Here is a 142,458-nt window from a genome sequence, read left to right on the forward strand (position 1 = left end):
ATAAGCCATTCAGCCCATACTCTGCCGTTGACTCTCCAGCCCTCCTCCCTGTCCCATGAAGGACAGACGTAATAGATTTAGCTGTTGACTTTTCCTTGGCTAAGAAAGGACTTCTATTTCCCACAAGGGTGAGGACCATACTTGAGAAATCGCACAGTGGTGGCTGAAAGGAATCTGAGGGCTTGTGGATCAGTGAATAGTTTTCAACTCCTGATTTTCTTGTTTATGTCATTGTTATTTCAGGTCTCTTTTATCATCAGCCAAACCTAGTTCTAACAGGTTCATTGGGAAACACTAAATTATCGGCACACCACCAAGTACTCACTACGCTTATTCAGAAAGGATCTGTGCTTTGCCATAGGTAACTGGGAGTTGATCTGGTTGGAGCAGGAATTATCTGAAATATGAGGTAGACATGAAATGCGCAGATGGCCAAAGCCTGGGGCTCATCTTTTGGAGTAGCTGACAGGTGACAGATAGCAGCCCCTTTTAACTTTCTGAAGGACTTGTCCTGTAGATGAGCTACGAGCTATGGAAACTATTGTCCACCGTGAGCTGTTTGGGACTTAATCCTGTGTTCTTCAGTGGACCTGGTGGAGCTCTGTGTCACAGTGACTTCTGGGTCCTCATTTATGCTGTTTCTGGATCTGTTCTCCTCGGCCCTGGCTCGGCCGCTGTGGAACGTGATTCTCCCTGCTCTGTTCCCCAGCGTAGCTCTGCGCCCTTGGCCTGCAGGGCCTGTGCAACTGGATAGCTGATAAGCAGCCATCTGCCGTGGCCTGTTCCTGGTTAATGATGCATGCTTCGCAGCAGCGGAATGCTGAGTAACAGTTACATTTATTTTTATTTTCAAGCTTTGGATTTTTGACCTCTTGGGTTTTATTGTAATTACAGAAAAACGCATCCAGAGTAAAATGGCAAGCTTTAACCATCCTTTGTTACCATTTTCTCACACACCTTAACAGCACTGGTTGAATTCACATTGTTGCACAATTGTAACTTTTGTTTGTTTGCTTTATATCTGGGGTCTTGGTATGCAACCCAAAGAGGCCTGGAACTCTCTATCCTCTGAATGTTGAGGTTAAAGGCTTATGTCTCCATGCCTGGTGCTGGCCAGCCATCTGGAGCCTGCCACACAACAGAAATGCAATTATTATGGGGCAGGGAGCCGCACACCTTGTTTCTGGTTCAGCCTTTGACCCTATGGCTCACTGAATGGTTGGGTGGACAATTTGGAGTCAGATGCCCAGAACAGGGAATGTTAGGGGGAAAGCTGGAAACACATGTGGCCTAATGGTGTTGTGTGTGTGTGTGTATGTGTGTGCAGGTGGAGGTAACAGGGTGAATGCATTTCTAGGAGGCAAAGATCATAATTTTGTCAGAGTTCTACTTGATCCAACTCCTGCTCTCTATTTCCAGAAACCTATATAAGGAATGCATTAGAATTCGAAGCACAGATTTTGAATCACAAGGCAGGAGCTAGAGGGGACCGAGGGCAGATGATGCAGTATACTTCCAACTAGAGTTTCAGTAAGTGAGGATGTCTGAGGTTACGATTCCCATCTGTGACGTCAACTGTAGTCTCACCGGAATCTAATGATTATGTCACCAAGGATGATCTCGCATAGAGTTCTGTAGGGAAGGCAGAGACAAAGGGCCATTCATTCTTGGATGGGGAAGGAATCCACTAATTTAATTAGTTTAAACTTTGGTTTAATTAGAGATGCCATGTGCCCATCAGGCAGGCATCCCGAGCCACATCAACACCCACTATGCTCTCGAGACCAGGGAAAGCACACCGTGTGGTCACAGGACGTGGGCTTCAGCCTCAAATTCCTACTCATTGACCCTCCACTTCGATCCAGAGAAGGCAAGGGATCTAAGCCCAAGAGCCTCAGCCTCCCAAGATTCAGCCCATTCCTCCTGAGTTCGCTCTGTCTCCCCCTCCAAGCCTGCTTTGGGCACTTTTTTTTCCCTCAATTTTTATTTACATTTTCCATGATTATAAAAAAATATTCCATGGTAATACCCTCCCTCCCCCCAACTTTTCCCTTTGTAATTCCATTCTCCATCATATCCCCTTTGGGGCGTTTTTGCTACCCTCCCACCCCATACTTCTTGCCGCCATCCCGAGAGCATGCGCACTGTGACCAGGACCCAGTTCTCACCCATGCTAATTTCCAACATGCTTGGATTGGTCTTGCTTCTTTCCAGAACCTCATCTTCCAAAGAAGGAGCCTGCTTTTCAGTGTGAAGGAATGACTGTGCCCTCTGCCAGTCAGACTCCAGCTTGCTTAGGTCCGTTTCACCTCATGATCTTAGGAGGAATTATCTTAGAATTGAACTGTGCAGGGCTGGGCGTGGTGGCACACTCCTTTAATCCCAGCACTCGGGAGGCAGAAGTAGGAGAATCACTGTGAGTTCAAGGCCACCTTGAGACTCCGTAGTGAATTCCAGGTCAGCCTGGGCTGGAGTGAGATCCACCTCAAAAAAACCCTGAATAATAATACTGATTAAAAAAGAATTGAAGTGTGGAGGGAAAAGCTTGTGCCCTGCCATGCCATAGCATCAGGTGAGCTGCAGTGTCCCTTCAGCATTCATCACCCCTGCCAGGGGCACTTTTCTCTCAGCCACCATGCACGCCTGCACGGTGCCGAACCTGTCGAAGTGACATAATTTCAGCGTGCTCCATCAGTGGCAATCCCCAGGGCACCCTGGTTGATAACTGGCCGAAGTTGACCAAGAGTACTGCCTCCTGGTGTGTGTGTGGGGGGGGGGGGGCTGGGGGGGCAGGAGTTTGGCTTCTGCAGCAGTCGACTGAGACAGGAGGCAGAAGCACCAGGCATTTGAAGGACATCATGCCCATTTGAATGTATGTGTGTTTATGTGAGGCAATGACCAGAACGGAGCCTGTGAGGCTGTGAGGGAAACATGGCTTGTGCGGGGAACACATAGTTCTTGGCTTTTAAAAATGCTCGGAGGAGCCCGTCTCTAGTGCATCAGCAGTCACTGGAGAGCTGTTGGGGAGGTGCCACAGCTCTGGCTCTGGGTGTCCCCCAAGGTGCTTGAAGGCCTCAGTGGATAGAAGATTGGAGAAAAGGAGTCTATGAGATGGTATATCTGTCCCTCATGGCCGAACTGTTGAGGTTGGTGGGGTTCTGCTGCCCGGGGCAGGTGGGAGACGGAGGCTTGGGAGGCAGCTAATTGTCACAGGCTAGCTATCTGGCATTCACGTTGAACTGAGGTAATGGGAGAGAAGGAAGAAACCAGCGACTTTCACAATGACATGTGCTGAATGATCCTTTGGAATGTGCAGTAAAAGTGAAAGCTGTTTACCAAACACATCTTAGCCAGTCCACGGTCAGGTGTCCCAGTTGTGGACTGGACGCAACTCTGCATTCCACAGGAGGAAGACCGGGCACCTTCACTGCCCCAAATGCCTTCAAGTGTAACTGGAGATCTCAGAGCTTGCTTCCATCTCAGATTATATGACCTGATCTTGCCTAAGCTGTTCTCATGAGAGGAACAAATAGTTTGAAAAGACGCTCACAAAGAAACTCAGAGACTGAAAATAGTATAGACAGCAAACTCAGAAAGACGGCAGAAAGAGCAAACATTCATACAAGTTCTCTCTCCCTCCCTCCTCCTTCTCCCCCTCTCTCTGCTTCCTCTGAATCCTATGCATACCAGGCAGAGTGTGCCACCATTGAGTCATGTCTCGAGCCCTGGAAATCTCCTTTGAGACTTTTACTTGATAGTAAAAATCAAAATGTCAGCATTGCTGGACAGAAGCCGACTTGTCACAGCGAAAGCAAGTGCCTGAGTGCAGAGAAGATGACAAGGCACAGTGTGGAAGCGTTGAAGAAAAAGACTCAGAGCACACCGTGTGTTTTGGAGGCTGTGATGGATCTGGGTGTGAAGTTGAGGACCACTAGCGGGCAGGCTGCCCTATCTGGGACTCATGGGTCACTTGTATCTTGATGAGCTTTGGAGTTAGAGTTCATGGGAAAAGGATGTAAAATATGAGAGCATGTCAGTAACACAATGTGGTGGTTTGATTCAGGTGTCCCCCATGAACTTAGGTGTTCTGAATGCTAGGTTCCCAGCTGATGGAGTTTTGGGAACTAATACCTCCTAGAGGCAGTGTATTGTTGGGGGCCGGTGTATGTGTGAGCCATCTCCCCAGCCCCTGATGCTATTTTTTATTGAGAATTTGAATACAGGACTACACTAGAATTTGATCATAACCCTCATCATTCCTCCCACCTCTATTCCAGTGGCTCTGCTCCTCTTTTGTTTTTTTCATTTTTAATATTTTATTTATTTATGAGAGAGAGAGAGAGAGAGAGAGAGAGAGAGAGAGAGAGAGAGAGAGGCATCAGGAATGGGCACACCAGAGTCTCTAGCCACTGCAAACAAACTCTAGATGCATGAGCTACCTTGTGCATCTGGCTTATGTGGGTACTGGGGAATCAAACCTGGGTCCTTTGGCTTTGCAGGTAAGTGCCTTAATAGCTAGCTAAGCCATCTTTGAAATCCCTCCTCTTTTACTTTGATGCCCCCCCCCTTTTTTTTACCCTCTCCTCTATCATCTATGTCAAAATGTAATGGTGGTAGTGACTTCCACTGCAAAGTTATGAATGCACGAACCCCTTCATGTCCAGAGGACAGTGTCCCTAAGTTCTCCTCCCCACCTGTGACATGTCTATCACACCCTCCAAGGCTCAGGGAACATTGCATAAGAGGAGTATAAAGGTAGTACTTTAATAATGAGCTATGTTATGGGCAAAACACTCTAAGAAGTGGCATTTAGACTGTTTCTAGTATCATGTGAGCTTAATGGCCAAAATGAAATGTGTCACCTTACTCTAATTGTCACAATCTGCAAAACTTAGAGGCATACTTTTAAACCCATTTACAATCTTATAAATCCATAATTCAAGGTTTCTTTCTTTCTTTCTTTTTTAAACATGTCTCTGTGTCTAAACTATTTGTAAGAATAATAGATGAAAAACTCACTAAGAAGTTTGGCCTCATGGATAAAATAGTTTCCCTGTGGAATTTTACACTTTCAAAATTGGTAGATATTATTTAAACAGCGAGAATTATGACTTATAAATGCAAAGACAGAGTTCTATTTATCTTTGGAAGATGCATCTTTTTAAAAAAAATAAATTTTATGTATTTATTTGCAAGCGGAGAGAGATAGAGAAGAGAGACAGAGAGAGAATGGGCATGCCAGGGCCTCTAGCCACTGCAAATGAACTCCAGATACATGTACTCTTTGTGCATCTGGCTTACATAGGTCCCGGGTAATTGAACCTGGGTCCTTTGGCTTCACAGGCAAATGCCTTAGCCACTAAGCTATCACTCTAGCCTACAGGATGCATCTTAAAAAACAAAACAAAACACCAACAATAGCCATTGTAACAACATATTGACATCAATTGGACTTAGAAGAATACTTTGTATTCACATGAAATATTAAAGTAAGATTTAGCAAAACCATTTTAATCATGTTGCTCTCACTAAGTAGATTGTGAAACAACTTTCAAAGATACAGTAAAGAAAAAGATACACGGTGTGGCATTCATCAAAAAATAAAGAAAGAAAATAACTTAAAATGACAGCTTCATCTTTCTCACACTGTGACTTGCGCCATGTGCTTGTAGGGCTATAAATAAATAGACTGTATCAGGCTTTGAAGCAGAAGGAATAGAACTTGGTGCTCACATGAGACAGCTGTGGAAGGAGTTGGAAAGGCGAGGACGCATAGCCGTAACTAGTAACTGGCGAAAGGGACGCCAGTCAAGAACGGCTCCCAAACGTGGCCTGGACAGTGGTGGTATCATTGGCCAAGCCTGGGAGCTCAGGCAGGCGCTGGCACGCACGCCGGAGGAGGCCATTAGGCACTTGAGTCTGGGCATGTGTCCGCGGGCCTAGGAGCCTGTGGTGCACCTGCAGCCCCGGAGTTTCGGGGGTTCAGAAGATGAGACTGGGTAGTCATTCTCAGGCGGGGGACTGTGACGAACCAGGAGGTCTGCGATCCTGGGAGTGGGCTAGCACAGTGAGCTAGGAGGCTGGCTCACTGAGACCCCAGGGAACTAACCGAAAAAAAAAAAAAAAAATCCAGGCCATGGAGGCTGCAAAACCAGTCGCCCAAGTGTGTGCAAACGTGCGTGAGTGCATGTGTGGGTGTGGGTGTGCGTGGGCGGCGGGGCGGGGGCCGCGGCAGGCGGAGGGTAGGGTGCCAGCTTTGGGAACCCTGTGTTCCTAGGAGGAAGGCGTGGCTCCGGTGCTGGGAAGAGGTGAGCAGGGGTGCCCATAAAGCGCCACTGGGAGGTCACTGCGGACTCCGAGGGACGGGCCAGACCGCAGGAGGCTGGCGAGCCGAGGGTGTGCCTATGTTGGGAGGGGCGGGAAGGTGATCCAGGGGACCGGACAGACGGACACGTGGGAGAAGACGGATGCTTGGGGGTGGGTGAAGGCACTAGGTAAGTCACCTGGGCGGCGTGGGGGGTGGGGGAGAGTCGCTGGAGAGGCGGGAGGTCGTGCCAATGCGGGAGCCCGTGCCGGTCGGCCGGGCCTGGGCGGCGGCGGCTCGATCCTCCGCGCGGTGCCCAGGTACCGCGCGATCCGAGCGGGGCTGCCGTCAGCCCGGGCTCGGCTTGGCTCGGCTCAGCGGCCCGCGACCAGCTCCCCGCCGGCTTCCTCGGGGCCACCTGCGCCGCCGCCCCTCCTCGCCCTGCAAGGGGGACGGCCCGGCCCTGTCCTCCGAGCCCGGTGAGTGCGCGCGAAGCTGCGCCGCTGACCTTGGGCCACCCGAGCGCCGCGGGGGTCTGATCCTCGGCTTGCCCCCCGCCCCACCCTCGCCTGTGCTCCTGGCCCTGCGGCCTCAAGGCGAGAGCAGGCAACCATCTGGGTTCCTGGAGGCCTAGATTTACATTCTCAAGATTTTCATGAGTGCACACAGGGTGGTGTGTGTTTCGGGGGGACAGGTTTGCTGGAGACCTGCAGGCTGTGTCACTGCAGCGGTGGGCTTCTAGCGGAACCCACAGGGGTGGACAGGATCATAGGGTGATGAGGCCCATTTGGAGCCCACGTTCTTATCTCTGCTTTCTCCGGGCAAGGGAGCAAGACAGCCTGGTGCTCGGGTAGTCTGCCTTCCGCCCTTGAACTTCCTGCAGCTGCTTGCCAACAGAGCTGCTAATGGCTGGTCTAGGCTGGCAGAGTTCTCTGACGTGAGGCTGAGAGGCCCTTGCAGTAGGAAAGGCTTGCTACCTACTGTCATCTGTATATGGCCGGAAGCCTTTCTGGGGACACACAGATTAAAGTAGAGATGCCAAGTGAAAGCTTGCAGCACTGGAACGGGTTCCAGCAGAGTCCCCGGTCCTTGGTGGCTAGGATAGAGTGACCAACACTTCAGGAAAATCCGACTGCAGCTGGAACTGGCTGAGAAGACATTTGTCTCTGTGGCTGCAAAGCACTAACACTGAGGGTCAGGGGAGCCACTGAGAATTGCAGACAGAGCCTCCGTCAGCTCCCATAGCATCCATCATCAGCCCTCAGCTGGACTTTAGGTTTGGGGTACTAGGGCCTGTACTGGATGCAACTCCGAGGGGCGTGGCTTGCTCTGAAGCTGCTGGTAGGGCAGAGTCCTAATGCGCTGGGGAATGAATGGGTTGCTGGGAGACTCTTTGACCTTTTAGCCCCGTTCTTAGCCCAGCCTCAGTCCTGAAATCCTAAGGGGTGAACGAGCGAGCTCCCACCTATGTCAGGAAGCCCTTTGGGATTCAAGGGTTGATCTTCTTTCTCTTCTGCCGGCTGGCTCGCTTCATTCAGGTGGCTTCGAAATCAGCCACCGATCTTGACAGTGTATCATATCATAGGCTGGGCAGATGAAACTTAAGGTTGAGCAGGGAGATATTTTTCTCTCCTAAAGCTGCACGTGGCCTGGTTCTGCTCCCAAGTATGTTAATCTGCTTCTTTCTTCCCTGTGCTGGCTGCCTTTCTGGGACAAGACACTGGTATTGCTTTTGATCCACCGAATGAGGCAGTGAGGAGGGACTGGGAGGGTGGGCTCAGAATGCGCAGTTACCAGGAAGTGGCATTGGCAGAGGAGATGGCCACTCCTCCTTCAACCCTGGCATTTTGCTGAAAGATGGTTTCCTTCTTCCGGTCCTCGGGTAGGAACCTGGCAGAGCACTGGTCCCCCACCACCTCTGCAGTGTCTGTGAGTCTTTAGTCATTTTCCCAGTTGGACCCTTATGTCTCTTGTGATGATGGAGATAACGATATGGACAGCAGTCTACTCAAGCAGACACGCTGAGCCGGGGACTAGTCTAAACACTTGACGTGTGCTAAGTATACCATCATGTCAAGTCATGAAACTGCAATTTTGATTATCCTCCCTCATTTTACAGGGAACAAAACAGATGCAGAAAAGTACCATCATTTGCCCAAGGCCATACAAATTGAAGTGGCCAAATGGAATTCATACCCAGGTAGTCTGGCTTGAGTCCATGTACTTAACCACACACTTCACTGGCTCTCGAGATTGCCATACACGGATTCTTCGTCTTGGCCTATTCACCCACTCATTGATTTATGCAAGCATTTATTCAACAAGTACCTGCTTAGGGCCTACCACATTGAAAGGCATCCGGACATAATGATGACTGAGACAGGCGATGTGTACAGAAGTGCTATTTAGTGAGTGCCCAGCTCCTGTGTGAGTCATGTGCATCTCAGGAATGTGAAGGAAATGGATCTTGCTGTTAGAGAGAGGAGAGCGATGTCTTTCCTGATGAGACTTAATTTGATTCCAGCCTTCTCTGTCTTGTAGGAGCACTTTGGTGATAAAAGAGAATGCAGTCTGGTCTCCTGGGCAGGAGCTGCAGGCCCTGGCTCTGGTTATCATAAATCACCCTGATGTCTACTCTAGAAGGAAGTGAAGTTTTGAGCCTGGGACCAGTTCCTCCCAGTGCAGGGAGCCACGTGGTCCAGAACGCATAGCAACATGTCAGCCTCCTGACACAGAGCTGCGGTTTGCTCCTAAAGAGCCCCTGGTCTGGAGGGTGTCCCACCCTTTGGCTCCTTTCTGGTCATGGCACAGGGTAAAGGACGTCCCGGTTCAAAGGTGGTTCTGTCTGGACCCCACGTAGTAGGCCTTGCCCTTTTAGCGGGGCACTGGCATGGCAGCCTTCTCTAGGTTGGAAAAGGAAGACGGAGTGGAAGGCGTTTTCCAGCTCCCACACCATGAGACATTAATAGGTGTTTTAGTCCTGAGGTGGCAGAGGTGGATGGCTGGTGAGGTGTGCAGAGTTAAAGCCAAGTGGCTTCCTCTACTGAAGGACTTCTCAGGTGGTGAATCTGCCAGCAGAAATTGTGCAAGATTCCCACACGGGGCAGTGTTTTCCAGGCCTTTTGGCCCATTTAGATTTTACAGACAATGTCTTGTGTTTAGACTAAGGCTAACTAGGATCTCACTAAAGGTGGAAGATAAAATTACCTGAGTGTGCCGCACTTGGGTCCATGGCCTGGGAAGCTCTCATAGCTCTTCCCACGTATCATCTCCAAAACACCAGCCACCAGCCGCAGGAGTCCTTGCCTCCAGGGCTGTAAGCCCGTTTAATTATTTAATGAATAAATATTGCCCTCTTTCTAAGTTACATGTCGCCTGCTGACTGTACTGTTTATGAAACAGCTGTGTGGACAGGTGGGTTGTAATCTCCAGGGAGTTAAAGCCCAGCAGCCGATCATGTGTCTGCCCTGTAATCCTGCTCTGTGCTCCCAGGAGTTACGAGGGGCGCTCAGCAAGTCATAACCACTCTCTTGGCTACGATAAGGTAACGCTGGCCCAAGACAGAGCTACAGCTAGACTCGTGGTAAACAACTGACCCATCTCCTCTGGGCCCTTCTCCCCAAGATTTCAACAGCACCACAGAAATATCCATCTCACTCACGGGCACTCCCCAGACCCACACAGTGTGTGGAAGTCTCCAGAAGGCTGTGTGTTTCTTCCGAGCCTTCTAAGGAGAGGAAAGGGGGCGCAAAGAAGTCTTTTTTTTTTTTTAATTTTTCAAGGTAGGGTCTCACTCTAGTCCAGGCTGACCTGGAATTCACTATGGAGTCTCAGGGTGGGCTAGAACTCATGGCGATCCTCCTACCTCTGCCTCCCGAGTGCTGGGATAAAAGGCATGCGCCACCACACCTGGCTTCTTAATCCATCCGGTTGGCTTCTGGGGTGGGGTCACTTGAGAAAGGACAGTGGCAGAGTCCAACCTGAGCTTTGGGAAGCTCTTGTGAGTGACAGTAAGAAGGGGAAGGGAGGGGTGCGCACAGGTGTCCCATGCTCTCTGTGTGGTAGTCATAGTAGTAGCAGTGTGTGCGTACATGTGAGTGTATGTGAGTGTGTGTGAGTGTGTGTGTGTGTGTGTTTGTGTGTGTGCGCACATGGGAGGTCAGGAAGAGCTTGTCAGGCTGTCCAGTCACCTGTCCTGTGCGGATTCTTTCATCCAGGCTGACCCTGCATGGTGAGGTCGCCTCCCGTCCCCAGGCTCTGCCCGGTCCTGGCTGAGGGGGAAGCAGTTTACGGTCCTTCCCTCTTGTAGAGGGGGAGGGGAAGGAGGAAGAGGAGGTGTTGACCGTGAGCCCCCGCGGGGTGCCTTCCGGAGGGTTACCTTGGCAAATTCTTCCTTCTGAGAGCAGGCAGAGCCATCCTGGTCCTGGGATGAGCCCCCCCGCCGGGTCAGGCTGAGCGTATCTGTCCTTGCCTAGGGCTCTCAGGAGGAGCCTGGGCGTCGGAGGGAGGGCCGGCTTATCTTGCGTGCCTGCCCGGGGCTGCTGCGCTGGGCTGACCCTTTCAGTTTCTTCTGGTGAGGGCTCGGAGCCCGGCTGGGACCCAGCAGTTGGGATCCTCCGGCCATTTTTTTGCCTTGGATCGCCAGCATCCATCACCCTGGGCCTTTAGGACTCTTGGAAATTTTCCACTTGCATTTCGTATTCACAGGAGAATTTCCAGCCCCGTCTTTTCCTGCTCACAGATATGCAAAGCAGAGACCTCCCGCCCCAGCCGCAGCCCAGCTAGCTGCTCTTACGTTGACTCAGCTCAGCCTCCAGGGCATCACGCAGCACCTGGCCCCAGTGTGTCGCCCGTGTGGCATTCCCGGGATCAGTCATGGAGACTCCGGCGCCAGGCTCAGGTCTGTGTCATGGGTTCTGTCAATTGAGCATCTGGGGCTAGGACAGAAAACGGCGTCGCTTGTGTTAGGAGGCCTCCCGGTGGCACTGGGCTTCCGATCTGGAGGAGCTACTGTTTGTTGAAACTGGTGGCATTTTAGAGCGTTCTAACTTTGGGGAGCCTGTTCGTGCGCATCAGAGGTGTCATCTGCAGCAACAAGATAAGCTGCACCATTAGCTGGCTGGTGCCGGCGAATTCACAGTTAAGCCTCACAAGCCTGCTGGCTTCAGATGACAAATGGTCCAGAGCCAGGCGTGATCGGGCAGCTGGAGCTGGTCTCTGCCTGGCATCAGCAGAGTGGGCTTTCCTCGGCAGGCTTGGTCTGGCAGGTGCCGGAGGTGTGGGAGGGGAGGCCTGGCAGGTGGGGGGGGGGAGCTGTCTGCCTAGGGTGGCCAGAGGGCAGCGGACCTGTGGCAAGCTTTGAGGACTGCTGAGATAGAGCAGCACCCGTCTAAGTTACTGGGTCTGCACTAAGACATGGAGTGAAGCCTTCACCCAGTTGTCCAAGACTAGTGATAGATCTACAGGAGATTCCTATGAAAAAAAGAGGTAGGAGAGGCAGGAAGGAAAAGAGAAGGATAATTGGGTGAATGTGATCAGACAGACGTGTATGAAAATGTCATAATGAAGCCCATTATTTTGTACAGGGAATATATGCTAATAAAAATTAAGCGAAAAAGAAAATGAAAAGAGCCCTATGGGAAAATACTACTTTATGAGCCTGGAGAATTTTAATTTGTCTTGCGGATCTGGCTTGAGGCTTGCGGGGTACAGCATCTCCCCAACATTGCCCACAGGCTCTGTGTTACAGCGGTGTATATCAACTTCTTATGGGACCCGGCTTGAGAAAGGCTGATCTAAGTTACAGAGAAAGGGGGGAATCTTATATAGAAAAACAGGCTACAGAAAGTGTGTTCGCTTGCTTGAGCTTTGAAAACTTGGCTTCAGAAAAAAAGATGGTGTGCTCTGGTGTGAGCACCCTCAGGCATAGGACCTTCTCACATGCCCATCCCTCAGGGGGAACAGAAGAGTGTGTCTGGGTCAAGCTGTGTGTGTTTGTGGGGTAGAGGGGACAAGAAGGCTTCTATTCAGGATGGGAACTAGACAGAGAGGGTTTCAGTAGTGTAACGCCCTCTGGGCTGTTAGGCAGGAGAGGTCCTAATCAGAAAGCCTGTTGAAGGAAGGTTTTGATTTATTTCCTATTTTTCTCTCTTCCTCATTCTCCTTCTTGGGGGTGTGTATAGCGAGAATGGGCCCGCCAGGACCTCTAGCCACTGCCAGCGAACTCCAGACTCACCCATCACCTTATGCATCTGGCTTACATTGGTATAGGGGAATTGAACCTGGGCCCTTAGGCTTCGCAGGCAAACATCTTAACCACTGAGCCATCTCTCCAGCGCTTTTCTCTCTTCTTATATAAGGTTTAAATATAATCAGCTTTATATCATCTTTGCATTTGTTTGCATTGTGATTTATTTATTCATGAGAGAGAGGATGAGTGTGCCAGGGCCTCTAGCCATTGTAAACAAACTCCAGATGCATGTGCCACCTTGTGATGCATCTGGCTTAAGTGGGTACTGGGGAAATCAAACCTAGGTCCTTAGGTTTTGCAGGCAAGCGCCTTAACCACTAAGCCATTTCTCCCAGCCCTGCATTTGTTAAAAGATAAAATTATGAAAGCTGGGTGTAGCGTTTTATGCCTGTAATCTCAGAACTTGAGAGGCTGAGGTAGGGAGAATACCATGAGTTTGAGGCTAGCCTGGACTAGAGTGAACCCCTGTCAAACAACACAAAGGAAATTATAATAGCAGTAATTATCAGAATAAGATATCCCAGCTGGGTATGGTGGATCACATCTATAATCTCGCCACTCAGGATGTTTCTTATTGCTGTGAATTTGAGGCTAGCTTGGACTATATAGTGAGCACCAGGCCAGCCTGGGCTACCTGACAATAACTTGTCTAAAAAAAAACCAAAAGAACAAACCAGATATCCCCCAGTGCACAGGCAGTTCTGCTATCTGGCCATCTGGCCCTGAGGAATGCATTTCTACCTCGTTGTAATCAAAGTACAGCAGTTCCGTGAATTAATTTTTTACTCACTATTATTTCACAAGTGTTTAAAATGTGGTTGCAGCATTCTCATAGTATTAATTTCTTAGTAATTTTTTTTTTCAAGTGGGTGCCTGCCTAATTTCAACATTTTATTTTATATAAAGAATGCAGGCAACCTTTTTTTGTGTGTGTGTGCCTTTTCCCTGGTTTACATTCTTGTCTTCGAGCTTTCTAGAAGCAGGGTTGCTTGGTCAAGCAGCACAGGGGTATCTGCTCCCCTTTGCCTGTTCGACGTCTACGTCTGAGATGTGGCGTCGGGTGTTGGAATATCACACTTGCACCATGGACTTGGAGTTGGGGGACAGGGTCCAGCTTTGCTTTGGCTCAGCGATGATGCTTCGGGGGCTTGGCTCTCTGTGCTGCCCCAGCCTCCCCTCACCCATCACCTTCCTCCTGAGCCTCTGCCCCGATGGCCCCCAGCTTCCCATTCTCTGCATTCTGGATACAGAAGTTTCCACCAGCAAGTCTGTTCCCCTTCCTCTTTGTGGGGGGCGGGGGGCAGGTCTGTGGTGCTTCAGGCTGCACCCTGCTCCTGCGCCTTCCCACTCAGCTTCCTTTAGGTGAGAGACTCACTTAAAGAAAAGCCACATCCCTGGGTGTGAAGGGAGGGGAAAAATTGGCTTCAGAGTCAAGGTTCCAGACAGGGCTCTGACTGCCCATTGCCAGCCAGCTTTCCTCCTTCCTGTGGGCACCACCACTTAGCCCAACACACTGTAGAGAAGGCCACCGGAAGCCTCTCTGAGTACCGGAAGTCTCTCAGGATTTCTCCACTTACAATGGAGAGGGCCTTAGGGACCATTTAGTACCATGCCTTGATCTCAACAGTGACAAAATTGTGAGGATGGCTGGAGAGTAACTGTCCCCAGGATGCTAGTGAGCCCCACCCCTGCAATTGCTTCCTGTCCCCCCCCAAACCTCTAACTCGCCTTCATCTTGCCTGTCTGGTCAACAATGGCACTTGGCTCCTAAACCAGCCTCGAAGAACCTGTGGTGACAGGTGACGGGAAATGCCCCTTCCAGAGCTGCTCTAGACCAGGTGGATTGTTGACAGGGAGGCGGAACTCACCCATTGCACATGCTGAAGACCATGCATGCAAAGGGACACAGAGTCTTGACACAGCACGGTGATTAAGAACACCGATGTGGAACCAGGTTCCTGGCTTCAGATCTCTGGGTAGAGCTTAGAGAAGATAGGGGCAGGGGAGAGAAAGGCTGAGAACCTCTGTCCGCTTATTAGCAAGCATGACCTTGGGCAAGTTCACGCTGTTCATGCTCATCTGTGAAATGGGAATAATAAGATTAAAAGTTAATGAATTTAAATGCTTGGCAAAATGTACATGTTAAGTACTATGTAAGTATTTTCAAAAGAAATAAAACAAGAAGGAAGGAAGGAAGGAAAAAAGGGAGGGGAGAATGGAGGGAGGAAAGGAGGGAAGAAATCAGGTGATTAGAAAATCGTCCTATGCAGAGATAGACGCAGCTCTGGATCTCCCAGGGCTCTGCTTCGCTCTTGTGGGGTCTGAAATTCACTGTTGGCCATGTGAGCTTGGTCATTTCCTCCAGGAGGAGGGGCATAAGATAAGGATGGCACACAGCACTGGCAGTTCCCTTGCCGTCCTGAGGAGAGCCATTCCGAGTGCTGTCTTGATGATGTGCATCTTGGAAGTGGTCAGCAGGGCAGGGCTGCTATGTGCCACGTGTTCTCCCAGGATGGGGAAATGGACCAGTCCATGAGATGTGTCGTGAAATGTGAGCTGTCCCGTGCACTTCACACCCAATTACTTCTGGAGCTAATTTTGAAATCTGGCTTGCTAGGTTTGGTCTGCGTCCACGTCCATGGTTGACCCACAGACCAGGCCTCACACCAGCACCTCCTGTCCGCCCCGGGGAACCTCAGAACATCCCTAAAGCTAGGAAGGCTCACATTTGTGCTTTCTTTGCCAGCTGAGATGCCGCGCCAATTCCCCAAGCTAAACATCTCCGAAGTGGACGAGCATGTCCGGCTGTTGGCTGAGAAGGTGTTTGCTAAAGTGCTCCGAGAGGAGGACAGCAAAGATGTCATGTCCCTGTTCACTGTCCCTGAGGACTGCCCCATCGGGCAGAAGGAGGCGAAGGAGAGGGAGCTGGAGAAGGAGCTGGCCGAGCAGAAGTCAGCGGAGACTACGAAAAGGTCTGTCCTCAGGGCCCAGGTCTTGTGTGTGTACAATTGTGCGTTCTGAACTGGGGCACCTTACGGGAGCCGGCATGTGCCTGGGGCTGTGGTGACTTCTTAACCAAGACACTTCACTCACCACATATTATTGAATGATGTCCTTGTGCCTCTGTTTGGTTCAAAAGAGTTCAAAACCCACTCTCTTCTAATGCTGTTTTAATATCAGATGATGTGCAAAAATACACATATTCCAATCCAGGCATGGTGGTGCACGCCTTTAGTCCCAGCACTTGGGAGGCAGAAGTAGGAGGATCATCATGAGTTCAAGGCCACCCTGAGACAACATAGTGAAATAATGAATTCCAGGTAGCCTGAGCTAAAGTGAGGCCTTGCCTTGAAAAGCAAAACAACCCCCCCTAAAAAAAAAAACATATTCCCACAGAATTTCCATTTTCTTTTTGTTAATTTGAAGATTTGGTGGGGGGTAGACACAGATTTTTAAAAATAATTTTTGTTGGGAATTTTAATATAGAAATGTACTGTAACTTGCTCATGGTCCCATCAGGTTCCCTCTTTTTCCCCTCTTCCCCAGCCCCATTCCAAATAGTACTAGCAGTCATTATGGGGACCTAAATGCACTGGTTGGTTCATGTTGGGCGGACAGTGCCCCAAAGTACAGCTTCCCACCCTGTGACGCTTACATTCTTCCGGTCCTCTCTTCTACATTGTTCCCTGAGCACTGGAGGGTGTGTGAAAAATGTCCTTTAGTGTTGAGGTCTTGGCAGCCTTTTATTTGTTCTGCTTTGATGAGTTTTGAGTCTCCTCAGGGAAACACCCATGTCACTGTGCCCATTACCTGTTTCCACTATTTATTAGCATAGCTCATTATTTGCCAAGGACTGTGTTGGGACTGTCTATGACAGAATACTCAGTATAGATAAGGTCCCTGCCCCTACGGAGCTCTCAGTGGGCGGAGACATTAATTAACTGGACAAATTAATAAAAGATTGACAAGTTGTGATAAGTGCTATATCATCTAGGGTCTAATGAGAAAAAAAGCAGAAATCACTTGGATATTGAAAATAAGATTTTTTAAATTTACTTATTTGAGAGCAACAGAGAGAGAGAGAGAGAACGGGTGCGCCAGGGCCTCCAGCCACTGCAAACGAACTCCAGATGCATGCGCCCCCTTGTGCATCTGGCTAACGTGGGTCCTGGGGAACCAAGCCTCGAACCGGGGTCCTTAGGCTTCACAGGCAAGCGCTTAACCGCTAAGCCATCTCTCCAGCCTGAAAATAGGATTTTAATGCAAGCAGTTGGTTACATGGGTCGTAGAAAGCTGAGATGCCAAGTTGGGACAAAATAGCCTAGAGCCTGGGTGAAGTAGGGGCAAGCCACCACTGTAGCCCACGGTAGAGAAACAACAGGAAGAGGGGATGTGGCTGCAGTTTGGGGTGGGTTGGGGTCTCCAGGGAGAGTTGTGGGAATGGGCTAAGGAAGGGAGACAGCAGGTGAGAATGGCTTCCCAGGGCTGAGAGAGTCTGTGTTTCACTCTACCCTTCCTGGACTGTCCTGATCCCTCCGGTGGCCGGCATCGGCCAAACCTAATATAGCTGGAACCCCCTGAAAAAGAGGGTGGGGAGGATGAGGAACCAATCTACAAACAAACAGGCCCAAGACCAGCCTAATAGCTAGGAAGTAGATGAATGAGGAGGCGAGCGAGCCAGAGAACTTTAGAAAATGTTTTGTTTAAATTGTGTGTTTGTGCGTGGGTAAATATGGTGTGATATGTGGTGTAAACACGTACACGTGCCTTTGCAATACCCCGTACACTTATCATCGGCGGGAGCCGCTTGCCTGTGCTGGTTGGAGTGGAATGTTAGGTGTCCTGCTCCATCACCCTTCTGCCCGGTCTTGTTTTGAGCCGGAGTCTCCTTTGATTGACCCAAGAGCCTGCAGGGCTCTGAGATTCTCAGGCCCCTGCTCCCCTGTGGGACTGGGGTTACAGGAGCAGTGAACTTGTTCTAATAGACTGGATAGTTGAGGGTGATCTCTTGACATTCCAGCAGAGGTTTCAGAAGTACCAAGGAGCTAGCTGGTGGGTGGCCAGGTGGCAGCCTCACGGGTCAACGGATCAGACAGAACAGGGGCCTCTAAAGGCTCTGCAGGGAGGCTGCTGGAGTTAGGGTCTGTCAGAGGAAGCAGCTCTCTGGAAGGTAGCTTGGGTCTAAATGAAGAGCAGTGGGCAAACGTCATTCTTTCACAAGGTATCTTTCGGCGAGGAAGAAATCTTGCAGGAAGTGCTCAGTAGGGCTCCAACAGGGTCTCTGTTTGCCCCTGTGCACTGCAGACCTCAACAGCTGGTGTCCTGGAATTCAGAGACCTCTCTGAGCTCCCTAAGGACCTTATTTTAAAAGGCAAGTACTTTCCTTTCTTGGCAGAATAGGATTTTGGCATTTCCTTGAGTGCTTTTGGACGGCGGGAACAAGCAGCTATAGATAAAAAGGCAGGAAGAGAGCCTAGTCGTCTGTGAGAGAGCGCTTGCCTTCCTCAGATGGGCTATGAGCCCCCCAAGGAAGTTACCGCAGGCCAACTCCACTCTGAGTGCCAAGCTTGTGTGGGGTGAGGTAGGCGGCCCCATTCCTAGCCCTGCGGATGGTAAGGAAGGACAGGACTGTGGAGGCCCTGGCCCACATTGCACCAGCATCATAGTTCTGGCCTCGGGGACTGAACTCTGCAGGGCCTAAGGGCCTTCTGTGTGTTATGAATGAGCATTCTGGACCCTCATAATGTGAGAAGGAGGAGGTCTGGCTTTTATTTTTTTCTTTGTTATTTTACTAAGAACAGTAAGTATCGGAGGCGAGTTTCTGTTAGAGGGAGGTTGGTCTGACAGTTGCAGAGAGACGGCATTTTTCCATCAGGGTCCAGGCTCAGCAGGGCAAAGTAGAGGCTTTCTTACTCTCTGTCCAAATGGTCTTCTGTGGTTCCCAGAAAGTTCTCTGCAAATTCCTCTCCAGAAACTTGTTCTGTGTCTTCCTTTTAGGTCATACTGCCCAGGTTTACATCCGCCCCTCTTTGACTCCTTGAAGACTGTGTCTGTCTCCAGCTGGGTGCCCAGGACCTAGCCCAGGCCTTAGCCACACTGGTGGTGGTGGGTGTCTGCAGAGGAAAGGGCTCTGCCTCTTCCCTGCCTCTTCGCCATCATGCTCTGAGATCTTGGGCAAATTGAGAGAGCTTTCTGGGCCCCAGTTGCTTCCTCATGTGTTGCCTTTATGTGAAGCATGAAGGAGTGAGCATGTATGAGAGAGGCTTAGGACATGCCTGGGTCATAGTTCAACGTGTGTTGCTACCATTCAGCCCTCCTGCTGCTGAGATGGGCAGCAGAAGCGCCTCCTGGCCCAGGGTGTTGACCGTGGACTGAGTTGTGGATCACACTTTGCATTCATTCCTTCATCCTCACAGGAAGCTTAGGGCGGATGTTCTCAGTGTCCCTGCTTGGCTGACTAGGAAAGTCAAGGTCAGGGAAGTTGACTTGCACAAGGTCACGAGTCAGGGTCAGAGTATGTCTTCTGACTCTACATCCCACACTTCGGGCAGGGGTGGAGTCTGGCTCCTGTGTGTAGATACACCGGGTGCTCCTCCTCAGGATGGAACCGTCACCTTCTCAGTGTCAGAGAGGGACGCCAGCCAGCACTCCCGTTCTGAGAACATCACCTGGTCCCTGGGCTACCTGTCAGATGTGCCAGTCCATCCAAGTGTGCATCCAGCTTCACTGCTCACCGGAGGTGCCTTTATGCAGACATTCAGATGTCGCCATCTTCAGACAGGACACCTTCTAGCTCCCTCTCCTTCGGTGGCCCCTCCTGAAATTCTGATGTAAATGGTGCCTTTCAGAAAGGAGGACTTGTCTGCAAGCAGCAGCAGGTCTCCACATACCTAGTCTGCGAGACGGCACCTCCAGTCCTGACAGGAGATAAAGTTTCTGGTTTGGGAAAAGCCCTTCCTTGTTCTGGTTACTTTGAATGCCTCTGGGGCTCGGAGGAGGCTTTTCTTACGTTACCATACCTGGCTTCTCTTACTTAGAGAAAAAAAAAAAAAAAACAGCCGCAGTTGGGCAGGAGAGATGGCGTAGCAGTGAGAAGTGCTTGCTTGCAAAGCCTGCAGGTCTGGGTTTGATTCTCCAGTACCCATCCGTATATATAAAGCCCAGTGCACGGAGTGGTGCATGTGTCTGAAGTTTATTTGCAATGGCAGGATGCCCTGACATGCCCATATTCACTCTCTTCCTCTCTCTCTTATTCAAAAACAAATTAATAAAAGTACTAAAAATAAATAAATAAATATTAATTAATTAATTTTGTTTGAGACAATGGCTTGCTATGTAGTCCTGTCTGGTCTAATACTACACACACACACACACACACACACACACACGCACACACTTTTGAGACAGAGTCTCATTTTAGCTCAGGCTGACTATCCTCCTACCTCAGCCTCTCTGGTGCTGGGATTATAGGCATGAGCCACCACACCTGGAATTGGTGGGTTGTTGTTTTTTTGATTTTTTTTTTTTTTTTTTTTGAGTTTGGATCTTACTATGTAGTCAGCATAGGCCTTGAATTCATAACCCTACTACCCCAGTCTCCTGAATGCTAGGATTACAGGCATGCATCATCATGCCTTTGAACATTTTGATCATCCCCAGAAGAAACCTTGCATCTTTGAGTTTTCAACCCCTCAATCCTCCCATTTTTCCGTCTGTTTCTTGACTTTTAGGCATAGTTCTAATAAGCCTGTCTGTCTTGGCTTTCAACCCATGGCAGATTTTTTTTTTTTAAGTTGAGAGAGAGAGAGGGAGGGAGGGAGAGAGAGAATGGGCATGTCAGGGCCTTCAGCCACTGCAAACAAGCTCCAGATGCATGCAGCCTCTTGTGCACATGTGCAGCATTGCATGCTTGCATCACTGTGTGTCTAGCTTACATGGGATCTGGAGACTTGAACATGAGTTCTCAGGCTTTGAAAGCAAGTGCCTTAAACGTTAAGGCATCTCTCCAGCCCTAGATTTGTTTTTTAAAAATTGTGTATTTGATAAGAGAGACTGATTGAGAGGGGGAGGAGATATGATGGAGAATGGAGATTCAAAGGGGAAAGTGGGGGGAGGGAGGGTATTACCATGGGATGTTTTTTTACAATCATGGAAGTTGTTAATAAAAAAAATTGAAAAAAAGTGAGGTAACCCAGGCCCAGAAAGCCAAATGCTACATGTTCTCTCTCATATGTGCATACTAGCTACAGATGATTGGGCTTATGCGTGAGAATGAAAATACTTAGTAGCAGAGGCCAGTAAATTATAAAGGAGACATAAAGGGAAGAGAAAGGAAGGGAGGAGGGTACTTAATAGGTTGATATTGTATATATGTAAATACAATGATTGTTATGGGGAGGTAATATGATGGAGAATGGAATTTCAAAGGAGAAAGTGTGGGGGTGAGGGAGGGAATTAACACGGGATTTTTTTATAATCATGGAAAATGCTAATAAAAATTTTTAAAAAATTGAAAAAAAATTATGTATTTGAGATAGAAAGAGAATGGGTGTATCAGGGCCTTTTGCTGCTGCACAGGAACTCCAGATCCATTCACCGTTTTGTGCATCCGGCTTTACATAGATACTGGGGAGTTGAACTCAAGATGGTCAGGCTTTGTAAGGAAGCACCTTTAACTGCTGAGCCATCCCTCCAGTCCCCCGTGGCAGAGCTGAAAAAGCAAATTAGAAGAAGGGTGAAGGATTCCTACAGGTTAGGGTCCCAGAAATGAAGTGCGGTGATTATGGATGTGGACTTTGGAGTCAGATGGCCTAGGCTCAAGTGACAGCCTGTCACTTACTGCTGAGTAGCCTTAGTCAAGGCTTTTAACTGCCTTGGCCTATGTCCTGATTTGTTGGTTGAGTGTGAGCAAAGACCCTACTGGGAAGGGCTGGGTTAAGGGTGATGGAGGCCAGGGGAATAGTGAGGAGACAAATGAGGTCTGTGTTTGGTCAGGCAGCTGGGCCCGTGGACGTGGAGACGGCGGCACGCTGTGACCTTGCTAGCCAGTTCCCTTCAGGCTGAAGTGGAGGGGCCGTCAACCAAGCCTCCCATCCTCGCTCCCCGTCCCTGCCGCCCCACCGGATTATGTGTGTCCTTTGGGATCCCAAAATATCTCATGACACTGACCATTCAAAGTCTGTGTTTCAAAGTCTGTTGAACCATCTGGGTCCATCTCTGTGGTCCAGGCAGCCCTTGGCATCAGGGCTTATAGTTGATCTACCTATCGCCGTTGGGGCCTGCTCTATGGGGGTGCATGAAGTGGGGTTCATGGGAGGTCCCCAACTCACTGTGTACTTCCGAGAGCCTGTGGAAGGCTTGCTCTGCAGCTTCTGCCTGGCTGGTTGCCCCTGGATATGCACAAGGCAGAGAGGGCTTCAGAAAGCTTTTAGGAGATGCTGGGTCCTCCAAGAAAGAGCAGAGCAATGAACGTCCCCCATGGAGACTTCCAGGCTTGGGGTAACACATACATCAGATGCTATGGGAAGGCTCTGGGGAGTGGGGGCAGCTGGGGACAGCCGAAGGACACAGAGCAGGTGAGTACACTGGACAGGTATTAAAAGATGGGATTCCAGGAGATCTTGGTCAGCAAGAAGTTCCCTGTAGCCCAGGAGGACCGGTCATCGGGGGTTCGGGCTTGGCGCAGAGCTGGTGTCCTGACAGTGCCAGCTGCTTGGCAGTCATGTGTTTCTGCCAGGTGGTTGGAGGAAGGAGGGGCAGGCCAGCTGCGGCAGAGCAAGTTGGCTTACCCCGATGCCCCAGAGGCTAGCAGGAGGTACGACAGATGAATGGTGGACAGACAGTTCTGGGCCCATCGCAAGGAAGTACTGACAGTGTTCTGCTCTGTGTTTGTGTGTGTCTAGCGTGGGCCCAGTCCAGAGCAGGTGCCCGGTAAATGTTTCTGGAATGAACGTCTTGTTCAGGAATGTAGGTCACTTGGCCACTGGAAGTATGAGAGGGCGTCAAGCCTTTCCCAGCCAGGAGACCTATGGTTCTCTAATTCAAATAGGGCGTAACAACTTCTATTTGTCCTTTTCTTTTCTTTTCTTTTCTTTTCTTTTCTTTTCTTTTCTTTTCTTTTCTTTTCTTTCTTTCTTTTTTTTTTTTTTTTTTTTTTTTTTTTGATGTAGGGTCTCACACTAGCTCAGGCTGACCTGGTACTCACTCTTTAGTCCCAGGCTGGACTTGAACTCACAACAGTCCTCCTACCTCTGCCTCCTGAGTGCTGAGACTAAAGGTGTGCGCCACCACGCCCGGGTATTTGTTGCTTTTTTATTATTGTGGCATATGTAGTGGTTCAGGGAACCTTGTGAAGGAAAATGGAACACTGTGGAGGCTGCATGTATGTGTGCCTGTGTGTACCCAAGTGCACATGCTGTGTGTGGAGTTAGTATACGGCCTGTTATAAGTAGGTCTTAAAAAATTCTTTTAAAGAAAAGTATTTATTTATTTTTTAGGTTTTTTTTTTTTTTTTGAGGCAAGCCCAATAGGCCGCTCCCCTTTTTTATTTTAATTTGTTTATTGATTTTATTTACTTATTAGAGAGACAGAGAGAGGTAGATAGAGAGAATGGGTGCCCCAGGGCCTCTAGCCACTGCAAATGAACTCCAGACACATGCACCATCTTGTGCATCTGGCTTGTGTGGGTCCTGGGGAATCAAACCTGGGTCCTTTGGCTTCATATAGCGCTTAACTGCTAAGACATCCCTCCAGCCCTTTTAATTATTTTTTCTAATGTGAGAGAACAAGGCGATACAGAGAGAGAATTGGCATGCCAGGGCCTCCAGTCATTGTACTTGGACTCCAGTAACTTGCACCACCCTGTGTGATGTGCCCTGAGCCCTTGCGTCACCTTGTGCATCTGACTTACATGGGATCCGAAGATTCGAACATGGGTCCTTGGACTTTGAGGCCATCTCTCCAGCCCAAGTACTTATTTTTTGTTTTTTACTTTACTCTTTTGGTTTTTCGAGGTAGGGACTCACTCTAGTCCAGGCTGACCTGGAATTCGCTATGTAGTCTCAGGGTGGCCTTGAACTCTCAGCGATCCTCCACGTGCGCCACCACGGCCAGCTCCTTATTTTTTGAGTTTCATAATGTATATAATATATTTTTATGCTGTTTACTACCTAATACCCTCTGTTGTTTCCCACCCATGCCCACTGGACCCCAAACCCTTTCCTCTTCCCAGCTAATCCACTTTCCATTTTCATGAGCATGACTCGGGCTGGGGGACAGGCTCTTAGCAGAGCATGGACAGCTTACCAGTGGGTGCACCACTGAAGAACACTTTCCTCCCAACCATTAGTTGCCAGTAGCTCCTCTGTGAGGAGGCAGGCCTTACAAGGCCCTCCCCAATCCGCCGTGCTGGATGGCTGGTGGGCCCAAGCTTGTGCAGGTACAGTGAGTTCCTAAGTGCAATGACTATGTCATGTCCAGAAGACAGTATTGCTCAGAGCTCCTCCCTTCCTTCAGCTCTTACACCTTCCCACTCCCGCCCTATGAGACCCCGTGCAGGCGGTAATATAGATGTCTCCTTGTCTCACTTAGGTCAGCACGTTCAACAATCACTTATTCTCAACACTTGGAGCAGTTGTGAGTCTCTGTAATAACTGCTGCCCACTACAAAAGGAAGTTCCTCTGACCAAGGCTGAAACCTGTACTGATCTGTGGGAAGAAATATAAGTATTTAGAACGCTTTGACTGGCACATGTTCATTTAACAAAACAAACAGTAGTAACTTCCTCGCCAGGGCCCGTGATGTTCCCAGCCACTGACTTTTGACCAGGTTCCCAATACCGGGAATAAGTGAATCCCAGCAGCTGATGTGTGTGATATCTTCAGCAATAGGGTCTTCCTGTTCTGATGGGCAACTGAGAGCAGTGGCAATAACCTGTGCTGTTTGTGGGGGGCAGGGCTTCAGGGCCCTCCCTGAGCAATAACTTGCAGGGTGGTATCCCACCCCGGGCTTTGGGATCTGGATTTAATAATTGATAGGTCCTGAGGGCAGTATGATCCATCAAGTAAGGGTACCTTTGTTCAAATACACACACACACTCTCTCTCTCTCTTTTTTTTTTTTGAGGTAGGGTCTCACTCTGGCCCAGGCTGACCTGGAATTAACTATGTAGTCTCAGGGTGGCCTCGAACTCTTGGCAATCCTCCTACCTCTGCCTCCTGAGTGCTGGGATTAAAGGCGTGCGCCACCACACCTGGCCACTCTGTCTTAAGGTATACATATATATTTTATTTAGTTATTTGAAAGAGAGAGGCAGATAGAGAGAATGGGTGCACCAGGGCCTCCAGCCACTGCAAACTAACTCCAGATGCACGCGCCACCTTGTGCATCTGGCTTATGTGGGTCCTGGGGAATCTCACCTGGGTCCTTAGGCTTCACAGGAAAGTGCCTTAACTGCTAAGGCATCTCTCCAACCCAAACTATTTAAAAATTAGCTTAAAAATTAGTAGTGGGTTTCCTTATGGCTTATTTGGTTGGCCTTCCCCCCAAGCCTTTTCCTTTCCACCAATCACCTGTCCCCCATCTCCACTGAAATCTTCCCACATCCATGATCCCCCTCTGCTTTTCAGATTGCGTGTGTTCTGCTATGCCACCCCACTAAAACACCCCTCCCCATAGCTCCTTCTCAGCTTCCTGGATTCTTACTGACATTCTGCTTAAACACACAACTCTAAAAATTCAAAGCTAGGGTCCACGTATGACAGAGAACATGAGGCGTTTATCTTTCTGAATATGGGTTTTCTCACTTAGTATAACATTTTCCAATTTCACCCATTTTCCTGCAAATTTCATCTTTTCTTCATAGTTGAAGAGAGTTCCATGGACATCCAGGCTGACTTCATTTCACTGCTACTGTACAGAACACAGCAATAGCCATGGACAAACGGTCTCCAGTAGGATGCGGAGTCCTTTGGGTAGAAGCCCAGGAGCGATGTAGCTGGGACATACGGCAGCTCTATCTTTAGCTTTTTTGAGAAATCCACACTGATTTCTATAGTGGCTGCGCCAGTTTTCTCTCCCACATCAGTGACAGTGAATAAGGGTTTCCCTTTCCCCACATCCTTGCCAGCATTTGTTGTCATTTGTTTTCTTCATGACAGAATCTCTAAGATGTCCCTTTCTAATCTCCAGACCCTGTGACTCTTTGCTGCCACTGCTGTGATTCTGTTATGAAATAGTTCTTAGTTGGCCTTTAAGATAGGGAGGCTGGACTGGAGAGATGGCTTAGCGGTTAAGTGCTTGCCTGTGAAGCCTAAGAACACGGGTGCGAGGCTCGATTCCCCAGGACCCACGTAAGCCAGATGCACAAGGTGGCGCATACATCTGGAGTTCGTTTGCAGTGGCTGGAGCCCTGTTGCGCCCATTCTCTCTCTCTATCTGCCTCTTTCTCTGTCTGTCTGTCGCTCTCAAATAAAAATAAACAAACAAAAAAAGATACGGAGGCTGTCAGGGGGCCTGATGCAGTAACACAGGCCTTCAAGGTCGCGTGGCCACAGACTGGAAGGCCTTCAAAGCAGAGCTTCCCTGCTGAGTTCAGAGGGGAAGTCAGGGGCCAAAGAAAAATGCGGGGCTCCTGGTTTTGAAGACAGATGACCATTCTGAAGGACCAGAGTGCCATTTGTAGGAGCCGAGGTGACCTCTGGCCAACAATCAACAGGGAATTGGCCACATGGAACTGACTTCTACTAACAACCTGCCTGACTGATGTTGGAAGTGAAGTCTTTCTTTTAGGCCCAGTAGGGCTAACATCTTCCTTTTGGACTTTGGGTGCCTGGAACACGGAGCCTTGCCAGGCCTAGCTGGACTTCTTACCCACACACCTAGAAACTAATAAATTGGTTTAAACCCCTGCATGTGTTATGCAGTGGTAGAAAAAATAGTTTCCAACTGCTTCTGACACTAGTTTGCTCAGCAGTTAGCTCCTGGTAACCCCCAGGCCCCCGCTCCGGGGTAGTGGCCCTGGAGAATGTAGTTAAGCCTACCCCCAGGGCTGTCAAGACTGACTTCCCTCCTGTGGATGTTCATGTTTGCTACTCCGGCTGGAGCCACAATGACTATGTAGCTGCAAAAATGACGGTTCAGGCTGGAAAGATGGCTTAGAGGTTAAGCCATTTGCCTGTGAAGCCAAAGGACCCAGGTTCAATTCTCTAGGACCCATGTAAGCCAGATGCACAAGGGGCACATGCATCTGGAGTTCGTTTGAAGTGGCTGGAGGCCCTGGTGTGCCCATTCTCTCTCTGTCTGTCTCTCTTCTCTTTATCTCTCTCTGTGCTTGCAAATAAATTAACTAAATTAAAAATAGAAAAGATGGTTCTCTGGACACCATCAGGTGGGTACTGGCTTCCTCAGTGGGATGGATGAATGCAGACATTCCTTAGACAAGCTGGCTTAGGCAGCCTTCCCATTTTTTGCCTGCATGTGTATTTTTTCTCAATCAATCTTTCTTAGAGGCTGGAGAGATTGCTCAATGGTTAAAGGCCTTTGCTTGCAAAGCCTGACAATCCCAGATTAGATTCTTCAATACTCATGCAAAGTCAGATACGCATACAACCCTTCCTACTTGCTGCTCACTTGAGAAGTCATCTGTTCTATCTCCTTGGTTGGACCAGACCCCAGGCTGGGCTCTGAGGCATAACGGGGTGATGTTGATGACAGTCAGGTTTTTGAGTGACACAGAGGCTGGAGTCTCATGGGATGGAGCAGAGCTTATCAGAGGTGAGAGGAAGCCTCAGCTGTGAATGTCCCAGGGATGCTGGCCAGGGAACCTTTGAGCTCAGGGTGAATCTACGACCTCTGAGGAATGATTGGCTGGTGTGCATGGGTGTCTTCCTTGGCATAGGATGCTGGCTCAGCCCAATGTGATGGATGGCATGCCAAAGGAAGACCAGGGTGGGCTTATGGGCATTCCACTTGAGTTTTCTACACAGCCTGGTGTGTCTGTTATGTGAACTGGGGCACCAAGGGACCCAAGAAAGGGGCCACTTCTATCTCAGGTCAAATAGCCTTGTCTCAAGAAGGTGGAAACACAGGTTCTTAATGTAGACTGGTGAGGCCAGTGGCAGGCCATGGAGGTGAACTGCAGTTCTGGAAGGTTCCTGAGGAGATTAGCTGGTAAGGTAAGAAGCCAGCTGCTTCTGGTGAGCTGTGTGGAGATGAATTGACGGTCTGTGTCACCAGGGTCTGGAGGGTTGATGGGTTGTGATTGGTCATGGTCATCACAGGCCATGGTTGTGGTAGAATCAATAGCCAGGGGGCTGCTGGGCCTGGGGGCAGAGATAGACCCAGAATTCAGCTGGGTTCTAGCATTGGGCTTTGGGGTAGCATGGCAGGGAAGCTGGCTTCTACTGGAAGCAGAATGAGACTAAAGGTAAATACTACTGGTGGCCTCACCCAAGAACTGAGTAATTTCCTTCCTGAGGATTCCAGGCCTGGGAATGACGTCAACTGAAACATTACTATTTTGTTAATAAGGGGAGTGAAGTCATCAGAAATGATTCTTACAAGCAAGCATGAGCTGGCAGCGTTTTAAACCAGCCTCGTGTCCTGGCGTGAACCCAGCCATTGTTTGGTGCCAGGGGACAGGTCCATCGTCCGCCCCTTTGCTGTGGCAGAGTTGAGGTCAGCACCAGCTCCTGCTGCTGCCAGGATGGCAAATATCAGGCTAGAGAGAGAGAGAGGGCAGCAGAATCATGGCCACGGCAAGTGGCCGCCTTACTGTGTGACTGTGTAAGACACTGTCTGTTTCTGGGCCATAACCAAGGAGGTTGGCCACATTGATCCCTTTATCTCTTCTGAGTCCAGTGCTCAAATTTCTTTTCTCTTTTTAAAAATTTTTTTTTGTTCATTTTTAGTTATTTATTTATTTGAGAGTGACACACAGAGAAAGAAAGAGGCAGATAGAGAGAGAGAGAGAATGGGCGCGCCAGGGCCTCCAGCCACTGCAAACCAACTCCAGACATGTGCGCCCCCTATGCATCTGGCTAATGTGGGTCCTGAGGAATCAAGTCTCGAACTGGGGTGCTTAGGCTTCACAGGCAAGCGCTTAACAGCTAAGCCATCTCCCCAGCCCTCTTTTCTCTTTTTGTATGTGTATATGTGTATAGTGTGCCTGTATGTATGTGAGCATGCACGTGTGTGCATGTGCAGGCCAAGGTCAACGTCAGCTGTCTTCCTCAATCATTCTTTCCCTTATTTGTTGAGATAAGGGCCCCCACTCTAACACAGAGCTGGTCTAGCCAGCCAGCCTACCCTGGCAGCCGCTTGTCCATGAGTGTTCATATTACAAGTGGTCTGCCACACCTGCCTGGCATTTACATAGGTGCTGAGGGTCTGCCTTCCAGTCCTTAGGCCTGTGGGGCAAGTGAACCATGTCCCCAGTCCCAGGGCTCAGATTTCTAACTGTGAGATGCAGTGTCATGTCCCCGTGCTCCTGTCCCGAAACTGTTCATGTCTGGACTCTCTGAAGACAGCGTGCTGTTGGCACTTCAGAGGAAGCCTCTGAGTTGATGTTGGGATCCCTGTAATCTGGTCTGGGTCTGTCCATCCGTGTCCTATAGTCCTTACTTACTGTCATGTGTCCCACAGCAGTGGAGTGTGACCCCAGGGGAGATGTCAGGAGGGCTGTGCGATTCCTCCTACAGACATGTGTAAGAGGAGGGTATAAGTAACTAGAAACTTCTTAATGGCACAGCTGACACCAACTGTACCAACCGGTGCAAGGAAGGCTCCCAGCGTGTACCTCGCAAGACTCTCTCAGTCTACTGATGTCCCCTCTGTGCCTTGTCCTTGGTTCTTAGAAAGAAGAGTTTCAAGATGATACGGTCTCAGTCGCTGTCTCTGCAGATGCCAACGCAGCAAGACTGGAAAGGTCCTCCAACCATCAGCCCGGCCATGTCTCCGGCAACCCCTGTGGTCACTGGAGCCACTACCCAGCCCACACCAGTGCCCTATGCCATGCCTGAGTACCAGCGGGTCACTATCAGCGGAGATTACTGTGCCGGGGTAAGGTGCCAATGGGTGTTTTTTTGGGCTCTGAGTATCACTGGGTTAGACCCCCTTTTGAGGCCTGGCCCAGTCTTTGGGTGTCTAGGAGGTGGTGGAGAGGAGCCCAGGAGTCTAAAAAAGAGAGTCCTTGTGGGGGTTCTGGGGTATGGATGTGTCTAGACAGCTGCCCCATCTTGGTGCTGAGAGCCCAGGACCGCCGGCTGGCACACAGTGGCTGTGGCCCTAAGTTCCTCTGTGTTCTCCAAGCCCAGAATGCTACCCTCTGAGAAGGGAGCTGATTGGGCCATCAGTGTCCCTAACATCCAAATGGTTGCCGTGACAAGGATCTCTTCTTACACGCTTAGCTAAGTATCCTTAAATACAGGTTGGAGGCCCCAGCCAGGAGGGCAGGACATGATGAGAAAGGGAACAATCTTTTGTTCACTCAGCAGTTTCCTCTAGAGTTGATGTCATAGCAATCTAAAAAGAACTTCGGTGTTTTTCCCTATCATTTCTGCGCCTTATTTATTTATTTATTTATTTATTCATTCATTTATTTATTATGAAAGACGAGAGAGAGAGAGAGAGAGAGAGAGAGAGAGAGGATTGGTACACCAGGGCCTCCAGCCACCACAGCTGAACTCCAGATGCTTGTGCCACCTAGTGCGCCTGTGCGACCTTGTGCTTGCATCACCTGGTGTGTTTGGCTTACATGGGATCTGGGGAGTCGAACATGCATCCTTAGGCTTCCCAGGCAAGCGCCTTAACCGCTAAACCATCTCTCTAGCCCTGCATCTTATCTTTATGAGACAGGGTTTCTTGCTGAACTCACCAACTCACCGATTCAGCTAGGCAAACTAGCCGGAGAGCTCCAGGGAGCTTCCCGTCTCCACCTTCCCAATGCTGGGATGACAGGCATGCACCGCTCTGCCTGGTGTTTTGAGCGTGTGTGTTGTGTGCACGTGTGTGTGCACGTGTGTGTGCACATGCGCAGAGCTAGAGGAGGACATCAGCTGGCCTCTACTGCTTGTCCCTCTTGTTTTTCTGAGATGAAATCTGTCAGTGCACCAAAAACTTGTGCCATTTTTCTGTGAGACGGGCTGGCCAGCGAGCCCTGGCGATCCAGCTGTTTCTGTCCCCTCAGCCCTGGGGGTTGCATGGCCGTGCGCAGCTCTTTCCAGGGGGGTGCTATGGGGCTAACTGAGGCCCTCACACTTGCGTGGCATGGCAGGCACTTTGCCCACGGAACCATTCTCTGGTCCCGGCCGTGCATCGTTTTGGTGAGCCTGTAACGTTCCGCCGCGTAGATGTAGGGTATGTGCGTTACGGTCCTGTGGATGGGAATTTAGGCAGGAACCAATGCAAGCCTTGTCTGAAGTGCAGCCTCGTGAGCAGACCTTGGTGTCCACCTCAGCCATGCGGGCAGATCAGTGGAAAGGGAGAATGTAAGTGGGCTGCTAGCTCGCTGAACAGAGAACATCAGTCTAGAGGTAACCTCCCTTCTTTCTACCAGTCATGCACAGGGCAGGGGAGGAACCCCTGGCCCAGCAGCACAGCTCTCAGAACCTTGTGGCCATTAGAAACAAGCTGACTTTGCAGATTTTCTTAGCACCCAGAGGTTCTGCAGCCAGCCACAGGGTCTGCAGTGCCTCCAGGTGACTAGTGGCTGTATCTTCCCCGGGATCCTGAGTGTCCCCTCTGATCTCCCTGGCCATTGCCCGAGCTTCTTGTCATACCGAGTCCACGGGCTTTGCTGTGGATGGAGACGTGGTTTTATTTAAGATGTCTGTGCCTGCTCAACTGTTGCCATGGCTGCTCTGAGGCCGGTCCTTGGAAGATGCTGTTGTCAATACCTTCTTGTTGCTGGTACAAAGCACCTGGCCCAAAGCAGCTGATGTGAGGAAAAGTTTTCATTTTGGCTTATTGTCTTAGAGGAAAGCTTCATGATGGCAGGGGACAGCATGGCAGGAGCAGAGGCCAGACGTCACCTCTGCCACAACAGGTGGACAACAGCAGCAGGAGAGTGAGCTGAGCTCTGCCAGGGGGAGCTGCTATAACACCCTGAAACCCGCCCCCAACCACACCCCACCTCCAGCAATGCTCCACCTTTCCAAATTGCCACCATCTGGGGGGCATTCAAAATACACGAGTTCATGTAGGGCATCTGATTCAGACCACCACAGACACAAAGGGGAATCAGCCTGCCCTTGTGGGGACACAGGAGAGAGGGAGACCCACCTTAACAAAAAGCAAGGAGTCATGTTTGATAAAACGCGTGGGAAAGTCATGTGCTCATCTACTCCCTCTGAGGATGAAGTGGGGCCAGGGAGACAGGAGGGCACCTTACCCGTGATGCTTTGTTTATTTACACCTGTAAGACACCTGAAGCGATTGTGAGCAATGTGAATATTGGTGCCCTCCGCTCTGTGTTCCCCCAGCCTCCTGCACCTCCCTGTCTGGGTCCCCTGTCCTTCATCTTGCCTGTCCAGCTCTTGGTCTCCCCGAGCAACTTCACACTTGTGTGGCAGTGCTCATCCTTCCTGAGACAACTGGTGTGAACCAGCCTGGGAAAGGTGATCATGGGTCACCAGATTTCGTGAAATCTGGGGGCTTGCAGAGCAACAGGCACACAAATGTTTCCCTTTTAGCATCTGAAGGACCCATGGATTTGTTTTTTAATTTTCAGCTAAAAGTGGTGGTGCTCATCCCTATGAGGGGCAGGGCCCAGCAGCCTGTGGGGTGTGAGGTCAGCCTCCGGGTGTGTAGACGGCACGCTTGCTTGCCCGCCTCCCTCTCGGTAACATCTCTCTCTTCCTGTGTCCCATGTGCCACAGCCTCCAAGGCCACCCACAGGACTCCCAGGACACAGCACCTAGTTGCATAGCTTGGATTTATTACAGAAGAAAATCACAGAGCAAGGCAGTAAGGGAAAGAGCACCCAGGGTCCACAGGACCCCAGGACAGTCTTCCCAAGGGCCGCTGTCAGCGGAGGCACCGCAAAGATTCAATGCCGTTAGCATGCAGTGGTGAAAGCGCGTGTGATGCGACGTGCTGTGCTGTCTGCCAGGGGCGCTCGATGGCGACTTGGTGTCCATGTTGATGCTGGGCACACACATCTGTAGAAGGAAATCAAGTGCCCAGCATGCAGCAGCTTAGACAGTGAGTCCCTGTCACTGTGCTCAGAGAGCCCTCCTGAAAGCCAGGTCCTCTCGTGTCCTCTCGGGAGCCACTCTTGAGCACGCAGATCTTTGCAACGCAGCCGGCTCAGGTCTCCCCTCTGTCTGCCCCGCTGCAGATCACCGTGGAGGATTATGAGCAGGCTGCCAAGAGCCTGGCCAAGGCCCTGATGATCCGGGAGAAATACGCACGGCTGGCCTACCACCGCTTCCCACGGACCACAGCACAGTACCTGGCTCATCAGGGGGCTGGCACGATACCCTTGGAAGAAGGTCTTCCAGGTAGGGAGCCTTGGTTGGTGGTGGGACCCCGTGTGTAGGCCTAGTCCAAGAGTCCTTTGGGATTTTGTAGGCTCAGTTTATTTTCCTTGGTGATTTTTTTTTTCCCCCTATGGGTGGGACCCTGACAGTGGCTGCAGCAGCACAAAAGTGTTTGTTTTTTCTCCAGGATTTGCTTTGAGTATACTGTGTTCCTGATCCTGTGTAGAAATGAGCTGTGGAAGGAGACAGAGAGAGAGAGAGAGACAGAGAGATAGAGAGTGAATTGTATAAAAGAAGGCACTCCCTGACTGTGGGAGTCTGCCACAGAGGTGGGCAGCTTCCTGTATAATATATAAAACAGCACATTTATCAAGTGGGTAATTCCGAACTGGTGAACTCGATGGAAGGATGGCAGTGAGTATAGAGGGCACATTCCCAGGCAAGGGAAGCAGGCTCTGGAGTCAAATACACTGATGTCCATATCTGTGCTCTGGCAATTTTTTGGACCTTGAACAAGCTATTTCTGTAAATCTTAGTCTTGCATTTGGTGTAATGGGAGCGCCAACAACACCTCTCTCCCAGGACTGTTGTGAGGATTGAACCGGCGAACGTGTGAGGGGTATAATGCATCGCTGGCCTCTAGAGTGTTCTGTAAATGGCGGCCACATTGATGCTGCTGAGTTCAGGGAAGGGGGAGACAGGGCGGCTTCCTGCTGGAGTCTGTTTGGATTGTGAAGGTCCTGGGACAATAGACAGCAGGAGCCCCCACCCTTGAAAGCCAGAGGTAGGAGTTGATGAGCCTGGGGTCTGCACTCAGGCCAGGACCCTGGCTGCCTTGGGTACAGTAGGTGTACGTGTATGGTGGTGGGTGTGGGGGTGTCAGGTCGCCCCTGTGTCTGGCTTCCTATAGCATTCAGCCTGGGTAAGTCTCAGGCCTCCTGGGTCCACTCAGCTGTCTGCTTGAAGGTTTTGGCAGGAGGAGACAGGAGAGGCTGTCAGGCGTGTACTTGATAGGCCGAGGACTCGGGTCCTGGGCATGAGTGTGGCGAGGCAGCACCATCTCTGAGTGTTCAGGCCTTTGTAACTGCCTGCACCTCTCACACACCACGGGCACAATCTGGGGTCTCCTGGGCTGAGGCGGTGCCTGTTGGGGACCACTGGCGCCCAGCTCTGCTGTGCTTGAGCCCCTCTGTGGTCCTCACATCTGCTCCGAGTGCCGAGGTGGGACGTCCTGCCTTAGGGGCTTCCTCTGATGAGGAGCTGGGCTTCCCCCTGCCTGGCTGTGGTCTGGCCATGGCCCGATGGCATTGGCCATCTGAGCTAGTTGAAGTTCGCAGTTCTGCTGTCCAGCACCAGCCTGTTTCTTGACCAGAGACCGGGCTTATCAAGAGCCAGGAACTCCTTGTGAGAATAACGAGAGGACAGGGGCTCCCTGACTTCGATAGATCTTGTTCAGTCTTATAGCTGGGTTATAGCAAAGAGGCATTTTTCTGCTCGGGGTGGGTTGACTCAGCCCAGGACCACACAACACCATCCCGTGGGGCGCAGACTCCCCCTCGCTGCTCCTTTGTGGGTGGGGTGTGACTTCTTTATCTCGCTCCTTGGCAGCCCTGGGCTCAGGGAGATGCGGAGGGTGGGGACAGTTGTTCCCCCCGTGGGAACACCCAGTGATGTTTAGTTTCTTGCTGGGAGAATATTCAGCCATTTTTTTTCACATTGCTAAGTACTAGACACCTGCTAGGGATTGTTCTAGAAAGTGCATTACAACAGAACCCAAATCAGTCTTTCTGTGTGCAGCGTCTCTGCTCTGAGCAGGGAGAACCTGTAAGGCCAAAGGCATGAAGGGCAGTTGTCTTACACAGCCGTGAGGGCCACGGAGACAAAGTAAACCTGGGAAGCCGACGTCAGCGTGTGAGCCCACAGGGTCAGGGGCACTCGGCCATCTCTCATCCTGTTTTGCAGACTTCCACCCTCCCCCGCTGCCCCAGGAAGACCCCTACTGCCTGGATGATGCGCCCCCCAACCTGGACTATCTGGTCCGCATGCAGGGGGGCATTCTCTTTGTATACGATGACCAGACAATGCTGGAGCGCCAGGAGCCCCACAGCCTGCCCTACCCGGACCTAGAGACCTACACGGTGGACATGAGCCACATCCTGGCCCTCATCACCGATGGCCCCACGTAAGCCACTTACTGCCCCGCCCCTTCTCGTGCCACGGCTGCACGCCAACCGCGCTGATGTGTCCTCTTGGGCTGGCATAGGTCAGAGTTATTATTGCCTGCCTTTCCGCATTCATCAGTGACCACTTGCCTACCTTAAACTGGCTGCCACCCCTCTCCCCAGGCAGAATGCCAGCCTGGCAGAGAGAGATGCCAGTCCCGAACATGGGCGAACTTGGTAGTGGTGGTGGGGAGTGGTGAAGACTCTAGCCTCAGGTCTTGGGCTTTCCGTGTTTCTGCAGGGGAGTGTGCAGGGAGCCTGGGCACTTGGTGCTCGAGCTGACCTGGCAGACGTAACTGCATGTGTCCATTCACTTCCTAGTGGGCCCCTGGCTGAGATTCGGCAGACTGTAGTCTGGGAGCTGGGAGTCCCGCCTGATGTGAGGTGGGAAGGAGATTTGGGAGAGGGTGGGCCATGTCTGGAGGGCCCTCCTCAGCCTGGTGTGGGGGCAGTGGCCTTGTGCCTGAACGGCCACTCAGGAGTGTCCTTCCTGGGGAGGTAATTTATGTCCTTGCTTCTCACCGTGAGCCACCCAAGCTCACCTCGGCCTTACTCTGCTGCCTGTCCGTGGCTGTTCTTTTTTTTTTTGATTTTTCAAGGTAGGGACTCACTTTAATCCAGGCTGACCTGGAACTCACTATGCAGTCTCAGAGTGGCCTTGAACTCACAGAGATCCACCTACCTCTGCCTCCCGAATGCTGGGATTAAAGGCGTGTGCCACCACGCCCGGCTTCGAGGTTGTTCTTTATGGAGCCCACGTGACCGGATGTGAGGACAGTGGCTGTTTGTTTGTTCTGCGGGGCGGGGCCTGGATGGCAGGAATCGTGGTCAGTTCCCTGTGGCCCATCAGGCAAGTAGTCAGGCACCTTTGAGTAGTAAGCCCTGTTTTTAAAAAAATGTATTTTATTTAGGTTATTTATTGGTAGGGTCTCACTCTGGTCTAGGCTGACCTGGAATTCACTATGTAGTCTCAGGGTAGCCTTGAACTCATGCGATCCTCCTGTCTCTGCCTCCTGAGCACTGGGATTAAAGGTGTGCGCCACCATGCCCGGCTATTATTTATTTATTTGAGAGAGAGAGAAAGAGGCAGAGAGAAAGGGAGAGAGAGACAGAGAGAGAGCATGCCAGGGCCTCCAGCCACTGCAAACAAACTGAACTCCAGATGCGTGTGTCCCCTTGTCCATTTGGCTTATGTGGGGCCTGGAGAATCCAACTGCGATCCTTTGGCTTTGCAGGCAAATGCCTTAACCCCTAAGCCATCTCTCCAGCCAGTAAGCCCTATTTTTGCTGCCTAAGGAAACTCCCCACCTTTGAGCGGTTTGTCTGAGCAGGGTGAGCCTGGGCCATCAGCCCGGCACAGCTCTCTGTCCCAGTGCCCTCATCTGCCCTCACTCACAACAGCCTCCGGCTGCCCTGGAGCCTCAGAGTTGAGCCCTCGGATCTCAGGATCTGGGAACATCAATCTGGGCAGACCGTGCCTTGTCGTCTGTCTTGCTCATATTCTGGGCAATTAGTTCCATCTTTAAGGCATTAAAGGTGGTTGCGGAGAGGTATGAGGAGAGAAGGGAGGGAACAAAGGAGAGGGACTTACTCAGTGTCTTCTCTACTCAGTCGGCTGTAAACACACCTAGCTAGCTCTTTTTCTTCAGCCTGGCTCATTGTTGTCTTCCTATCTATGCATGGGTGGTTCTTCCTGGGAGTGGAGGCTCATGTTAATTGCCCAAACGGACACATGTAGCTAGATATCAATAAAAAAAAAAAAGCATGGGGTCTTGGAGTGTGTGCTGTACGCCCCGCATGCATGCTGGTCAACCAGCGGGCATCTCACCTTCCCCTGCTCCATTCATTCCCTCAGAGTCTGACCCTCGCTCTCTGCCCAAGCTGGAGGTGTCCTATCTGACTTCTCACACACCTGCTCACCGTGGCCTCTCCCTCTCACCAACCTACAGGAAAACCTATTGCCACCGGCGACTGAACTTTCTGGAATCCAAGTTCAGCCTTCACGAGATGTTAAATGAAATGTCCGAGTTTAAAGAGTTGAAGAGTAACCCCCATCGAGACTTCTATAACGTGAGAAAAGTGCGTCATGGCCGGTGTTTAAGCCCCTTACCTGGTCCGTCTCCCCCCCCCCCCCCCCGGGGTGCCCTGAGCCTGTCTTGGGCCAAACTGGCGAGCCTCAGGGCTCCTGAATGACGGGCCTTCTTGGCCGGGGGTACTTGGTATGTATGTGATGCACGTGTGTGGAAGACACAAGCTGTACCCTCTTGTCAGGCTGTGACACAACAGCTTGGCACCACCTTAGGACCGTGATATGCCTCTGTTGGAAAGTGTCCTTGTCCTCAGAAAGCAGAGCACAGCCTGAAAGTCCCAACACAGGACAGTACATATATTAGAGTCATCACACAGGGCGAAGGCTCTCAGGACCTCTTTGGACTTGGGGGTTTGTGGGTTTATGTCCTTGGGAGTCAGGCATGTTAAAGAAAAGCATGTAGATTGTCATGTCTCTGTCCCTCTTCTACCCACTGATTGGCTGAGTGGCTTTGGTCCCCTCTGCCTGCAGGGGCAGCAGCAGGGACAAGAGGGGTGGACGCTAAGGGGTTCTGGCCTTGAGTGTTCCCTCTTCCTTCCAGGTAAGTAAAGATCACGGTGAGGCTTGCGATCATGCTGACCAAGACATTTGATGGGGAGCAAGAGTCACTTCCTGCTGACGAGAATTCCCTTCCTATTACCTCAGGGGGTATATGTTGTCACAGGGATGGCTTTCCAGGGGAGGACAGAGCTCAGCTATTGTGAGTAGGAGTTACCCAGGCTGAGGAAGGTGTAGGGGGAGAAGGGGTGGCATTCCTGTGCAGGGAGAGAGGAAGAAAAAAGGCTAGCGTGTGAGCGGGGCAGTGTGGCTGGAGCTCAGGTGCTGGCAGGGCGGGGGAGGGGAGGAGGAGGAGGCTGCAGAGCCGGAGGGAGGCTCTGCCATGACGCCGTGGGTTTCTCAGAGAACGCTGTACGTGGGCCTCGCACGGACTCTTGCCCAGATGGAAACAAGAAGCTTCAGAAGTGAGAGTCTTGCTTCAGCTTATGGGTACTGAGAGGCTCCTGACAGTGTCTTGGGAATCCCTGGGTAGAGATCAGAGATCAGGAGTTGGACCACCCACGTGGGCAGCCTGGCCTTTGCATTGTAGGCACCACCTGCTCCTTGTCTGTGAGCTTTCGGTGTCCAGTCAATGTGAGCACTCAGCCCTGTCTGTGGCACCAGCAGCCAGCCTGAGCCCTGGCAGCTGTCCCGGGACACTGCGAGCTCAGCCCAGCGCAGCCCTGCCCTCTGTAGGCGGTGACGACTCTGGGCCTGCCTGCGTCCTGCTGGCCTTGTAGACTGCACTGGCTCTGATCGCTTCGCTTGCTTGTGACAGCCCCATGGCTTCCTGGCTGTGATGTGGAAGAGAGTCCTGGTGTGGGGCTGAGGCTTCCTGTCAGCCTGGGGGTCGGTGCCCATATTGTGACACAACAGTGTCCTCTGGCATCTCAGTCCATCCATAAGCGCGGGCCGGGGCTGCTGAGTCAGGCTGGTACTCACGCCCCTCCTGGACGGCCAGCCTCCCAGGCCCTGGTTGCTTTCCCTCCTCACAGCCTATATTACGATGACAAGGCAGCTGGCTTTTTAAAATCCACAGTGGCCGGCAGGGAACCTCCCTGTTTTCGGGGTGGCCCTTATGTCCCGGGGTCCAGCCAGAGCCAGACTCGGAGGACAGAAGCTGGGGCATGGTCACAGGTCTGTGTGAATGGTAGGAGTCAGTGACCCTCTGCGTGCCAACCAGCCACTGTGTGACTGAGACATGTGCTTTCTGTCCAGAGCTAAGACAGAAGGGCTGGGTTGACTGCCTGGGAGCTGTGTGTTGGTTAGAACTGAACATTGCCCACTTTGGCTAAAGTACCATGTCAGGGAGAGCAAACAGGTTCCACCTTCTGAGCCAGACTTGACCAATTGGGTGTGGCTCCTTCATGTTAGTTCAGCTTAGAGAAAAGAATGCTGAAATGGATTAGTGATGCCCACCCTGGGTTTGGTAATGGCCAGTGGCGGCTCAAGTCCCGTTGTGTAAACTTGGATCTTAGAGGATAGCAGAGTCGTCATGTAGATCTGGTGAACTGAAAACCCCGATCGCCAATCACCTTTCTTACTCCCGAGCCAGTCTCCTTTGAGATTCTGGAGTTTGGATCGGCTGGTGGCTGTATGTTTTAGTTGTTTTCTTTCTGTATCTTGTGACTCATGGGGGTGAGGACAGGCTGAAACTCCCGCGGTGTGTTGCTGGAAAGCCAAGGGACACAACAGAAGCCCAGAATGTGCTGAATCATGCTGAGGTAGTGGAGCCCGGCCGTGTCGCGCTGAACTAAGCCCGGCTGACCGCTAAGCCAGCGCGTCCCACAAGAGCCCAGCCACATCCCTGAAGGGCTGAAGCCTTGACGTTCTGCTGCGTGTGATGTTCTGGGTCTCAGAGCTTTCCGCTGCTTCAGTAGGCTGTCTTCCTGGTAGGCGTGGCAGTACTGATGTCAGGAAGGACCCCAGCGAGTGAGTGATGTGTTCAACAACATAGGGTGGCTGAGATGATATCCAGGGAGCAAATGTCTGTTTGGCATGATGTAGAGATAGCCTACCAGCTGTGGACAGCACTCCCTGGCTGACATCAGCACCTCCTCGCCCCAGGCCTGGCAGAGAGCCCAGCCAGTGCCAGCCCTTACCTCCAGGATGTGGGCTTGTGGCCCAGAACATTTTGGCCTTCCTTCCTGGGACATCCCTTGGATCCCTTGTACTCGTGAAAGGAGACTCACATACCCTCTGTGACTTCAAGCCACCTCTTAGCTTATCTATGTTATTGAGTACAGTTAAGAAGAAGGAGAGAGATGGGGCCGTGAGGAGATGGGTAGGGACTGGGTAACATCACTAGGGCCAGAAGCACTTCCTAAGATTAGTAACAATTGTTAGTAACAGAATCAAATTGTACTTTAAAAAGGTCCATTAGTTTCTGTGCATGAATGGATTTGAAGCTGGGCAAAGGGAAAAGTTCTGAGGCCAGTATGGAGTCACTCTGGATTTAGGGGTGAGAGCATGCAGTCTTGGGGTCATGTGGTGGCAACGAGGCTGGCGAGCCCTGGATGGTGCTGGTGTCAATTCGGAAGGTAAAGACCGGCTGGTGTTGAGAGAAGGGAGAGAGGAGGGTTGAGAAGGAACCTGTAAGCGCAGGTGGTACTATGTCCCAGATAAGGAAACCTGGGAGACTGTTAGGTCTGGGTCAGGGCCAAGGATGGAGAACCCACTTTTGCCTGTGTTAACTTGAACAGCTTTTGAGTTACCCAAGCGGGGGTGTCAGACAGGCAATACATGGACAGTTCTTGAACCTCGGGCTGCTCATCCGCATTTGGGAGTTGGTGTGGTGAAGAAGGTCACCTTTGCAGATAGGGTCCAGCGAGAGGATCAGGCTGCAGAAGCACTCGTGGCTTCTGGGAGTGTGGCAGTGAGGGTGACCTGATTGTTCAGAAGACCAAGGGGAAGCCAGAGAGGCCAGGGGACAGCTTGATGCCACAGGAATACAGCACGACATGGAAGCCCTGAGAAGTTTCACGAGGTTGCCAAGATCCCGCTGGGCTCCTTGCTGGTGGCTTCTGCGGGGGTGACCTTCCCACCCAGCGCAGGAGGACCCAAGCTCTAGATCTCGCTCTGAGACCTGAGTCCATGTGACGGCTTAGGAGTCAGGAGAGCTGCTGCTGCTTCCTGGCTTTTGGGTGAGGTGGAACTGATGGAGAAGGGTGAGGTGGTAGCCACCAGCTTACCCACCTCTGCTTGGGGCTCCACTTTGGAGGACTCCCAGAGAATTCAGTGGAAAGAGTGGATTGCATGTAGCATGTGGTTATTATGAAACACTGGAGCTCACTGAACTTGTTTGTTGGTCTATCCATCCACTCACCGGTTCACTGCCCATCCCTGGGCTAGGTTCTGGAGACTTGGGTGTAGCAGGCATGATCCGTGTCCCTGAGGAGCTCGCGGGGTAGTGGAAGAGCAGACAGAAACATAGCAGAGGGGCCAGGAGGCTGTGCTCGGCAGTGGGGATGACTGTGCCATGTGCTCAGGCTGGGCTAGGGAAAGAGTGGGTCAGCTGTGCTCAAGGGATCAAGAGGGGCTTTACGTGGAGGAGGTGGGACCAGGTGGATGAGACTGGTGGGGAGGAAAGAAGACATTCCAGGGTGAGAAATGTTGCTGGACAAAAACACCCCACTAAAAGCAGTTTGTGGGAGGAAAGGGTTTGTTCTGGCTTACAGACTTGTGGGGGGAAGCTTCATGATGGCAGGGGAAAGGGTAGCATGAGCAGAGGCTGGACATCACCTCCTGGCCAACGTCCGGTGGACAGCAGCAGCAGGAGAGTGAGTCAAACTCTAGCAAGGGGAAACTGGCTGTCACATCCCTAAGCCCGCCCCCAATGACACACCTCCTCCAGCAAGGCTCCACCACCCAAACTGCCATCAGTTGAGGACCGAGCCTTCAAAACACATGAGTTTGTGGGAGACACCTAACTCAAACCGCCATAAAAGGCATGGGCAAAGTGACGTGTTATGAGGTAGCCTGATGTCCTGAGTAAGTGACTTGTAATGGAACTGCCACTAGATGGAAACAAGTTCAGAAGTAGCCTTGAATTCTAGGCTAAGGTCTGGGCTTCATCTTGTGGATGTGGGGGGCCACTGATAACTTGTCAATGGGAAAAAAAAATGTCACTAATGCTGTCAGGAGGTGGATTGGGCAGCAAGGTGGAGAGACAAGTTTGCAGCCCAGAGGAGAGGTGGAAGGGGCAAGCAGGCATTGAGAACACTGTTTCCACGGCTCATACAGTGCTGAGGCTCTGGGGGTGGAGAGAAGGACCCAGATCACCGGCCAGTGGCTACTGTGTTCCAGGTGGACACGCACATTCACGCAGCAGCCTGCATGAACCAGAAGCACTTGCTACGCTTCATCAAGCACACGTACCAGACAGAGCCCGACAGAACTGTGGCCGAGAAGCTGGGTCGGAAGATCACCCTGCGGCAGGTGTTTGACAGCCTGCACATGGACCCCTATGACCTCACTGTGGACTCGCTGGATGTCCACGCGGTGAGTGAGCCTCTGTCCCCGTGCCTCCAGCAAGGGGCCCCTGGGAAGCATCTTAGCTGAGCTTGGAGAGCGGCTGGCTGGGGAAGGAGCTCTTCCTTTGCTTGTGGTGGAGGCCGTGAAGGGACTCTGGTGTCAGAGAGTTACAGGGAGAAACCATGGACAGAGGCAGGGTGTGTAATGTGGGGGTCAGATGGGTCTAAGTTCTGATCCCACTCTGTCTCTTAGGTGACTTCCTCGAGTGACTTTCTTGAGTGATTTCCTTGCCTATAAAATGGGTGTTTTCCATGTGCCTTGTTAATTCTCATAGTTTTTGAAGCACTGAAGGCTGGGCCATGTGCTGTGGGAACAGCATGGTGGCTCCTCAAAAAGTTGAACTATAGAATGACCATATAACCCAATAGCTTTGCTCCCAGGTGTTCACCCGAAATATTGAAAGCAGAGACCTGACTGGACACTTGGCACACTGAAGTTCACAGCAGTGTTATTCACAAGATCACAGACAAATAAGTAACCAAAATGTGGTAGATGCAGACAGTGGGGTATTGCTCAGTCTCAGAAAGGGTTAGTCGGGGCTTCGTTCCTGGTTATTCCGTGGTCTGGCATCCTCTGCTGTCTATGCCAGCCACATTCCTTGCCAAGGTTCCTTGGGCCCCTGATGCTCCTTCATAGAAAGCCTCATCAAAGGGCTCTGTGGCCTTGGAAGTGAAGTGGAGCAGGCATGGGGTCATGTGCTTGTTGTAATCACAGTACCCTGGATGATGAGGTGGACGACTGAGTTTGAGGCTAGCCTGTGCTCCTTAGTGAGACCCCGTATCAAAACAAAACAAAACAACAACAAAAGAAGAAGTGACATGGAAGACATTTTCTAGTGTTGCACCTTGCAAAGGTGAAGAGAGAAACAAACACCTTTGGTGGCTACAGAAAAAATGTGGTGGACCAGGCTGGTGGTCTCCTCCCCACAGGGCCGGCAGACATTCCACCGTTTCGACAAGTTCAACTCCAAGTACAACCCTGTGGGGGCCAGTGAGCTTCGGGACCTGTATTTGAAAACTGAGAACTACCTGGGAGGAGAGTACTTTGCTCGGATGGTCAAGGTGAGTGACGTCATCCTTCCCAAGGCCTCTTCAGACACCTGTAAGCTCCTGCCTTCAAAGATGGGGGACCTATGTGGCCTGCCCCCCACCTCCTATGCTCCTCTCTCCACCATCCAGCTCAGGCCAGTGCTGGGAGCCTAGGTGCCCAAGCTCCGACTCCAGTCTCCAGCTCCTGAGCACAGGCAGGAAGTGTTGGGTGTGCCCGCTGAAGTGGGAACTGGGGAGAAGGGACGCGCTCGCAGCACTCCGGTGTCATCCCCGTCTGTCTGCATCCCGAACTCCACAATCATGGCTGTTGCTTGGCCCTGTCACGGCAGCACGCTGATGCTGACCTACGGCCTTTCCCAGAAGCCTCCACGGGGATGAGTGCCTACATGGCAACAGTAGACGTTTAGAGTGGCCTTGCTCTCTGCATGCGGGTGGCCAAAGGAGTCCAGGGCCTAGCTGGGGACAGGGGTCTTCCATGTAGTTGGGAGGCCCTTGGGCTGACTCGGTTCTTCCTGGTTCCAGGAGGTGGCCCGGGAGCTGGAGGAAAGCAAGTACCAGTACTCCGAGCCACGGCTCTCCATCTATGGCCGAAACCCTGAGGAGTGGTCCAACCTGGCCCGCTGGTTCATCCAGCACAAGGTCTACTCGCCCAACATGCGCTGGATCATCCAGGTGCCCCGGATCTAGTGAGTGCATGTCCCCATCTCCCCTGTGCCCTCTGGGGACCACAGCCTGTCCCACATGATGTACTACTGGGGAGTGAGCCTGTTTTCTGTGCCAGCAGAGGCCTCCCCTCCCTAATGAGGCATGGTCGGTTCAGATGAGCATCACCCTTCACAAAAGCCTTTGCCCTTGCTCTCCGAAGAACTCACGTGGCAAGGCTTTGAGGGTCGGGCAACCACCCTTCTTCTCACAAAGGTTAGGGTGACCCCAGAATATAAGGTGATGGCCCACATTAGTGCCCTATCTTGGCTATCACTCAGAGTGACTTTCTCCTGTGCGGGTGAACAGGGTGTGAAGTTTAGGGAGACTGAGCTGAATGGCACCATCTCCATCATTGGAAATGATGATGGCTCCTCTCTCAGGTGTTAGCCAGCCTGGATCCCACCACCCCGCTCCTGGAATGACCTCCGGGTGCTTCTCTGTTGAGGAAGTAACTGGGGCTGAACTTTCAGGCCAAGGGGACTACGTAACCAGCCAGCCTTGATTCCCCAGTGACATATTTAGGTCCAAGAAGCTGCTGCCCAGCTTTGCGAAGATGCTGGAGAACATCTTCCTGCCCCTTTTCAAGGCCACCATCAACCCCCAAGACTACAGGGAGCTTCACTTGTTCCTCAAATACGTAAGTGCCTAGGCCGTCGGTGGGCTCCGTGTGGCAGAAGAGGGCACCTTGCATGGGTGCCAGTCAGGCTTCCTTCCTAGTTCCTTTGCCAGCTCCTGTCAAAGCTCCTGAGAAGCTAACTCCTACAATGAGGAAGGGAGGCCTGTTCTCCCAGGGTAACCCTGAAGGTGGGTGCTGGCAGGCTGGGGCCCGCCGTGTCCCCTGGGAGGGAAGACAGCAGTGGGCAGGAATGGAGAGCTGGCTCTTGGCCGAGGCGAATTGGATCCTACCCCAGGCAGTGCCAAGCTCCCACAGCGGTGCTCCCAGAAGCCTTCTCAACTCGGATGTGAAGGCCATCTGGCTGTGACATCTGTCACCCTCTTGGTCACCAGGATTGATATGGCTGGCTAGATGGGTGTCCAGCTCTTCCTTCTCCCATGTGCCTCCATCCCAAAGCTGTGTGCCCTGTCAGAGAGGACGAGCTTCCCCCATAAAGGAGGACAGGTTCCTGGTCAAGTGTACCCTTGTAGCTGGGCTCGCCTGTTAGAGCCTCCAGACAGGAAGTCATCTCAACTCACATTTACCAGAAACCGGGTCCTACTGGTTAGTGCAAGAACCCTCACAAGGGCTAGCTCTTGACACTATTTGGGTAGTTATAGGAGAAGGATATGGAGAGAGACTTGAGAAGGAGAGGGACAGGCAGGAGCTGGTCCCCCGGCCCAGGCACCCCAGGAAAGGGGAGAATACAGAGGACATCAGGACAAGTTCAGTGAGGATAGGGTCCAGGGATGGTGTCTGACAGGGAGGAGCCCAGAGGGCCAGGGCGGGTCGAGGCTGCGTGTGTAGGGCCTGTCTGGAAAGCATGTGCGCAAACTGGGGGACGTCACTTTTACTTGACACAAGCGTCCTTCTGATTGTGGATGGAGGAAGACTGGAGGAGAAGGTGGCTCCCGGGAGGGCCGGGATGAGAGTCCAGAGCCTGTCGCAGCTCTGGAGACAGATGGCTACATGGATAGGGGGTGGTGTGTCACATCTGTTGAGTACTTGCTGCCTGGCCTAGTTACGCAGCACATCGTCTCTTCTCGTCAGCCACATGGTTACTTCGTGCTGACCTCTGGCTTCCTAGTCAAGACCCCTCCCCTTCTGTCCAGGTGACAGGGTTTGACAGTGTGGATGACGAGTCCAAGCACAGCGACCACATGTTCTCAGACAAGAGCCCCAGCCCGGACCTGTGGACCAGCGAGCAGAACCCTCCCTACAGCTACTACCTGTACTACATGTACGCCAACATCATGGTGCTGAACAACCTCCGCAGGTGGGCAAGGCTGGCCCCCACATGAGCCCGTGCTCCCACACATGTCACCCACGGGTCTGTGCACACGTCAGCCCACACACATGTTCTGAAGCCCACACACATGTTCTGAAGCCCACATGGATACCTGCAGGTTTCAGATGGTTTAGCCACTCCAAGACTCATGCCTATGTAACATACGTATGACGGTACACGGACACACATGTTCCTAGGGACACATTCACTAACACACATCTCCGTGTGGACTGTTGCCATTAACCTTCTCGCTGGGACAAAACAGCTGACCAGAAGCAGCTGATGGGGGCGGGGGAAGGGTTTATTTCAAGGCAAGTTTCATCATGGTAGGAAAAGCATGGCACAGCAGAGCCTGGGCAGCACATCTTCCCGCAGCAGGTAGGAAGTAGCACCAAGAGTGAGCTAGCCAGCGCTGGCAAGGGGCGGCTGGGCTGGCAAACCTCTAAGCCCAACCCCAGCAACGCACCTCCTCCAGCAAGGCTCTGCTTCCTAAATTGCCACCAGCAGGGGACCAAGTATTCAATACGCATGCAACTATGGGCGACATGTCATTCAAACCATGACAGGACTGTACATCCCTGAGGCAGCAGGGACACGTCAACATGCATGTATGGTCCGCTTGACGCTACCCCAGCAACCTGCGCACGTGCATTTGCGCTTTGGACAAGGGATTTCATCTTTGTGATAAACATGGTATAGGCACTGGACAGGTGACCGAGTAAAAAATGTGATTCATGTACATCTCACGGGTGTGTCTCATGCACAAGTGCCACCAACCAGACAGAGGACACACTGCACACACTGACAGGGGTCACATGCTCAGGATACAGGACACAGAGTCATTCCTCTCCTCACAAGTCTTGTATCCTATCCACCCTCACTGGGCCTTGGTGCCTCATCGGCTGGGCCTGAGTCAATGGGATTTTATAGTGTGAAAGTTTGGAATGGGGCCCTGGTTGAGAGAAGGGGTCTGGGACTGGGATGAAGGCAGTCCTGAACTGAACTTTGGGACATGGAGGTTCTGTCACTTTGCCACTCACCTGCACAGTGGCTTTGAACACAGATGTCACTCTGTGAGCCTTGGCTTGCCCATTTTTCTTTTTTTTTTTTTTTTTGTTCATTTTTATTTATTTATTTGAGAGCAAGAGACAGAGAGAGAAAGAGGCAGATAGGGAGAGAGAGAGAGCATGGGCATGCCAGGGCCTCCAGCCACTACAAACGAACTCTAGATGCATGTGCTTCCTTGTGCATTTGGATAACATGGGACCTGGGAAATCAAACCTCAAACTGGGGTCCTTAAGCTTCACAGGCAAGCGCTTAACTGCTAAGCCATTTCTGCAGCCCTGGGTTGCATGTTTCTATAACCGAGTTGAACTTGCTGGTTTCTCGTGGTGCTTCCTGCTCCTGAGGTCTTGTAGATGGGGCCACAGGTCTGGTGGAGAGGAAAGGAAGGAGTGCAGAAAGAGAGGAGGACCAGGCTCTCTGTATTAGGCCCCTTCTCTGTCCTGGAGCTCATGTCTCTTGGCTCCAGGCTTCTGCACTTTAGAAAGCTGTTCCTAGGGCTCCATGAGTCAGCCATGGCCATCCCACAGGTGACACCCTTCCCTCAAGTGGGCCCTGGGCTGGGGCTGCAAGCCTCGGGAAGAGGAACTAGGGGCGTTCCTGACCAGGGCCTTCCTTCTGCCACAGGGAACGGGGCCTCAGCACCTTCCTCTTCCGGCCTCACTGTGGGGAGGCCGGCTCCATCACCCACCTTGTGTCCGCCTTCCTGACTGCCGACAACATCTCCCACGGGCTGCTCCTCAAGAAGGTAAGGGCGGGGCGGGCCGGGTGGCTCAGTGGGCAAGAGCTGTTGCTCTGCAAGCACGCTCAGACTCGAGCTTGAGAACCCATGGAACATGCCAGGTACGGCATGCCAGCTCTGCACAGGACAGAGAGAGGAGGGTCGGGTGGGCTCTCTGGTCAGCCAGTCTAAGTGAAAAACGATGAGCTCCAGATTCAGTGAGAGACTCTGTCTGAAGGAAATAAGGTACCAAGTAGAAGAGTGATGCGGGAGGGCACCCAATGTCCTCCTCTGGCCTCTAACACACAAATAAAAATATGATTAAAAAGAAGAAGAAGAAGAAGGTAAGGGAACTTCTTCCAGAAACATGCCTGGGGTGGCTCAGGGGCTCCTATCAACTCTTGATGCTAGACAGCTATGCCTTTCTCTTTTTTATTACTTTATTTATTTGAGAGCAACAGACAGAGAAAGAGGGAGAGAATGGGCGCGCCAGGGCTTCCAGCCACTGCAAACAAACTCCAGACATGTGCACCCCCTTGTGCATCTGGCTAACGTGGGTCCTGGGGAATCGAGCCTCGAACCAGGGTCCTTAGGCTTCACAGGCATGTGCTTAACCACTAAGCCATCTCTCCAGCCCAGCTATGCCTTTCTTGAGGGCTGGACTAGATGTAGTCGTCTTGGTTTCTCTTTTAATATTAAACTAACTTGATACTTCATAGTTTATACTCCCCCACCCCACACACCAAAAAATGAAAGAAAGAAAAAAAAAAAAGCTCTTGCTTTTAGAAACAGCAGCATTGGCTTAGCAGTACTTCCAGCGCCCGTCTTTTATCTGCAGCATGTTTCAACATAGCTGCAATATTAAGCTTTGTTCTTCAATACTGACTAGTAAAGCTTGATTTCTGCTGCCGCATCTCCGGGCTTTGGACCACAGGGTCCGTCACTTGGTCTGTAGTTGACTCAGCCAGTCCCACTGATGGGCATGGGGGCCATCCAGCTTTCTCCCCTCATGTGAACACTGTTTGGGTGCTCAGTCTTCCCATAATGCAGTTTGCTCCATATGTGCCCGGCCCTGTGGCTGGTCCAGTCTCAGGTCACTCGTCCGCCCATGTGGGATGGGCGCTACATTCAAAGGCCATTGGAGCTCAGCCAGGCCCACTCTTGATCTCTGAGGGGCTGAAGTGTTTACAGTCATGACTTTTTGCTCTTCTGGTCAGTTGTGAGTGAACAGCAGATGAGAAGCAGCGCAGGGGAGGGTTTATTCGGCTTACTGAAGTTTGAGAGGATTCTGTCTATCCATCATAGCTGGTCACAGGAAGCAGGGAGTGAAGAGGAGGTCAGAGAGGCCAGCTCCCTTCTCCAGCACACACACAGTGGCTCACTTCTTTCAGTGGTGAGGCTCCACCTCCCAAAGATTCCCAACCTTCCAAAACAGCACTATGGGGAGAGCCAAATATTCAACTGCATGACCCTATGGGGGTGTCGTTTCATATTCATATCACACTGTCTCAACCTGAATGTTTGTTGTCAAAGCAGCCAACCCACTTAGGTGAGAGGCTTCCTGGCCCGACACTTCAGTGCCTGGGGTATAAGATATGGCCACTGTCTTTCCTATTCTGAGCCAGCCTGGGCAGGATGCCCGACCTGGGATGTAGGCAAGGGGTTAGGGAGCGAGTGAGTTGGGGGTGGCGCCTGTGTGTCCTGGCTCTGGGAAACTTGGGCTTGGTGGAGACCTGCTACAGACACTGCCCAGTCCCCGAATGGGTGGCTGCTCCTCTGCCCTCCCCCTCCTCTGGCATGTGTCCCGCGTGTCACACGAGCTTGGTGATTCTTTTGCAGAGTCCGGTATTGCAGTATCTCTACTACCTTGCTCAGATCCCTATTGCCATGTCTCCTCTCAGCAACAACAGCCTGTTCCTGGAATATTCCAAGAACCCTCTGCGGGAATTCCTGCACAAGGGACTCCACGTCTCTCTCTCCACCGATGACCCCATGCAGTTTCACTATACGAAGGTGAGGGCACGGGAAGGCCGCTGGGAGCCCAGCAGGCATCCATCCTGGCCTGTCCTCCCACTGAGAGGACCTGAGTGGGCCCCTGCTTCAGTTTGGCTTTAGGATGTAGGGTGGTGGCCAGGGAAGACAGTGGGTGAGCCCCAGGTGGGGAAATCTTTTTCCTAGGAGCCCTCTGAGCTCCTTAAACCCCAGGAGGCACAATTTCATTTTTGCTTTTCTCTCCATTTTCCCTTTCATTGAGATTTGTAGCTCCATTACCTTGGTAAGAATTGTATTTCGAATTTTTCAGTGGTAAAAATGGGTATAAGATTCTCTCTGCCTTCATTTAAATCGTCAGAGTCTAACAGGGTCCACTACGGCTGCATAAAGCATGCACACAAAGTGCCTTAAAATTTTTTTTTTTGAGGCAGGGTCTCACTCTAGCCCAGGCTGACCTTGAACTTCCTCTGCAGCCCCAGGCTTGGCTCAAATTCTTGGCAATGTTCCTACCTCAACTTCCCAAGTGCTTGGATCAAGGGCGTGCTCCACCACACCCAGCTTTTTTTTTTTTTTAATTAACTATATTTTTATTATTATTCTTTGGCTGTCTGGACAAAGTGATATTAGAAGTGATATCATGTGTGGAGATCAGCAATAAGGATTCCTAGAACATTGTGATGTGTTGACAAGATCAGTCACTGGTTAGCAAAAATAGAAGTACCAGTCTTCTTGGCTGGAGTTTCTTTGGGCTTGGGATCCTTCGAGCTGAGGAATTAAAGCCTTTAAAGACCTGTTGTGTATATCTACTGATATTCACTGTGTTAGAAACCAGGAATATTTTTAAAAAATATTTTATTTATTTATGAGAGAGAGAGAGAATGGGCATGCCAGGCCCTGTAGCCACTGCAAATGAACTCCAGACACATGTACCACCTTGTGCATCTGAGGAATCAAACCTGTGTCCTTAGGCTTCCCCGGCAAGCGTCTTAACTGCTTCCAGCCCCTATGAATGATTTGTTTTTATTTATTTATTTGAGAGAGAGGGAGATAATGTGTGTGCCATGGCCTCCAACCACTGCAAACCACCTCTAGATGCATGTGCCACCTTACGCATCTGGCTTACATGGGTTTTGGGGAATCGAACCAAGGTCCGTTTGCTTTGCAGGCAAACGTCTTAACCACTAAGTCATCTCTCCAGGCAAGGATTTTTAAAAATAGTAACTCATTACAAAATATTAATGTGGGTATGGTGGCATTTGCCTGTAATCCCAGTGCTAGGGAGGCTGGGTTAGGGAGATCTCATGTTGGAGGCCAGCCTGGGCTACATGGCAAGATTCTGTCTCAAATAGCAAAAGAATAACAAAAAACAGTAATGGACTTATTAAGTATTATATAAATAGCAAATATTAATAAAACATTACCATTTCCCCCTGAACAAAAATACTGAAAGGAGTGGCATTGTTTTGCAAATTGCTTTCATATCTTAACAGAAGACAGCTGCTTGGTTTCTGCACTCAATTTGTTGAAAAGTATGTGAAAGTAATGTAGCTTCTCAAAGATACATGGGCCTTTCAAAAGGCTTTTAGGTCCCAAAGGTCCTTGGACCACACTTCGAGAAACACTGCTGTAGGAGACAGAGGCCACCGGGTGAGCGAGGGAAGAGGTAAAGAGGTAAAGAGAGGGCCGCTGACTCACGGCCGACAGTTCCCAGCCCAGAAGATAACACAGACCATGGCTCCAGCTCAGCCCTGTTGGGGTTACCCCATCTCCCCACTTGGCCCAGGATCCTTTCTCATTCTTCACGTTCCACTTCTGCTCCTAGTGCTTTGCTCATACTGACTTTTACTTTTGGACATTCTTAGGAGACATAAAGCAACGTGGGAAGAGCAGGTTCTAAAAACGTGCCTGACCCAAAGGGTGGCAAACTTTTGTAGGAGGCCCTGACCTGTAGAGACTTTAGTCATAGTAACTCGGCGTCAGTTATAGGAGACCAAACAGTTAAGCTGCAACCAGTTAGCTAGTTAAGCTCTTGACCGACAGCTATAGCCAGGGAAGTTTTCTCTGCCCCACTTGTTTTTCTGTAAAAGCTTTTGAGCATTTTGTTGATTGGAACTCTCAGAACCTGCTGTTTGGGGGAGCTACCCATTCATTATACATCTTTTTTTTTTTTTTTTTGGTTTTTCGAGGTAGGGTCTCACTAGCTCAGGCTGACCTGGAGTTCATTCTAGTCTCAGGGTGGCCTCAAACTCACGGCAATCCTCCTACCTCTGCCTCTCAAGTGCTGGGATTAAAGGCATGGACCACTATGCCCAGCCCATCCTGTTTTTAAAAATATGTTTTTATTTTATTTATTTGTTTGGGAGCTATAGACAGAGAGAGAGGGAGAGAATGGGTGCTCCAGGGCTTCCAGCAACTGCAAACGAACTCCAGACGTGTTCGCCCCCTTGAGCATCTGGCTAACGTGGGACCTGGGGAATCGATCCTCGAACTGGGGTACTTAGGCTTCACAGACAAGCGCTTAACTGCTAAGCCATCTCTCCAGCCCGGGGCCTTTTTTATTTTATTTTATTTTATTTTTTTTTAATTTTTATTAACATTTTCCATGATTATAAAATATATCCCATGGTAATTCCCTCCCTCCCCACCCCCACACTTTCCCGTTTGAAATTCCATTCTCAATCATATTACCTCCCCATTACAATCATTGTAATTACATATATATAATATCAACCTATTAAGTATCCTCCTCCCTTCCTTTCTCCACCCTTTATGTCTCCTTTTCAACTTACTGGCCTCTGCTACTAAGTATTTTCATTCTCACACAGAAGCCCAGTCATCTGTAGCTAGGATCCCCATATGAGGGAGAACATGTGGCGCTTGGCTTTCTGGGCCTGGGTTACCTGACTTAGTATAATACTTTCCAGGTCCATCCATTTTTCTGCAAATTTCATAACTTCATTTTTCTTTACCGCTGAGTAGAACTCCATTGTATAAATGTACCACATCTTCATTATCCACTCATCTGTTGAGGGACATCTAGGCTGGTTCCATTTCCCAGCTATTATAAATTGAGCAGCAATAAACATGGTTGAGCATGTACTTCTAAGGAAATGAGATGAATCCTTTGGATATATGCCTAGGAGTGCTATAGCTGGGTCATATGGTAGATCAATCTCTAGCTGCTTTAGGAACCTCCACACTGTTTTCCACAATGGCTGGACCAGATTGCATTCCCACCAGCAGTGCAGAAGGGTTCCTTTTTTTCCACATCCCCGCCAACATTTATGATCATTTGTTTTCATGATGGTGGCCAATCTGACAGGAGTGAGATGGAATCTCAATGTAGTTTTAATCTGCATTTCCCTGATGACTAGTGACGTAGAACATTTTTTTAGGTGCTTATATGCCATTCGTATTTCTTCCTTTGAGAACTCTCTATTTAGCTCCTTAGCCCATTTTTTGATTGGCCTGTTTGATTCCTTATTAGATATCTTTTTGAGTTCTTTGTATATCCTAGATATTAATCCTTTATCAGATATATAGCTGGCGAAGATTTTTTCCCATTCTGTAGGTTGCCTCTTTGCTTTTTTCACTGTGTCCTTTGCGGTGCAAAATCTTTGTAATTTCATTAGGTCCCAGTGGTTAATCTGTGGTTTTATTGCCTGAGCAATTGGGGTTGTATTTAGAAAGTCTTTGCCAAGACCAATATGTTGGAGGGTTTCCCCAACTTTTTCCTCTAGCAGTTTCAAAGTTTCCGGTCTGATGTTAAGGTCTTTAATCCATTTGGACTTAATTCTTGTGCATGGCGAGAGAGAAGAATCTATTTTCATCCTTCTGCAGATATTTATCCAGTTTTCAAAACACCATTTGCTGAAGAGGCTGTCTCTTCTCCAATGAGTATTTTTGGCATTTTTATCGAATATCAGGTGGCTATAGCTACTTGGGCTTACATCTGGGTCCTCTATTCTGTTCCACTGATCTACATGTCTGTTTTTGTGCCAGTACCATGCTGTTTTTGTTACTATGGCTCTGTAGTATAGGTTAAAATCAGGTATGGTGATACCACCAGCCTCTTTTTTGTTGCTCAGTATTATTTTAGATATTCGAGGTTTTTTATGATTCCAAATGAATTTTTGGATTGTTTTTTCTATTTCCATGAAGAAAGCCTTTGGAATTTTGATAGGGATTGCATTAAATGTGTAGATTGCTTTAGGTAAGATTGCCATTTTCACTATATTGATTCTTCCAAGCCAGGAACAAGGGATGTTTCTCCACTTTCTAGTGTCTTCTGCAATTTCTCGCTTGAGTGTCTTAAAGTTCTCATTGTATAGATTCTTTACTTCCTTAGTTAGGTTTATTCCAAGGTATTTTATTTTTTTTGATGCAATTGTGAATGGGAGTGATTCTCTGATTTCATCCTCTGTGTGTTTGTTGTTAGCATATATGAAGGCTACTGATTTCTGTGTATTTATTTTGTATCCTGCTACATTGCTGTAGGTTTTGATTAGCTCTAACAGCTTGCTAGTAGAGTCTTTAGGGTCCTTTATGTATAGAATCATGTCATCTGCAAATAATGATAGCTTGATTTCTTCCTTTCCAATTTGTATCCCTTTTATGTGTGTCTCTTGCCTTATTGCTATGGCTAAGACTTCCAAAACTATATTAAATAGAAGTGGAGACAGTGGACACCCTTGTCTTGTTCCTGATTTTAGTGGAAAAGCTTCCAGTTTTTCCCCATTTAGTAATATGTTGGCTGTAGGCTTGTCATAAATAGCCTTTATTATATTGAGATATGTTCCTTCTATTCCCAGTCTCTGTAGGACTTTTATCATGAAGGGATGTTGGATTTTGTCAAATGCTTTCTCTGCATCTAATGAGATGATCATGTGATTTTTGTCCTTCAACCCATTTATGTAATGTATTACATTTATAGATTTGCGTATGTTGAACCATCCGGGGCCTTTTTTAAAAAAATATTTTTATTTATTGTATGAGCAGAGAGAGAACAAGTGCATGCTGCAAACGAACTTCAGATGCATGCAACACTTTTTTTTTTTTGGTTTTTCGAGGTAGAGACTCAGTCGAGGCCGACCTAGAATTCACTATGTAGTCTCAGGGTGGCCTCAAACTCACGGCAATCCTCCTACCTCTGCCTCCTGAGTTCTGGGACTAACGGTGTGTGCCACCACACCTAGCTGCACCACTTTGTGCATCTGGCTTTATGTGGGTACTGAGGAATTGACCCTGGCCAGCAGACTTTGTAAGCAAGTGCCTTTAACCACCTATCCCCAGCCCTAGTTTTGTTTGGTTGAATAAACACTACTGATCTTAAATTGGCTTAAGAACTACCCTTTCAATAAGGCTCTTCACAGGAGAGCAGAGCACCTGGCTTTCCAACATGCTTAGTACTAGTTAACAGACACATGCAGGTGAACTTGGATTTTCCTGTTGGAGAACCCTTGATTGCACACAAGCACATCATGAGGGGTTGGAATTTAAGGCGTGTTCTTGTTCTATGATAAAGAAGATGGGGGGCAGTGGGGTGGGCTGTTTCCCGCTTTGGAAGTCAGCGGTGTTCTCCCTGCTAACCCGCGTGCTCTTGGGAGGTTCCAGGAAGCGCTCATGGAGGAGTATGCCATCGCGGCTCAGGTGTGGAAGCTGAGCACCTGCGACCTGTGCGAGATCGCCAGGAACAGCGTGCTGCAGAGCGGCCTCTCCCATCAGGTACTTGTGTGACGGGCTGCCCCGCCCCCCTGCTCATGACGGTCCCACCTTTCTCAGACCTGTCCTCAGGGCCACCTATGCTGAACCAGCCACACTTCCATCATCCTCTTTCCCCTCAACCTAGTTTTCTTCATAACATGTATTACTGTGGGCACTATATGTGCATGTCCTTAAGATTTAAAAAATATATTTATGTGTTATTTATTTTGAGAGGGAGGGAGTAGGAACACCAGAACCTCAGCCACTGAAATTGAATGCCAGACATTTGCACCACCTAGTGGGCATTTGCAACCTTGCTCCTGCCTCACTTTTGTGTGTCTGGCTAATGTGGGATCTGAAGAGTCAATCATGGGGCTTTAGGCTTTGCAGGCAGGCACCTTAACTGCTAAGCCATCTCTCCAGCCCTCCTCAAGGTTTTTTTATTTCCCTCTAGAATGGAAGCTTTGAGCCCAGGTGTTCACTCCATTTTTCTATCCCCCAGTCCTAAGATAGTTCTAGCACAAAATAGGCATGAAATGTGGAGCCAATATTGGCAGCCATGCTCTGGAAGCCTGCTGGGCATCTCCCAGTGGTGGGGGGATGGCACTGGAATAGGAAGAGGCTGCCTTAGGCGCTGTTCTTGAGGATGGCGAGGCAGTTAAAGACCTAAGTTTCTGCGGGAGTTGTTCCTGGGACGTAGCCTCCTCAGAATCGCACGACTGTCTACCCACGTCAGCTCTCAGGAGGGATTCTTTTTTTTTTTTTTTAAATAAGATTTTTTTAAAAAAATTTTTTATTTATTTATTTGAGAGTGACAGACTTAGAGAGACAGATAGAGGGAGAGAAAGAATGGGCGCGCCAGGGCTTCCAGCCTCTGCAAACGAACTCCAGACGCATGCGCCCCCTTGTGCATCTGGCTAATGTGGGACCTGGAGAACCGAGCCTCGAACCGGGGTCCTTAGGCTTCACAGGCAAGCGCTTAACCGCTAAGCCATCTCTCCAGCCCTCAGGAGGGATTCTTAAGTCTTAGCACCTTCCCTTCATCGTCTCCACACCAGCAGCTCTTAGCAGTTCTTTGTTTTCTGGTCAGGGAAGTCACAGGATATGGAGGAAATGGATAATTTGGTCAGGTGACATCCTTAAGAACGTGGGGGCTCAGGGTGGGGATCTTATGAGTCCTGTGGGAGGAAGACATCTAAATGGATGGTCTGCTTCAGGAGGGAGGAGTCTGCACGCCAGACACCAAAATAGGTTGGAAGTATACAGTCTCACTTCTGTTTCTTTTGGCTCACAGGAGAAGCAGAAGTTTCTGGGACAGAATTACTACAAAGAAGGACCTGAAGGCAATGACATTCGAAAGACAAACGTCGCTCAGATCCGGATGGCATTCCGATATGAGACCTTATGCAATGAGCTCAGCTTCCTGTCTGATGCCATGAAGTCAGAGGAGATCACGGCCTTGACCAAATAGACCCAGCATTTGGTAATCACCTTCAGTTTGGGGGTCAGTTTCAGGTCTGTTGGAGCTAACAGTTCCGAGGTACGGAACTCGGGCTTTCCTCTATGAGGAGGATGCCCCAGAAGACATTTCAAACTCCTGATTAGGACTGAACATGTCTACTTCTGTTAGCGCGAGTGAGAGTTAGTCATTTCTCCTTGGGGACCTGGGAGCCAGCACTTGTGCCCATATTCCACACATTTCTCTTGTAACCATCAGTGCTTCAGTCATCTGGGCCAGGATTTTCCCTGATCAAAAGTCAAATGACAGATCTGAAGGTTTCTGTTGTATTCCTTGGTAGGCCCCGTAGGCTGATGGATCACTGTCATTTCAGCCTCTGGCTGGCTGCCTTAAACAAGATTAACTTCAGAGCTCCCTTTCATAAAGGGGCCACCTTGAGAGTAGAAGACTGCCTTCTGGAAAATTTCATCTTTTAACCTGTTTTGTTTAGCACTCCTCCCTCCTTCCTAGTTAGGACGCCAACTGCACCCGTTAGCACCATCACTCCTGTGGTACTATGTTCCTCACCCAGGACTAATGCATCATTTCTGATGTGTTCTGTGAATACCCCTCATGGCACACTCCAGGATTGGGGAAGAAATGGGGAACGGGAGGTTCTGGGGCTGTCAAAGTGACTGCCTTCCTGCTCTCCTGAGAAGCACAGGACCAGATGACCTCTGGTTCTTTGGCTGTGGCACTGCGTGATTGCCGTCCTCTTAGCACTTCTGAAATCAGACCAGAGCAGTGAAAACAGGAGCAGAACTGGGTTTCCTTGTTCCTAGTCCTTTCCCCTCTACTCCTTTAGGCCTCACAGATGTGGGACTTCTTATCACTTTAACATGGTACAGTTTACTTAAAAGACAAAACATCTCACGTACATAATACAAAAGATTTCTTCAGAAGCTACAAGCGGTCCCAGGGGGCCAGTTTGAACGCATTTTCAAAGACCAATCTGAAGTCATTTGTGCTCCTAGTGCCTAGTACACAGTAGGTGTTTAATAAATGAACATCGAATGATTTTTCTTTTGCTGTTCTGTGTTGAGTACTCAACAAATTGCTCAAGGCCCTCCCTATCGGTTTGTGGGCAAATTCAGACTACAGGAAGTCCTTTTGACAGCTATCAAGTTAGAAGGACCTTTCTTTTTACTTGGAACTTGCTTATTTGACTTCATATTAGCTCGTGCTATGACCATGTCATGCCTGACTATGCAGTGGTCAGCTCAGCATATGAAACTAAGTCATTTTTCCAGTAGGCCAATACACATTCTGTTACACAGCTATTTATGAAGCTTCACTATGAACTTCACTATCTGAAGGATTCTTTTTGAAAAGCCTCCCTAACTTGGCAAGTACTGTACAAGTTTTCATTGTCCTCTTACCTGTGTCAAACAATTAAAAAAAGTTAACTCCAGTTTGTTAGGACTGTGGCTAGATCATTTGAAACTGAAGTTACAACCTGGAAGAAATGTTTTAAAATTTGTTTGAAGAGTAACTGAAGGGCTGGGAAAATGTCTCAGTGGCCCAAGGCATTTCCTTGCAAAGCCTGCAGGCTTGGTTTCAATTCCCAAGTCACCCATGTAAGCCAGATACAAAATATGGTATAAGCATGTTGGTTGTTTGCAGTGGGAAGAGGCACCCATACACACACAAACATACAAATAAAAATATTCTGTAACAACCAAAGCCACCAGAGCTGTTACCCGTCCCTGAACCATGGGTGGCACCACCAGGAAACCCAGTCTATTACGCGGTTCAGAAGACCCAGAAGGCCAACCGCCACCATGTTTCCATGTTCCATGTTGCTGCTAGCAGCTCACCCTCAGGGCACACATCTGCCTGGTTTTGTCTTTGTCCTGCAAGCTTCCAGCACCTTTTTCTATAGCACTTTGCACTTTTTTTACAGTGTTATACTTAACTGGCTTTTTTGGGGGTGGGGTGGGTGGGTGAATCCCTACATTCCTTTGTGCTTGCAGATGGAATGACAGGCCTGGTTTCAGGGTGTTACCACAGGGTTGAAGGTGCATCCTGTGTTATTTACTTGAGATATACTGCTGAAAACAGTCCCCACCAGCTGGTAGACACTGCAGCTCCTGCCTGTCGGAGCACTCCTCACCTTCCTCTGGAATCCAGGCAGAGCTAACAGCGAACCCTCGGCCTGGCCTTCTTGCTCCTGAGCAGTGTGCTGGTGAACAGTGCTCATCTTCTGGGTTTGCAAACACCAAGGGAGGTAATACGCCTACGTGTCCTGGCCCTGAACTGTGACTTAGAAAGATGAAGTGTAACTAACCCTAATAAAAGGAACACAGACCACAGATAAGACCGCTTGTTGGAAATGTTTGTGTCCTCAGTCTCTAAGGAGCATGTATTAGAGGATATCTGAGAGGAAATCTGTAAAGCTGCAGCACAATTATCAAACAGAATGTATGACTGGAAGAGCATGATTGTGGTCACACCAGCAAATGGAACAGAAGCTGCCACTCCCTCCCTCTCATGCTTCTCTCTTCTCAGCACTAAGGTGCTCAGAGCCTGGGAAATGCTTTCACCAGGAAAATACTAAATGGCCAGGGTGCAGCGTTTATCCATTATTTTTTACTGTAAATAGGGTAAAAAGACCTGAAAACAACTCTTGAGTCTACAGTCGCTGTGCAGACTGTGTTGTCACGTGCTGCTCATCCTAAGTGTGGGTGTCAGCTATACTTGACTTGCTCCTGGGTGGACAAACTGAGCCTCAGTTGAGAAACACCCCCACGCCACAAACCAAAGAAAAACAAAACAAAAAACCCAAAACACAAACATAACAGTTAAAAATGCAAATTCTTCAGACTTTCTTTTAATAAACCCAACTTCTCCATGTCAAACATCACTGAACCAAAAGAGAATTCCAAGCAGCCTTATTACATAGATACATCTTAGACGTAAGGAAATTAAGTACACTTTGAAATGAATTTCAAAACACAGCACACAAATACCACAACCCCAGAGAGCACAATATAAAAATCCTCTAATGAATATAAATATTTAGTATAGAAGACTGAAATCACATAAGAAAACATCTCAATTAGTTGAAGTTTACTTATTGCACAATTGATCAGGTTTTTTATTTTCTTTCTTTTTTTTTTCTTTTCTTTTTTTGGTTTTTCAAGGTCTCACTCTAGCCTAGACTGACCTAGAATTCACTATGTAGTTTCAGGGTGGCCTCCAATTCATGGGGATCCTCCTACCTCTGCTTCCTGGAGTGCTGGGATTAAAGGCGTGCACCACCACACCAGCTTAGGATAAGCTTCCCTAGGAGTAAAATGGACACTCTATTCAGCCAGCTCCCTTTCTGAAACTACAGCTCCATAGCATCATGAACCCCCCCCCCCCCTTCATGACTGAGTCAGCACAGCAAGAACATCTGGCTTCTAAAACCAACTCTAGAGCAATGAGAACATTTCACAATTCTAGAAGGCACACATATTCTATCATAGTAAGAACACTTAAGTACTTCATATTTAAAAGGATAAAGCTGTACAGGACAGAAAATGTACATTTGTTTAAAATTTACAACTTTTCTGATCAGATATGACAGTGGGACCTACCTACCTAACAGTCCCAACTGAAGAATTCTTAACCAGTGTAATGGAATGAACAAAGAACTCTGCTCATACACTTGATACGGCTAATAAAAACATTTCACAGTAAGTCAGTTAGTTATGTTAGAGTTCATATTGTAAGAAGAAGGGTGTGGCTAACATCATCACCGGGCTCATTGTTTACCAGTTCCTTTACAGGTCTTTGAAGGATTCTGGGCAGTAAGAAAACCTTGGCTGTACCTGGAAAGATCCCCAAACCTACAAAACTACATTGTTCATTAAAAAAAAAAAAAATTAGGATTAGGCAATCTAAATTAAACTCAGAAAGTCTAAACCAAAAAGACAATTTAAAATTTAAGACTTGAAAAACACCCCAAAGGCTCACTTACCCCAAGGATTTCATAATGTGCCATGAGATGGCAAGAATCAATAGGGGAGATCCAGTAATCTGGAAATGTGACTTGAATTAAATTTTTCAGACAGGGTTGTTTGAAGCCCAGGCTGGCCTCAGACTCACTATGTAGTTGAGAATGACCTTGAACTTCTTGTCTGGCCTCTGCCTTCTAACAGCTGGCATAGCAGGTACATGCCCGCGTGCCTGGTTCATGTGGCACTGGGTCAGACCCAGAGTCCCATGCAGGCTAGGCAACATTCTACCAACTAAACCACTAAACCCGGACAAAATGGGTTGTTTTATGTTAAAAACTCCATCTTAAAAATTTGTTATTCATCAAATTCTCAAAGGCTGTTTATTATCTCCTGCATATTATCAGGTACAGTCCACATAGTATATTAACTTTACATAAGGAATTTTTACTAGTAAAATGTGATTTTTATGTAGTGGGGTAGTGTGTGTCCAAGCACATGTGTACATACAGATTCTAATAATTTACTTGAAACCAAGTTCCAGTGCTGCAATGGTGTGCAAACCACAAACAGTTTCTGAAGCAGGAACCGCAAACCAGAGTAAAGACTTGCTCAAAGGCCCCAAAGCATCCAGTGCACAGCCACGTTGGTGGCAGAAGCCCAGTGCTCTGCCTGCACCAACCCCGATACTGAGAACTCAACTCTCCCCACCATGGCTGCCAATGGATTTGTCTTCAGCATTTTGGGGACAAAATCCAGTCAGATATTTTTACTTGAAGTGGATTTCATTTGTGTGCTTATTAAAATTTTAATATTCACAAATTTCTGCCATCAATAAGTAGCAACCTAAACTGTGTACCTTTACACTTAGGAAATATACCTGTTAGCTAGGAAAATAGTAACATCTACAACTCACCCGTAATAGGTCAGAAAATTTACATGGAATGCTGAAATGCCTTTGAAGGAGACCTCATCCCCTGGTTCTATTACAGGCTGCAGTGCTAAAAACAGCCGAGTGCTTCTGAAGGTTAGAATCCCACTGCTACTATATTCTTCTCAGCGACTTGTGAGGAAGTCTAGTGAAACGGTAAGCCAGCCAAAGACCTTCTAGTCTTCAGGGGTACTTTGCATATATATGGCGCAAAAACTTTACCTGATTTTCTCTCTTAAACTAAACAAAATTGAGGAATTTGAAGCCTCAGAGAGATGCTGTTACTTTAAAATGCCAGCACTTTGAACCAATACTGAACGACTCACTGGGACCCAGAAATACAGAATGCAGCCTGTGATGAAGACTTTCCTTCTGGAAATCCAAGCTGTTTAAGCAGCAGCAAAGTCCAATTAAATTAACCAGCTTTGGAAATACCTTTCTAGAACAGCCAAGAAGATTCTTCTAGTCCATTAGCAAGAAAAAGTACCAGTTCTAAAGTCCTTACCCAAATTATACTGCAAGGAGAAAACATACTTTTAAGTAAAAAATATGTAGTTCCAAAACACACTGCTCAAGTTCATAGCTAGGAAGTGCCTGCATCATGTCAAGTACACACTGTTGAGGAGCATAATTAACCACCAGGGGGCAGGACACACACCCTGAGGCTCCAGCAGAAAGACCTGCAGTAGTAACCCGCACTTAGATGTTATGTAGTCTACATTTTTTTTTTGTCATTTAAATCTCTTTTTTTTTTTGTAGACGGCTACAACATTTCAACATTCAAAACTTATTTTAAACCTAACCACAAAGATGTCCACATATTCCTCCTGCCCTGTCAAGTTTCTGGAAATATTGCTATTATCTGCTAGCAAAGAATTCAAGAGCAATTAGTTCTAAGACACATTAGAACAGATACAAAGGACAGTATGGCCTAAAACAGCACACTTTAGTTTACCATAAATGGAAGACATGGGAAATTTATCTTAAAATGGTACATATTGCAGAATAGCAAAAATAAGAGGGTTGGAAAAAGTGGTTTTTCCTGTGTGTGCCATAACTTCCCTCCATTTCTTCACTATGACTACAGTAACCGTAGCCCACAGTGTCAAATGAAAGTCTTCCCACCAGGTCACGGTCGGTGGGGCTGGCCTGCCTCATCAGCCATGTTCAAAATATAGTTCGCCATGTCATCTTCCGTGGGTGCATCTGACACCACCCACGACTCATTTGCTCCTGTCATCTGTAGGCGACAAATGGGGCAATTCCTGTGTCGATCACTCCTGTTAGGAAAGTCAAAATAAAAGCAGCTTATTTTCATTCCTCCTTTTTTTTTTAAAAAGGGTTTATTTAAAAAGCAACATGTGTACTTGGCTTTTAAAAATCGTGAACAGCACAAAAGTATACAGTGAAGAATAGATTTTTCCCATTCCAACCCTTAATGCTCTTCCCCAGAATTAGCCAGTTGCTTATACGTATTCTAGCAATGGGTTAAAACCCCAAGCTTCTGAACAGATGCAGGCATGTATGTATCCCAGGGATCTGGATGTTGTCCGTGTCTTGTTGACAACTCTGGACTGGCACATGCTGTTTGATTCTGCTTTCTTCAAGACAGAGTTGTATCTTGCTGTAGCAGCTTCTGCTGGCCTGGAAGTAGTCATTTTCCTGCCTCAGCCTGCAGGGGACTGACTACAAGGCGCTCTGCATCACTCCTAGCTGGCGGGTATTCTTTTCTAAACACTTGCTGCCATGTGAATATGCCATAATACTTAGCTAGTCTCCAATGGAAGGATATGTAGTTGCTCTTCCATCCTCTGGTGCTACCACAGCAATGCTAGTCATTCTTATCCCTGTCTGAAATCAGGAGACCTTTCCTTGATAATAAACATTCCTCATGCATCCTATGAGGAAGCTCCCTGGACTAATGGCAGAGTTGGTCAAAGTGTAAAGTCTAAACGCTTATTTGCATTTAAGTGGAAGACACAGCCTTAAGAATCTTTTTTTTTTCACATAGGTAGTGAGCTAGGACAAGTCCAAAGAAAAGTAGATGCCCCTCTGCCCTGGCAGAACTATCACTACCATCTGATTTCATCTCACCCAAGATGGCTGTAAGCAGCAGCAACTTGCTGGCTCCCCTATAATGTTTCCAGGCTCAGCACCTGTGGGCTGGTCTTTCCTGAGTCTGCAGGCTCCTAGGGTACCCATCAGCCACTCAGGGTCCTTCCTACACAACTGAACCTGACAATGAGGCTCATTCTGACTGGATACCTAATTTATATACATGGACCTAAGCCACCTATGTGAGCAGATTGTTGGTGATCTTTCTCTCTCCTCCCTCAATCCTGCTGCCTGGGAGGGAGGAGTTTTTGGCTTGGGAGCGTTCATGCTTTCTCTTTTCTCCTTTCCATATTGCACTAAAAACACTTCCACATTTCACTCTTCTCAGTGTCCATCTTTTATCTTTTTGATAAATTCTTTGATAAATCTGGATAAGGACCAGAGGCTTGGGAGTCACAGCCTGGGAGGTTCTAAGCCCAGAGTCCAGTGTGTCTCCTCTTTCTCTTTCCTTGTCCTTCCCTCTATCCCACCCCCTCCTGCATCATTATAGAGATGTAATCCCTTCTACAGCTCCAATCCTGCACCTGTAGGGTACAAGTAGCTCCAAGGTCTATTATTACTATTATTCAAAGTAACATATACATGATGTCTGACAATATAACTAGAATTAAAGCTATGATGAAAGGTCCTTTAGGGTAACAAATTCCTTCAGCAAAGTGGCAAGATACAAAATCAATGCACAAAAGTCAGTAGTTTTTCTATATGCAAAGGACAAATATACAGAGAAAGAAATCAGTGAGGCTGTCCCATTTTCAATAGCAACAAAAAAATTAAATACATTAGAGTAATACTAACCAAGAATATGAAAAACCTATATAATGAAAACATAAAAACATGCAAGAAAGAAAGAGAGGAGGACCTGCAAAGATGGAAACTCCTCCCATGCTACTGGAGTAGTAGAATCAATATTATGAAAATGGCATATCTACCAAAAGCAATATACAGATTTAATGTGCTACCAATAAAAACAACAGCATCATTCTTCACAGAGAGAGAAAAAAAAATCTCAAAATTCATATGGAATAGCACAAGGCCCCAGATATCCAAACATATCCACAGCAAAATACAAACAAACAAACAAACAAACAAACACAAAAACACCTCTAGCAGTATCACCATACCTTATCTAAAGCTATATTACAAAGCCATAGTGACAAAAACAGAATGGTACTGGAATAAAAACAGAAACATAGACCAATGGAACAGAACTGAAGATCCAGACCTTAGGTCAAGTAACTACAGCTGCTTATTCTTTGACAAAGGAGCCAAAAATATACATCGCAGAAAAGACAGCATTTTCAACAAATGGTGTAGGACAAATTGGTGACCATATGCAAAAAAATGAAATTAGACCCTTTCACCATGCATAAAAATCAAGTCCAAATGGATTAAAGACCTCAATATAAGACCTGAAACTCTTCAACTACTGGAAGAAAAAAACAGAAGGCCCTCTCCATGATACAGGACTAGGAAAAGACTTCCTGAACAAACATTCAGTAGCTCAGGAAATTAAACAAGCACTAAACCAATGGAATCTCATGAAACTAAAAAGCTTTTGCACAAACATATTATAAGCAGAGCCAATAGATTACCCACTGAATGGGAGAAAATCTTTGCCAGCTATACCGCTGATGGAAGCCTAATATCAAGGATCTATCTACAAAGAACTCAAAAGACTAAACAATAAAAAAAAAAAAAAAACCCACTCCAAAAGTGGGGCAGAGAACTAAATAGAGAGCTCTCAGAGGAAGAATTACAAATGGCTAGCACACACTTAAGAAAATGTTCAACATCTCTAACCATTAAGTAAATACAAATTAAAACAACTATGAGATTCTACCTTACCCCAGTAAGGATAGCAAACATTAAAAAAATCAAATGAAAACAAATGTTGGTGAGGATGTAGAGAAATAGGAACACTCGTTCACTGCTGGTGGGAATGTAATCTGTTACAACCCCTATGAAAATTAATATGGAGACTCCTGAGAAGGATGAATATAGAGTTACCAACAGACCCTGTTATTCCTTTACTGGGCATTTACCCTAAAAACTCCACATTTCAGTTTAGAGATATTTATTCAACCATGTTTATAGCTGCTCAATTAATAATAGCTAAAAACTGGAATCAACTCAGGTGATCATCATTGGCTGAATGAAAAACCAAGATGTCATATATCTACATGATGGAATTCTACTTAGCAGTAAGAAAAAATGACACACTGAAATTTGTAGAAAAATGGTCAAACTTGAACAGATCATTCTAAGTGAACTCACACAATCACAGAAAGACAACTGTTACATGGTCTCACTCATCTCCAGTTCCTAACATGGATCAGCCTGAGTTGTTGACATACCTGAATAGCATCTTGAGTCTTGGACAGTAGGGAGGGTAGGGGTTGGGTGAAGGGAAAGGGTGAGGGGGTGGCACAAAACTGATCCCAAATTGAACTCGTACCTCGAATACGATATCCTGGAAGTTAGACTAAAACATGGAGCCCTCAAGAGGACCCTAGGGGGAGAACTTGAATTGAAGGACCCTGGAGAGAGTGAGATGAAACCTAACCTTAAATTTCTCCTGTTTCTCTTTCTTCTCTGTTTCTTTTTTCTTTTTCCTTGGCACTGGCTTGTAATTCCCTGTACCAGGATGTGGTTTACAGCCACAATGAGTTTTTGATCAGAGAGACCTACTAGATCTCCCAAAACAAACAATACAGACTTTTGTTAGAGTACTTGATTACACACCAGAGGTTAATGGTAAGACCCTACTGGTGAAGTCACCATATGCTATTAGCACAGTCCATGGAGAGACCTGGTTGGAATCCAGAAGAAAGCCAGTCCCCAGGCAATTAGCCCAGATAGTGCTGGAAAGCACTATGAGCTACTGGGGAAAGTGGCCAACATCTGTCCAAGCAACTCAACGTCTAAGTGACTCAGAAGCAAAGTAAAGAACCTGACATGATGCTCACACAAGTGCAATAGTGGCACACAGCCATGGTGGGTAACCAATTGCTCTTGGATTGGCTAACATCTGCTCAGCGGAAAGGAAACCATATATGGAACTGGGAAACAAGTCACAATCTTATCCAGATAATGATTTTGCTTTCCATTGTCAAGCTCCCGCTAATCTTGGGCTATAACAGGGTCTACACGCTTTAAATTCTCTCTAAATTAAAATAATGGTTATCCCATTTAACTGGTGCTGACTTCATTCTCACCTGGAGAATCTGCTTCTCTTTTTCAGACGGGAGCTGGACCTGAGGAGATAAACGACCCAGTGTTCTCCACCCTGGCCCCAGCTGAAACCACAAAGGAACTGGGGAGATGAGGAGGAGTGCTGTTTTCTTAATGAATGTGATACCAGCACAAGGGTGATGGAGAAGGAAACTGAGGACACTCAACGCCTACCAAACCAGAGATCCAGAGGCTCTAAGTGCCCGTCCCTCAAGTAGACTTAAAATGACCCCAGCATGGCTCAGTGAATTTTGCGGAAGATGGGGTGGAAAGATTGCCACAAGTTGGGACATTTTGCACAGAGACATCGCCTCTCCCCCTCCCAATAATGCATGACCCACAATCCCCATGGGATTGACCTGCATCCCCAATGAGGAAGGCCTCTTCAGCAAAGGAACAGGGAGGAGGGAAAGGATGGTACCAACGTGTGTTGTTTACGTACGAAATATGTCCATATCTAATAATAATAAAGCCATTCCTCTAGCCCCCAATTACTTATTATGTTTTCCAAAGGGATTTTTTTTTTTTTTGTCAAGTATTACTTTGGAAACTTAAGAAAACACCAAATTTGAGTGACAAATATATTATGCAAAAGAAAAGTGGGTTTGTTTTTTTGTTTCATCTCTCAGTGAAATCTAGGATCAAAGTAATCAAATTACATCCATTGGTCTTTGGCTTTTGTGCAAAAATTTAGGAACTAATTCTAAAAACAAAATGTGAAATTTAGAGTTGGCATATATTAGGTTGATTTCTGGTTCCCCAGGGAATTTACAATAATATGTGTAAAAACAGTCCATTTCTGCCTCTAGCACACAGGCATCAGAGTTACCTTCCCACTTGAAACGATGAAAACATATGACAAAAATGCCTAAAATGGGGCTGGAGAGATGGCTCAGGGGTTAAGGCATTTGCCTTTGAAGCCAAAGGGCCCATGTTCAATTCTCCAGGACCCCATGTAAGCCAGTTGCACAAAGGGCACATGTATCTGGAGTTCGTTTGCAGTGGCTGGAGGTCCTGGCATGCCCATTCTCTCTCTGTCTGTCTCTCTTCTCTCTCTCTCTCTCTCTGCTTGCAAATAAATAAAAAAAAATTCTTTTAATGCCTAAAATAGTGGTGCAAAACACAGGACATGGGACCACAAGGACAGCCCTCCTGTGAGGTTGGCAGCAAAGTCCTAACTACATCCCACATGTTCAAAATACTACAAGAAAGATAAAGTCTATTATGTAGGACATAGGTGCTCTTAAAATGTAATTATAAACAAAAACTAAGATATGTAGGATAAATAAAATTATATTGGATTAGACTGATGGCAAGTTAGACATTCTGGAAAAAAAATTGGTGAATTTGAAAAGACAATGATTATCACAAATGAAGTACAAATTCAGGTAATATCACATGGTAATGGGGATCCCAGAGGGAGAAGGGAGATAAGGAAACATAAAAGGTTTGAGAAAATAATGGCTGAAAAATTTCCAGCACTGATGACACCATAAATTTTCAAGTCCATAAACTCCAAGCACAAGAAACATGGAAAAATAGATGAAATCAACTCAATGGCACCTCATACTCAAATTGCTTAAAAGCTGTAAAAAGATAACAACCTTCAAGTAGCCCAGAGTTGAAAAGAAGACAACTGCCTCACAGGAGAAGAAAGGAGACGGAGTTCTCCTAGAAAAACAAAGCAAGATGGGAGGGGAAGACGACAGACTTCATGGAAGTTCTCTCAGCCTAGAATTTTGTATCAGAAAGAACCTTGGAAAAATAATGCTCAGACATTTAATAAAATCCCGTGGAACCTACAAAAGAAAGCTAACAGAAATAATAAACTTAGTAAGACTGCAGGATACAAGATTGATACAAAACATGTAGCAATGAAAAATTAAAATAAGGGGGCCAGGTGTGGTGGTGCATGCCTTTAATCCCAGCACTTGGGAGGCAGAGGTAGGAGGATCACTGTGGATTTGAGGCTACCCTGAGAAAACCAGTGAATTCCAGGTCAGCCTGGGCTAGAGTGAGATCCAATCTTGAAAAACCAACCAACCAAAAAAACAAAAGAATTGAAATAAGGAGCTAGGGAGATGGCTCAGCAATTAAAAGTGCTTGCTTGCAAAGCCTGCAGACCTAGGTTCAATTCCCAAGCATCCATGTAGGTCCAGATGCAAAAAGTGGTGCATGCATTTAGCATTCATTTGCAGAGGCTAGAGACCCTGCTGTGCATACACACATGCATATACACCTGTACAAATAAGTAATTTTTTAAAAAACTGAAGTAAAACTCATTTAAAATAGTACAAAAGTATGAAAATACCTAGGGACAAATTTGCCAAATACACGTAATAACTGAAAACTATAACAACTGCTCAGAGAAAAGAAAGGAGATCTAAATAAACAGAGAAATGTATTGTGTGGATGGGTTAGAAACCAACTCTCCCAAATTCATATATTTGGGAAACACATTCTCAATCAAAATCTTTGAAAGCTTTTTTTAAAAAAATATTTATTCATTTTTTTATTTATTTGTATGAGAGCGACAGGCATAGAGAGAAAGAGGCAGATATATATAGAAAAAGAATGGGCGCACCAGGGCCTCCAGCCACTGTAAACGAACTCCAGACCTGTGTGCCCCCTTGGCATCTGGCTAATGTGGGTCCTGGGGAATTGAGCCTCAAACCGGGGTCCTTAGGCTTCACAAGCAAGTGCATAACTGCTAAGCCATCTCTCCAGCCCCCACTTTTTTTTGTTTAAAGAACTTGATATATTGATTCTAAAATTCACATTAAAATGACTTAGAACACTCATAATACCTTTGAAAAAAATTAACATTTCCTACCTCTGAGACATGAAGTTACACTAACCAGGCAGCATGGAACAGGAGTGAACCAGACCTAGATCAGAGGAACAGAAGAGCCCATGCGTGGCCTCACTTGAACAACTGATGCCCACAGGTTCAGGGACAATTTAGTGATGAAAAAATTCTCTCAATAAATTAACCCACAGTGGAGCAGACTTAAATGTAAAACTAAAACTTCTAGAGAATACATTTTGTCATCTTATGCTAAGAAAATAATTTACAAATGATACTTAAGAGGATGAAAAGACAAACCAGAGAGGGGGAGAAAATATGTGCAGACTATATCTGTGGATCTGATAGTGCAAAAACCTTAACAAAGAAATAGGCAAAGATGTGAATAGACTTCATCTAAGAAGACATGTGGATGGTAATTAGCATATAGACAGTTGTTCACGAACAATGTCATCTGTCAATAGGGAAATGTAAATAAGAACCATAATGAGATACTACATGTCTTATTAGAATGGCTGAAATTAGCAAGGTTGATCAGACCAGGTGCTGGGAAAGACATGGAACAACTGGAACCATTATGCAGTGTTGGTGATGACCGAGCTAGCCATGGTGGTACACACCTGTAATCCCAGCATTTGGGAGGCGGAGGCAGGATAACCACCACAGGTTCAAACTGTGGCCATTCTGGGCTACAATGCAAGACTTTGTCTCAGCAAAACATAAAACACAAAACAAAACAACCAAACTAAACCAAAGCAAAACCTAAGACTGCTTTGGCAAAGAGCTAACAATCTCTCCCAAAGTTAGAAATACCACCTACCATGTGATCTAGCCACTCTACTTCTAGGTATCTACTCAAGAAAACCCCAAATACATGTCCATTTTTTTAAAAAAAAAAAAAGCCATTCATTGGGCTAGAGAGATGGCTTAGCAGTTAAGGAACTTGTCTACAAAGCCAAAGGACCCAGGTTTGATTCCCTAGAACCCACATAAGCCAGATGCACAAGGTAGCCCATGTGTCTGGAGTTCATCTGCAGTGGCTAGAGGCCTTGGCACACCCATTCTCTCTCTCTCTTTCTCTCGCAAATAAATTAAAAAAAAAAAAAAACTCATTCACGGGGTATGTGGCTCATGCCTTTAGTCCTAGCACTTGGGAGGTTGAGGTAGGAGAACCGCCCTAAGTTCCACGCCAGCTTGGACTATAGAATAAGTTTTAGTCACCTCAGCTAGAATAGGACCCTGACTGAAAAACAAAACATTAATCCATAAATGTTTATAAAAGCCCTTATTTGTAATTAATCTGTGCCTACAACATGGATAAATCTCAAAATGACACTCAATGAGGAGCTAGAGAGGAGCACATCCTGTACAAGTCTACTTATAAAACCCTAGAAAAGAGCCCGAGAGCCAGGGGAGGCAGGCTTTCCAGTGTTGTGCGAGATTACTGGGGAGTGATACATTTGTTCTTGTCTCATCTTATTTGTCTTGACTATGACGATGGTCTGCATGGTGTATATAGGTCAAGACATAGCAAATTAAACTTTAGATATATGTAGTGTATTGTATGTCAATTATAAATTCTCCTTAATACCCCATTTTTAAGAATATAAGCTTTATCAGGCGTGGTGGCACGCACCTTTAATCACAGCACTCAGGAGGTAGAGGCAAAGGTAGGAGGATGGCCTAGAGTTTGAGGCCAGCCTGAGACTCCATAGTGAATTCCAGGTCAGCCTGAGCTAGAGTGAGACCCTACCTCAAAAAATCAAAACCAAAACAAACAAACAAACAAAAAACCTAGCTGACCTTTAATGTCTCCTCCAGATTCAGTATTTAAAGATTTAGTCCAAATATATGAGATGATAAATGTAGAAATGAGAAAACAAAAGGAAGAAGAAACATTTGATTCTACACTCAAATCAGGTACTCATCTCTCTCCACAGGAAAGCCCACATTTCATAAACTTTAGGTATAGAAAATATTTGAGGTGGTAGGAGGCATGTCACAAAATTCAGAGCAGCAAGGAATAGAAACCTTTCATATTTTACTTTAGCATTTCTGTATTGGCAAGGTTTATTGTATACACTGGCTCATTCACTTTTGCCTATTCTGGAGACAGCAGATAACTTACCACTTATCAATGCACTTCTGACAAAAGCTGTGAGCACAAGGCAGGATGAGGTCAGCTCGCCCGTCCATGCAGATACAGCACTCCTCCTCATCAGTCAGCTGCTTCACCCTGCAATGTGAACGCTGAGCTGCAATATCAACAGTCTCTGTCCATGCATTTTCAATTTGTTTTCATTGCCTTAAAGCATTACTAAACACCCAGTCTGAAGCCCAAGATGACTTATGTATAAAGTTATCAGGCTAAAATTAATCTTTTAGACATGGCAAATATACTAGGGAAGAAGTATGAACAGGGATACGTTTCATAAACAAAAATAGGATACAAGTTAAATGCTGTGCTATCAAAGAAAATCTGGACAAAGATTGAACATATTTAGGTCTTTCTGAAATAACTCAGCCCATTTTATTTACTTACATTGAATTTACATACATGCCACTGCATAATCTAGTCACATATGGACACAAAGCTGACTACCTAGAAGTGAGAGAACAGCTAGGTCCTTAGGGTTAGAATGAGGCTGTGTCCCCAGGGAATACTTTCATCTTCTTGGGGATAAAAGGCTCAGGGAGGGCTGGAGAGATGGCTTAGCAGTTAAGCGCTTGCCTGTGATGCCTAAGGACCCCGGTTCGAGGCTCGGTTCCCCAGGTCCCACGTTAGCCAGATGCACAAGGGGGCGCACGCATCTGGAGTTCGTTTGCAGAGGCTGGAAGCCCTGGCGCGCCCATTCTCTCTCTCTCCCTCTATCTGTCTTTCTCTCTGTGTCTGTCACTCTTAAATATATAAATAAATAAAAAATTTAAAAAAAAAAAAAGGCTCAGGGAACAGTCCACTCCAGCCACAATCCAGAGCATGCCCAAATGAGCCAGGCGCCGCTGCACACAATGTTTTCCTTTCCTGGAATGCCTTTCTGCATTGAGCGAACTCCACCTTCAGCAGCTCAACTCAGCATATTTGCTCCATCTGCTCTCGAACTCACAATTTGCCTCAGATGACATAAAAGTTGCAGATGGCTGTCCCGTGTTGTTCTTGCCACACAGTTAGGTTTTGGAATATAGCCTGTTTGTCTTAGATTCTCAATACATGTTTCTTGAAGCAATTTTTATCTTTTTTATTCCTTGTGCTTTCCTGCTATTTTAAGGTGTTCGTTATGAAGCATGTATGACCTTTGGTAATTATTCAAACACTGAATGAAAGACAGCCATTCTTCTTATGTACAGAAGCTAAGTGGGATGTTGTTTTCATTCCCTATGTATTTAGAGGGCTGAATGTGAAACACTGCAGTAGCACTTTAAAATCTGCTGGTCTGCCATGGAATGACCTAGATGAATGCAGATGCATATTATGTGAAGCATGTGCTCAGTAAAGCACTTGTTGAAAAGATGAGAGGAATAATAAATTTTGATAGAAAGCACTCTAAGTGCATAAGCAAAGTCACAGAGGTTGGAAACAAAATTGTGTGTTTGTGTGTGTGTGTGTGTATAAATCTTGGCATGGTGCTACAGGGGATAAAATAAGAGCAAAGACAGATTAAATATAAGCAAAGAAAATCTGTTTCTTGAAATGCCAAGATAGTCACTTTTATCTTATTCTGATAAGCAAACTAGAATCAATATCTAATCAAGATAAGGTCAATTCCCACAGAAAAAGTACTTTAAGGTCAGCTGGAAGTCCAGAACAGGGATACTGAACAAAAGAAAAAGTTAGGACCTATTAAAAAAAATGCACTTGACCTGGGCATGGTGGTGCACACCTTTAATCCCAGCACTAGGGAGGCAGGGGTAGGAGGATCACCATGAGTTCAAGGCCACCCTGAGACTACATAGTGAATGGGTCAACCTGAGCTAGGGTGAGACCCTACCTCTAAAAACAAAACAAAACAAACAAACAAACAAAAAGTACTTGAAAGAAAACCACGGCCTTGTTTAGGGAGCACTACAAGAGACTGATAAGATTTTGATTAGCCCTCCCTCCACCTTTCCTTTACTCAGTCTCTTCCCCTGACCTCACTTTGGGCCTTTTCACCCCCATTAATCTATTCTTCTACTTATATATATACACAATACCATCCTATTAAGTACCCGCCTCCCTTCCTTTCTCTTCCCTTTATATTTCCTTTTTAACTTACTGGCCTCTGCTAGTGAGTTTTTTCCTTCTCTCACAGAAGCCCAATGATCTGTAGCTAGGATCCACATGTGAGGGAGAACATGCGGCACTTGGCTTTCTGGGCCTGGGTTACCTCACTTAGTATAATCCTTTCCAGATCCATCCATTTTTCTGCAAATTTCATAACTTCATTTTTCTTTACCGCTGAGTAGAACTCCATTGTATAAATGTGCCACTTCTTCATTATCCACTCATCAGTTGAGGGACATCTAGGCTGGTTCCATTTCCCAGCTATTATGAATTGAGAGGCAATAAACATGGTAGTGCATGTACTTCTAAGGAAATGGGATGAGTCCTTAGGATATATGCCTAGGAGTGCTATAGCTGGGTCATATGGTAGATCAATTTTTAGCTGTCTTAGGAACCTTCACACTGATTTCCACAATGGCTGGACCAGATTGCATTCCCACCAACAGTGTAGAAGGGTTCCTCTTTTTCCACATCCCCACCAGCATTTATGATCATTTGTTTTCATTATGGTAGCCAATCTGAGAGGAGTGAGATGGAATCTCAATGTAGTTTTAATCTGCATTTCCCTGATGACTAGGGATGTAGAACATTTTTTTAGATGCTTATACACCACCTGTATTTCTTCTTTTGAGAACTCTCTATTTAGTTCCATAGCCCATTTTTTAATTGGCTTGTTTGATTCCTTATTAACTTTTTGAGTTCTTTGTATATCCTAGATATTAATCCTCTATCAGATATATAGCTGGCAAAGATTTTTTTCCCATTCTGGAGGTTCTGGTTTCGGACCATGGAACTCTCAGGAGCCATAGATTGTTGTCAGAAAATTTTCAGTGCCAGGGATGGGATACCTCAAGTGAGTTGTTGGCAAGGGAGGTCCCTGATGCCCCCAAAACATTATAGGCCATTGCAGAGGCCCTTGGTTTCCCACCAGGAATAGATGGTAAGACCCTATTGCTGAAGACTCCACATACTTGGGCTGCAAGGCCACTGAAAAATCCCACTGGAACTGAGCTGATGATAGCCTCCTCCATGTAGACCAGCTGACAGAAAGCTGGAAAAAGCCATTCTACATGTAGTTCAATGGGAGAAAGAGAAACCACCAGTGAAGATACTCAACAGTGGACACTGCAAGCCTTATAATTGGCCAGCCAGGACAAATGAGCCAATGGGTGCAATAGTGGCAGGTCTGTCATGGTAGAAACCAACTGCCCTCAAATTGGACTGGAAGCCTGCTCCATGGGGGGAACACATCCCTGATACTGAAAACTTAAAGCAGGGGTAGTCATGAGCCCTAGGGGTGTAACGTCTGCTGATGTCTGGAAAAATGTATATACTATGCTTATCAAACTGCCCAATAAGCACTTGTCTTAATATTCATACCCTTATATTAATGCTACTCTCACTTTGGGTAGAGAATCTTCTCTTTTCCGATGGCAGTGACCTTGGGATGATTCAGAAGGTATCATAGTGCTGGAAAGAAGTGACTGGAGTACTGAGTAACATCTCGATCACACCTTCCAAGGCTCAGGGTCTAATGCGGAAGAGGTGGCGGAAAGAATGTAAGAGCCAAAGGAAGGGTAGGACTCCTTACAACGTGCTCCTCCAGACACAAAATGGCCTGGATATCCATGACCTCACAGTGCCTGACACTACTACACAAGACCATCATAAGAGGAGGAAAAGATCATGACATCAAAATGAAAGACAGACTGATTGAGATGGGGAGGGGTATGATTGAGAATGGAATTTCAAAGGGAAAAGTGGGGGGTGGGGAGGGTATTACCATGGGATATCTTTTATAATCATGGAAAATGTTAATAAAAATTGAGGGAAAAAAAGAGACTGATAAGTAGGATGTGGTAATAGATAAATGCTATGTGTTAATAACAGAGAAGAGAGAGCATCCACTAAACTTAAATGGTGAAATCAGACAAAAACCCAGATGAATGGAATGTGATGTGCGCCTAAACATACCTAGACACACATGCACATCAGCTCTGTCAACATCTAAGTGCCTGTAATAAACTTTCAACACATCCTCTAGGGCAGATACTCTTAATCTCAACCTAGTCCAGGCTGACCTGAAATTCACTATATAGTCTCAGGGTGGACTCGAACTCATGGCAATCCTCCTCCCTCTGCCTCCCGAGTGCTGGGATTAAAGGCGTGCACTACCACGCCCGGCTCTTTTAAAAGATTAAGAAACCGGGCTGGAGAGATGGCTTAGCAGTTAAGCGCTTGCCTGTGAAGCCTAAGTAACCCGGTTCGAGGCTCGGTTCCCCAGGACCCATGTTAGCCAGATGCACAAGGGGGCACATGCGTCTGTAGTTCATTTGCAGAGGCTGGAAGCCCTGGCGCGCCCATTCTCTCTCTCTCCCTCTATCTGTCTTTCTCTCTGTGTCTGTCGCTCTCAAATAAATAAATAAAAAGAAATTAAAAAAAAAAAGATGAAGAAACCAAGGAAAGAGCAGTGTTAGGATTTGAATATAGGACCTTGTTTCTAGAGTCTGTGCTGTGCTGCCTCTGGAGAGCCAGGCTTAGACAACTTAGGAGTATAGGCACAAGGAAAAACTCCTCTGTTGCTGGGCGTGGTGGCGCACGCCTTTAATCGCAGCACTCAGGAGGCAGAGGTACGAGGATTGCCATGAGTTTGAGGCCACCCTGACACCACATAGTGAATTCCAGGTCAGCCTTGGCTAGAGTGAGTACCTACCTCGAAAAACCAAAAAAAAAAAAAAAGAAAATCTCCTCTGAGGCAATAAGTGTCACACAGCTGTGGGGTTAGTGGTAGTGCAATTTGCAAGGATACGTGTGTTGGCACAATGTGGTTAGTAGACTTGCTACTACCTCCAAGCTTGACAGAATCTCTGGCTCCTCCTCCAAACTACTGAAATATTTAAAGTCTGAGTAACATAACACTGAAGCAGTCAAAATAGGAGTTTTTGCTAGGTTAATTTCTAATCAAGGGATTTATTGGTCTAAACCTTTCATTTATTTATTTATTTGAGACGGAGAGGGAAAGAGAGGGAGAGAGTGAGAATGGGCAAGCCAGGGCCTCTAGCCACTGCAAATGAACTTCAGACGCATGTGCCACCAGGTGCATCTGGCTTACGTGGGACCTGGAGAATTGAACCAGGGTCCTAAGGCTTCTCAGGCATGCATCTTAACCACTAAACCATCTCTCCAGCCCCAGTCTAAACCTTTCTTCATCTATAAGAGCTACTAACTACTCCTGTGGGGCTATTGTTAGAATTTAATGCATTCTAGTATCCTGCAAATCCTCAGTAAACATAAACTATTAATAAAATTATGCATCAGATATGAAGCAGGACTGCAAAGAAGTCCTCCTTCTATGATCATTTCTACCTAGGAAGTCTTATTCTATCAGCTAGTGTGCCAGAGTATCACTAGAAGCCAAAACACATTCAAAGGCAAGAAGCAGGCTTAATTAACCGATGGAGTATTGAATTTCCCAGTCTCACTGGCACAGGAAGGGATAACACTCTGATGCCTTCCTTTAAATGACTGCAAAAAGAAGGGTTGATCAATTTTCATTTACTACCACACAGCTTAAGTACAAAGGTAAAAACCCCTCTCAGCTATCAGAACACTCAAAAAAGATCAGCACTCTGAGGAGGGAAGAAAAAAAAAAGGAGAAGGTAAGACCCCTGTTCCTGAGCAAGTGACTTTACAAAGGACAGGACAGGAAAGGAAAGGAAAGGAAAAGAAAGGAAAGAGCAAAGCTAAGCCTAAACAGTGTTCTAAAATTCATTTTGCATATTGATAACATACACACCAAACCTTGAAAACAAAAAAGGTAAATAGGAAGTTACAAAGAAAAATACAGTTTAGTGACAACAAAGTATGTGGACATCAGTTAAGAATAGACTAGAAAATGTGGCTTTAAATAAAGCATTAATAGAGAAATTCTTGTTAAACACATTCTTAGAATAAAGGACACTGTTACTACATACTTTTGTGATCTACCCAATATGACAATAAGACAGGATGTCTGGAGCCACCTAAGTCTTTTTCCAATGAGGAATTTACAAATGGCAAGAGGTGGGAGCTTTCACGTGCCAAAAGCATAACCACGAAGGATGAGAAAGCTCAGACACAACAACAATGTACGAGGACTGAGTAAACAGCATGTCACAGAAAACTCTGGCTATCTTCATTTCCTTCTGGCATGCAGCATGCACATGTGTGTCAACGACCTGTGCATTCCTGAATGGACTACCAAGTCCTGGGGCCAATATTCAAACTCTGAATCCTCCAATTAGGCATTTTCTCAAACCTGCCACATTCTTTTTTTTTCTAAGCAAAACCAGTACAAAGCATTTATATAAGAGTGGTATTAAAACAAACACATCATGCAACAAAGTTAAAGTCCCTAAGAATGTGTGTTGCCCCATATCCTTAATCCTGCCAACTGGGAGGCTGAGATTTCTGGTCTGTAAAGGGTTCCAGGCAGGCCTGTGGGTGAGTGAGACTCTGCTCCCACAAATGACAGAAGAGACAAAGGCACTATAAATCAGAAAGCAACAAATGACAACCCGAAATATAGCTTATTAAAGAATGGCCAAGTGAGACCCTACCTTGAAAAACCAATACTACTAATAATAAACAGAATGGCAAATCTGACACTAGCAAACACACTGCTGAAGTTGCAGGGCTCTGCAGATGGAAAAACAAGCAAACGCAGTAATTATGGATTGAATACCTGCCCATCCACAGACTAGCCTGACAAGATGTGACAGAGGATGAGGTGTCATCAGGTTCCTCAGAGGTGGCACTCTGAGCCAACACTCCTGATGCTTGACTTGTGATGTCTTTATACAGCTGAATAAACTGGTATAAGTTCATGATCCGTGATGCTTCCACAATGCCAGTGCTTTTGTTAATCTAAAAGTACAAATGGAAAAAAGGGGGGGTTTGGTGACACACATGCATTCAGTCAAACATCCTAGGAAACAGAACTTTAAGGTACAAGAGTCAGAATAAATGAATATACACATCCCCACAGTTGGGAAGTTCAAAGCACTTACCCAAATTTTTCTCATTTGATACTCAAAGTAACTATAAAGAACTGATTAGGTACTATCCTGTTCAGTTATCAAGTTAGGTGAATTTCAGGGCCTCTCACTGACCAGGAGCTCACCAAGTAGGTTAGGCTGACTGGCCAGTGAGTCCCAGGGCCCATCTGTCTCCACCTCCACCTGGCTTTTTTTTTTGAACAAAAAAATGCACTTTAATTATAAATAAACTAAAAATAAAGGATGAAAAAGAAGATTAACTTGGCATGCCATCAGACAACAGAGACTTCAAGGCAAGAAGTATTACCACAAACGAAAAAGGATTGTTCTTAGTGATAAAAAATGTCAAGGTATCAAAGAAGCTGTAAGAACCATGACTGTATAATATGCACCTGACTTTTTTATGACTTCTGGAGCACACATTCAAGTCCTCATGCTTGCATAGAAAACACTTTACTGACTGAGATAGTTCTCTAGCACTATTTAAGAAAGCAGTAAAAAAAAGAAAAATACTGCAAATCAAAAATGAATCAGATTCCATATTATGAAATGGTAAAATCATCTCCAACAATCAAAAATGGATTAAATTCTGGGAAGGTAAGAGCTATGTGGAAATACAAATACACAATGTTCTTTGTAGTAAACAGACTGTACACAGAGCAATGAACAAATAGAATTAAGCACGACAGAGAATGTATAGATCCTTACAGCATGTGCTTTCAGAGCTGAGGAAAATGGGCCAATGGACCTCTGGAACTGAATAGTACAGAAGAAATAATGGAGAACTGAATTAAACCTTAGTACAGTATTTTTTAATTGTTTATTTGCTTAGATGCAAGCAAAAAGAGAGAGAAAGAGAAGGAAGACAGGCAGACAGAGGGAATGGGTATGCCAGGGCCTCCAGTCATTGCAAACAAGTTCTAGATGCATATACCATTTTGTGCATCTGGCTGTACGTGGGTACTGGGGAATTGAACCCCAACTTGAATAAAAATAGGAAACATGACACTTCCAGTTTCCTATTACCCTTCCATGGTGGGCTTAACTCTTTCCCATGCAAATCCTGATTTCTCAAAGATCCTTTGCGCGCGCGCGCGCGCGCACACACACACACACACACACACACACACACACACACAAAGACACTAAGGAATGCAAATAAAAATTATTTGGTAGATTTAACATCAAGAAAAAAAAATCACACAAAAGAAATATTTAGTTGCCTTTGTCTTTTATACTTTTTCTACACAGAATCTCATTCTAAGAAAAATATTAAATTTTAATACATAGTAACATAGTTAAAGCTACTGGGACAAAAAAGAATTTACTAAACTAAAACATTACCTTTTCTGTTCAAAAAGGAATACCTGAAAACTAGAGAATCAGAAACTTGATACATTTGTATTCTCATTGTTTTCTAAAATTTATAGAGGACTCTTCAATGTAATTTGAGTTACTTTATGAAATAAAGATGGAGAGTGAATATAGTTTAGGTAGTATAGCTGATCAAAACATAAGGAAAGCTTTAACCTTTCCCAATCATGAAAAATGAGAACATTTTTTAAAAATATAGTTTTATCTATTTATTAAAGAGAGAGAAATAATGAGACAGAGAGACAGAGACTATGGGTGCGCCAAGGCTTCTTACCACTCCAGATGCATGTGCCACCTTGTGCATGGATGCATGGGAATCGAATCTGGGTCCTTAGGTTTTTCAGGCAAGTGCCTTAACTGCTAAGCTCTCTCTCTAGCCCAAGAGTATTTTTTAAAAATATTTTTGGTCACTCAACAAGAGCTGAGTTACCAGATACAAAGCATGGGATTTTAGCAGCAGGGGACAGAAGGATCATTTCTGTCCTCAGAAGCTTACTACCTACCAGGAAGCTAGAAACCTAAATAAAGAATTTTATTCTAAATGTTGGATATAACTATGAAATATAGAGAGAAGGCTGTTGGAGTTTAGAAGAGGTGAGAGAAATCTTGCATGGGAAAGTTTTATGGATGATATGGTATTTGAGATGGACTTTTACAGATACCAGGTTTCAAAAAGGAACAAAATGAAACAAAAGATCTGGAAGAAACAACTAGCTGATCACCCAAGTTCCACTTTTGCTGCTGGCAAGCCTGGCTTCATGTTGGCATCCTTCATTCTTGAAATGCCTCAGGACTCAATGTCGGTTAGTCAGATATAACCTTAATGTGGTAAACACACTCCTCCAGTGCATGGGTATGAAGGAGATGTAACTGAATACAGAGCAATGGGTTAAGGAGATCGGCTGGGCCTTTACCCAGTTCTGGAGCCAGTCTATATCAAGATTTGCTTTTGTGAGAAAACAAATACTGTTTTCATTTCAACTATCTTAAAAGGAGCTTTCTGTGACCTGCAACAGATGGCAACTAAAATTACAGAAGAAATGAACATTCTACTTGAGAGAACTCAATAGGCAGAAGGTCTGAGGTGGTAAAGTAACTCTTAAAGTAGTTAAGACGGGTAGGAATGAAGAATCTAAAAGGGACTATTAAATAAAAGAACAGTTTGGAGACATTGCAGAAAGCCATGAATATCACATTCGTGAGTAGAGAAGAGTCTGCAGGCAGTGAGGACTTCCTGAAGAGATTTAAGCAGGGCAGTGAGCCTATCAGAGCTGTATGTGAGGTACCTCCCAACAGCATAAACTGGACCTAGGAGGAGTATGGAGGTATGAAGATTATTAGAGACTCAATGGTTTCCTGGATAGAAGAGAAAGGGGACTGAACAATTGTAAACAGTTTCCTGAGAATGTGGTATTTACCACATTTATTATGTGCTGCATTCTCAATGCCTGGCATAACTGTGTTCACATTTTTGCCTCAATAAACTGGAAATGAACTTAGCAGAGGTAAAAGTGAACCAACCATATGACCTATTATTAGGGTAAAGAGTCTCTGATTCAAAGGAAAACATCTAAGCCAGGGCAAGGGGCACATGCATCTGGAGCTTGTTTGCAGTAGCTGGAGGCCCTGGTGCGCCCATTCTCCATCTCTGTCTGTTTGTCTCTGTCTCTCAAATAAATAAATAATAATAATAATATAATAAAAAAATTAAAAAGAGGTGATTTCTTGAACTCTATTTTATTTATTTATTTTTTATTTTTTTGGTTTTTCAAGGTAAGGCCTTGCTCTAGCCCAGACTGACCTGGAATTCACTATGTAGTCTCAGGGCCGCCTCAAACTCTCAGTAATCCTCCTATCTCTGCTGTGATTAAAGGCGTGTGCCACCACAACCAGCTAGCTCTATTTTTTAAGATATCATCTTAGAGATAAACAAAGTATCAGCCCAGGGCCCACAGTCAGCTAAAGCCCCACAAAGACAGAAGATAAGGATATGACTACTACTTCCCTGGATTACAGGAATCTCTGCTTTATAGCAATTAGGCCATCAGTGAGACTCAGCATGAAAACTGAGTCAAAGCTATGCATTAGCTCAGAGGCACATTTGCTAGAGTCCACTCTGCCCTGTGGGGTGCATTCTGTGCTTTCACTTTCACTTTTCATGATCCCATACTTTCAAGCAAAAGGGAAAATACTGTTCTTTACAAGACTACCAAATTACTAATTAATTATTATAGTGTATCTTACTATTAAACGTGGTTCTGACCACCAAAAGTGTAAACTCTGAAGTGGAAGACCCTGTCAATCTCACCTTGGTACAGACCACCCGTACAACCACTTTCCAAAAGGCAGAGGAATCCGACCCAGGTTGTACCTCAAAGAGAAGATGTTTTTCCTGGCCAGCAGCCACCTTAGCAGTTCTGAAATGAAGCAAGCACATTTGTAACTTTTATGTAAAGTCATGAAAAGTAACGGAGCTATAAACCCAGATGCAAGAAACATTTTCAAACAGAGAAGGCACTACAAAGAAACATACAAAGACAGCATAGACTCTTGCAACACCAAGACAGAATGTTCTGAACACGAACATACAACTTATTCCCAATGATTTAAGCTACAATAGCTATGTAGAGTTATTTGCTTCTTTTTGACATTATTATATTTCAACTGTCTTTCAGTGTCTAACAAAGACATTTAGTAAAAGCCAGTCCAAAAATGGACACAATGACACACATTTGGGAGGTGGAGGCAGGAGATCAGGAGTTCAAGGTCATCCTTGGAGTTTGAAGCCCAGGGTATAAGAGACCTTGCTTCAAAACAAACACAACAATAAAGACTAAAAAAAAAAAAAAAAAAAAAAAAAAAGCACTTTAAGCAAAAGTTTGCTAATTTCACTCATCCACATTTTGATTATTATCTCAGATCTGTGTAAGTACCTATATGAATATATTTTGCTCTTGGTTGATTGAGGCCTATTTAAGTAACCACATTAACATATCTTTCTGAAAAGGTTTGATTCTTAATTTGGAACTTGGCTGCATAAAGAAATGATTTGACAAATTAAACATAGCTCTGTTGTCCCTTTCTCACAAAGTAATATTGAGAACAATTATTCAGACTCTCTTTATTCCTCATGACTGGCTTGAAAGAGTGACTCCAACCATGTCCCTAACAAGAGCATTATCTTACCTAATGTCTTTCAGATTGACACCTATGTCCCTTTTCCAACACAGCTGTCATAAAGCCTCGGGACCAAGTTCATATGTCTCTCTATAAATTATTAATAGTGACATTATTACAAATATGTATACTAAGTGGTCCTGGGCTTCATGGCGATTTTACTTGTCTTTTGAGGGTTAAAGAAGTAATACAGGTTAAGGTAGGAGCTTCAGAACCAAAAAGAGCAGGAAGTGCTATTTAATACTTAATTTAGGCCTCAGTTAAAATGTATGCTCAGTGAATGCTGGTTACACTGAAAAGACAAAAGAAAGAAACTTTATCCTACATAAGTTTTCTTTTTTTCTTTATTTTTTGGGTGGGCAAGCCCAGCCGACTGGCCCTTTTTGTATGGGGGGGAGGGAGAGGGAGAGACAGAGTGAGACAGAATTGGCATGCCAGGGCCTCCAGCCACTGCAACCAAACTCCAGATGTGTGTGACCCCTTGTGCACATGTGTGACACTGCACACTTGCATCACTGGCTTATGTGGGACTTGGAGAGCTGAACATGAGTTCTTAGGCTTCACAGACAAGCATCTTAACAGGCAAGCCATTTCTTTAGCCTCTACAGAAGTTTTAACTATATTCCCAAGGGACAGAGATTGACACAGCATAAAGAAGGCAGAAGTAGATGTTACTAAAGGAAGACTTAAGAGGTGACATGTGCCCATTTGTCACTAGAGAAAAAAACTAAGAGGTAGTATTTAAAAAGCAGACTGGTATATGAGAGCATTTAAGGACAAAGACTGACATGATAAAGAATAAATTTATGAGAAAAGATTAAGTTCAAGGTAGAAAAAATATAATCTGTCTTAGACAGAAATTCATTAAGTGTTTATATAGAGACTTAAAGGTGTTAGTTTATTAGAAAATATTATTAAGTAAAATATTTTATTCTTGAGTGAAGAACAGGGTTTACTAGTGAATTTGTCTAGCAACATGATGGTTCTGTGAACAACCACGGAGGGTGTACGCACACCCCAGCAGAGCCAGCGGATGTACAGGACCTTCTCGGGGCTGGTGCTGCTTTGCACGATCCTCCTGTGCCCAGTGGCTAATCAGCATATCCTTTCTGTTCTGCACCACTTTAAGTGCTCCCCACACAGTGAACTATCCAGTCTCCTAGTACATAATTGTTGGGCTGTTTTATATGATAGAATTGTTTCAATATACCTGTGGTCTGTGTTTCAAATTTCATTTTACCTGCCTCCCATCTCTTCTGTTCCCATTACATATTTTAACACAGCTACACAGAAAGTCTTCTCATAATAGATATTCAATGTAAAATTTACTAACTTCTGATAAAAGTATGAACTCCTGCCATTAATACCTCTAGTTACTTCCTAAAAGCCAGGACAAATGAGGGCAAACACAAAAAGGACAGATCAAATAAGAAAGAGTGAGCAAAGGGGAAAGTGGGGGGGGAGGGTATTACCATGGGATTTTTTTTTTATAATCATGGAAAATTTTAATAAAAATTAAATAAAATTTAAAAAAAACACACAAAAAAAACAACCTTGCGTTTTGGCGCACACCTTTAATTCCAGCACTTGGGAGGCAGAGGTAGGAGGATCGCTGTGAGTTCAAGGCCACCCTGAGATTACATAGTGAATTCCAGGTCAGCCTCGGCTAGAGTGAGATCCTACCTCAAAAACAAAACAAAAAAAAAAGCCTCCATTCCAAATAAGTCAGGCAAAATAAAAGGTCAAGCTGACGTCAGTCCCGTTCTTCTAGTCCTGGTGGTGTAGGGATGGCAAGCAGCAGCTGGCTGCCATGACAGGTGATAGATCCAAATGGCTGCTCCATTTCTACACCATCCTTAAAGAGAATCATGAAAGAGTTACGTACACTATCCTCACCGTAGTCCAGGAGAGCAACCGTGCCATCTGGATTCATATTTTTACCAATAAAAAACTGGTAGTTATTGAAATTTAAAAAAAAAGAGTGAGCCTTACACATCGTTGAGTTCAGCTACTCTTCCAAGAAATTCTTCATAAGTTAGGGAGCCACTTTCTCGAACCAATGTGATGTGTTTTGCTACTTTTTCTGGTAACTTGCTAATAACCAATTGTGTCTGATCTGAAAGTTGCTGTCCCATGATGAAATGATGTCTTTTACAATTCAGGGTGTTGCTTCACATAGTTTCTGTCAAAAATAATGTAAAAGTTACTTTAACATATCATATAGCATAGCAATAGAGTCATTCTTCAACAAAAAATAAAAATGAAAACAAAACCCCAAACTACCAAACGTTAAGGGAGGGTGAAGAAGTTACACTTGTGTAATTCTAAGGTAGATTTTGTTCAAATGGAACAGTGGTGGACCTCTAATTCCTATAACTCTACCAAGACCAAAGCCACCAAGACACACACACTCTCTCTCTCTCTCTCACTCACTCACTCTCTCTCTTTCTCTCGTGACTGTATTTTCCTAAGAACATTTCCTGACTGCTTACTACATGTCAGACTGAACTAAATACTTTGCATGCATTGCTTACAAAATCCTAAGAGGCTGATGTTATACTCCTATTTTGTGGATGAATGAACCATATCCACTAAAGGAAGGCTAAACAGGGACTTACTGAAATATACTCAATACAGCAAAGTTAATGAATGCTCTGAAAAGCCAATGGCACAAAAACACCTAGGTTAAGATGTCCTTAAAAGCAGTTCAAATACAAAGTCTGCTTTTGTTTGTGCATGTGTGTGCGGTGAGTGTGTGTATGCATATTTGTATGTGTGTGGGCACATGTGTGGAAGCCACAGGCTGACACTGGGTATCGTACTCAACTGCTCTGCATTTATTCTTTGAAGCAAGGTCTCTATCTGAACCCACAGCTCACTGATTCAGCTAGACTAACCAGTGAGCCTGATGGAGTCTCCTGTCTTCACCTCCCCTGAGCTGGAATTATAAACACTCACTGCCACACCCAGCTTTTATGTGGGTTCTGGGGATCCATTCTCAGGTCCTCATGCTTGCACAGCAAGCACTTTACCCACCAAGACATTTTCCCAGTCCTGAGATGTGTGGTTTTTAAACAAAATAAGTAACAAGTATATAAAGGACATCAAAAATGCTTAAATAATAGTAAACATTTAAAAATATTTTTATTTATTCATTTATTTAAGAGAATGAGAATGGAGGCACGCCAGGGCTTCCTGCCACTACAAATGAATTCCAGACGCATGTGCCACTCTGGCTCCACAAGGGTACTAGGGAATAGAACCCGGGTTGTCAGACTTTGCAAGCAAGCACTTTTAACTGCTGAGCCATCTCTCCAGCTCCTAAACTCTTGCTAGAACCAGATGTCCACAGTAAGGAAACTCCTAGTCCCACTGTGTCATGCAATGGCTTGACCACACACACCCAGCTTAAAGTAGCCATACATTTAATGAAGTAGAACATATGCATGAGGCGTTCGAGGTCTAGAAAAGACAAGACCTGATCTCCTGTGGACATGTGCAACTTGCTGATAATGTGAAAGGACACAACTGGCTTGTTCAAATATTTCAGGAGCTGTCTCATGGAAGAGGAAGTCAGATTTACATGACATCCACAGAACAGACTGGCCAGGAAGTACAGATTAGCAAGGCTCTGCCTGCTGAAAGTAGAATGCCTTCCTTGCCCAAGTATAAAGTGGGCACCTTTCACACAGTTGTTTCATCTCCCACTTCTGGGAAAACTAAGGAAAGCTCATCTTTTACTTGATAAAAATCTTTGTGTGTGTGTGCGCGCACACACACGTGCACGTGCCATGGCAAGCATGTCATGGTCAGAGGACAACCTAGGGCATCTGTTCTCACCTTCTGTCTTGAGACAGGGTCTCTTCTTGTTTGTGGCTGAGTATGCCAGGCTAGCTGGCCCATGAGTTGCCAGGGCTTCTCCTATCTCCACTTCCTAGCCTGCCACAGGAGCATGAGCATTGCAGACGCCTGGGCTCTAGGGAACCACAGTCAGGTTTTCTTGCTTGCAGAGCAAGCAAGCACGTTATCCACTGAGCCATCTCCCCAGCTTTTAAGTGTACTTCAACTATCTGCTACTTTTTAAAGTACTTAAAAAGTAATTCTTGGGATTAGGAGATGGAATGACACTTGCTTGAAAAGCCTGCCAGCTGGGGTTCAATTCCCCAGTATCCACATAAAGCCAGATGCACAAAGTGGTCCGTGTGCATGTAGTCTGTTTGTAGCTGCAAGAGACCCTGGTACATTCTCTCCCTCCTTCCCTCCCCATCTCCGCGCGCGTGCGCACACACACACAGATTCTTAAACCAAAGGCCAGGTGTGGTGGCGCATGTCTTTAATCCCAGCACTTGAAAGGCCAAGGCAGGGGTATTGCTGTGTGTCTGAGGCCACCCTGAGAATACACAGTGAATTCCAGGTCAGCCTGGGCTAGAAAGAGACCCTACCTCACAAAACCAAAAAGAAAAAAAATCTTAAGCCCAAGTAGCGTATTGTGTTGCCCTACAGTGTCGGAGTTCGGAGCCGAGTGTTCTTCACTACAGTGCTCACCACAACTGTATCTAAAAGGCAACTTTAGAGCAGGGATGTGGCTCAGCCAGCAGAGCGCTTGTCTAGCATGTATGAGGCTCTGTGTTTAATCTCCAGAGCTGTAAAAACTGAGCTTAGTGGTGAATACCTGTAATCCCGGCAATAAGGAGGTAGGAGGAGGAGGATCAGAAGTTCAAAGTCGTCCTCAACTCCAAACTCCATAGGTTTGAGGACAGCTTAGGATACATGAAACCCTGTCCCAAAGAAAGAAGAAAGAAAGGAAAGAGGGAAAAGAGAGAGGTAAGGAAAGAAGAAAGCAAGCAAACCTTAGTGGATTTTCTTGAATTAGAAAATGTTTCTCAGGCTGGAGAGATGGCTTAGTGGTTAAGGCGCTTGTCTGCAAAGCCTAAGGACCCAGGTTCAATTCCCCACATAAGCTAGATGCACATGGTGATGCATGCATTTGGAGTTTGTTTGCAGGGGCTAGAGCCCCTAGAGTGCCCATTCTCTCTTTCTCTGTCTCTCCCTCATTCTTTCTTTCTATCTATCTATGCCTCTTTCCCTCTCTCTCTTCCTCTCAAATAAATAAATAACTTAAAAGGTTTCCCATTGTTTGGCTGCTGCCCTAAGTGTGAATGCTAGGGCTTATACTGTGAGGCAGCACATTGTTTCCCTGTAACCTCACAGTGTGTCCGGAAGGCCTCATCAATGACTCCTTGGATTAAATGCCAACAATGCTTAGAGACTTACCAAAGGCCTACAAAAGTGGTTCTCAACCTGGTTTAGGAGGAAGGACACTGAATTTATGATTGAGTTTGAACACAACAAACAAAATATTAATAAATATTCACATTTCATAACTAGTGTAAAAATAGGGTCACTATTTATATGTAATATAAAGCCATAGCCAAGAGTACATATTCACAAAGCAATCTGTCAAAGCCATCCATTAGCGAGCAGCTTTGTCGGTGGTGCCTCTCTTTGGTGATGGTGTCTCTCTTTGGTGACGGTGTACCTCTCTAGCACGTGACCAGTCCATGAAGTCACCTGTGTGCCCCTTCCATGTGCTACGTTAGGTTATTTAGCTGTGCATGTGCACAGCTGCATAACATTTTCCAAATGAATGCAGTAAATACTGTTGACTTTTTTTTTTTTTTTTTTGGTTTTTCGAGGTAGGGTCTCATTCTAGCCCAGGCTGACCTGGAATTCACTCTGTAGTCTCAGGGTGGCCTTGAACTCACAGCAATCTTCCTACCTCTGCCTCCCGAGTGCTGGGATTAAAGGTGTGCGCCACCATGCCCGGCTCTTTTTTTTTTTTTTAAATGTGAGAGTAATAGAAAAAGAGAGAAAGAGAAAGAGAAAGAGAGAGAGAGAGAGAAAGAGAAAGAGAAAGAGAAAGAGAAAGAGAAAGAGAGAGTTGGCATTTCAGGGCCTCCAGCCACAGCAGTCACCACAGCAGTCAGACTCCAGATGTGCGTGTCCTCTTGTGCACATTGTGCACACTTGCGTCACTGTGTGGCATGGGACCTGGAGAGTTGAACATGAGTCTTTAGGCTTTGCAGGCAGGCCAAGCACCTTAACCACTAAGCCATCTCTCCAGCCCAGCTCTGACATTTTGGTATTAATAAGACAACTCCCTTGAAATCATGGAACAGCAGTATTGCATAGGAACATAATTTGTGGAACAGAGTCATAAAACTCAGTAAAAGACAAGTCTGTAGTCAGGTTTCTCAAAGAACTGGCAGCTCTCAAACTACCATGCCACCTATAACACAGTCCTTTCTAGCAAGAAGGAAATATGCTTCCAAAAATATTTGAAGGATTCTTTAAATAAAGAACTATTATTTTGAAACTTACAAGAATACCAAAGATTCCAAAAATGTCACATTCTCTAGTGGGTGGTGTATAAAGTTGATCACTTTTTCCCCCTAACAAATGAATTTCTGTAGTTAAAAAAATTCCTTATAAAATAGAACAATCGCATCACAGCAATTCATTCTCCCTCTCCCTCTCCCTCCCTCCCTCCCTCCCTCCCTCCCTCCCTCTCTCTCTCTCTCTCTCTCTCTCTCTCTCTCTCTCTCTCTCTCTCTCACACACACACACACACACACACACACACACACACACGACGAACTTCCTAAATATTTAAACCCTAATCCATTCATCAACAAATTACAGCAAAATTGAAAGGTCCAAAAGTTTAACAAAATGGCTGGCTTACAAGTAGTGTGGTATTTACAAAATACCTTTGAAATCTGTTACTTTGTAGCTTCCTTAGTTTTTGAAACAAATATTAAATTCTACATGTAGGTCTCTAAAGATCCCATTGACATATTTAGTCATATGACATTTGTAAGCAGGCATCAGCTGTTACTGTAAAACAGGAATTAACACAATATTAAGAGAGGGAGGGGCTGGAGAGATGCTTTAGCTCTTGAGGTGCCTGTCTGCAAAGCCTAAGGACTCAGGTTCCACTCCCCAGAGCCCACGTAAACCAGGCGCACAGAATAGCGCATGTCTGAAGCTCGTTTGCAGTGGCTAGACACCTTGGAACACCCATTCTCTCTCTCTCTCCCTTTCTAAATAAATAAAAATAAATAAACTATAAAAAAAGGAACGGAAACAGGGCCAATCACAGTAACTACAGAATTTGGAATGTCCATACTGTGACCAGCGATTTTAATCAGGAGAAATTAAAACAAGCATATTCCCAAAACGATAGAATGGATTTCTAATAGCGCCGGTGCACTTACTAAATACGTTTACTTAGAAAAATATACACGACACTTGTGGAATTCTCTTTGGACCTTTTCTACATTTTTAGGAAAAGGGAAGGGAGAGTTCCCTATTTAGAGAAAACCAAAAAGAATCAAATATAAAGTTCACTTATGCCAAATGATAAAGAATTAACGTATTTAAACAAGCAAGCAAGCAAGCAAGCAAATGTTTAGAAATTGAAGCCAGCCAGCATGAGGAGAAAACCATCTACGCTATTTCTGGGTTCTGAATTCAGACAGCATCACTTCTCTAAGAGATGACTTAAATACACAAACCACTAGTTCAGGACCACTGTCAGGGTCAGCTCACGCCCCAGGCAAGAGAACGCAATCAGGGAGCTGTACTAGAAAGCAAGAATCATAAACGCCTGAAAAGTCTTACTAAAGCTTTGTATATACGTCAGAGGAAAGAAATGACACGCTGGGGCACCGTGAAAAGGGGCCAGGGCAAGAATATCAAAGTGTACTGCCATTTATTTAAGGAGGAGGCTGGGGACAAACGGCACACTTCGTGACGAGCTAAGTAACAAAGGCGGCTTTCTTTGCCTACAATTACGACAAGCAAGGAAACGTTTTTCTTTCTGTTTGCTCTTGGGGCCTCGAGGTAGCGACGCCCTGGCCGGGGAAGCGTAAGCTGCCCAGCACGGGTTAGAGAGGCAGGAGCTCGCGGCCGCCGGGAAGGAGCGCACTCCGGGACCCAGGGTTTCCTCCCCGGGAGGGTCGCGGCCGGCGGGGCCACCGCCGCTCCCGCTCGGCCGCGGCCCGGGCTCGGCGCACCTGCCCGCTCCGCCCACGGCTAAATCCGGGCACAGAATGCCTACGTCGGCGGCAAGATTCAAACAACGGGTCTGGGTTCCAAGAGTCATTCAACCTCGCTCCTGGCTCCTCAGAAGCATCCCCCCCCGCAAAGCGGCGCAGGCCACCCAGCCTCGGCAAGCCGCCCCTTCGGGGACCGGCGTCCACCGAGCCGCCCGTGCCGCCAGCGGCGCGCCCGCAGCCCGGGAGCCCGCACAGCGAGGCCGGGCCTGGCTCCGCGGAAGCCCGGCTTCCAGCCGACGCCGGCCGGGTGCTTCTACTCCCAGCTCCAGGGTCGCGGAGCAGCCACCAAGGGACTCGGCGACAGGACCGCGCGGCGCTCACCCCAGGTTCAAGGCATCGCGCTCCAGACGCCAGCGGCGCCGCCTCAGCCCGCGGTTTAACCCCGCAAGGCGACGGCGGCTCGGTGGGCGCCCGGGTCGCACCTCAGTGACGTAACTCTCCCCCCTCAACCCCCCCCCCGCGCACTCCCGCGCGTTGCCTGGAGACTGGGTTTGACCATCCTCCCCAAGCCCCGCCCCCGAAAGCCCCGCCCCCAGACAGTTCACGCCCCGTCTCGCAAGCCCCGCCCTCCACACCGCCCCGCCCCCGGCCGGCTCACGCCCCGCCCCCAGGCAGGCTTTGTGGGCGGCTTCGGCCCCGGCGGCGGCGCTCTGAGAGCCGTGACCATCCGGGAGGCCAAGGCGGGCCTGCGTCCGGGATCCATGGGGCGACCTAGAAGACGTCTTGGCCAACTCCCGCCTCTCCTGGCACCATTTCCAGAGTGTCCAGCTGGCGTGACAAAGATCGCGCTGCGAGGCCGAGTTTGGTTAAAGGTCGGATTCCAAGCCACCAGGTCACCTCCCTCTATGGATACTAGAGAAAATTTTCTTGTTTGCCATAAAACATGGCCGAGTAGGGCCCACCTCCCTGGGCAAGAGAGTGTATGGAAAGTGTCTGGCTACTGGTCCCAGTGATAAATGATAGTTTATATACACATGCTGGCGACATTGCTTTCCAGAGAATGTTAGTTAACTGCTGGGCTCCGAGCAGTGTGCCAGAGGTTTCTCAAGCATTGCTCCTGTTGATGCAGTTTGCTCAGTTATATCGCAACGGCAGAGCAAGCCCAGCAGCTAAATTACCTACTTAATGTCTGGACACCACTACCTCCAGTCATTTGTGGATTGATGAGATAAAGTGCCAGTCATGCCCTACAGTAGTAAACAGCATTTACTGAGGTTTTTTTTTTTTTTTTTTTTTTTTTTAACTGTGTGCCTAATCCCGTTCTAAGGACTTTAAAGGCATTCATCCCTTGACTCTTCATAGCATAGCTTAAATTAGGTGTAAATATCTCATTTTAGCCCAGTGTGGTGGTACACATCTTTAATCCCAGCATTCAGGGGGCAGAGGTAGGAGGATCACTGTGAGTTCTAGGCCAACCTGGGACTACAGAGTGAATTCCAGGTAAGCCTGAGCTAGAGTAAGACCCTACCTTGAAAATAAGTAAACAAATAAATACCTCATTTATAGGCGAAAAAAAGTGCACAGAGCTGGGAATGGGGCTCATTTGGGTAGTGTGGTTGCCTAGTGTGCATGAAGCCTGGTTCAGTCCCCACTGCTGCATAAACCTGGTGTGGTGCGCATGCCTGTAATCTTAACCCTCGGGAGATGGAGGTCTAGAGTTTGAGGCCCACTGGGATACAGGAAACCCTTTTTCTCTCTCAAAAAAAGAAACGTTACTTCTTCCAAAATCACACAAGGAGAAGATCAGATTCAAATCCAAGTCTGTGCTTTGAACTAACTGTTGCCTTAAACGGTTGTAGTAGGAGGTAAACCTTGGTCAGAGCCAGGACATGGTCTTGCGTTTTGGTCTCCTTGACACTTAGCATAGCAGTAGTTCAAAATCTGAACATTTGATGACTATGTGCACACTGAGAAAGGAAAGAGCTTGAAAATGAAGTTAAAGTCCAAAAATTATCTAAATTCAACAAAATCCTACATGTCAGCCCAATCTGGGCTTGGCTGTCATTAATGTGACTCTTTGTAAATCTGTCTTTAGGACTGAAGAGATAGCTCAGCAGTTAAAGGTGCTTACTTGCAAAGCCTGATGACCTGGGTTCAAGTCCCCAGGAACTACATAAAGCCAGATGCACAAAGGGATGCATGCATCTGGAGTTTGTTTGCAGTGGCAGGAGGCCCTGGTCTACCTATTCTCTCTCTCTCCCCCTCTCAAATAAATAAATAAATATTAAAAACTGTCTTTAGGGTAGGAGGATTAGGAGTTTGAAGCCAGCCTAGGATACATGAGACCCTGTCTCAAAACTCGACAAAGAAAAAAAAATTGTATCATGTATATGTATGTATGTATGTATGTGTATATATATATATACATACTCGAACTCATGGCAATCCTCTTCCCTGTGCCTCCCAAGTGCTGGGATTAAAGGCGTGCACCATCACGCCCGGCTATGTATTCAATATATTATATGTACATATATTGCAGGTTTCCAGTCACTACAATAAAATAGGAAATAAAAAGTAGCCAGATGGGGAAAGAAGATGTGCTGGTGTCTTTTTTTTTTTTTTTTTGCATAAAAGTACTATGGCTGTCTTTAAAAATCTGTTAGAAGTAATAAATGAGTTGGCAGAAGTTGCAGAATGCAGAATCAATATATTAACAGATAATTTTGCTTCTCTAAAGCTAGCAAGGAACACTTGGAAATTTAAATTTTGAAAACAAGATTCAGTAGCAAAAAGTGTAATATACTTAGGAATAAATTTGGCCAAAGATATGAAAGACATAGATACTGAAAGCTACAAGACCTTGCTAAAAGAAATGAATAGAGTTATGTTTATGGATAAGAAAAGTAACAAAAACTAATTTTTTTGACATTGCTGGGAGTTGAGCCCAGGGATTCAAGCATGCTAGCAAAACACTCTACCACTACGTCCACTCCCCAACAAAGCCAATATTTTCAAGGTATCATTCCTGTTTACAACCAGAGATTCACAAACTCTTTTGTCTGTGGAAACTGCCAAACTGCTTGGTGAGTTTAAATGGAAATGCAGATTACTTAATGCAGCCAGGACTGTAGTCAAGGAAAACCAAGTGTGAGAACTTCCACTGCCTGACTTCAAGCCTTATTACGGGAGCTGCAGCAATCAGCACAAAGTTTGGTGTTATGGTGAAAATGGACAAGGAGGGAGGGAACAGAATAGAGAGCAAAGTTGGACCTGCACATACATGATCATACTGGTTGACTTTCAATCATGTGCCAGAGCAATTCAATGGAACGAGGAGATAATCACACCAACAAGTGAAGCTGGAAGAACATTGATGGCATTGCCAAAGAAAGGGACCCTTATCCTTTCCTCATATCATACATGAAAATTAACTCAAGCTGGGTATGGAGGCACACGCCTTTAATCCCAGCACTCTCGGGAGGCAGAGGTGGGAGGATCACCGTGAGTTCGAGGCCACCCTGAGACTACATAGTGAATTCCAGGTCAGCCTGGGCTAGAGTGAGACCCTACCTTCAAAAACCAAATAAATAAAAAATAAATAACAATAAGCTGGGCGTACTGGCACATGCCTTTAATCCCAGCATTTGGGAGGCAGAGGTAGGTGGATCATGAGTTCGAAGCCACCATGAGACTACATAATGAACTCCAGGTCAGCCTGAGCTAGAGTGAGACCCTACCTAGAAAACCCAAAAATAATAATAATAAATAAAAATAAAAATTAAGCCGAGCATGGTGGCACACGCCTTTAATCCCAGCACTTGGGAGGCAGAGGTAGGAGGATCACCGTGAGTTCAAGGCCAGCCTGAGACTACATAGTGAATTGCAGGTCAACCTGGACTAGAGTGAAACCCTACCTTGAAAAACAAAAAAACAAACAAAAAAATAAATAACTCAAAATGGATTGTAGATTAAATGTGAGAACTGAAATTACAGAGCTCCTAGACTAAAAACCAGAGAAATATATTAACAATCTCAAGTATGGAAAAGCTTTTTTTTTTTTTTTTTTTTGAACCAAGGTGTCATGTAGCCCAGGCTGGCCTTGAGCTCTTGATATTCCTGCCTCTTTCTCCCAAATTCTGGGATTACAGATGTGTGCAAGTTATTTATGGCTTTTTGCGGTAAGGTCTCTCTCTAGTCCAGGCTGACCTAAAATTCGCTATGGTCTTAGGCTGGCCTCAAACTCATAGCAGTTTTCCTACCTCAGCTTCCTCAGTGCTGGGATTAAAGGTGGATGCCACCACTCCCGGCTGCAGTTTTTTTTTAATGTGTCACAGAAAGCATAAACTATAAAATAAAAACATAATAAATAACAGTCTATCAATATTGAGCACACTTCTGCTTTCAAAACACTTATGAAAATTAAGAGGCAAGCCACAGTCTTGGAGAAGCAAAATGTTCATTTGTCAAAGGACTTCTAACTAGAACATGCAAAGACTGTTTACATCTCAGTAAGAAGGCAAACCATATGTTCTTTTTCAAATATTTTATTTGTATTTATTTATTTGAGACAAGGAAAGAGAGATGGTGTAGTGGTCTGAATAGAATAGATGGTCCCCAATATATTCAGTTGTTTATTTGTTTGTAGACTGCATCTGTAGTCACCTGGCTGGAGGCAGTGTCACTGGGTGGCTCTTAAAGTGTGGTGGTGGGTTTCAGATTTCAATCTAAAGATATGCAAAGTGTGCCTAGCTGGAATTCCTGAAGTGTGCTGTGTGGCTTTTGACCTTTAGGCTTGTGCTTCTACCTCTCTCTGCTTGGTCCTGTGAAGGCAAGCCAGCTTCTTCTGCCATTTATGGAACGTCCCTTGGATCTGTAGGCTTTAATAAATATACCTTCCTCCATAACTGTGTCTGGTCTGAAAGTTCATCTCAGTGAACCTGAAGCTGTCTGTTACAGATGGTGAGAGAGAGGGAGAATAAATGGACATGCCAGGGCCTCTAGCCACTGGAAATGAACTCCAGACACATGTATCATCTGTGTATCTGTCTTAAGTGGGTACTGGGGAATCGAACCTAGGTCCTCAGTCTTCACAGGCAAGTGCCTTAACCACTAAGTCATCTTTCCAGGCCCCCCATTTTTTCTAGTACTTTATTTTTATTTATTTATTTGAGAGACAGAGAGAGAGAGAGAGAGAGAGAGAGAGAGAGAGAGAGAGAGGCAGAGAGAGTGGGAGGCAGGGGAAAGCCATGTGTTTTTTAAAATATAATTTATTTATTTGCAAGCAGTGAGAGAAATAGAAATGGGGGGGGGGCAGACACACACACACAGAGACTGGGAGCAGCAGGGCCTTCAGCCTCTGCAAACGAACTCTAGATGCATGTGCCACTGCATCTGGCTTACATGGGTACTGGGGAATCGAACCTGGCTCATTAGGCAAGCACCTTAACCACTAGGCAATCTCTCCAGCCCCAAATTAGCTTTTTTAAAAAAATTTTATTTATTTGAGAGAGAGAAAGATGGAATGGGTGTGCCAGAGTCTCTAGCCATTGCAAATGTACCCCAGATGCATGCACCACCTTGTGTATTTGGCTTATGTGGGTCCTGGGGAATCAAACCTGGATATTTTGGCTTCACAGGCAGGTGCTTTAACTGCTAAGCCATCTTTCTAGCCCTCCATGTGTTTTTAAGATGAGCAGAAAGCTGGGTAAATCTAAAGTTATAGATGACAAAATAGGTACTTGGAAAGATGCCCAGAATTACCCTTATTCATTAAGGCAATGTAAACTAGAAGTGGAACGAAGCACCCCTCTCTACGTTAACCTCTAGAATGGCTAAAAGTATAAGGCCTGAGCCGGGCGTGGTGGTGCACGCCTTTAGGAGGATCACCGTGAGTTCGAGGCCACCCTGAGACTACATAGTGAATTCCAGGTCAGCCTGAGCTAGAGTGAGACCCTGCCTCAAAAAACCAAAAAAAAAAAAAAAACAAACAAAACAAAGTATAAGGCCTGTACGCAATGTGGATATGGTTGTCAAACAACTGGAATTTTCATATGCTGTGCATTAGGAACATAAAATGATACAAACATTGAAGAAAAGAGTCTATTTCTCAGCTGAGTGTGGTGGTGCACGCCTTTAATCCCAGCACTTGGGAGGCAGAGGTAGGAGGATTGTCATGCATTTGAGGCCACCCTGAGACTCCATAGTGAATTCCAGGCCAGCCTGAGCTGGAGTGAAAACAAAACATACATCCATACAGACTGAACATAAATAATCAAAACATTATTTGCAAGAGATCTAAATTGGAAACAACCCAGGTGGATGAAAAATATTTTCAGTATATTCACACAATGGCATACCACTCAGCAATGAATGATTTAAAAACTCAACAACATAAGTAAATCTTCAAAAATTACTCAGAACTGGACCTCCCTGCAAAATTCTAGAAAAGAGTCTTGAAAAAAGCTAATGTTTATATTGTGTCACTGGTCTTCAGTAACAAAACTTCCAAAGGGGTGAGAGCAAGCTTTCTGGGGGTGATAGTTATTTTCTTGATTATAGGTCATGATTTCACAGGTGTATAGATAATATCAAACCTTTTGTGCTGGAAAGATTCCTCAGTGGTTAAGGCACTTGCCTAGAAAGCCATAACAATCCAAGTTTGATTCCTTAATTCCCATATAAAACCAAACATGCAGAGTGGTGCATGTGTCTGGAGTTCCTTTGCAGCAGCAGCTGGAGGCCCTGTTGTGCCCATTCTTTCTCTCTCTGCTGGGCATGGTGGCGCATTAATCCCAGCACTCAGGAGGCAGAGGTAGGATGATCACTGTGAGTTTGAGGCCACTCTGAGACTACATAGTAAATTCCAGGTCAGCCTGGGTTAGAGTGAGACCTCCCTCAAACAAACAAAAACAAACAAACAAACAAACAAAAAAAACCAAAAGAACCTCTCCAGGGCTGGGACGATGGTTCTGCGGATAAAGCAAATCTTTGTTACCCTCTGTTGCAGGCACAAAGCCCCCGACCCAAAGTAGCTGATGGGAGGAGAGTTTTTACTTTGGCTTACAGTTTCAAGGGAAAGCTTCATGATGGCAGAGGCAAGCATGGCAGGAGCAGAGAGTAGACATCACCTCTGCCATAGTGGGTGGAAAACATCATCAAGAGTACCAATCTCTGGCAAGGGGGAGCTGGATATAACACTGTGTGCCCCCAGTAATACACCTCCTCCAGCAAGGCTCTATATCCCAAACTGCCACCAGCTGGGAACCAAGCATTCAGAACACATGAGTTTATGGGGGGGCATCTGATTCAAATCACCACCAGTGACTTTCTGTGAAGCTTTGAGTATCTGGGTTCAGGTGTCCAGGTCCCAACTGAAAAATCTGGAAGCTGTGGTGGGCTTCTGTAACCCCAGTGCTTCCAGAAGGGGAAGGGAGGTGGCAGAGATGGGAGAATTTTCTGGAAGCTTGCAAAGGGAGTAGTGAGCAAAGAGACACCCTGCCTCAAACAAGACAGAAGGTGAGGACTGATCTGAAAGTTGTCCTCTGACCTATGCATATGGCACAGGCATGCCCACTCTCACATACAAACACGTAAACATACCAAACAAACAAAACAGCTCTGCAGTTTAAAAAGCTCCCAAACCAGCCCGGTGTGGTGACGCACGCCTTTAATCCCAGCACTTGGGAGACAGACATAGGAGGACTGCCATGAGTTCAAGGCCACCCTGAGACTACATAGTGAATTCCAGGTTGGCAGGGGCTAGTGTGAGACCCTAGCTGGAAGAAAAAAAAGTTCCCAAACCAGCTAGGTGTGGTGGCGCATGCCTTTTATCCAAGCCCTTGGGAAGCAGAGGTAGGAGGGTCACCATGAGTTTGAGGCCACCCTGAGACACAGTGAATTCCAGGTCAGCCTGGGCTAGAGTTAGACCCTCAATCACCCCCCCCCCAAATTTTTTTTAAAATTTATTTAAAAGAGAGAGAAAGAGGCAGGGAGGAAGAGAAAGAAGTGGGCACACCAGGGCCTCTAGCCACTGCAAACAAACTCCAGATGCATGCACCAGCTTGTGTGGCTTGTGTGGGACCTGGGCAATTGAACCTGATTCCTTTGGCTTTTCAGGCAAGTACCTTAACCACCAAGCCATCTCTCCAGCTAAAAATAAGAGCATTCTTAAGAGCAAAAGAGATTTCCAATCCTCTATGAAATAGGAATTGTACAGTTATTTTTTAAATCTTAAAATTTTTTTATTATATTTTCATATATTTTGTTTATTTGAGAGAAAGGAACAAAGAGGCAAAGAGAGAGAGAGAAAGGATATGAATGTATCAGGGCCTTCAGCCACTGTAAACGAACTCTAGATGCATGTGCCACCTTGTGCATCTGGTTTACATGGGAACTAGGGAGTCAAACTTGGATCCTTTGTCTTCATAGGCAAAAGCCTTAACGACTAAGCCATCTCTCCAGCCCCTACAGATAGTTTAAGATCATTTCTGAAGTTTCTAGAAGGTAGGATAAGGAGACCTTTAATTTTCTTACATATAACAAAAGTGTAGGAAAGATACTTGTAGAAAAACCATAAGTATAGTAAGAGTTTTGAAAGAAAAAACTGCTTAATCTTATAAGGAAAGAGAAAGTCTTATAATTTGTAGTGGTATTCAGATTTTCATGGTTTCTATAGGTATTTTCCTGTTAATGACAACGTGGATACTTCAATACAATCATAGTAAACACATTCCTGTAGTGAAGGTCAGAAAAACTTGGCTTTGTAAATGTATATTTTTCTCTAGGAAGGTATGTCTGAGGCCTCCTGCTTCTTTTGCAAGGTCACCGAACATCTGTGACAGGGCTGTGGGAATATTGGAGGAAGACCATGAGTGGCTATGGACTGTAAATGTTTTCAATTTCCTGTATGTAATGGATGGAATCACAAGGTTGAAAGAACTGTCTAACATTCATCTGGTCCAACATTCTTTTCCAGATGAGGAAACGGAAGTGATTCACCCAAGGGGTACAGAGTAAGTGAACTCAATTGGATTAGAGTCTCAATTTCCAGGTTACTCCTCCAGTGCTCTCTTCATAATACAGTATTACTTCTCTTCTCAGTGTAGAATACAGAGGGACAACTGGCCACCCACGATTAAGGCTACAGCTCTATCATCTTCCAGGAAGCCATGCTTTGACGTTTCTCTGTCTCAGGTGGTCCCCTTCTTCCGCTCAAACTGTCTTCAGACCCTTGCTTTTATTTTCAAAGCATTTGGGAGCTCTTGTATTTCTCACATTAATTTTACATTGCCAACTATTGGTTGTCATTTTCAACTATTGTCTTTCATTGCAATTGCAGTGCATTTCTGTGTTTACAGAGAAGAGCTCCCATAGGAAGGAACAGAGGGACTCAACAATGTCCACATCCAAGTGGCTTCAGGATCCCAGAGCATCACTGCTGGTGTCAGCAAGAGCAACTGCAGAGATGACAGTGTCTGGAGAATTCCACAGTGGCTGAAGGAATAGGTATTAGTCTCTGGAAGACAGATCTCATCTGAGAGATGGCACTGTAATATTCAGGACATTACCAGGGAAGCAGCAGAGTCGGGCAAAGTCAGTGAGGCCTTGTGGGCATAGCAGTTCCTGAAGGGGATAAAGACAGTGGACATGGGAAAAGTGGTGACACTTGCAGAAAATAGTCACAGTGCTTGTCAGGAAATGGGAAAGGCAGCAGAAGTGGCTTGGGTGCCTCACAGAAGGCACATTAGTCACCACCGCAGTAGAATTAGACCAAGAGCCATGGAAAAAAATTCAGCGTCAGTTGGACAGTAAACACACTGGCGTGTGAACAAGTTTGAATGCCCTGCTTCTAGATAAACCTGAAGGGTTTTTCTCCCCACCCCACCTCACACCAGTAGGCCTGTGTTGAACAGACCCAGAGGAATGAAGGGCATGGTAAGAGTTCTCCAACCACCGTTCTGGGAATGGAGAATAAAGGAGGTTTGGATACTATAACCAGGATGATTACCTCTGTGCTCACCCACACTTTGTTACTATCACCAGCGACCTCCACTGCAAAGGTTCATGTGGAACTAACTTAGTTTTGTATATTTATTTTCTGTAAGTGCTTTTAAAATTATTATTATTAACAACATATTTCATATGGATACCTCACGCATTGGTACCCTCTTTTCCCTCGTCCCTGTCCCCATCCCTCTGGGGACCCTCCTCAGTGGGGTTGCAGGTATTCTCCACAGCTGTGGGTTATGCGTTGTGGAGCAACAGTCAGTTATTTGGGGGGTGGGGGGAGGGAATGCCTCTGGGCATGATGTCTCAACCTGTGGCACTTACAATCTTTCCACTCCCTCTTCGTCAAAATTCCCTGAGCTGTAGTGGATGAGTTTTAAGTTTACTTCAGTGATGAGCTCTTAGGAGCCTTTGGATCCTTTGGTAGGTGTTGGGAATCCTCAGTGTCTGTCTCATTCACCCTGGCGCTGATAATCAGGTTCACCACGAGAGCAGCACTTTTGCTCGTCTCCCCAGTTCCTCTGTGGTTTCAGCTGTGGCTTGGCTGAAGTACGAGGGATAATTTATCTCCTCGGCTCATCCTGCCTTCTGAAAAAGAACAGATATTGAGCCTATGGCCTAAATCTGGAGGCATAAGTAGGATCCAAAATACGAAAGATACATCAGGGGTTACACATCCTCCTACCTAACCACACACATGCAAAATGAAAGTGATGTTGGAAAATGGCTGCAAGGACCTGACCCTACAGGAGCTGAGGCCGACAGCGGACAGATGGGAGCTGAGAGCAGAGATTGATGGGAATACTCTCTTTTTTATACTATAGTTTGAAGTGTTGCCCAGCTCTGATGGACCCCATGTTAACTTATCTTCCATGCAGATTCGGACCATCTAGCTTGTCTACTGAATGACTGTCTTTTTGAGTAAACACCTCTGTGTTTTGATCTCCCTGCACTGGGATTTCAGATGTAGGGCAAGATCCCCTGCAGGCAAAGCCAAGTTAGGATCAGGTTTGCCTTTTGCCTCTGACAATGTCCCTGGTGCCTACCAGTAGCGTATGCTTAAAATCTAAAATTTAGCCAGGTGTAGTGGCGCACGCCTTTAATCCCAGCACTTGGGAGGCAGGGTAGGAGGATCACTGTGAGTTCAAGGCTGGCCTGAGACTATATAGTGAATTCCAGGTCAGCCTGGGCTCGAGAGAGACTCTACCTCGAAAAAACAAATCTAAAACCCAGAGAATCAAATATTTGCTGACATTTATTACATTCATGATTGCAGAAGTGAGTAAATAGCCAACTCAGAGAGCAAAGTTCAAGTATAATCACCTTAATGCACTCTCATGGTTAGTTAACAGTGGTATTCTACGCTAAGACAAAGACATTCAGAAAAATAAGCATTTAGGTGGGCTGGTAGAGTTGACTATAACAAAAGCTCTTAGCCCTTGTTGTAGATAATTAGTAGAAGGTTTGACTTGCAGCTCATGAAATCCCGAAGACTGTATGCGGTCACTCATTCAGCATTTATTGAAAGCCTACTTCCTGGTGTTCATGGCCTTGTATAATCCTTTAAGAGACAGCTGGACATGTGACTTACTTCTAGTGAACAGAATATAACAAGAGTAATAAATTACCACTTCCAAGATTAAGTATAACAGTATGACTCCCCCTCCCCCCCACAGAAACACACACACACACACACACACACACACACACACTCTCTTCTTGCTTTGAGATGCCTCAGGTGAAGATGTTCCAATGGAGATGTCACACAGGAAAGAACTGAGGGCAGCAAGAGAATTATGGCCTCTCAACAAGCAAGGGAGGGAACTTGGAAGGGAATTCTACTCATTTCTATAGATGACTATAGCCCTGGCTGACATTTGGGCTGCAGATTTTGTTGTTGTTGTTGTTATTTTTTGAGGTAAGGTCTTCATCTAGCTCAGGCTGATCTGGAATTTACTCTGTAGTCTTAGGCTAAACTCACACTCACAGTGATCCTCCTACCTCTGCCTCCCAAGTGCTAGGATTAAAAGTGTGTGCCACCACGCCCGGCTTTGGGCTATAGCTTTGTTAGAAGACCGGGAGGCTAATACCTAGGTTCTGAGAGGGCACAGTTCCAATTCAACATACCTGTTCTCATTGGTAAGGCCAGAGGGCATGGCTCCAATTCAACATACCTATTCCTCATTGCCAATGTGAGAAGGCACAGTTCCAATTCAAGATACTTATTCCTCATTGCCAAGGCAAGAGAGCACAGTTCCAATTCAACATACCTATTCCTCATTTCATTTTGGTGCAAATCTTCCAAATCTAGCTTTTAAACATATATGGCACCTTATTGTTGTCTGTGGCTACCCTCTCATGCAATGGCACATCAGAACTTCTTACTAATATCTAAGTATGACTTAGTTCCATCTGTTAATCCATCCTCATCCCTCCCTCCCTGCCACTCTCCCAAACCTTTGGTCATCACTATTCTACTCTTCTCTGGGACAAACTTTACTTTTAGATTCCACATTCGAGTGAGATCATGCGGTTCTTGTCTCTCTGTACCTTGTTTATTTCACTTAGCAATGATTTCTAGTTCTATCCCTGTTGGAAATGACAAGATTTCATCGCTTTTAGTGGCTGAATAGTTCATTGTACATGTACGTAAACACACACTGTCTTTCCATTTCCTGGCTAACGTGACTAGGGCTGCAGTAAACAGAGGAGTGCTATATCTCTTAGATGTGTTGATTTCTCCCTTTGAGTAGATGCCCAATGGATGGATTGTTGGTCATACAGCAGTTCTATTATGATGAGTGGATGCCCAGTGGAGGGATTGCTGGTCATACAGCAATTCTATTATGATGAGTGGATGCCCAGTGGAGGGATTGCTGGTCATACAGCAGTTCTATTATGATGAGTGGATGCCCAGTGGTAGGATTGCTGGTCATACAGCAGTTCTATTATGGTGAGTGGATGCCCAGTGGAGGGATTGCTGGTCATACAGCAGTTCTATTATGATGAGTGGATGCCCAGTGGAGGGATTGCTGGTCATACAGCAGTTCTATTATGGTGAGTAGATGCCCAGTGGTAGGATTGCTGGTCATACAGCAGTTCTATTATGGTGAGTGGATGCCCAGTGGAGGGATTGCTGGTCATACAGCAGTTCTATTATGATGAGTGGATGCCCAGTGGAGGGATTGCTGGTCATACAGCAGTTCTATTATGATGAGTAGATGCCCAGTGGTGGGATTGCTGGTCATACAGCAGTTCTATTATGATGAGTGGATGCCCAGTGGAGGGATTGCTGGTCATCCAGCAGTTCTATTATGATGAGTAGATGCCCAGTGGAGGGATTGCTGGTCATACAGCAGTTCTATTATGATGAGTGGATGCCCAGTGGAGGGATTGCTGGTCATACAGCAGTTCTATTATGATGAGTGGATGCCCAGTGGAGGGATTGCTGGTCATACAGCAGTTCTATTATGATGAGTAGATGCCCAGTGGTGGGATTGCTGGTCATACAGCAGTTCTATTATGATGAGTGGATGCCCAGTGGAGGGATTGCTGGTCATACAGCAGTTCTATTATGATGAGTGGATGCCCAGTGGAGGGATTGCTGGTCATACAGCAGTTCTATTATGATGAGTAGATGCCCAGTGGAGGGATTGCTGGTCATACAGCAGTTCTATTATGATGAGTGGATGCCCAGTGGAGGGATTGCTGGTCATACAGCAGTTCTATTATGATGAGTGGATGCCCAGTGGAGGGATTGCTGGTCATACAGCAGTTCTATTATGATGAGTAGATGCCCAGTGGTGGGATTGCTGGTCATACAGCAGTTCTATTATGATGAGTGGATGCCCAGTGGAGGGATTGCTGGTCATACAGCAGTTCTATTATGGTGAGTAGATGCCCAGTGGAGGGATTGCTGGTCATACAGCAGTTCTATTATGATGAGTGGATGCCCAGTGGAGGGATTGCTGGTCATACAGCAGTTCTATTATGATGAGTGGATGCCCAGTGGAGGGATTGCTGGTCATACAGCAGTTCTATTATGATGAGTAGATGCCCAGTGGAGGGATTGCTGGTCATACAGCAGTTCTATTATGGTGAGTAGATGCCCAGTGGAGGGATTGCTGGTCATACAGCAGTTCTATTATGGTGAGTGGATGCCCAGTGGAGGGATTGCTGGTCATACAGCAGTTCTATTATGATGAGTGGATGCCCAGTGGAGGGATTGCTGGTCATACAGCAGTTCTATTATGATGAGTAGATGCCCAGTGGAGGGATTGCTGGTCATACAGCAGTTCTATTATGATGAGTGGATGCCCAGTGGAGGGATTGCTGGTCATACAGCAGTTCTATTATGATGAGTAGATGCCCAGTGGAGGGATTGCTGGTCATACAGCAGTTCTATTATGATGAGTAGATGCCCAGTGGAGGGATTGCTGGTCATACAGCAGTTCTATTATGGTGAGTAGATGCCCAGTGGAGGGATTGCTGGTCATACAGCAGTTCTATTATGGTGAGTAGATGCCCAGTGGAGGGATTGCTGGTCATACAGCAGTTCTATTATGATGAGTGGATGCCCAGTGGAGGGATTGTTGGTCATACAGCAGTTCTATTATGATGAGTAGATGCCCAGTGGAGGGATTGCTGGTCATACAGCAGTTCTATTATGGTGAGTAGATGCCCAGTGGAGGGATTGCTGGTCATACAGCAGTTCTATTATGATGAGTGGATGCCCAGTGGAGGGATTGCTGGTCATACAGCAGTTCTATTATGATGAGTAGATGCCCAGTGGAGGGATTGCTGGTCATACAGCAGTTCTATTATGATGAGTAGATGCCCAGTGGAGGGATTGCTGGTCATACAGCAGTTCTATTATGGTGAGTGGATGCCCAGTGGAGGGATTGCTGGTCATACAGCAGTTCTATTATGATGAGTAGATGCCCAGTGGAGGGATTGCTGGTCATACAGCAGTTCTATTATGATGAGTAGATGCCCAGTGGAGGGATTGCTGGTCATACAGCAGTTCTATTATGGTGAGTAGATGCCCAGTGGTGGGATTGCTGGTCATACAGCAGTTCTATTATGATGAGTGGATGCCCAGTGGAGGGATTGCTGGTCATACAGCAGTTCTATTATGATGAGTGGATGCCCAGTGGAGGGATTGCTGGTCATACAGCAGTTCTATTATGATGAGTGGATGCCCAGTGGAGGGATTGCTGGTCATACAGCAGTTCTATTATGATGAGTGGATGCCCAGTGGAGGGATTGCTGGTCATACAGCAGTTCTATTATGATGAGTAGATGCCCAGTGGAGGGATTGCTGGTCATACAGCAGTTCTATTATGATGAGTGGATGCCCAGTGGAGGGATTGCTGGTCATACAGCAGTTCTATTATGATGAGTGGATGCCCAGTGGAGGGATTGCTGGTCATACAGCAGTTCTATTATGATGAGTAGATGCCCAGTGGTGGGATTGCTGGTCATACAGCAGTTCTATTATGATGAGTGGATGCCCAGTGGAGGGATTGCTGGTCATACAGCAGTTCTATTATGATGAGTGGATGCCCAGTGGAGGGATTGCTGGTCATACAGCAGTTCTATTATGATGAGTGGATGCCCAGTGGAGGGATTGCTGGTCATACAGCAGTTCTATTATGATGAGTGGATGCCCAGTGGAGGGATTGCTGGTCATCCAGCAGTTCTATTATGATGAGTAGATGCCCAGTGGAGGGATTGCTGGTCATACAGCAGTTCTATTATGATGAGTGGATGCCCAGTGGAGGGATTGCTGGTCATACAGCAGTTCTATTATGATGAGTAGATGCCCAGTGGTAGGATTGCTGGTCATATAGGAGTTCTATTATGGTGAGTAGATGCCCAGTGGAGGGATTGCTGGTCATACAGCAGTTCTATTATGGTGAGTAGATGCCCAGTGGAGGGATTGCTGGTCATACAGCAGTTCTATTATGGTGAGTAGATGCCCAGTGGAGGGATTGCTGGTCATACAGCAGTTCTATTATGGTGAGTAGATGCCCAATGGAGGGATTGCTGGTCATACAGCAGTTCTACTGTGATGGTTTGACTACTGTCTTTCTCATATCCCCGTACCTGTGCGAGAGCCTCGGGCTCAGAGGGTTGTTTCCTCTTCCCACTGGACATCATACTTTTCCCGAAAGGCCTGCTTCACTACCCCCATCACTGTGAAACCCCTGCAGATCAACGAAATCAAAATTGGCTCCCCCTGAGACCCCACAGTCTTTGCAGTCTAGCCCAGTTGGGTTGAAGTGACCGCAGGTTCTGAAATGTCTCTCTCCTCTGCCAGGTCCTGACTTCACTTTATGTGGCAGTCTGTATGTAGTGTACAAGACTGGCTTGGAAAGGAGGGATGTGGTGGAAGAGGGAATGGAGGGGTGGTACAAGGAGCTGAATCCCACCCACTGCTCAGCCATGCTCTTGGTGCGTCCACAACATTCTAGAAGATCCTCTTCTGCTGCAAGAGTCCTTTCCTTTCTGGTGGACTGAGAAATACTGATCCAGGGATTGGTACTTATCAGTGAGTAAGTCTTCTTTGAGCCAGAGAAAAAATGAGAAAAAATAATGACTCTGTGGAATGAATTTCCCACAAATTAGATATATTTAGTGACTTTTACTTATTCTAATTTAAAATTATTGCTCTTTTAATAATATCTTATTTATTCATTTATTTATGACAGGGGAGAAAGAGAAAGGTTGAGAGGCAAAGGCAGAGAGAGAGAGAGGGAGAGAGAATGGGCACACCCGAGCCCCTAGCCACTGCAAATGAACTCCGGACACATGTACCACTTTGCGGATCTGGCTTATGTGAGTCCTGGGAAATCTAGCCCGAGTCCCTTGGCTTTGCCGGCAAGCACCTTAAGCTCTAAGCCATCTCTCTTGCCCTCATTTCTTTTAATTTTCATGAAGTAACAATGTGATGCAATATAGAAGTATATTTTTCAATATCTGAATAAAAATCAAGCGATGGAATCCCTGAGCTGCTCCTCAAGCAGTAAAAGCAATCTGTGGTCTGTGAAGTGGGGAGTCCTTGGGACCAGTGTTGCCTGGGCTCTGGGAAGAGGTCTGGAGCAATGGCATCCCTATAGTCAGGCTCTCACCTAGTGCTCACACACTGGCTTCTTCCATTCTCTTATAAAGGACCAGGGAACAAGGCAGAGAACATAAGCCTGGAGCACCCCATAGTTCCAGAAAGTAAGGGAGTGCCCAGTGAGACCATAGGCATGGCCGCCTGTCAAACAGCACAGCACCAGGGCTGGAGAGATGGCTTAGCAGTTAAGCGCTTGCCTGTGAAGCCTAAGAACCCCGGTTCAAGGCTCGGTTCCCCAGGTCCCTCATTAGCCAGATGCACAAGGGGGCGCACGCGTCTGGAGGTCGTTTGCAGAGGCTGGAAGCCCTGGCGCGCCCATTCTCTTTCTCCCCCTCTATCTGTCTTTCTCTCTGTGTCTGTAGCTCTCAAATAAATAAATAAATAATTTTAAAAAATGTTTGATTACCTTTAAAAAAAAAAACCAAAAAACAGCACAGCACCAAACAGAGGGAGCTCACAACTGTCACCAGTGCAACCAACCAAGCGGCAGAATGGAAGGGTACTGGACTGCAGCCTAAAGTGGAAAAGAAAGTTTCCCATGTGTATACTGATACAGGTAACAATCGGCCACGTAAACTAATGGAGGAGACTTGGTGGCTCTCTCGTGTAGGACAACACTGAATAACCTGCCTGGATATCGCACCCAGAGGCAGGGCACAATCCCTTCTGTTCACGTGGTGACCATACAGAGTGACTTCTTCCAAAGGATACAGTAGAGGAACAGGACAAAGTTGACTCCCCAGGGGAGAACGCCAACAAGCTACCTCTGCCAGGTACTCAAGGTTATCACGAGCAGAAGGCTATTCAGACAGCATGTGCCTGCTGTGGCTTGGATGTGAAATGCCTCCTATGCACTCACGTGTTGGAACCCTCGGTCCCTAGCAGGTGAGCTGTCTTGGTAGTTTCTGGACTGTTTAGGAGGTGGAGCCCCTCGGAAGGAGGAGTCACTGAGGGTGGGCCTGGGCTTTTATATTCTGGCCCCACTTCCTGTTTCTGTTTCCTGACTAAAGTGCAGTGTGGCCAGAGGCCTCACAGTCCTGCTCCAGTGCCAACCCTGGTGTGGTGGACTGTATTCCTTTGAACTGTCCCTGTAAACCTTTCCTCAAGCGGTTTCTTGATCACAGCAACAAGAAGAGTGGCTGACACAGTGTCCTTGATGTGGAATGATGAATACGGCACTTGACCTCTAGCACGTCCTTCTCAAAGCACATAATCCTGGCAAAATTGTGGGAAACATCAGTGAATCCAAGCTTAGCACCATTATATACATACCTGACCCAGGGCTCCTCAAAGACAACATAGGTGTCAAAAACAGTAGGGTTTTGGAAACTACCACAGCCAGGAGGAGCTTATGGACACATGACTAAGTGAACATGGTATCCTGGAAACGATTCTGGACCAGTAAAAGGACATTAGATAAAAACTAAGGAAATCAGGCTGGAGAGATGGCTCAGTGGTTAAAGTTGTTTGCTGCCAGCCTGCCAACCTAAATTTGATCCTCCTCAGCCCCCACCTAAAGTCAAACACAAGGTGGCACACGCATCTATTATCCCAGTGTGCCTACAGCAGTGCAAGGCGGGGCCAGGAGAGTCTGGAAGCTTGCATACAACAGCAGCAAAGTAAGAGAGAGCCTATCTCTAGAAGAAGGGGGAAGGAGGGCTGGAGAGATGGTGCAGAAGTTAAAGGCACTTGCTTGCACCCACGTAAAGTCAGATGCACAAAGTGGCACATGAATCTGAAGTTCATTTGCAGCTGCAGGAGGCTCTGGCATGCCCATTCTCTCTGCCTCTCTTAAATTAATTATATATATATATATATATATATATATATATATATATATATATATATATATTTTTTTTTTTAAATAACGTGGGGGTTGGAGAGATGGCCTAGTAGTTAAGATGCTTGCCTGCCAAGTCAAGGGACCCAGGTTTGATTCCCCAGGACCCATGTAAGCCAGCTGCACAAAGTGATACCTGCATCTGGAATTCATCTGCAGTGCCTGGAGGCCCTGGTACACCCATTCTCTCCCTCCCTCTCTCTGTCTCTGATAAAAAGAAAGTGGGGACTGGAGAGATGGCTTAGTAGTTAAGGCAATTGCTCCAAAAAAGGAACCAGGTTCAATTCCCCAGGACCCACATAAGCCAGATGCACAAGATGGCACATGCATCTGGAGTGTGTTTGCAGTGGCTGGAGGCCCTGGCACACATATTCTCTCTCTCTCTCTCTCTCTCTCTCTCTCTCTCTCTCTCTCTCTCTCTCATCTCTCTGCTCTTTCTCTTAAATAAATAACAATATATTTTTTAAAGAAAGAAGGTGGGAGGAGAGGACAAGCATTCCAAGGTTGTCCTCAGACCTCCACATGTGTGCTGTAGCACAGATGCCCCCCATCACATGGACACACACACATGCACAACATTTTTTAAAAGAATTATTTTAAGAATGAAGGGAAAATCTGATAACATCAAACTAGAAGAGGGACTATCTGGAAAGAATAAGGGATTCAGTGGAGAGGGATTCGGTAGGGAAGGGAGGACAGTGAAAGAGGGCTATGACAGTGATACATTGTATGTTTAGAAGTTGTCAATAAAAAGTTTCAAAAAACCAAGTAAGTCAGAATAAAGCATGGACTTCAACTAATGATGTATCGGTATACTTCATTATTCCATCTGGTGGGAGGAAAGAGAATTTGTGTGGGAAGAAGGAGACTTCCAGCCCAGGCTCCGTCGCTGGCTGTTTGTGACCGGACTTCATAACCTCATACCTTTTACTCTGCTCAGCCTATCTTGGTTTTCTGGGCCTTTCATTGAACACATGAGCTATGCCGGGCAGGACTTGATGAAGGTTGATGCTTCCATCAACAGGGAGCAATTTGCAAAGTTCTTTTCCTTTGTCACAGCCAATGGGGTTAAGAAAGGATCCCTGAAGTTGACACCAGAGTCCTGAGTTGTTTCTTTCACCTTTGTTGTGTTTGGCAAGAGACCCATTTCATTCCAGAAGCTTCCACCCATCCCATATTGCAATCTGTCAGAAAAACACTGGTGGTGTAGGGAAAGGGGTGTGTGGGCTTTGTTGACATCTGAATTGGGACCACATTCTACTTTTATCATTAGTCACGTGATCTTACAAAACAAGTCAACTCCCCCAAAAGCCAACTTTATAATGAATGAAACAGGGCAGTAGTAACCCTTAACTCTTCCCTCCTCTTTTTCTTGCTTCTCTACACCTCCCTTCCTCTCCCCAGCCCGAGATTTTGGTTTTTTCTTCTTGACAAATAAACCATGTTTAATTGTAGGCTAACCAAAAAACTCCCCACAGGTTATGGCCTCTGGGCTAAAAGGACCTTGAAACTGTAGAGTCACTATGGTGGGAGGAAGATAATCAGCAATTTACGGGAGAAGACTACAGAGAAGGGATGAGAAATCTGGGTATAAAAGACAAGTGAGCTATCTGGAATCTTCAGCTCCCATGTGAACTCTGAAACGGACTGGATGTAGCACCTGAGTCCCAAGTAAAGGACACATGTATGTTTACTTGACTGGGTTACTCTTCTTACCCCTGTGACCAGGTACCTGACATTAAGGGAGGAAGGGTTTATTTTGACTCACAGTTTGAGGGTGCAGTCCACAATAGTGAGGCAGGCGTGGAGGCTGTGCTGTGGGAGCCTGGCACTGCCAGCTCACATCGCCAGAGGCAATGGAAGCAAAGAGAGGAAGTGACAGGAAGTGAGGTTGAGCTATAAAGCCTTAAGGCTCACCCCCAGTGACTTTTTTCCTCTAGGTAGGCCCCATCTCTGAAAGGTCCCAAAACTTCCCAAAACAGCACCATCAGCTGGAGAGCAAGTGTTCAAAGACAAGAGCTTATGGGGGACAGTTCACACCAGACCATGACACTGTTCAGCTGATGTGGCCATCTGAAGCAAGGACAGCCCGCATGGTGACATGTGTACTGTTGGCTTATTTATGTTTATATTTTAGCAACAAAAATTGTGCCTTTTGTTTTTGCCAAGTACAGATTATGATTTGGGCCTTGAATTTTACCTGAGAGATGTGATGCACCTATGCAAAAAAAAGGGAGCAAAGAAGTTTCCTAAATGTTTAGTTAATTTATTTAGGCACAAATATTTCATCTCTTAGGCTCTTCCTGCTGGGAAAGTAAGAGGAAGGTGATACATTGGTTAATGGCATTCTAAAAACATGCTTTGGTGTGTAGAGATAATAATCTACTTTTTTGAGTATGTTAATAATAAATTAAGGTTATGTTGTTGTTATATTAGAGAAAAATTAATGGATTAATCTCAGCAAAAAAAAAATAACAATAACTTGGAAATAGATGAGCTAGAGATATCAAAACTGAAAACATGTGAGCTGCAGACAGCAATCCAGTATGGGCAACCTTTGGATGAGTACTACTCTATTCCAGAAGGTAATATCGCACACAGTGCCTGATGCATCCAGGTTAAGCATGTCTGGTCCAAAGATCCAAAAGCCGAAATGCCCCAACATTCGAAACTATTTGAGTGCTGTCATCATGCCCCAAGAGGAAAATTCCACATCATGAAACCTTATTTCATGTACAAAATCATTAAAAATATCATATAGAATGACCTTCAGGCAGATAAACATGAAACATTAAAAATAAATTTCACATTTAGACTCAGAGCCCATTTTCAAGATAGATATTATGTCTATGGAAATACTCTAAAATCTATGCATAATCCGAAATGCAAAGCACAGATAGCCCTTAAGTACTCCAGATAAGGGGCACTCAACCTGTGACAAATATTTGGCAACTATTTGTTGAGTTTTATTACTTTTTAGTGCAGTAATTTCTTTGGCAAGTTCTTTAACTCAGATGAAAATGTGTGTGTGTGTGCGTGTGTGTGTTGCTGGGGATGGAACCCAGGACCTTGTACGTGCCAGGCAAGTGATCTATCACTAAACTAAACTCCCAGCCCCCTTTCTGGTTCTTTTATTTTCATAAAAGTCTATTCATCTAAAGAAGATAGCAGCAATAGTCAGAAGAATGTGTGTGCATGTTCTATAAAAAAAAAAAAAAAAAAAAAAAAAGATTCCAATTGACTGACCGAGAGAACCCCTGGACCCAGGCTGTGTTACAGGTCCTGCTAACAAGGCCCTTGTCAGTATTCTGAGCCTCTTTCTGGTATTCTGTTTACTTTGGCCTCCCAAAGATTAGGTCTCAAGTCACACGGATCTCCATGGTCTTCAGTGGCGCCACCTTCCCTTCCTTACTTTACTTATGCCTGGATCTAAGGGACATGCCAGGGGGCATGAAGTGTTTCCCTTGTGGAGCTGCAGGCAGGCCCTGGGCCATGCAGCCAGCCAGGTCGCAGGGACTCTGACCCTCACTCAACTCAGGATCAGGCAGCTTACAGACCTACTTATGACGTATACTGAGGAGCTGTCTTGGGGCCTGCTGCTTTGAAAACCCTCTTCTCCCTCCCACTGGGAGATTATAGGACACAGGCAGGCTGGAAGGGCTGTGGGAAGCTTTGGAGGTAGGAGGAGAAGGTCAGAGAGGATTGCAATATGAAGAGGCCTCCCTTTGGGGAACCCCATAGTCTTTTCCCATAAGGAGCCAGTGGTGGGCTTTCTTCTTTGATCCTTTTAGTTTTCCCATGGGTGGAGGGGGGAACCAAGCTACTGATCGGGAAGAAATCAGCCCCGGTGTGTCTTCTCCGCCCTTTCTCATCTACACTTCAGCTTCCAGGCATCTCACGGTGGCTCTGGGTGGACTCTTGGGCTCGTCTGTGGTTTTGTCAGTTTTCTTTGATTCCTCATTAGCGGCGCCATCCTCGGCCTTCTCCTCCTTCACGACCTTGGTTTCAATCATTTCCTTCTGCTGACTCTTGCTTGTGAAAGGGAAGGCTTTCACGTACCTGTAAGCACAGACATCAAGCAACAGCGAGAAACTTCCGTGAGACACACGTCACAGCAGATAACGCGGTGTTTGCCCTGGCACGGTCCCCCGGGGACCTTTATTTCAGAGGAACGCAAACACATTCCTCTCAAGCACACTTGAATGCATTCATTCATCACGTCAGTACACCCACGGGTCCACCTTCAGACTGGCCTTGCAACTCTTCCCTCCCAAACAAAGAATGAGAAATTACATACATCATACACGTTTGCCTAGGTGTTGATCTTTCCCTTTTATTTCTTGGTTTTGAAAAGGACACCCAGAGGTTGATACGTATAATCTAGATGGCTTGTGTGTACCATACCTCAGTCTGCTCGTAGGTGCCAGGTTCACCAGTGTTAGGAGCACCAGCTAGTTACTAGTTCATGTAGATAAACTAGCAATGACGACACCACCATAGCAACCAGAGACCATGGCCACAGCCAGTTGCACCCTGATATGCAAATGAGCTAACCCTAAGGTATTTATCAGGACTATGGATAAGGACTGGAGAAGAAGAGTATTAAAAAAATCACAAAAAAGTGCAGGGCGTGGTGGCGCACGCAGAGGTTGCTGTGAGTTCAAGGCCACCCTGAGACTACATAGTGAATTCCAGGTCAGCCTGGGCTTGGGTGAGACCCTACCCTGAAAAACAGAAAAACAAACAAGAAACCACAAAAAGTTGAAGCAGCTGTCACTCAAACCAGACAGGCAGACTCCAGTCACTCTCCGTGTTGACACCCGCCACAGGGCCAGAGCAGCCTGTGGGAGCCCCGGGTGGGAGCCGGCTGAGGATGAAGAGGAAGGAGAACGGCTGACCCAAGCCCTGCCCACGGACCAAGTGGCCTCCCAGGTGAGCTGCCTCGGGACTAGGCTACAGGTGAGAAGATAGGAGGAGAGAGAACCTGACCTAATTAACATGTGTGTGGAGTGAATGCGCTAATTAAATTAACATATCCACCTCTCCACTACTTAGATCACTTAACTAGGCATTCTCATTGACCAGGTCTTGATTCTCAGTGAATATTTGATCAAGAAGGAATGAAGGACTGGAGAGATGGCTCATGGTTCAAGAGGTTTGCTTGCAAAGCCTCACGGTCCCAGGTTTGATTCCCCAGTACCCACATAAAGCCAGATGCACAAAGTAATGCATACATACTTGCGGCATTCCATGCACTGGCCTGTGGCAAGGGCTGCCTGGGGTGGCCTGACTGGAGCAACATCAGGTGGCCTACCTCCTCACTCTTCCACCCATTCTAATTTGAGCTAGAAGCTCCGAATTACTGAGATTCCCTTTTTCTTCTTATTATTTTTTATATGCTCCAAGGCCTCAACCACTGCAATCAAAATCCAGACGCTTTTGCCACCTAGTGGGCATACACGACCTTGTGCTTGCCTCACCTTTGTGCATCTGGCTTACGTGGGATCTGGAGAGTCAAACACGGGTCCTTAGGCTTTGCAGGCATGTGCCTTAACCGCTAAGCCATCTCTCCAGCCCGAGATTCCCTTTTTGCATGAGCTCCTAGGTCTCTGAGCACCTTCAGGAATGGGGTGACAGACATGCGTGGGCACGCCCAGGTGTTGAACGTGGAGTTTGGAGATTCCAACTCCAGCCGTCTTCAGGTCTCTTCTGCTTGTGCAGGAAAGCACGATTGATGCTGAGCCATCTTTCCAACCCCATTTCTATTTTGATCAAATACCAATAACTTTGGAAAGGCACAAGTTGGGAGAACAACAGAAGTGTCAGGACTAGCAATGCGCCCACACCCCACCTTTTGACGTAGCAAACTGCCAGGACAGCCGCAGCACTGAAGAAGAGGAGCGCGAGCACCAGCAGAGCCGTGGGGACACCTGAGGAAAGAGAGGCCACTGGTCTTGGACTGCCACGTCGTGTGCACCGCGCGGCTAAGGGCTCAGCTTCACATGCTGGGGGAGGGGCACTGGACAGCACAGGAGAGCCTTCTCTGGGCCTATGTCTGATGTGGGACCCTCATCGACATCTTTCTTTTTTAAAATATTTTATTTTTGTTTATTTATTTGACAGAGAAAGAGGGAGGGAGGGAGGGAGAAACGGGCGAGCCAGGGCCTCCAGCTACTGCAAACGAACTCCAGACGCATGCGCCCCCTCGTGCATCTGGCTAACGTGGGTCCTGGGGAATCGAACCTGGGTCCTTCGGCTTTGCAGGCCAGTGCCTTAACTGCTAAGCCATCCCTCCAGCCCCGACAGCTTGCTTTCTTTATTAAAACCCCAACCTTGCCTGGCACACTTTCTCTATTCTACATCATTATGACAGGTAAAGTAGAGTTTATTTCCTGGGGCGCTGAGAACCCCCCTTCCCCATCTAGTCAACAAGGCTGCTGGATAAAGAGGTATCTGGACTAAAGTCATAGGCACTGAACACATGTATTTTTGCATCCACAGCAACAGATAATAATATTTCCTTTAATCTTGAGTTTTCTGCAGTGAAGCTTTTTCGTACTCATGATTTTGAGCTCAATCCTTGAGGTTCTTGTAGCTCTCAACTGCTAAGACTTTGTGAAAGTGGAGCTTGCATTAGGTTAAACATTTATGTGTGCAGTCTGGAGAGGGGGCTGGACTGCATGTCTTGTCTGTCATATATAAATACCTCTACACATATCACAGAGAGAGAGAGAGAGAGAGAGAGAGAGAGAGAGAGAGAGAGAGAGAGGGAGAGGGAGAGAGAGAAAGCGTTCACCTCCAAACCCAGCATCTTCATTCTTGCGTGCCGCCTCACTTTCATTAGAGGCTTCTGCTTCTGTAGCCACGGAGGTTGTTTCTGTCACAATTTCTGTGACGCAAACCACTTTTGTCTTCCGGGGAATGGAGGTGGAGGGCGGAGCAGGCGTGGTGGCTAGGGCAGGGGACGAAGAGTGCACAGCGGAAGCCAGGTCGGTGCCATCCTCACTGACAGCAGACTCTGCTGTGGGGGTGGCAGTTTGAATGTCCTCGTACATGGGGTCAAAGGTGGTGACGAACTCTGGCATGCATGAGTTAACCCAGGTATCTGTAAGAAGAGGGAAGATGGAGGGAGAAGTAAGAAACAGAAGGAGCTGCTCACCACCATCTTCCAGGTTCTCAGGATCCTCCAGGCCTCTGACATAGCACTCAGGGTTCCGGGCTCACCGAAACCCAAGTCCAACCTTGCCACACTTGTCCTCAGCAGCTTCGGGGCCCCGCATTTGTGATCAGACGCTGCTGGCCGGCGACCCGCAGCAGCTTGGGCTGGCCCCCGTTGCTCCTGCCATACTGAGGTCCTGTGAGCAGCTCAGCACACTTTCTCTCTCATCTGGCCCTGCTTTACGGTGCCTTATTCACCTGCCCAACCTTGGTGTGCTCTTAGCAAACTCCTCCTTGCCCTCCAGGGGTCAAATTTGCCTGGTCTTGGTCCTCAGTGTGTTTTTGATCAAGAAGGGATGAAGGGCTGGAGAGGTGGCTCAGTGGTTAAAGGCACTTGTTTGCAAAGTCTGATGGCGAGGGTTCAATTCCCCAGTACCCATGGAAAGCCAGATGTAGCTATGCATATGGGGTTCATTTACAGTGTCAGGAGGCCCTGGCATGCCCGTATTCATTCTCTCCACATAAATAAAGAAGAAAGAAACAAAGACAGAGAGAGAGAGGGAGAAAGGAAGAAAGGAGGGAATGAAGGAATGAAGGAAGAAAGAAAGAAAAAAGAAAGGAAGGAAGGAAAGAAGGAAGGAAGGAAAGTATTTTTTTTAGAAAGAATGTCTGAAGAAAGCAAAAATGAAGGAAAGGAAAGAGTAGTGGAGGAAACTATCATATATATGTGAGACCACTTCGGAACAAGATCTGCTAAAATCAAATTTCTCTGTGTTCATAAAACATGTATAAAGGGAAAAAAAGTTTACAAAAGCATGAAAAGGGAAAAAGAGGAGCATGCATTTGTTTTCAATTCTGTTTCATGTAACATAAAGGAAACATATCTGTTTAACATCATATACTGTATCAACTGTGACACCAGATGTTTAAATATCTCATTTAGCCCTTTCATCAAACCCTCATTTATTTTTTTAAAGTATCACTCATCACTTAAAATTTTTTTGTTTATTTATTTATTTGAGAGCAACAGACAGAAAGAGAAAGAGGCAGACACAGCCACTGCAAACGAACTCTAGACGCATGCGCCCTCTTGTGCATCTGGCTAATGTGGGTCCTGGGGAATCGAGCCTCAAACCAGTGTTCTTAGGCTTCACAGGCAAGTGCTTAACTGCTAAGCCACCTCTCCAGCCCCCAAACCCTCATTTATGCAGGACAATAGTAAAGTTCATAGGAATCAAGTTTGTTTGCCCAAAGTCGGTTAGAGAGCCATATATTACAACATAAATGTGTGTCTATTTTAAATCTCTGATCATTTAGAGCAGTGATATGGCATCGGCCAGAATGCTACTTATGAAAAAAAAAGTCATTCCAGCTGTGCATGGTGGCGCACACCTTTAATCTCAGCAGAGGTAGGAGGATCACTGTGAGTTCGAGGCCACCCTGAGACTACATAGTGAATTCCAGGTCAGCCTGAGCTAGAGTGAGACCCTATCTCAGAAAACAAAACCAAACAAAACAAAACAAAAAAATCATTCCATTAAGTTGATTTGCTTTTGAAAGTTAAATGAGTAGGACTAGTCAAGGTCATAAATAGCCCTGATAAGATATTTGACCACACATGTTGTAAGTCAATATTAAAAATTTTTTGTTTACAGAGAGAGAGAGAGGGAGAGAATTGGCATGCCAAGGCCTCAGCCATTGAATTCAAACTCCAGATGCCTCACCTTTGTGGGTCTGACTTATGTGGGATCTGGAGAGTCGAACATGGCTCCTTAGGCTTTGCAGGCAAGCACCTTAACTGCTAAGCCACCTCTTGAACCCAGTAAGTCAGTACTTGATTCTAGTCATTCTGCTTTGAAAATATCTCTAGTATCATAAAAAATAGCCTTGAACTTTTAGACACACTTCCCATTCCTGAGTGTGTGCCAGGCTGTCCCCTCTGAAAATGAACAGTTTTGAGAAGCAGTTGAAGAAAACACCGAGCTCAATAGACTGCATTGGGTACTAAACACACAGACATGTAAGGTAGCGCTCCTGCTTCCACGACAGAGGAAGCCTTTCTCCTTAGAGCAGAAGGCCTTTGGGCAGAATGTGGAGAACTGATGCCTTTATTCAACAGATATTTATGCAGGGCAGGAATCTGATGCACATGAGAAAAAAAAAGTCTCCATTTTTTAATGTTATGTGTGTAGACGTGTGTGCGTGCCTGCATGCACCTGTGTATATCCATGTGAAGGCCAGAGCTTAATGTCTTTCTTAATCACTTTGTATCTTGTTTTTTGAGATAGGGATTTTCACTGAACCTGGAGCTCACTGATTTGGTTAGATTAGCTGGACAGAAATCCTCATGGATCCTTCTGCCTGTGCCTCCCCAGTGCTGGAACTACAGGCATGTGACTCTACACTTGGCTTTTCTTTTTTTTTTTCTTTCATTTATTTATTTATTTGACAGATTGAGAGAGAGAGAGAGAGAGAGAGAGAGAGAGAGAGAGAGAGAGAGAGAGAATGGGCATGCCAGGCCTCCAGCCACTGCAAACGAACTCCAGATGCATGTGCCCCCTTGTGCATCTGGCTTATGTGAGTCCTGGGGAATCAAACCTGGGTCCTTTGGCTTTGCAGGCAAACGCCTTAACCGCTAAGCCTTCCCTCCATCCCTACACCTGGTTTTTCTATGTGTGCTGGAGGTCTGAACTAAGGTCCTCATGCTTGCACAACAAGTATTTCACTGACTACGTCATCTCCCCAGTCCCCAAAGTTGCAGTTTTTAAGGGGCTTCCATACCATTGGAGGGACAGAGATAATAAAAACTAAACAAGCCATGACTTCAGAGGATGGTGAATGGTGAAAAGAAAATGAGACAGAATGTGGATTGAAGTGGTAAGGGTAGAGGATGAGGGAGAGGTACTTTAGCTAGGGTGATAAGAAAAGACCTGTTAGGAAAGTGACATTCAAGGTGAGGCCTGAGTGGTTAAAAGGTAGCAGTCATTGGGGATCTAGGGCAAGAGCATGCAAAGTAACAAGAACCTGAAATGGAGTGAACTGAGGTCACTGGGTAAACAAGAAGGCCAGTGTGGCTGAGCTAGAGCTGTGAAGAGGAAACAGGATATCCGGGTCAGCAGGGGGATGGTGATCCAAGAATCCAGAAGTAGGAAAGCACAGCTGTGTTGGGAAGATGATGAGGAGCCTAGTATGGTGAAAGAGAATGGGGTGTGTATGGATGGGAATATGAAAGTCTGCAAACAGGAGATGAAGCCTGGGAGAGGCTAGTCGAGTTATCGAGATTCCTAACTGCCATGTCAATGAATTTGGAGAGTTCACTGGAGAAGAAACTTCCATCTGGAGTTCACCATCCTTCTAAAGCACACACAGAAGTTTTCACATATGTCTACTTTAATATTCAAAAGGCCTCACACTTTCCAGCATATTGTCGAACGGGAAGCCATCCAAGGCTGTGGAGCAAAACAGAGAAACGGAATTACCAGTGGAGGCATGAGAGGAAACGCAACTGCATAGAAATAGGAGAATCCAGAAATAAGATATATAAAAATATTTTTTTAAAAAAATACAGCTACAGGGCTGGAGGAATGGCTTAGCAGTTAAGGCATTTGCCTGCAAAGCCAAAGGTCCCAGGTTTGATTTCCCAGGACCCACGTTAGCCAGATGCACAAGGGGGTGCACGTGCCTGGAGTTCATTTGCAGTGGCTGGAGGCCTTGGCGCACCCATTCTCTCTCTCTCTGTCAAATAAATAATTTAAAAAAATTTTTAAATGCAGTCACAGAAAGAAAGATCTGTCTGTATGGACTGAGTAATTTCCTAACAGAGGGTTTAAGTGGGGAAGCTACACACAGAACAGCCTTTACTCTGTTTTCTGTGTGTGTGTGTGTGTGTGTGTGTGTGTGTGTGTGTGTGTGTAGGGGAAATGACATCCAACACCCCATCTGTGGTAGTTAATCTTTGTTATCATTAGAATCTCTGTACATGACTGTGAGGGATTTTCTGGAGTAGGTTAGTTGAGGTTGGAAGACCCACCCAAAAAGTGGGCACCAGCCCTCACTGCTCTCTCTCCCTGATTGCAGACGCCATGACCAGCTGCCTCAAGCTCCTGGCACCATGCCCTCCCCGCCATGATGGCCTGGAACTTCCACCTGTCAGCTGAAATAAACCTTTCCTCTGTTGCTCTTGTCAGGTATCTGGGCACAACAATGAAAAGGTAATTAATATGCCTTTCTTTGTACACAAACCAAAAAAGAGATAGAACAAAACTGTAGATAAATGGAAAGAAAGATTGGAGTAAGACCTTACTGGTTAGGCTTTTTAGATCACTGAGCCATGTAAATTTTTATCTATTTAAGAAAAATAGGGCTGGAAAGATAGATTAGCAGTTAAGATACTTGCCTGCAAAGCCAAAGGACCCAGTGTGATTCACCAGTACCCACGGGAAGCCAGATGCACAAGGTGGTGCTTGTTTCTGGGGTTCATTTACAGGGGCTTGAGGCATTGGCATGGCCATTCTCTTTCTCTCTTCCTCTCAAATAATTATAAATAAAATATTTTTTAAAAAGTAAAACAGAATAAAAGTCAAACCCTACACTGGGCGTGGTAGCCCACAGGAGAATTACTGTGAGTTGTAGGTCAGTCTGGGCTAGAATGAGACTCTTTTAAAAAAATAATAAAATTCCCAAACTGACCACAGGCAGAAGCAAGCAAAGCTGTATTTCAAGATGAGAATGTAATTACACAGGGTAGTCACTTTTTTAGTCACTTGTACATTAAGTTCCCTGATCAGACATCCTTATAGGAGACCTGTGCAGAGGTCTTGAGTTTCACTCAGTGATTTGTTTCCTAATGATATTGGCTTTGCTATTTTGAAATTGCTGTAGGATAAGCAAATATAGTTTACTAAGAACAAAGATTTTTAATATTGAAGAAAAAAGAAACAAGCATGAGGCAAAAATATTAAATTTGAATTATAAATATGAACATAAGCTCATAGTTTATACACACATGTGTACACACACACACACACACACACACACACACACACAAAAAAAAAAAAAACCACTCCTTGCTGAAAAGGACTGGGAAGCAATGGAAATTTCATCTACTAGTAATGAGAATAACTTGGCCTTGAGAATTACTTGACCTTGAGAATATTTTGTAATGACAATAACTTGACCTTGAGAATGACTTGTAATGAGAATAACTTGACTTTTGTCTCTAACTAACATTCCCCATTCAAAATAGCCAAGGTTCCTTAGAGAAATAAGCTGTTAATTCCATACCTGAAACAGAGACAGTACAGAGTGAACCTAGGACATATTGTGATCCTAGGAAAGAAGGAATTACTAAAAATAAGTAAATAAATAAATAAATTTAAAAAAGATGCAACAATCAGCTAGAAGGCCTCTCACTTGCCAGATTTGGGATTATTTAAGTATGCAAAAAATGAATAATTGTAACATTGATTATAATATACTTAAGACATTGAATAAGTAAAACGTCATGTGTTCATAGTAGTATAAGGTGGAGGAAGAAGCTCTCTCTCTCCCTCTCTCTCCGTGTGTGTGTGTGTGTGTGTGTGTGTGTGTGTATGTGTGTGTGTGTGTGACAGAGAAAGAGAGGGAGGGAGAGATTTTTTCTTTCTCACAGATGCCAGCTAACAAATATAGAGGGGAGGGAGGTGAGATTTAGAAAATTTACCACTCTGCTGCTCCCTATATCATGTCCAATCCCAACAAGAGTCATCAGAAGTAGTTTGGGGTCAGGATATTTGCATGATACCAAAATATTACATCACAGATTGTCTACTAATTACAATGGCAAAGACCTACCTATTATAATTGCATTAGAAATAACTGGAAAGTTACCGCCTTAATGAAATGATCAAAGTTAGAATAATTAATAATAGGACACACTGACATTAGGCACCTTGTGTTGTGATATGATCCCAAGCACACAATATTGTCTACAAAATATTTCTGCAGAACACATTGACCAGGAATTTAAAGGCAGCCCTTGAGCTTTGAGGATAAAGGAAATACAGGGATGTGAGTACACAGAAAGCAACAGGAAACAGAAGCACCAAGTCTTCTTCCTCCTTTGTGTTTAGTCTTAAGGGGTGGGTATCGCAGCATCCCAGTGATAGCTGGCAAGAGGGCCAGGCACATAAAAGGCCAGCTGACAAGCATGGGCTGTTTATGAGATAACCACAGAGATCACCGATTCCGCAGCTTAACATAACAGGCAGGAGAGACGGAGAAGACCAGCAAAGACTGCAGACACCTCACTGGGCTGGAAGAAGAGTCGGTTGGCAGTTTAGATTCTGCCACCGAGTGACCATGGTTTGTAGGCGCTAACCCCCATTCAAAACTATGGTCATTTCATCTGGGAAGTGAGGGGATGGGACAGGTGTCTGCAAGGGTCCTTACTGTGCCAAAGCCCCCCTGGTGCAGAGAACTGTTTGGCTTTTCTTCTCCTCCTCCTTTTTTTTTAAAAAATTTTTTTTTTAAATTTATTTATCTGAGAGCGACAGACACAGAGAGAAAGACAGATAGAGGGAGAGAGAGAATGGGCGCGCCAGGGCTTCCAGCCTCTGCAAACAAACTCCAGACGCGTGCGCCCCCTTGTGCATCTGGCTAGCGTGGGACCTGGGGAACCGAGCCTCGAACCGGGGTCCTTAGGCTTCACAGGCAAGCGCTTAACCGCTAGGCCATCTCTCCAGCCCCTCCTTCTTTTTGGAAAATATTTTATTTTTATTTGTTTACTTATTTGTCAGAGAAAGAGAGAAAGAGAGAGAGAGAGAGGGAAGGAGGGAAAGAACTGGTGCACCAGGGCCTCCAGCTGTACACGATTCGTGCGCCCCCTTGTGGCTAACATGGGTCCTGGGGAATCGAACCTGGGTCCTTTGGCTTTGTAGGCAAACACCTTAACCACTAAACCATTCCTCCAGCCCTTCTTCTTTTTTTTACTAGTGTTTTTTATTGACCATTTATATCTTGGATCTGAGAGAATGATTTTGAAATTTATCTTGTGTATTGCTGTCCAGCACCTAATTTTATTATTACTATTATTTTTATTAACAACTTCATGATTATAAAAAATATCCCATGGTAATGCTCTCCCCCCCCCCCACAATCCCCTTTGGAACTCCATTCTCCATCATATCCCATTCTCCTCTTAATCTGTCTCACTTTTATTTTGATGTCATGTCTTTTCCTCCTATTATGATGGTCTTGTGTATATAGTGTCAGGCTCTGTGAGGTCACGGATATCCGGGCCATTTTGTGCCTGGAAGAGCACATTGTAAGGAGTCCTACCCTTCCTTTGGCTCTTACATTCTTTCTACCACCTCTTCCGCAATGGACCCTGAGCCTTGGAAGGTGTGCTACAGATATCAGCACCTAATATTTATAAGGTCAGAAATAAGAGTATGTGTGAAAAAAATGAATCACACAGTGTTCTTATGGCAAACCGAGTATTTCATGAAAGCTTTCTGAGAAATGACTGAAGTAAACTGCGGAGGCTGGGCAACAAAGGTCTGCAGGCAAGAGTAAGGAGATGACTACAAACCACAAGCAAACCAGTTCTCGTCTCTAGGCTTCAACTGCTACCTTCATAAAAAAGGGAGGTTGGAGCCGGGCTTGGTGCATACCTTTAATCCCAGCACTCGGGAGGCAGAGGTAGGAGGATTGTTGTGAGTTCGAGGCCACCCTGAGACTACATAGTGAGTTCCAGATCAGCCTGGGTAAAGCAAGACCCTACCTCAAAACAAAAACAAAGGAAGGGAGATATTGGGTTTGGGCTTTGTTCTTTAAAAGGTCAGATGCAGCCGGGTGTGGTGGCACAAGCCTTTAACCCCAGCACTCAGGAGGCAGAGGTAGGAGAATCACAGTGAGTTTGAGGCCAGCCTGGGAATACAGAATGAGGTCTAGGTCAGCCTGGGCTTGAGTGAGACCCTACCTCAAAACAAAACAAAATGTCAGATGCACCATCTGAGTTCTTCTCCTGTACAGGCATGTGGGATGGTAGATATAGCATGATTTCAGAGGTAGATCAGAGCGGGAGTCTTTGCAATGTTTGGATGTGGCTTGAGTGTAGCCCCTCGGGTGTTGGAAGTCTGTCCCAGTGTGTCAATGCTAAGGAGTTGTTGGGACCTTTAAGCCTAGCAGCAGGTCAATGGTGGTGCTCCCTTTGAAGGAATAGACATAGTTCTCCTGGAACCCTGCTTGGTTCTGGAGGCTGGGTTGTTATCTTGATTATTCCCTGGCTTCCAGTCTCATCAAGGGATCGTTCCTTCTCACTCACATGCCTGCCTGTGTGAGGCCACAGTGTCCTCTCCAGATCAGAGCTGCTGCTGGGGCCATGCCTCTTCAAAATGGTGAGCTACGAAGCCCCCCCCCCATTTTTTCTTAGTTTATTTTTAAATTTTTTATTTGAGAGAGAGGGAAAGAGAGAGAATGGATGTGCCAGGGCCTTCAGCCACTGCAAACGAACTCTAGACACGTGCATCCCATTGTGCACGTGTGCAACACTGCATGCTCACGTCACTGTGCGTCTGGCTTACGTAGGGCCTGGAGATCTGAACATGAGTTCTTAGGCTTCACAGGCAAAGTGTCTTTAGTGCTAAGCCATCTCTCCAGCCCCCCCCCCCCCCCGCCGCCACCACCATTTCTTTATAAAGTACCAGCTTGAGGTATCTCTCAACACAGAGATGTTAGACACCTATACTGAAGCCGCCTGACCTAGTTCTCCTTGCCTGAAGACTAGGGATGAGAAGACGTCCCACAGGCTTCAGTGAGATAACCAACCCACACATGGCTTTGTGCAGAGTGGAAACATCACACCCACATGGAGATTCGTTTTCTTCCCTACTTCCTGTTCATTGTATAGAAAGTCAGGTGGCAGAGGTGGTAACTAAGCCTCCTGGGATGCCTGCCTCTTAGGTCACCAGTCAGCCATGCTTTCCCTAGCATTTTCCCTTGAGGGGCATGTTGTCCCCTGTAGACTGGACATGAGAGACAGTCTTGGGAGAATCAGAATGACCATTGGTCTGAGTGCTTCTGATGCTGCCCAGGCTCACCTGTCCCAGACAGGTCACAGGACTTGAACCACCCAGAGAATTCAGGCCACTGCTGTGGGTCTGACTTACCCGATGAGTTGTAGCAATACGCTCTGAACTTCTGGTTAACCGGCGCTTTCCAAATCAGGACTCCCTTCCCATTTTTCCCACACTTGGGGTTTGGGAAAATTCGAGGGATGACAGAAAACCGTTCTCCAACCCATCCATAGCTGCAAAAGAACACACGTGGGTTAGATGGGCGTGTGTTAGGAGGCGCTGCGTCTATTGCTGACCAAGAACACAGAGCGTGGGCAGCTCCCGCGAAGACAGCTGTTCATTACCTGCAAGTCTCGAAGCCAGACTTCTGTGCAGCTTCCACCTGGTCTTTGCTGGCCAGTGTGAGTCCCAGCAGTTGGCAGGCTTCCCTGGCTTCTGTGAAATTCAGTTGAGGGTTTACCCTTCTGCCCACCACGGTGACCCCCATAATTCTGCACGGTGTCGAGATGGAAAGCTCTGGAAAGAAATCACAAGGTCCTCAGGTTGCTGTTGGCTTTGTTTCCAGACCTTAAGCACCTCCTTCTTTGCAGGAAGAGACAGTCTTGATGTGGCAGAAGTCTGGATGGTTGTATTGAACTTGGAAACAAGACAGAGGCCAGGAATATGGCAGATGGTCTGCTGGGTTACATGGAAGCTTGCTCGTCCAAGGTGACAATCCCAGCAGACCAGAGTCCATCTGATCCCTGTGCATTAAGGAGCAGTTCATCACCAGGGTCTTTGACTATGTGGTGACGGGTGGAGTCTAGACAATACAGTTGCAGCTAGCCTTTTTTTTTTTTTTTTGCAGTCTGTATCAGAAAGCAACTGAGATGTCAACAAATATAGACCTCAAGTCTCTGGTTACTAAAATAGCTGTTTTTTTTTTTTTTTTTTTTTTTCTGAGGTAGGGTCTCACTCTAGCTCATGCTGACCTGGAATTCACTATGTAGTTTCAGGGTGGCCTCAAACTCTTGGTAATCCTTCTACCTCTGCCTCTCCAGTGCTGGGATTAAAGGCATGCCCACCATGCTTGGCTACAGAATAACTCCTTTAAAAAAAATTATCTATTTATTTGAGAAAGAGAGAGAAAGAGAGAATGTGCATACCAGAGCCTCTCGCCACTTGCAGATGAACTCCAGATCCATGCTCCAACATGTGCATCTGGCTTATGTGGGTTCTGGGGAATCAAACCTGAGTCCTTGGGGTTTGTAGGCAAGCATCTTGGCCGCTAAGCTATCTTTTTGGCCCCAGAATAACTCTTAATACAAGTAATAGGAGGAATGCGGTTGGGGACAGGGCTGTTTATAAAAGGGGCCGAACTGTACTTTTACATAGTGTAAACTAATCTAAGCTGCAAGTATTTTCTGACCGCTAGGGGGCAGGCTTACTTGGCCGTTCCTGGAGGTAGCTAGCTGGACAGGAAGGAAATCTTGTATGTCAAAGAAACTAACTAAAGGAAGTGGAGTTTCAGAACCAGACCAGGGCTAGCCTAAATTGTTTGCTAGCTCTGTGACCTTGGGCTACTGTATCTCTTTGAGCCTTGGGTTCCTTATTTGTAATATAGAGAATAACATTACTGCTAGGGTAGTGAGAGTTACATGAAGGAATTCTAGTAAAATCCGCACAGCACAGCCCCGGCTACCTCCCATATAACCATAGAGAATAGGGCACTGCGTTTCCAAAGCATGTTGGTTTTACTCTACCGATTTACATTCTTGTGAAAGCTGAGGCAGGGCAGCGTTAGGATACAAAGAGCGTTTTTTCACCCAAAGTCTCCTGGAGTTGGAAACTGGGATTTATAGACCTGTTTCCATATTGCATTATACTCAAAGACCTAATCCAGCAGGCACCACTGTGGGCTATTCACGGCCTGCGTCCTGTTGGACTTCCTCTGTGAAGGTCCATGGAAGACTCTTGGGTAGTGGTTGCAAGGCTCTGCCAGGATGCCCAGGTGTCTTGACCATTTTCTAGGTTGGTATCTAGAGGAAGTCTCTTCTTGCAAACAGACAGAGAGCATCTGTGGGTGCCCCATGGGATCCAGCTGTGTTCCAGAGCAGTGACAAAGGGTGGGGATGAGTGTCTTAGGTGCAAGCGGCCCGTTGGTTTCCAGGTTCTGCTCTCACCAGGCAAGACCAGAGCATCAACGCCCCAGATGGAAGGTTTTATGACTGGGGTGACAGCAGCCCCACGGGACTGTTCAGTATGTGCCACCTGTATGACCATGCATTGGTGTTGATATTAACACAATGCCAAAAGTAACCCTAACACCTTCCATCTTCGGCTGATACCCTGTGCCAAGACCTGCCACTTTTAAGAGAAAAGTTGAGACTCAGGGAGATTAAAGTACTTTTCTACACCCAAGGACATGGGACAATGGACAATTTGGGGGCATAAAACTAATTTTGCCTGCCTCTGAACCTCAGTTCTTCACTATGACAGTAATCTGTTCTCACTGTGCTGTGGGGATATAGGCACGCATTCATTCACTTGTCTTAAAATGTAATCACACCTCATCAAAACGGAGATCCAGAGGCTACAGAGAAAGCAATACTAAGTCAGATCCCTATCTTGCCCACAAAGCTCAAGGAGCATTCCAGAAGAGGGGGCAGAAAGATTTCAGGAGGCTCAGAGTGGGTGAAAATAGCCAGATAAACTGTGTTTTCAGGCAGAGACTGACTAAAGCTTCTTGGTCCTCACAATGAATACAAGAACCCCACCACAACCCTCTACAAAACTGGGGTGGGGAGAGGGGGTCTATATGTGAAATGCTTATAAAACACATCAGGTTTAAATTAAATTTTGTAAAAAAAAAAAAAATAGCTGAGAGATAGCCAGTTCAAAACCTTGCTATCTCTCAGAGCTTGTATTGGGTGTGTTTAAAAAAAAAAAAAGCCAACAAAAAGGGTTTACTTAATTACACTATAAAGTTATCTTGCTACTTATTATATTTAATCTTTACATTAAGTATTATTTAGAGCTGATGTGTATTATTATAATCCTAGTTACTTGGGAGGCTGAGGCAGCAAACTGCAATTTCAAAGCCAGCCTAAGGCAACATTTCAAATATACGTGTGTGTGTGTGTGTGTGTGTGTGTGTACGCGTGCACACACGCATGTGTATACATGCATATGTACATTAAGAGCAATGATAGTTTTCTTTTGGGCGAAGAGATCTAACACTAGCTAGTTCTGCTGTTGTTAATTGTCTGTTGTAACTATGGGAAAGTCAGTGTTTTTACCTGAAGAATGGGGTTATCATATCATGCCAGGAGATTCTTTTTACATGTGAGTGTGTATGTGACGTGTAGTGTGCTCATGTGTGTGTGTGTGGGGGTGCACATGCTTGTAGCAGCCAGAGGTCTACAGATGTCTTCCTCAGTTGCTCTTGGCCTTAGTATGTATTTATTTTGGAGAGGAGCAGGTGAGTCAAACTGTATTAAAGAAAGGAGAATGGAAGAACACAGCTCCCCACTGACTGTAGCGGGAGCCGGGGGGCAGAACAGGCTGCCTTAATCTTCTATTTGAGACGGGATCTCTCATTGAGGGAGAACTCACCAATGCGGCAACATTAGGTGGCCAGAACGCCCCAGGGACCCTCCCGTCTCTGCCTCCCCCACCCTAGGCACACACTGCTGAGCCAGGCTTTTGTGTGGGGGTGCTGGTGATCCAAATGCAGGCCCTCACATTTGCACGGTCGGCATTTTACCCACTGAACCATCTTCCCAAACCCCTTGCCAGGATTTTTATTTGGAATCCAATTAGATGACTTGTTCTTAGCAGAGCCCGGGTCTATAGAAGTTGGTAAATATGTGAATTTTACACTTTCCTATTTCATTTAGAAATAAAAAACAGAGAGCTGGAAAACAGGGCATGCTCTAGTAATTCTTATTAAGATTTCTTAGAGCGGTGTGTGGTGCACGCCTTTAATCCCAGCACTCGGGAGGCAGAGGTTGGAGGATCGCCATGAGTTCAAGGCTACCCTGAGACTACATAGTGAGTTCCAGGTCAGCCTGGGCTAACCCTACCTTGAAAAGCCAAAAAAAAAAAAAAAACCCCACATTTCTTAGAAAATAGCAGTAGAGTAGAAGACAGAGCTGGATTTAATGCCAAGTTTGAGTTTCTGCCACCTACATGATATTGGACAAGCCCCATGGCCACACTAAGATTTTTTTTTTTTTTGTCTAGAAAATATTTTCTTAAGAGGGGAGTTAATGAAACTTTACATAGGTTTAACTTGGAATGTCTTCATAATAGTACTCCAAAAAATTCCTATCTGAGAGCTGGAGAGATAAGACGTGTTGCAAAGCCTAACAGCCTGGGTTCGATTCCCCAGTACCCATGTAAAGCCGGATGCACAAAGTGGTGCATCTGGAGTTCCTTTGCAGCAGCTGGAGGCCTTGGTGTGCCCATTCTCTCTTCTCTCTCTCTCCTTGCAAATATAGATTTTTTAAAAAGTTTCTATCTGTATCCACTCCCTTTCATCACCACTGATCCCACAATCGTGGTGACAGTAACTTTCTGCTGCTATCAAGCATTTAATTTCCTTAGGAAAATTTTTACAATTTTTGAGGAGGGAAGTAAGAGAGTGTGGTAGAGTCATTGTTAAGAACGATTGTTGCTGGGCATAGTGGTGCATGCCTTTAAGTCCCAGCACTTGGAAGGCTGAGGTAGAAGGACTGCTGTGAGTTCAAGGCCAGCTTGAAACTAATTCCAGATCAGCCTGGGCTAGAGCAAGACCCTACCTCAAAAAAAAAAAAAAAAAATCCATGGGCTGAGGATGTGGCTCCATTGGCAGAGTGCTGCCTAGGATGCACAATGCCCTGAGTTCAATCCCCAGCACCACATAAACTGGGTGTGGTGATGCCAGCTTGCAATCCTAACACTGGAGGAATGGAGGCAGAAGAATTAGGAGTTCAAGGTCATCTTTGGCTAGATAGTGAGTTTGAAGCCAGTCAGGACTCGATCAGACCATGACCCCAGCACTCCCTAAAAAAAAAAAAGAAGGAAGGAAGGAAGGAAAGAAGGAAGGAAAGAAGGAAGGAAGAAAGAAAAAGAAAAAGAAAATGATTTTCCAAGAGTTGCAATAATGGTAGCACTATGGGAGAGTGGAGTAGGTTCTTCGGGTGCATGCAAAGAGGACCCAGTTTATTTAAAAATAATAGTTCTGGTGTTGGGATGTAGGAGGAACCCCAAGTCCTATAATTCTCCCTTCTACTATAAAATTAAAATGCACCAATATAAAAATGAACTACAAATGTCTGTTACTGACATATTTTATGTCTCAAGGCATCTTCCAGCAAGGAAGAATTTCCCTTTAATAAAAGTGCTCATATTTTCATCTACCCAGAACTGTAACAAGTGATTTGTGGTTTCAAGTTTTTGCTCATGGTGCAGAATGAGGTCCCCATGCAGGCGTCTCAGAAGCCCAGAAACCTCTCCTTTGGTAGGGAGTTGCCAGCAAATTTTTAAACTTTTTTTTTCCCAAATATTTTCAGTCAATTTGCTGCATATTAAATCATTGTTTTCCATATATGGAATGGTAAACCTGAAGTTAAAATAGCTATGCAAACATAATGAGCCAATATTTAGTAAATGTTACCCATTTTCTCCCAGGCTTAGCAATTGCTTTAAAAGTTTCACATTCATGAATGAAACAGTTTATAAAACAAATTACTTTTCATCTTTTATTTCAAACTCTTATTACTAAAAGCATTCCATAATTAAAAGTAACTTTCCAAGTGATATAAGGGCAAATGTAAATCATTTTGGTAAAGTTGACATTATGGTGAAAACATTTCTGGTAAAACAATATGTATGGACTTCTCTCTTCCATTGACCTCAAGGGTCACCCCCATTCCCAACCATCCCAAATGTCCAAGAGCTGAGTGGGCTTACAGTAGGTTACAAGACCTTGTCTTGCCTCAGTTTAGAATCCTGGAAAGAGACCTACCTTGCATTTGGACAGAGCCTTCAACCAGGAGCCTCGTGGTCCAGACGGAGGCCACAAGCAACAGCAGGCTGAGGCTCTTGGCCATGGTGCAAAACCCTCAGACCCGGGGCAGCTCTGCAGAAGGCCACCGGCAGTAAAGAGAGCAGATGCTCAACCAGGCTGGTTGGAGCGTTCTGGAAATCTGTTGAGGATTTCCCTGCTTTCAAGCTTCTGACTTGTCAAAGTCACTGGAGGAAATGAGTGACATCCCTTGAACGCCCAGGCTGTACTTTGTGGATGGCCTTCTGGAAACTTAGCTAATGCTGACTCAGAAAACACACAAATGAGGAAAGCAGATAGCACAGCCTGAGCTGCTGAGGGTTTTCCTAATTCCCATTTTCCCTGCCACTCACCCTCCCTCCCCTGTGGGCGCAGTCCCCACATCATCCATTATCCTGGCTTGGAGGTCATTCATTCATATACTCTTGGGACTGTCTCTGTCACTAAGGGAGATTGAGAATGAGTCGTCTCTTTCCCTCCCACAATTAGTGGTTTTTCTCAGCTGCATTGTTTTGTAATGTGTGGAGAGATGACGGCTCATGAAAATAAATGCCCAGTTAAACATTACGCCTTCCTTTGGGATTTCTTTCATAGTTTGGATACCTCCACAGTGCTCCTGGGAATTCCTTTCTCAAAAAGCCTGGCATATAAAAAAGTCGTATTTGCATAGCAAAATCAGGGGGCAATTTACGAAATTCATCACTTTACATTTTACACAAGAATTTTTTATTTTGTATCCACAGGGGTTCCTTACATAACTTTCTCCTTCATGACTTCTGTTGTAGTCTGGTGGACCAGATTTAACTTAGGCTCCACTTTTCCAATCTGAGGAACACGAGCGATATCTAGCCCATGTTCAAGCAGAGGGCAGTTGGTGTTTTCCCAACTGTGTTTTTAGAGGCTTGTCTTAATGAGTGACTCGGGAGTTTCAGCTTGCAATGTCTTGAGAAATGGTTTATGAGTTCTCCCCAAAGTGTGTCTTTTCTTGGCATGGCGTGTTTTTCTATGTGATCCGTGTTGGTCATAGAGTCAAAGCAGAAAACATCAAAAACGAAAAGAGAATTTCTCCGGCACAGACACAGGGCAGCCTCTGCTTGCCTTGAGGATGTTAATCAATGAACATGCTGGTCCTTGATCGTACCCCTCCTGTGGCCCTCTCTCACCCCCTCCGGTTCCGTGGAGCACCCTCCTTGGTCCAGACAGCACAGAGGACTTCCAAGAGAGCAGGGAACACCTCCTAAGGCTCTCCGCACGCGTGTCACTTGGGCGTTCCCAAGTCCTGCTGGACTCCAGCATCTTAGTTCTGAAGGGAGGCAGGGCTCATGCTCTTAGTGCTTAGCACTATGACCGAAACCAATTAACTTATTACAAAAAAGGAGAAAGGGCTGGAGAGAGGGCTTAGTGGTCAAGTGCTTGACTGTGAAGCCTAAGGACCCAGTTCAAGGCTCGATTCCCCAGGACCCAAGTAAGCCAGATGCACAAGGGTGCGCATGCATCTGGAGTTCATTTGCAGTGGCCGGAGGCCCTGGCGTGCCCATTCTCTCTCTCTCTCTCTCTGTCTCTCTCTGTCACTCTTAAATAAATAAATAAATAAAAATAAACAAAAAATGTTTTTAAAAGGAGAAAGAACAACAGGAAGGGAAAAACTACTGAGGAAGGCAAAGCATGGGAGAGATCTCTTATGAGAAATGAGATGGCGTTGGACTTGGCAAACAAATGGACAGAGGACATATGTTGGATAAAGAGTCTCGATGATTGTACTGGTTGGTAATAGTGAGTTTCTAAGACAAGAAACAATGGTTCCCTTATATTTCCATTGGGAAAAGCTAAGGCATCTTTGAGATGTGATAGGAAACTTTTGGTTGGAACTCACCAACTCTCTTGGTAAGTTAGAATACATCCCATATCACCTTCGAAGCCTCTCAGCATGGTATGTTTTGTTGTCAAGAGCTAAACCTGAAGCCATATAGAAACCATTGCTAGAGAGTCTCTCTCCACCGTCCTGAGAGTGTTTGGGATGAGAAGCCGGCATTACTGTCCACTTCTAAATAACAGCTCATGGCATCACGCCAGAGAGCCAATGATTAGAGAAGAAAGTTGGACAACTAGAATTTGTGAAAGTAACAGACTAACCACGAAGTTCGAAATGAGAGCAGGAAACGTGGACTATCCAGCCAGTTTTCTTATTTCCTAAATGCTAACAAGAGCAAAAGTTCATAGGCCACCAGAACTACAGCTGGACCTGAGAGGGATGATTGAACTTAGTTCAGAGATCATGGACTTGGAGCTGGAGATGTTCAGTTACCTACTTGATGCAACACATGCATTTACAAGTTGCAGTCGAGTGGAAGTTTTGAGATAGGGCATGAAGAAAGGATATGTAGTACATCCCAGAGTCCTGGACTGAGGTCAAGACCCAAATTTTAGCTTAAATTCTAAAACTAATTATGGGAGTGTCCTTGAGTATGTCTTGAGAAATATTTAGCTTCTCTGGGCCTCAGTTGTTTTGATCTGTCAGAGGAAATTATGATATCTGATATTACAAGGCTTATAGTACATAGGTAGGCAAATGTGTTAGTGTATTCTTTTAAAAATTCACCACCCAAGGGCTGGAGAAATGGCTTAGCGGTTAAGCATTTGCCTGTGAAGCCTAAGGACACTGGTTCTAGGCTCTATTCCCCAGGACCCATGTAAGGCAGATGCACAAGGGGGCGCACACGTCTGGAGTTCATCTGCAGTGGTTGGAGGCCCTGACACGCCCATTTTCTCTCTCTATATATATATATCTGCCTCTTTCTCTCTCTGTGTGTTGCTCTCAAATAAATCAATAAAAAAATTCATCAGCCAAGAGATGGCTTAGTGGTTAAACGCTTGCCTGTGAAGCCTAAGGACCCTGGTTTGAGGCTCAATTCCCCAGGACCAACGTTAGCACAAGGGGGTGTATGCATCTGGAGTTTGTTTGCAGTGGTCGGAAGCCCTGGCGCGCCCATTCTCTCTCTCTCTCTGTCTGTTGCTCTCAAATAAATAAATAAAAAATAAAAACAAAAAAAAATATTCACCAGCCAGATGTATGTGTTACTTTTGGGATCATGACTGCTGGGGAATTGAACTCAGGCCAGCAGGCTTTGCAAGCAAGCCACTGAGCCATCTCCACAGCCCTAGTCGGTTTATTCTACTTGCTGTAACCAACAACCCTACTTCCCAGTGGCTTAGGTGAAGAGTTTGTGTCATAATCTGGTGGCTGACAGGCAGAGGTGGAGGTAGTGTCAGGTATGAATGTGACCTGGAGACTCTACTGCTTAGTTATTCAAGATGGCAGCCTCCTCCGCCAGTCTGTGTGTGGCTCCGCTGACACCCAGTTCCTCTGAGTCCCCCCGCCCCCCAGGATCTTCACATTGAACCAGAAACCAGATAGATCAGAGTGCAGAGGATGGTGTTGGAAGCTGTTTTCGGGGCCAGGCCTGGGGCATATCACGTTCACCAGTAGTCCAGCAGCCAGACTTTGTCTCATGGCCCTGCCTAACTTAACGAAGGCATCTTGTGAGCCATGTGTCTGACAGTAAAAGGAAAAATGAGTTGGTGAGTATAGAAAGTCGCTGAGAGTGCCCCTGGCTGCTCACCCAAGCTTGGGTTCACAGTTCCTCCTTCAAGGAGAATAGATCTCTCAGTTATGCCTGGTCTTTCCAGTCATCTGAGTTTGTTTGCAGTGGCTGGAGGCCCTGGCATGCCCATTCTCTCTCTCTCTCTCTCTCTCTCTCTCTCTCCCTCTTTCTTTGTCAAATAAATAAATTAAAAAATAATTTAAAAAGCAATTGCTGGTGGTGTAGCCCAGTGGTAGAGCACTTGACTAACATACACAGTCTTTGTTCTAATCCCCAGCAAAAACAAAACAAAACAAACCAAGCCATCTTTTTCTTCACCAGCAGCCTTTGTTAGTGATTTCATTATAGTAATGAAAAGCCAACGAAGACATCTGCCCTGCCAGTTTTCCATTGCTGCATAAAGACTTACCACAGACTTAATGGCTTAACACACTATCCATTTCTGAGCTCACTATTCCTGTGGGTCTGAAGTCTGAATGGGTTCAGGTAGGTCCTGTGCTCCGGTTCCCACCAGATTAAAATCAAGATATCGTCTAGGCTGGGCTATGACCTGTAGTCTCTGGAGAAAAGTCTACTCCCAAACTTATTCGAGTGATGGCAGAATTTATTTCTTTGTGGCTGTCGAAGTGAGGTCTCTTTCCTATTTTCAAAGTAGAATGACACGTAGTCCTTCTCATCTGTCTGGTGTTCCCTTCTATTAACAAGCTCTGTGATTTTTAAATGTATATGTGGATTCATGTGTGGGTGGGGGGAGAGTATACATGTGCGCATGTGCATGTGGAGACCAGACAACAATCTCTCTCTCTCCTCTGAGACTTAGTCTCTCATTGGCCTGGAGCTTGCAAGTCAGGCTTAATAGACTGCAAGCCTTAGGTCTGTCTCTGCCCCCCCCCCCACTGAAATCACAGGTATGAGACACCCACCTCACCAATATTTTTACATGGGAATCGAACTCAGGTCCTCATATTTGTAGAAGCAAGCACTTAATTATGACTTAATCCATATCCCCAGCCCAGATCCAAGTTTTTAAAGGCTCCTGTGGTTATACCGGGACCACTTGAATAATCCACCTTAAGGTTAGCTATCACAAAAAATATAACAGTAGTAGGAGTTATAGGCCATATTCAAAGGCTCTAGAAGTTGAATACAGACATCTTTTAGGGGCACATTTTAGAAATTCTATCAACCACCCTTGATTAGATTCTAACTCTGCCTTTGGACCTAAAATCCGAGCGTACTGTCCTCTGTGGATCCAATTCAGCTCTGGAGAAAGGTTGGGACTCGGCTTAATGGAATGAAGAAGGATTTGACTGCTGCCAAAGGCTTAGAAACGTGCTTTTATTTTCACACTGAGCTACGTGACGCTCTACAGGTCAACGCGAGCACACCTGTGTGAGGCATATCAGCATACACAATTGTAGCATCACCCTCTCCATGCCCTGTGCCCGGTGGCACAAGGGGAGTTATCTGTGTGGCTCGGTGGCAGCCAGAAAGTAAAGATCCTTTTAGAAGGTCATATCAATGGTGATGCCAACACATCACTTTGTAACTGAAGGTAGTCTCCCAGGGCTAAACAGAAATGTTTGGTTTCAGAGGCATCTTGGTGGGGGGGGGGACTTTTGAATTTCAGATCAATGTCATGTTGGAAACATGGGGCCCATTTCCATCTCACAACTGCTCTGGGTTCAGAAAAGCAGATGGATGGTACTTTTGCAGCCCGAACCTTGTAAATATGGCTGCTCTTCTGCTCTCTTTGGAGACGTCCTTGCCCTGAACTGTCCTTATCCACAACTGGAGTAGTGTGGGCAAGGGTTTGTGCACAAGGACCCTTGCAGGCCCATGAGGCCACTGGAGGTGTCAAAGCTCTCTGCACTTCTCAATTTTGTCACCTTAAAACAGGGGTCTGGAGAGATGGCTTAGCGGTTAAGATGCTTGCCTGTGAAGCCTAAGGACCCAGGTTTGATTCCCCAGGACCCACATAAGCCAGATGAACAGGGTGGCGCATGTGTCTGGAGTTCATTTGCAGCAGCTAGAGGCCCTGGTGTGTCCATTCTCCCTCTCTCTTTCTCTCCCTCTGTTTCTAATAAATAAAAACTAAAAACTTAAAAAACAAATCAGGACTGGGGTCTTTGAGGCCAAGTGGACAATGGGCCAGCTCAGTCCGGGCTTCCTTTTATGGATGCTGCTGGCCACCTAGAATCCCGCGCCACCGCCTACTGGATCTCCATTTACCGTCTGACTTTGGTTCTGAGGGGCTCATGTGGTTAAAGCTCCTTCCGTTGTCTCGAGCCCCAGGGAAGAGGCCAGGTCACCATCTCCCTGTTCCCGCAGAATCCTTCTGCCTTGCTCTGCACCTCTGCACCTTAATGGCACATCCTTGGGCTTTTCTCTCCGTGATTTTCCAGCCACTGAGAAGGATAGTCCCCTTCGAGTCGGGCCTAGTGAGGGGCTCTGAAGGGAGTGACTGCACTGAGCCCAGTCCTTGAACTTGGAAATGGTGTTGCTGCTAGTCTACTTTCATTTGTGCTCTCAGAATAGACAGAGAAACGTTAGAAAAGACAAGGTCAAGAATCACGTCTCAAGGGCTGGAGAGATAGATGGCTTAGCGGTTAAGGCGCATGCCTGTGAAGCCTAAGGACCCTGGTTCGATTCTCCAGGTCTCGCATTAGCCAGACGCACATGGGGGCGCATGTGTCTGGAGTCCGTTTGCCAGTGGCTAGAGGCCCTGACGCGCCCATTCTCGCTCTCTCTCTCTCCCCCTCTCTCTAATAAATAAATAAAAATAAAATCTTAAAAAAAAAAATAATGTCTCAAGGCCCTGAAGATGAACCTGGGCATTGCTGTAACTCTTTGTCCTCTTCCCAATATGGCCGATTGAATAAATCCCTTTTCTGTGTTTCATTATGCTGATGAAAGAAACATGTCATTTTTCTCGTGGAGATGGGGGTGGCGATAGCTTTGGGAAAGGTACTACTCTTCCTGAATATTTGCTTGTTTTTTTGACCAACCTTTTAGGGATACTCTCTCAAGCCTCAACTGCCACGTTAGGTACCTACCCAAGAAACGGGTAAAACAGGGTTCTTTTTGTGAGAAAAAAACAAAAACAATGCTTGGGAGAGATACATGTATAAGCACGTTGTTTTGATAGACTCTAGGTCTAGGCCAATAATGGAGATGCTTAACAAGTGCTCAGAGCTCAGCGGAGCATGTGACCGCTTTCACTGGCGTGGTGGGAGTGGCAGGGGCCATCAGAGTCTGCATGGAGGCCTCAGGTTTACACTTGGTTCTCAGGAGTGTCCAGCAGAGGAGAGAAGAATGGCAGGAGAAAAGGTATTGGGTGGAAGTACAGAGCATGGGAGAAGCAAATTTATGTGGGAACCAGAGGTGCTTTGGCGGAAGGGCTCACTAGGGGTGCAGGACCAGAGCCCTGCACCCAGGAGAGCGCAGGAGAGGCCCCTGGAGCCAGACCGCCCTGGTTCGAATGCTGGCTCCACGATTTGCTAGTTGCACGTGCTTGACCAAAAAAAAAAAAAAAAAAAAAAAAAAAAATCACTTATATATTTGTGCCTCAGTTTCCTGATCTGTGACTGGGAAGAGAAACAGCCATCACGTGGACAAATGCATTAATTCCTAGATGGTAATACTGAGGAGGCGACTGGCTCCCGGTCAGCTCTGCATGACGTCAGCAAGCAAAACAAACAGCAGGACAAAAAAAAGCACGACCACCCACCTGGGAACCCACCCTCCTCCCCCGGCCCGGGAGGCTGCGTGGGGCGGGGGCCGAGCGGCGGGCCAGGACCCTGCGCTGAGGCGGGAAATCTCGCGAGAGCTGACACAGCGCGAGAGTGCAGCAGCAGCGGGCCCGCCATTTCTCTGCCCACCGCGGGATCGCCGACCCAGGGGGGCGCCAACCGGAAACAGGCCGGGCTGGTGGTGGCGGCGGGCAGCGGCTTGGCGTCTGCGAGGGAAAGCAGCAGCTGCGCCATCGGGGGCGCGGGCGCTCGGTGTTTCTCTCTCAGACACGCCGTCTGCCGAGCGCGAGCGCCCTGGCCGCGTGCCCGGTGCCCGGTGCCCACCCGGTGAAAACCCGGCGGGGGCCCGACACTCCTCCCCGGGACTCAGAGCTGTTCGCTTCATGGGCACGTGTGTGTGTGTGTGTGTGTGTGTCGTCCAATCTGTACAGATGCAGATATATATTAATCTTCACATTGTCCTTCCAAGCATGGAGCTGAATTTGCCTGGGACATTTTCTGAGAAACCTTTCCTACTCTGTGGAAAAATTAAAAAAAAAAGAAAACCACCAAAGAAAACTGAATCCGAAGTGAAGAGGAGAGACTGAAGGGCAGCCATGTTGTGACTCCAAATTCCAGGTCCGCGTTGGCCATCCAGCACAGCTTTTCCTGGTCGTCACCAATTGCAGACAGGGAGGAGAGGAGACTGAGCTTCTGACTGTCCCCCCCCTCGCCCCCCAAGTGAAGGGACTTCAGTTCTGTCTGTCCATCTGGACTAAGGGCAGGAGCCCTTCTCTTCAGTCACAGTCCTTGGCAAAGGTCACTTCTTTCCTAGCGCAGTTTCATTGATCCTCCGAGAGTGCAACTAGCCCCGAGTGAAAAGTCCTCCTCAGTCCCCGATAGGATAGGTGGCTATGTGCCCACACCTGGGCCTGACACGACATTTTTGGGGACAGGACGGTGGGCTGAATGTGCTGAAGCAGGGCAGGGCTGGGAGTCAGGTGGCCTACTGCTCTGTAGGCTGCTCGTGCTGGAGTCCTGAGCTCCACCAGGAGTCTCTCTGGGCAGCTGAGCAGGTGGATCTCCCAGGGGGCCCTTCGGCCTGCTCCCCACAAGAGTTATAGGGACTGTAGAGCCCTAGCACGACAGTTAAGACCAGCATCACTGCAGCCATCATCCAGATCACTTGCCAGTGCTGACACATTTTGGTATACATGACTTGTAGGAAGTGGACCAGATCTTCAAGTTTGCTGTCAATGGAGATATAGGCAGAGGAGTTAGTATGTTGGACACACAATGGAAGGCTGGACCCACACTTCTCTTTTGGGGATACCTTCTAGGCTATCTACAGCAGAGGTTCTCAAGTTCAGTTGTGAAAAGACTAACTTGACAGACATTCAGAACTACTCCAGGGCCTCCTGAATGTGAATCTTCCAAGTTTTATGGTCTAGGAATCTACAGTCAAATTCCCCTAGGTGACGTTGATGCCCCGGGTCATACCATCCATGATGGGAACCTTGGTCGAGAACACTCTGTTATTAGTTTAAATGTTCACCCAGTCACATATGTCCTCATCTCTTCATGGGGTGATTGCTGACAGCCCTCACGGGTGGAGGGTTAGCTAGTGGATCCCTGTTCCCGGCAACTACTCCTCACCTGGCTGTGTTAGTGACTACCTGTCCCCTGCATCAATGTTGACATGTGTGCTTTGTTGGTCTCAGTTCTACCTCTGTGTTCAAAGTGGAAGAATCATGCAACTTGACTCTCGGTGAGAAATGACAAGGGACCAGCATTCACTTCAAACCGCCCCAAGGAAAGCTGGAACAGGGATATCCTCTCAAAATCTCTGGGCAGCTCATTCTGATGTTTCATCAGTCTCATTTTATACATCCTCCCAT

At 46.5% G+C, this 142,458-nt stretch overlaps 4 protein-coding genes across 17 annotated transcripts in view; 1 reads left to right on the forward strand and 3 right to left on the reverse strand.

Annotated features, from left to right (window-relative positions):
* Positions 1-6,128: 6,128 nt before the first annotated feature.
* Ampd3 (adenosine monophosphate deaminase 3) lies at positions 6,129-67,371 on the forward strand. Of its 6 annotated transcripts, none has more exons than XM_045145207.1 (16): positions 6,407-6,494; positions 11,046-11,204; positions 15,301-15,526; positions 29,408-29,612; positions 32,890-33,052; positions 34,994-35,213; positions 37,203-37,332; positions 42,185-42,379; positions 43,342-43,473; positions 43,984-44,147; positions 44,677-44,803; positions 45,934-46,097; positions 47,799-47,919; positions 49,732-49,905; positions 55,498-55,608; positions 56,882-58,999. In XM_045145207.1, the coding sequence occupies exons 2-16, from the start codon at positions 11,180-11,182 to the stop codon at positions 57,056-57,058; spliced, it is 2,334 nt and encodes a 777-aa protein (XP_045001142.1). In that variant the 5' UTR covers positions 6,407-6,494; positions 11,046-11,179; the 3' UTR covers positions 57,059-58,999. The 6 variants fall into 6 exon arrangements, with proteins under 6 accessions (XP_045001146.1, XP_045001145.1, XP_045001142.1 ...); XM_045145206.1 differs by lacking the exon at positions 6,407-6,494 and adding an exon at positions 67,314-67,371 and having other exon boundaries at positions 10,942-11,204; positions 56,882-57,070; XM_045145208.1 differs by lacking the exon at positions 6,407-6,494 and adding an exon at positions 59,059-59,397 and having other exon boundaries at positions 10,942-11,204; positions 56,882-57,070.
* Positions 59,900-92,513, reverse strand: Rnf141 (ring finger protein 141). Of its 2 annotated transcripts, none has more exons than XM_045145213.1 (6): positions 92,399-92,513; positions 85,950-86,139; positions 83,089-83,197; positions 79,094-79,275; positions 72,238-72,345; positions 59,900-63,237 (listed from the first exon to the last, which is right to left on the reverse strand). In XM_045145213.1, the coding sequence occupies exons 2-6, from the start codon at positions 86,090-86,092 to the stop codon at positions 63,087-63,089; spliced, it is 693 nt and encodes a 230-aa protein (XP_045001148.1). In that variant the 5' UTR covers positions 86,093-86,139; positions 92,399-92,513; the 3' UTR covers positions 59,900-63,086. The 2 variants fall into 2 exon arrangements, with proteins under 2 accessions (XP_045001148.1, XP_045001147.1); XM_045145212.1 differs by lacking the exon at positions 92,399-92,513 and adding an exon at positions 90,728-90,854.
* Positions 92,514-114,200: 21,687 nt separating this feature from the next.
* Positions 114,201-133,459, reverse strand: Lyve1 (lymphatic vessel endothelial hyaluronan receptor 1). The gene is made up of 6 exons (XM_004650870.2): positions 133,189-133,459; positions 127,544-127,715; positions 127,293-127,432; positions 117,782-118,090; positions 116,837-116,915; positions 114,201-115,044 (listed from the first exon to the last, which is right to left on the reverse strand). Exons 1-6 carry the CDS (start codon positions 133,271-133,273, stop codon positions 114,858-114,860), a joined length of 972 nt encoding a protein of 323 aa, XP_004650927.2. The 5' UTR covers positions 133,274-133,459; the 3' UTR covers positions 114,201-114,857.
* Positions 133,460-141,013: 7,554 nt separating this feature from the next.
* Positions 141,014-142,458, reverse strand: part of Irag1 (inositol 1,4,5-triphosphate receptor associated 1) — a 132,002-nt gene continuing 130,557 nt past the window's right edge. For all 8 annotated transcript variants that reach the window (XM_045146523.1, XM_045146521.1, XM_045146519.1 and 5 more), the window contains one exon: positions 141,014-141,810. In XM_045146523.1, coding sequence (XP_045002458.1) covers positions 141,567-141,810 — 244 coding nt within the window. In that variant the 3' untranslated portion in view covers positions 141,014-141,566. The remainder of the gene's footprint in view (positions 141,811-142,458) is intronic.

The sequence above is a fragment of the Jaculus jaculus genome, chromosome 3 (genome assembly GCF_020740685.1).
Source record: "Jaculus jaculus isolate mJacJac1 chromosome 3, mJacJac1.mat.Y.cur, whole genome shotgun sequence".
In the NCBI taxonomy this organism is placed as follows: domain Eukaryota; kingdom Metazoa; phylum Chordata; class Mammalia; order Rodentia; family Dipodidae; genus Jaculus; species Jaculus jaculus.

Coding starts and splice junctions, on each gene's coding strand:
- Ampd3 (XM_045145207.1), top strand. CDS start 11,180: ATGGAGACTCCGGCGCCAGGCTCAG. Junction 42,380..43,341: donor ACTCGCTGGATGTCCACGCG/GTGAGTGAGCCT, acceptor TCCTCCCCACAG/GGCCGGCAGACATTCCACCG. Junction 46,098..47,798: donor GTGCTGAACAACCTCCGCAG/GTGGGCAAGGCT, acceptor CTTCTGCCACAG/GGAACGGGGCCTCAGCACCT.
- Rnf141 (XM_045145213.1), bottom strand. CDS start 86,092: ATGGGACAGCAACTTTCAGATCAGACACAATTGGTTATTAGCAAGTTA. Junction 79,276..83,088: donor TACGGGTGGTCTGTACCAAG/GTGAGATTGACA, acceptor TTGTACTTTTAG/ATTAACAAAAGCACTGGCAT. Junction 63,238..72,237: donor CAGAAGTGCATTGATAAGTG/GTAAGTTATCTG, acceptor CTTTCCTAACAG/GAGTGATCGACACAGGAATT.
- Lyve1 (XM_004650870.2), bottom strand. CDS start 133,273: ATGGCCAAGAGCCTCAGCCTGCTGTTGCTTGTGGCCTCCGTCTGGACC. Junction 127,716..133,188: donor AGGCTCTGTCCAAATGCAAG/GTAGGTCTCTTT, acceptor ATTTCTTTCCAG/AGCTTTCCATCTCGACACCG. Junction 116,916..117,781: donor TGAAGATGCTGGGTTTGGAG/GTGAACGCTTTC, acceptor CTCTTTCCTCAG/GTGTCCCCACGGCTCTGCTG.